General features: G+C 45.5%; 2 protein-coding genes across 3 annotated transcripts; both read right to left on the bottom strand.

Annotated features, from left to right (window-relative positions):
• Positions 1 to 2,319: 2,319 nt before the first annotated feature.
• Positions 2,320 to 31,778, bottom strand: LOC125427125 (cholesterol 24-hydroxylase). Of its 2 annotated transcripts, none has more exons than XM_048486200.1 (15): positions 31,581 to 31,778; positions 28,825 to 28,902; positions 27,117 to 27,198; positions 26,091 to 26,164; positions 21,868 to 21,954; positions 20,254 to 20,392; positions 17,747 to 17,857; positions 16,251 to 16,407; positions 14,356 to 14,418; positions 12,470 to 12,542; positions 10,072 to 10,156; positions 7,992 to 8,102; positions 7,232 to 7,320; positions 6,544 to 6,610; positions 2,320 to 4,789 (listed from the first exon to the last, which is right to left on the bottom strand). In XM_048486200.1, exons 1-15 carry the CDS (start codon positions 31,715 to 31,717, stop codon positions 4,628 to 4,630), a joined length of 1,515 nt encoding a protein of 504 aa, XP_048342157.1. In that variant the 5' UTR covers positions 31,718 to 31,778; the 3' UTR covers positions 2,320 to 4,627. The 2 variants fall into 2 exon arrangements, with proteins under 2 accessions (XP_048342157.1, XP_048342158.1); XM_048486201.1 differs by lacking the exon at positions 31,581 to 31,778 and adding an exon at positions 31,358 to 31,466.
• A 6,116-nt stretch (positions 31,779 to 37,894) lies between these two features.
• On the bottom strand, positions 37,895 to 78,249 carry HHIPL1 (HHIP like 1). The gene is made up of 9 exons (XM_048486927.1): positions 77,616 to 78,249; positions 64,894 to 65,540; positions 55,546 to 55,689; positions 50,885 to 51,213; positions 45,983 to 46,109; positions 44,515 to 44,660; positions 41,550 to 41,631; positions 41,308 to 41,390; positions 37,895 to 39,207 (listed from the first exon to the last, which is right to left on the bottom strand). Exons 1-9 carry the CDS (start codon positions 77,898 to 77,900, stop codon positions 38,585 to 38,587), a joined length of 2,466 nt encoding a protein of 821 aa, XP_048342884.1. The 5' UTR covers positions 77,901 to 78,249; the 3' UTR covers positions 37,895 to 38,584.
• Positions 78,250 to 119,701: the final 41,452 nt, after the last annotated feature.

Raw genomic sequence — 119,701 nt, 5'->3', positions numbered from 1 at the left:
GCGATAGTCCCTCTGACTGCGGTAGGAAACTGCGCAGAAGTACCCTGCCATTGAGCAGAACTGAGCAGTCGCCCAATCTGCTCCGCACCAACGTGGTGTCTGCGTAGCCGTGCAGCTTACAGGGAACATTGGTTGTGTGTCAAAATTGGGGGCGGGGGGGGGTGTCACAGTCAACTCCCCAGTGAAATTATCTTCACTTGCCCAAATCCTTGAGTACATTTTACATATTTTGATTCAGAAATGTGGGTGCCCGAAACAAACATGCTGAGAAACACTCTAGACCCACTGTCCCTCTCTTAAGAGGAGGTTTTAATAGTCGGATGCCATCTATTTTAAAACTTAAATAAGGTTTAATATTGAATGCTGCATTTTAAGTCTTAATTATTTTTATCTTGTTTTACTGTTTGTTGTTAATGTTGGACACCGCCCTGAGCCCTTCCGGGGGAGGGCGGTATAAAAATGCAATAATAAATAAATAAAATAAAATAAAGAAATCACACAAAACTGTGATTGCCCAAATGCAAGCAATTCTAACAATGGTAAATGCTTCAAGCCAGTTCTGAAAGCATATGTTGAATCCAGCAATCCATATCAACCTTTATAAACATATCAACCTTTCCTGCATTTTCCTGTCCTCAGTAGCTATTCTGAGCACAGGAAAGTGCCTCGGAGAAGTAGTTTCTTTCATCTGCTGCCCATCAATGACATTGGGATCCCAGATATTTTTTTTAGGAGAAAAATCTCTATCTGGTTTCTCCACACTATGTATAACTCTATAAACCCATCAGGGCTTCTCTTACACAACTTGTTTATACATAAAAAGCCCAAAGCTTTAGCCTTTCTTTATAGCAAAGTTCCCATTCCTTGATCATTTTGGTTTCCCTTTTATGCATTTTTCTCCAGCTACAGGTATGGTATCCATTTTTAGAAGGGCTGACCATACTGAGACCACCAGAGATCTTTAAAGGCTGTTATGAGACTGACTCTTTTATTTTTAGTCACTTTCTTTACCATCTTGAGCATATCTGTTGCATTTCTCCACTGGCAGACAATGAAGCAACATTTTCACTGAGATATCCAAAGGACCCCAAGAACACGTTACTTGAACTCCAGCATATACCTAAAGTTAGTATTTTCATCCTAGCATGTGCTCCACTTCACAGTTGTTTGTTTGCACTGCATCTTATTCTTCACATTGGTTCTATCACCCAAGTTTGGAGATCCTCCAAGAACTCTCCATCATCTGCTGCTTGACTGGTCAGCCCAATCTAACAACACATAATTGGCTAAGGGTTCAAACGAACCGACAATGAACCCTTAGCCAATTATTGTGCAGGATGCACAGGGACCAAAGTCCTGTGCATCCTGCACCCCCATTGGCTATTACTGGGCCCGTGGAGCATGGCAAAGCTTTTCCTCTGCCTCCCCCTCCCCTCAAAGGCCAGCCCAAGTGCCCCGGGCCCCAACCCCTAAAAAGCCAGCCCTCCCGCTGGCTCCTTGCCACTCTGCCCCACCAGAACCCTTTCCACTCTCCCCTACCTGAAGCCTCTCTGTTCCACCCTCTCCCAATCTGCCATCCAAGCCTCCCCTTTCAACTCTCTTGCCACCCCAAGCCATTCTGTTCAATCTTCCTCCACCCCAACCCTCATATTGCCACCCTCCCCCCATCCCAAGCCACTCCTTTCCACCCTCCCCCTATCCTCACCTTACTACCTACCCCAAGTCACACCTCTCCCACCTTCCAGCCACAGACCTGGACCCAGTGTTGCGCCGTGAGCACAGTAAGGTGGGGACTGCTACAGCCACTGCGGGGGGAGATACTTCCTCTTCGACACTTTGCTAGGCCTCTTTTATCTCCTCTGCAATGGGGTTTGCTGCTAGTTCCAGATAATTTAGGAAGAAATTATCATTGGACCTGACACATATCACAGAGAACTCCACATCTAGTCTCTCTTTGGAAGAGTGGAAGATCAGTTTGAATGTTTTGCCCCTGGAAGGTAAAGGTCCCAGATGGCTTCCTGGTCGCTTTTGGTGAATATCCTGTTGGCATTGCTGTTAATCCTTGCAAAGCCTGGGTCGTTTTTCGAAGAAGGGCAATCTCGGTGGATGCCCTCTGCTGACTGAAACCTTGACTACCAAGTACTCTGGGGACAATGAAGAGGATTTGTGTGGGCCAGAACTCAGAAGAAAGCCAAGCTGTGTGTGATTGAACCACAGGCTAGAGCTCAATGCACAATTTATTCTATGTTTACTTACTCTAATGATCCTGCTCATAGACACTGTTCAGTGTCACACTAAGACTAAAAGAAAAAAAAGATGTACATGTGTGTATAAATTTATTATATTAAATTTCTAAACTTGGTTTATTTCTCTTGTGGCCCAAGAAAGCTTATAATTCCAATATTAAAAACATACAAAATACAATAAAAACCCATTAACTCTCTTCCTCGGAGAGCTACATTTTTTAACAAGCTGTGGTTAGTTCATTATCCTCCAACCTAATGGGGAGAAGGGCTTTCAGACTTCACACGTGAAGCTATCGTAGACTGACTCCATACTATCAGTCCATCAAGGCTGGTATTGCCTTCTCAGACCACAAGTGACACTCCAGGGCCTCTGGCAGAGTTCTTTCACATCACCAGTAGGGGTGGGGATTTGGTAAATTCGAATCACCCCAAAACTGCGAAAACCCCCGAAATAGCCTCAGTGCCGATAAAGCCGAACATGATTTGGCTTTATCGGCTTTTGGAGTGGGATGGGGGGAGGGGACGGGAAAAGAACCGAATGCTGTGCTTCGCGCAGTTCTCCCCACTTCTGCCGCTTCCCAAATCCACCAGGGCTTGAGAAACGGGGATAGGGGGGGGGGGGGAACTGAATGCTGAGCTCAGCATTCAGTTGCAGTTTGCTCCGCTGCAACTTCTCAAATCCATGTGAACTTGAGAAACTGCAGAAGCAAGAACTGAAATTTTTCAGGTTTGAGTTTTTAAAACCTGAAAAAAAAATCAGTAAAAATCTAAATGAAGTCAGTGGGAAATGGCTTTAGTTGGCTTTTCTGAAAATTTCCAGGCTTTTAAAACTAGAATTCGAAATTAACCCATTGCTCACCCTAATGACCAAATGTCTGATTCCAGGAATTAAATCTGGGAGCTTCTGAATGCAAATCTGAGCCTTTCATACTGAATCACAGTCCTTCTCCCTTTACTCAACCCCAAATGGCCCACAGGAAGTGTTAATTTGCTTTGCTGTGGGGGGGGGGGGCCTGCACATGAACTTTACACGTGGAGTCCCCAGCAAGGCACCTAAAACTCCCAGATGTTTTCATTTAGGAAAACGATGGGGGGGGGGAGCTAAGCTATTTCTCCTCCTGCGCCATGGTCCCAATCTGAATTGGGCACCTGCGGAGCTTGTGAAGTTAGTTCCCTGCCATTGCCACGTGTTTTAGAATAGCTCTAACATAATATCCACCTGAAAGGCCTTGTGCATAAAACAGTTTTATACTGCCAACAAAACAGCCTGTTCCACAAGGTGGGAGCTACTATCAAGAGAAAGATGGCTCTAGTACAAGCCACATATGTCACAATTCACAGGTGGCAGTCTGAAGAGTGAATAGTTAGTGTACTCAGGCAAGTGGTCCTTCAAAAATGTGGGTCCTAACCTATGAAGGGCTTCGAGGGTTCGAACTTGTGTCTCAATTTCAAGCTGGACACAAACGGGCAGCCAATGTGTCCCGAAGGCTGTCTTCTGACAATAGCTGGTCCTGCTGCTGTTGGAACCAGTTGTAGTTTCCAAGCTGTTTTCAAAGACAGTCCAATGTAAAGCACATTACAGTGGCCCAAATGGCGAAGTTATGGATGAGCTTGGTCAGGTCAGCTGAGTCGAAGAGAGGAGAAAATTGGCAAACTAAAAAATGGCAGATAGAAGAGATGGTTTTTAAAAAACCCTTTTCATTACCATAAGGAATCTCAAAGTTGCTTATAATTGCCTTCCCTCCCCAACCCCAAACAAGCACTTTGTAAGGTAGGTGGGACGGGTATCGAGAGCTGTGACTGGCCCAAGGTCACCCAGCAGACTTCATGTGGAGGAGTGGGGAATCAAACCCGGTTCTCCAGATTAGAGCCTGCCATTCTTAACCACTACACCACAGTGGCTTAGAAGATAGAAAGAAGTCATCCATGGGAATGAACCTGCCTTTCGAACAGTAGAACTAAGCCAAAGATGGCGACAGAGAAGGATTATGGGGCTGGTAAAACAGGCTTCAGAGAAATCTTAGAAAAGTGTGTACAACTCCTGTTGAACTCAAGCGGAGGGATGATCATCCTCACAGTGTACTAAATGGAATCAGAGTTGCACCACTGAACAAGAACTCAGAGCAGTTTTTCAACAACACTCAGCTTTGCAGAGTCACTGAGGGCTTTTGCTGAACCATTCCAATGATGTCAACCCTTTCCAGTTTGCAGGACAATCCTTGTAAGGTTTACATCCTTCTAAGCCTAATTAAACACTGCTGGACATCTTAAAATCCTAGCTGAACTCCACAATGAGACATTTCAGTCCTGATCGGTCTATGAAATGCATTTCGGCATGATCCAGTTGCAATTCCAAAATGCAATGGAGATCACCGTTCCGCTTAGTCTTCTTTAAAGGTCAGAGAGTTGCGTCGCGTCAGCCTGCAGACTAGGCCGTCCAACGGCCTGAAGGTTCCGGTGTCCAAAATTTTAAAGCTCTGCGGTGGAACCAGCTGGAATTCAAACCTCTGAAGAAATTTGGTCATCACCACTTTAGCCTCCATCTGTAACAAACAAACACAAAATTAGCGTAACGAGCAGACCAAAGCAGTTTTGATACCTGAGTGCCCAGAAGAAAACCCTATATGCCTACTCATGCATTGCATTGCACTGAACAAAATTACATTCATTTGTTTAACTGTTTTTAGAAGCTGGACATGTACAGATGGGACATTATAACAAGATTTCCATTTGAAAAGGCATCCTGCTTTAACAGATTCTACCTGCATTGTTGAACATGTCTTATGAGAATTATGAATATCCTCACTTTCTGCTACCCTGTTTCCCCAAATATAAGACACCCCCTGAAAATAAGACGTAGTAGAGGTTTTGCTGAAGTGCGAAATATAAGGCATCCCCCGAAAGTAAGACGTAGCAAAGTTTTTGTTTGGAAGCATGCCCGACGAACAGAACACAGAAAAAATAAGACATCCCCTGAAAATAAGACATAGCACATCTTTGGGAGCAAAAATTAATATAAGACACTGTCTTATTTTCGGGGAAACACGGTAGTTTATGGTGGACTCAATTTCCTGCCGCACCCACTGCACTTTGCGCTCACCACCCTGGGTCAGAAAGGTGTCTGCAGGCTCCAAAAAATGGTAAGCGCTTAAAATTCATGAACACTGAAAAAATGAATTCAAATTTGTTCTTTACTTGGAAAAAATTAAAAACTGAAAAGTACCTTGTTCCTATCAGATAAGGAAGATGTGGCAGCAGTGTGAGGGAGTGGGAAGGATGGAGCTAGGTAGGGTGGCTGTAGGCACAGGGAACATGTCTGGGGCAAAGCTGTGCTAACTGGCAAATCTGCACGCTCTGGCAGCGAAGGTAATCAAAAGTTGTTCTAGAAGTGGTGTTGCTTGCAGCGGAGAGAATGGAAAGTGAAAGTGGAGCTCCAGGAAATATGTCCACACAAGAAATCTTGCCGCGATGGACATTTCGCCCTCATCATGCACAAGACACCTTGTGCATAATCAGTCAATATAAACAATAGAGAAGAAGGCTAATCCTTTCTGAAATACAATTCCAGGCACTAAAAGCACGGTTTTAAATGTGTAGCATGGTTTTAAATGTGTAGCATTCTGTAGCATGGTTATACAAAAAATATTCTGTAAAATCATAAGCTACGTAATCAACATATTTTCCAATTTAAAAAATAAGTAAATTCTAATGAACAAAAAGCGTCATTGAAAAAGAAACACTGATATCTGATTACTATCATTAGTTTCTAAAAATATGTCTTATAAAATAGGTATCCTACTATCAAATTGTCTTCTTACTTATAATTACTCATTCAATTTTTCTCCTCCTAAGTCTTTTTCAAAGCAGTTTCCAATATACTAAAACCTACGCAATCATTAATAGTTTATATACATCACTTCAACTATATTCTAATTTTTCATCATTAATCTTATTTTTGAGAATAATCTGTGAAACTTTGCCATTGTTCTGCATTTTCATGTTTATTTTCCCAGTTCTTTAGGTTGAGGCAGTCTTCTCTTTTGTTGCAACACATAGAGTATGTCTAAGCAGGCTCTGGACGAATCAGTTTAAAGTTAATTGAAGTCTCTGAGCAACAACTGTTCCGTTCCTGCCTCCCTCCCCACTGTGGAGGTGAAAATGACCATTGTACTTTTTGTTCTTAACCACTACTCCACACAGGCCTTTCCAGTTCTACTGCCCCCTCTGAAGCATGGGCATGCTCCCTACCAATGAATGTTGAACTGTCCTCCACTTTCAGCAACAGTGACCATCTTACCTGTGCAAATATCTGCCCAATGCAGGAACGAGGCCCCAAGGAAAATGGGAAATAGGAATAGTAGGGCCTGAAAACAAATTCAAGAGAATCAATCGTTTATATGGATTTGGCCAAATAGGATAAAGTTACTCTCCTAAATCAAACAGGAGCCCAGTGGCACTAATGTTTTATCAGATGCACGAAAGAGAGCTCTGACACACCAAAGCTAGCTATTCATTCATTCATTCATTCATTCATTCATTCATTCATTCATTCATTCATTCATTCATTCATTCATTCATTCATTGCATTTAATATACCGTCCACCCCCAAAGGGCTCTGGGAGGTACACAAAGATAAAAACCATTAAAACATTATTACAGTATTTAAAACCAGAATAATTAGCATAATTCAGCCGGTTTGCACCGGTTTGGTGAACCAGTACCTAATTTTTTGTTGAGTTCAGCGACCCGGTTGTTAAAAGCAGCTTTCGGAGCCCCGAGGCACTAAAAGCCCCTGTACACTCCAACACACACCAGCTGAGTGACCGTGGGCTAGTCACAGTTCTTCTGAGCTCTCTCAGCCCCACCTACCTCACAGGGTGTTTGTTGTGAGGGGGGAAGGGTAAGGCGTTTGTAAGCCCCTTTGAGTCTCCTATAGGAGAGAAAGGGGGGATATAAATCCAACTCTTCTTCTACCACAGACTCACTTGGATTGATCTTTGCCAAATCGATCAGGATTGAAAATCAGGGGGTCCTTGAAAAACTTTTCCAAGCGCCCCATGATGAATGTGCTGAACTGTCAAGAGAAGACAAACATTTCAATGTGTAGGTGTGAAGCAAAATACAAATACAGTAGTCATCTTCAGGAACAGGCAAATACGTAGCCAACCGTGTTGACCTAATGTAAAGGTGAAAATTCTGCAGTGAGGTAATTCTGCAACTTGGATTCTGTATGTTTATTTATTCACTCTGGTCCACCTGTGTGAATCTCTTACATTGAAAACCCTACAGGATTACCATAATTCATCTGAGACTTGATGGCACTCTCCACCACATACCCCACTGAATCTGTAAAATACTGCACATTTTCTTTGGGAACTTTTTAAAAAATGACGGCTGTGGACTCCACCTAAACATCAGGAAAAACTTCATGACAGTAGGGGCTGTGGGATGCACTACCTCAGAATGTGGTAGAGTTTCCTTCTTTGGAGGATTTTAAAGAGAGGCTGGATGGCCATCTGTCAGGAGTGCTTTGATTGGGTCCTCTGCATTGCAGGGGGTTGGACTTGATGGCCCTTGGGGTCTCTTCCAACTCTATGATTCTATGACTCAAGAGGTGGTTTGGGGAATCCCTAAATGCGCTTGCCTCCTCTACACTTTCTGCTTTGGGCCCGCAGTCCCACAGCGGTATCACGACTCAAACTTTGCGAGAGATTCATGGGATAACAGTCAATTCAATAGACTCACAACCAAACTGGTTTTTGCTGGAATTTTGACCCCCTCTATCACGGCTTCCTTTCCCGTCCAGCGTACAGTGCCTGGAACTGGTGGGTACAATCGCAAGACTTCTTTCAGCACCTGAGAGAGAAACATGACAAGAATATCAGAGGAATGGACCTGGACTTCGAACGGCCTGCTCAAAACTCTAGGTTGATTTACTGGGGATTTTCAGCAAACATTTCACTTTCGCCTTAGTATTGTTCTTGTGCCCTATTTCATGGCCTCACTGCAACACAGACATGCAGCTGTCCACAAGAAGCTACAGACCTTTTTTACTTCACCAGATGAAAGTCTGCATTCAGATGTCACTTCTAACCAATATTAAACTGAGCCTGATTTGATACAGGGCTTCTGCACAAACTTTACTCCTTCTCTCTCTGTGATACACCTCTGAAGATGCCAGCCACAGATGGAGGCGAAACGTTAGGAACAAGATCAACCAGACCACGGCCACACAGCCCGGAAAACCCACCAGAACCAGTTTACTCCTTCCCTTCTCAAATGGAGAATCCTGGTTGGAAATGAATATATAAGAACAAAAAGAGAGTCTTGCTGGATCAGTATCTAGTCCTGCACACAAAGCAGCCAAAATAGTAGCTCTGGAGGCCAACAAACAGAGGACAGAGAGGCCAAGGGCCTCCCCTGATGCAGCCTCCTAGTACTGGTCTTCAGAGGCTGATTGCCTCTGAATATGGAGGTTCTTTCTCCTCCCCAAAGCTAGTAGCCATCCCCCTCTGATCCTCTGAAGATGCCAGCCACAGATGCAGGCAAAACATCAGGAGAAAATGCTACTGGAACACAGCCATACAACTTGGAAAACCCACAACACCCTAATAGCCATTGATGGACTTTACCTTATGAATCTGTCCACCATGCAGTTAATGCAGATTCCTGAGCTACCTGGAGTTAGTTTCCCTCCCACAAACTGAGGCTCATTCCACACATGCAGAATAATGCACTTTCAAACTGCTTTCAGTGCTCTTTGAAGCTGTGCGGAATAGCAAAATCTGCTTGCAAACAGTTGTGAAAGTGGTTTGAAAACGCATTATTTTGCGTGTGCGGAAGGGGCCTGAGATTTGAATTGTGGATCCAAGTCTGATTTAGAATCCTGGTTTGCGCAGCAAAAATTTAATTCCACTTAATCTACACACCTGCATTTATTTGTTACAGGCAACCAGAGTTGGTATCTCACCAGGACTCTCTGCATAAGAAGTGAGAGGAGAAGGAAGGACAAGCAAGGCACATTTGTGAGCTCAGTGGTCAGCCAGGTTCATGTATATTCTGGCTCAATGCTAATTAAAGTCAAATCTGCACACAGGCAAAATGTGTCTTATCTGCTGCACTGTCCAAAAGCTCTGGGTTAGTCCAACAGTCCTTCATACCTATTGGAGGAGGAAGAGATAACAAATCCCACTGGTTCTATCAAAATAAAAAATTAAAAGGTTCACAAAATTTTGCAGGCCTGGGGAGGAAAGTGAAAATATCGAATAGAAATGGACAATGCACAACCACAGAACAGGAGAAAGAAACAAAACGGTGCTATTTTAAAGGAAGTATTTCATGTCTCTTCATTTAAATACTGCTGTTTGAAAACAAGATTTCAACAGAGGATGCATGAACTGTACATAACAAATCACTAACAAGGTTCAAATTATGTACAGTATGTAGAGACAACATGTGTGTGCGCAGTGCAGGTGTAGCGATCCTTGTGAGATGGTGGGAGAAAAATCTAGCAGTGGTTGGATGATGTGCTCTACTGCCACAGAGTGGTAGAATTAGAGAACTACAGAAATCAAAATTGTATGACAGCATTTGAATAACAAAAATCAGTACTGCATGTGTTCTAACGAGATCTTTTTAGTATTAAAGATAACAAGCTTTGAGCTACCCTTTACTTAAAATTCAGACAAGCATCATGCTTGAAGTCCCATTTCAGGGGCTAATTTTGTTACTCATACCTGTGGTGTAAACAGCACAGTAATGGATCCAGAACAGCTTTGAATTGCCTGGTGTCACCGTTTTCAGCTTTACTCGTGCTAATTAGTACCTGTGATAAATACTGGAGGTTCCCCAAAGCTTCATAGCTAACATCTCTCTTTACACCAACAACTTCATCCACTTCGGCCTGAAGTCTAACAAGCACAGACAGGAGAATGTCAGTAAATTGCCTTGTGATTTTAAAATAAAATATATACTTCCTTATTTGAAAAGATAAGGGATGAACCTGCGAGGGGCATAATTTATCACTGTAATTTCTTTATTTAGTTCCTCTACACAGCAGTCACAACGCAATACTATGGCCATATACGCACTTGTGATCTCCTTTGCTTTGGGAATACATTCCCTTTGGGTTTGATTCTCGGTTACAGATACGTTTCCCCCTCTTCGACAGTCACCCCCGCTTTCAGATCAGAGAATCAAAGGATGTGAAAGTGTGACTTTTCATCTCCCTGGTCAGGGAAAGTGAAGGAGATCAGCATGCGTTTGGCTTTCTTTTGGTTTTCTTCTTCTGCCCTGCCTTCCCTCACTCACACCACAGAAGTTTCTCATTCTCTTCAGGTCACCATTTCAGAAGGAACAGAAGAGCTTGTTAAACATTTCCATGCTGAAGGTCTATCACGAGTGAAACTGATACGGTCTAGCAAACTAATACTAGACCAAAGATGGCAGAACAAAACGGTGGCAGGGAGGCTGCACAGAAACAAAATGGCAGCTCAGCTCAGCTAGGGACACTTCGCAGGGGAAGAATCCTTGTGTAGACAAAACCCGGGGGGGGGGGGGGGGAAGCTCACTGTGAAATAGACAGCCACCGGGTAAGTAGTGCGCACATACACTGTCTATGCGTCCTGTGTAATTATTTAATTTTGTTTAATACAATGATGAATGCCTTGACTTCATAACAAGATATGAACATACCTCCAGGAAAATAAAACTGATACTGCTAAATTAATTGTCATGCAAACGCCATAAAGATCCAATTATGCTGAGTTTCAAGAGATTACACAAAAGCTATCTATAAAAGCCGTTCATTTCATAAAGCATACCTTCATTATATTACTCTTTCAATAAATTAGCTACTCATGGTGATATTCTAAGCAAAACGTACCCCCTTCTAATCTCGCACACTTCAGTGGACTAAGGAGGATTTCTGCTTAGGATGGCACTGTGAACTATTGCCAGTGGGTGCTGTGATAGGCACAAACATATATGGGTGTGATGGGGGAGGGGGGGTTAGACAGTTTCATGGAGAAAAAGTCCACCAATGGATGCTGGCCATCAAGACTAAAAGGAACCTTCACATACACAGGCATGGAACAGGTTTATCTAGCAGGCAAGGTAAAGATCAGCCTTAGCCCCTATTCCTACTGTTGGCCATTAGTTGACTATTGTGGAATCAAGTGAACTAGATCAGGGGTCTCCAATATGGTGACAGTGAAGAAGAAGTGTTGGATTTATATCCCCCCTTTCTCTCCTATAGGAGACTCAAAGGGGCTTACAAACTCCTTACCCTTCCCTCCTCACAACAAATACCCTGTGAGGTAGGTGGGGCTGAGAGAGCTCAGAAGAACTGTGACTAGCCCAAGGTCACCCAGCTGGTGTGTGTTGGAATGTACAGGCTAATCTGAATTCCCCAGATAAGCCTCCACAGATCAGGCGGCAGAGCGGGGAATCAAACCCGGTTCCTCCAGATTAGAGTACACCTGCTCTTAACCACTATGCCATGGTGCTTGCAAATACCTCTTCTGGTGCCTTCCAAGTGTTTTTAGGCATTAAGTGCGGCCAGGTAATGCTTCTGCCCAGGAGGTTTCTCATTAATTATTGGAGATTTGATTGGTCTGTGCAGATTTAAAAAAATGTTTTTGGCAGCAGCTGCCACCATAACACAAGGACCTACGGTGTTACAGAAATTAAGTTGTGGTAGTCGTTTGTTGGCTGGCTCTGCCTCCTGCAGCAGCCATTTTGTGGCAGCCATTTTGTTACTGCATCCACTATGGCATGTCAGCTTTCCAGATGTGCCCACAGACTCAAAAAGGCTGGGGATCCTTGAACTAAATGGACCACTAGTTGGATTCAGCAGAACAATTCTCTTGTCTTTACAGAATATTTAAAGGTCTTTCATCCACAGTATAATCCTTCTTTTTAAATACATAATGCAATTTTCAAGATAAATATACATTCTATTAGATTAATTATTGAATTAGCTATCAGATACATGGTCAATACCAGCCCCTATGCCTGAAAAGGCTACGGAAAACCATAATTTGTTTAATGACTGTTCATTATTGCCAGATTCAAACATCACATTTGTCAATAGGAACAAGTGCCCCCAAATGTTCAGGACTGCTTGCATGTACTCTGATTCCCTGAATCACAGAGTCTGCAACAATTCCCTGAATCCTAGACCTTAACAAGAAGGGTGAATGTGAATGGCCCAATTTACCTACTTTGTCAGTATTTCTGGTTGCCGTCCCAGTTCCATGATTGAGAAGGACAACAGACTTGCAGTGGTATCATGACCTGGATGACAGAAAACCGACTGAGGTGAGGAACGTGGATGGGAACAAAACAAGAAACCGGATCTACCCATTTCCTCAAGGCGAGAAGTTAAGTTTAAAATAGTTCCAATGTAATGACAAAAATCTAAACTTGGATAGATTAGAGAGACGAGAGAAAGAAGGGTGGAGGGTCTACAGACAGTTAGGTTAAACTTCTGATGTGTGAGAAATTCCTTTATCTGATCCCACCATCTAAAACTCTTGTCTTCTTATCAGTAAGCGGCTAAGTCAGAGTGGGAGGGGTGTCATGATTGGTCTTAGGAATTCTGGGACCCTAGGATGAGCCCTAAGAATAACTGCTACCCCTGTCATCCCCCCCACATTGTGGCCAACAAAGGGGCAGCCCTTCCCAGTGAAGCAGGTGGAAGCTGCTGCTAGAAGCTGGTTTCCCAAGCCCTATATGAAGTACAAGTGGGTGGCAGCTGGACAGGGTGGGCACAAGTAGCCACTTGAGAGCCTGCTGCCTGGGCCCTGGATAAGGCAGGTATGAGTGGCCATGAGTGACAGCAGGAGTCTGCTCCTTTCCTCTTTGTCAGGGGAATGGGTTTATGGATAGTTGATAGCCCCTCCCTAGCCGACAACAGTTGCCCTTGTTATCCATTGGTCTAAATCAGGGATCTTCAAACTATGGCCCTCCAGATGTTCTTGGACTACAATTCCCATCAGCCCCTGCCAGCATGGCCAAGTGGCAGGGCTGATGGGAATTGTAGTTCATGAACATCTGGGAGACCACAGTTTGAAGACCCCTGGTCTAAATAGAACATTATTTATAACATTTGTACCTCATCTCATACTAGCATCTCAAGGCAGCTTACAAAGATTAAAAAACACAATTAAAAACACCATGAAGAAAATATTAAAACTAAAACAACCATAAAAATCAAATTAAAATAACTTGTACTCCCTTCCCAAGACCAGAAGCTGTACAGGGAATTTCCAGGGAGGTTAACCAAAAGGGTAGGCTGGCGCATAGCGAATCTTCAAGGGGAGAAAATATCAGAGCCATTGTAAGGTCTGGCCCAACCTTATAGGCAAACTAGGCAGTTGGCCAGGGCACCAGGTTTTAAGGAGTGCCAAGTTATAAGAGAATGTCTCTTTTGTATTTTTAAGTTAATAATTCTCTCTTATAAATAAAAGTGTCAAATACCGTATGCATTTTTATCTATGAGTGGAAGGCGCTAGAGCAGGGGTAGGGAACCTGCGGCTCTCCAGATGTTCAGGAACTACAATTCCCATCAGCCCCTACCAGCATGGCCAATTGGCCATGCTGACCGAGGCTGATGGGAATTGTAGTTCCTGAACATCTGGAGAGCCGCAGGTTCCCTACCCCTGCGCTAGAGTCATTGTTTACCCTTCTGCTGGCCCCGGTCATTGTCACACTGTCTCAACCTGGTGCATTAGAGGGAAAGGGAAAATTTCTAGAATCACACAGTGGCAGATGTATGCCATCTAGTACATGTAGTGAACCACGGCCAATGTCAGCACTCTGTCACACATACCTGCATGATTCATTAAGTGGTGAATGCATGTGTTTTGCACTTGCGCACTACATTTTTACACTGACACACACAATGGTGTTTTGCACACACAGTGATAACAAGAGTAGCCTCTTGCACACACCACCAAGACTGGCTGGAATATGGGGATGCATGCTGATCAGACTACCCATTTGCATCCCCGTTGGCTGGACTCTCAGAAGCCTGATTCTATTATACACAGATCTATTTTGGCAGACGAGCACGTTTGTGTGTCAAAAGGGCAACAGATCCACAAACCTGCAAAGAAGAAGGAGACGAAGTTGTCCAGCATGCTTTCTTCATCGCAGTCCTCCTCCTGCGCTGTTGAGACAGGAAGCAAAAGTTGACATTCTGCTCTGAAGGTACGAGATGGCAAAAATACAAGACAGTTCTGAAGATAAGACACCATTAGCCAAGTAAATGCCAAGAGAACAGAAGCGGCAACAAAAAATCTAAAAAGCAGAGGTGGAAAATACCCACTCTCATTTATTAAGGCTCCAACCAAGACATTATAAACGCAAGAGTCTCCCTCAGGAACAACACAGAAATAAAATATTTGATGAAAGAAACTGCTTGAGGATCTTAATAAGTTAGCTAGAATGTTTCTTGTGTGTTTTCCAGTTTTCTTTGGCTGTTTGTTTTCAAACCTGCTTTTCTGCCTTGTCAAGAAAATTTCTGTTCTGATGCCTCATGATCCAAACTAAATACTGCATATCTGGCACTGGCTCCCACCATGCACTTCAGCTTCTGATACGGCAGCTTTAAAATGACACATTCTGCTGGGTGGTTGCGGAAAAGCGAGTTGGGTCAGAAAACCCAGACCCAACTTGCCCAAAAGGTAACAACTAGACCAGGGATCTGCAACCTGCGGCTCTTCAGATGTTCATGGACTACAGTTCCCATTAGCCCCTGCCAGCATGGCCAATTGAAAGCATGCTGGACAACATGCTGGCAGGGGCTGATGGGAATTGTAGTCCCATGAACATCTGGAGAGCTGCAGGTTGCAGACCCCTGAACTAGACTGACCCTCTTTCATGCACTCAAATGGATGCTTTTATATCCCCCTCGGAACGTTGGAAGGGGCCTCCATCCATGAGGCTGACAGCTATTTTAGAGTAGTGCCCGTGCAGGAAAGTATCATAAGCATAGGCGACAGAGTCACTGACTTTTCTGGGCTGAGCTTCAAATAAATCTGAGCAGAGAAATGTTTGTGCTGGTACTCTCTGGTACAGTGAACCTTTTTGGTCAGCAGAGGCCAGCAACAGAGAAAGCAGCAGATGGCCACAGACCTACGCCTGCCTGCAACAGCCAATGTAATATCTCCGTCACACCGAGTGACATCATTAGTGGGTGGGATGGAGGGATCCAGATATACTACTGGTGGCAAACCATAGACTGAGCCAAGGTCCAAGAGTCCATGGTCACACCCTGGCTGAAATACCTGCCACCAGAAGGAAAACAAGAGCCTATATCATATCCAGCTGGCTGAGATGTTCTCCTCCCCTGCTGTAAGAGCTTGTAATGATGCACAAACTGAAAACAAAATGAATGCTGGAAACTGGTAGAAACACTAGAAGCCTGAACAGGTCGCATACACAAGACTCATGGTGGCAGCTCTGCTGGGTCAGACTAGGGGTCTATCTAGTTCCGCATCCTGTCTCACACAGCACCCAACCAGCTACCCAGGAGGGCCGACAAACAGGACATAGATGCCAAACGCTTCCTTTGATGCTGCCTACTAGCACTGTATTCAGATGGTAGAGATTGTTCAACTTTTATAATTTGTTTCCATCTACTTCTACTGCACACACAAAAATCCTTCACCCAGAGAGAAAAGAAATCTCCAGTCGAAAATGGCTCAGCAAATTTGATTATTTTGCTTAATACATTATCCTTAGGGTTACACAGAGGAGAAGCTAAGGTTGCTGACCAGCTAGAAACCCACTGGTCCAAATGAGTTTCTTCTGTTCTTCCTAGGCCTTTTTCATATGCCTAACCACAGATTTTCCCAGGGGTCAAACCAGGTGTCGTAGAAATGTTTTCTGTGAAATCATTCTGCATGCCTCTATTCCCCCTGTCATGCTACCCCTTCTCTCCTCAGTTAGATTTATTAGATTTATTCCACACGCTGCTGCTGAAAACGTATTTCCTACCTGCGCTCTTCAATATCTGAGTGAGAATATCCACGGGGGTTTCCTCTCCATTCTGGATGGCCTTGCGCCTCTGCTCGATACTCTCCTTCCCAACACGACGCAACAGCCTCAAATGATCTTGAATCTCTTTCACCACTTTCCGGTTCCCTGGCATGTACTAAATAGATAACAGGTGTTATCATGACCACAACAGCACGCAGTGCTCCAAACAACATTGCGAAGATGGACATGAACTATAAAAGGAAATGTAGAAGAAGAAGAAGAAGAAGAAGGAGGAGGAGGAGGAGGAGGAGGAGGAGGAGGAGGAGGAGAAGGAGGAGTAGGAGGAGTTTGGATTTATATCCCCCCTTTCTCTCCTGCAGGAGACTCAAAGGGGCTTACAATCTCCTTTCCCTTCCCCCCTCACAACAAACACCCTGTGAGGTAGGTGGGGCTGAGAGAGCTCCTAAGAACTGTGACTAGCCCAAGGTCACCCAGCTGGCATGTGTGGGAGTGTACAGGCTAATCTGAATTCCCCAGATAAGCCTCCACAGCTCAGGCAGCAGAGACGTCTTCTGCTTGTTGCTTTTACTGCTGACTTACTCAGTCAGATTTCTCTGGACTACAACAGTGATAACACTGGAATTTTTGCTGTCCTGACTTCTTCCCCTCTGCCGATTGTTTTGTCAAGCCTACGTTAGCAGTGGCGTAGGAGGAGCAGCAGTGGCGTATGAGGTTAAGAGCTCGTGTATCTAATCTGGAGGAACCGGGTTTGATTCCCAGCTCTGCCGCCTGAGCTGTGGAGGCTTATCTGGGGAATTCAGATTAGCCTGTGAACTCCTACGCACGCCAGCTGGGTGACCTTGGGCTAGTCACAGCTTCTTGGAGCTCTCTCAGCCCCACCTACCTCACAGGGTGTTTGTTGTGAGGGGGGAAGGGCAAGGAGATTGTAAGCCCCTTTGAGTCTCCTGCAGGAGAGAAAGGGGGGGATATAAATCCAAACTCTTCTTCTTCTATTTGGTGAAATCCGGTGATTCAGGCTTAAGTTCCATCAAGTCTAATTCTCTCTATCTGTTCAGTTCTAAAGCGACAAGCTGCGGTATGTCCCCCAAGGGAAGAGATTGAGGGAAAGGGTGGAATTATCTCCCTCACCAGTCAGTAAGCCATCAAAAACTGACTTCTTTAACACTAAGAACTATAATGGGAGTTGGCAAGAAATTTCATTACCTACCTCTTGGACCCTGAGCTGCAGGTGGGGCAGTTCCCTTTACCCATTATCACTATGCCACTGATGCTCCAAATTACAAATTTCTCAGTTTGCCCTGTGTTGGGAATTGGTCAGCCTGAACCTGAAAGCAGCATCTCTCTGTTCTTGCGTTTCCCTCTTTCTAATTCCTCCATCTTATTTCCTGATACAGAAAGGGGGTTTCACCCTGCCATGGACTAAAACATACCCTCTTCGGGAGGGGGGATTCGTAAGGGAAGGGGGGTGGGGTGGGGGGAAAGACTTCACTTGCCTTGAATAAAGGTTTGCGACCCGCAGCCATTCCTACCCCGATCAGAGACATAGCATGTGCGAAAGGTACCTGGTCATTGTTCAGAGAGTTCAGTTCTAAGCCAAAAGCCACCTGATTATACGGAGAAAAATGAGAAGGTTAATAAAAGCTGAATACCTGGTGGGCAGGGGGAGAGCGGGTATAGCGGTGTGTGCGTGGTGCGCGCGTGAAAGAGAGACTACTGAGATTGTTCTATTTCATCATCTTTGCAAATTTTGAATCTTGTAGAAAGGTAAAGCAACCGGTTTCCTGCAACTCTAAAATGGACCGACAGAAGTTACTCCTCATTATTATGCAAGAAAGCACACAAACACCATTTTCTGGAAGGGGGCCTTCCAATGGCTTCCACTTAGGGTTTGCATTTTTTCAAGCACAGTTCCTCAGTCTTTCCAAGCTGTCCTCCTATCAACCAACATGTCCTCACTTTTTTGTAAGCCTGCAGGTACCTTTGGAAAGGTAATGGGTGCAACCTCAAAATGGCTGCCTCAAGAGGTGGAGTCAACCACAGAATGTGAGGGAGTGAGTTTGTGCATAATTCTAATAGTAACCTTCAACATTTCAGATAGAGGCTTTGCTTAATGGGATGCCTTTTAAAATGAACACACTGTTAAAAATATTATCTTGTATACCACAAACAGTAATGTGGTGAAGCTCTCTGTACTATGGTGGCAACTTTGAAAAAATCTGTACAAACAGTTTATTTTATTTATTGCATTTTATTATTTATTTGTTTGTTTGTTTGTTTCACTTTTATACCGCCCTCCCCCAAAGGGCTCATTTATACCCTGCCCTCTCCCAGCCAAGGCCATACTCAGGGTGGCTTACAATAGGGTTAAAATTATATTAGTTCTACAAGACATAAAAATGTATTTAAACCTTTAAAATCAAACATACATGATCAGGGGTCAGCAACCTTTTCCACCCAAAGAGCCATTTGGACCCGTTTTCCACGGCCCCGAAGATCTACCGAGCCAGCCCTCCAATCACCTTTCCTTCCAGTGCTGGGAGGTGGAGGTGCCAGGCAGGGAAACCCGCTCTGTCTGACGGAGCAGGCATTGGGGCAGAGGGGGGATGGCATCTGTGGCCTGCCCAGTGCCACTGCCTCTCACACTGCGGGAGGCAGCGACACTGGGCAGGGAAACCCCCTCTGCCCGCCTACTCCATGGGGCAGAGGGGGAATGGCGGCTGCAGGGATGGCAGGGGGTGGTGGTAGCTGCTCTGAAGGGACATGTCCATGCTACTCTCCAACCTCCAGGGGTCGGAGGGCAGCGTGGGCGTATCCCTCCAGCCCTCCAGAGCAGAGCTGGAAGGAGAGGTGAGTGGAGGGGACGCGAAAAGCGCAGAGCCACCTCCAGTTTGGCCCCTCCACTCACCTTTCCTTCCAGCACTGCTCTGGAGAGCTGGAGGGACATGCCCACACTACCCTCTGACCTCCAGGCCATGTGGAGGCACAGTATAAGAAGGCTGAAAGAGCCGCATGCGGCTCCGGAGCTGTGGGTTGCAAACCCCTGTATGGTGCATTATACAATAAATCACAGCCTAAAAATCATCCCTCCCCTCAGTTCTGATATAAATCAACTACCTATTTGTCAGTTGGCAGGCGGGAGGGGAGGGGCAGCCTGCTTGTAATGTGCCAGGTAAGGGATGCTGTCTTATAGATGGACCAATGGACTCCTGGGAGGCCTCAACCAAAGTCCTGGTGAAACATCTTGCAGGCCTTGCAGAACTGGGTAAGTTCCCAGAGAGCCCTTTGTGTTTGCTGACAGAGAGTTCCACCAGCCTGGAGCCAGGGCTGAAAAGGCCCTGGCTCCGGCTGAGGCCAACCGAATGTCCTTGTGGCTAGAGACCACCAGGAGATTACTACTGGAGGATCACAGTGTCCTCAAAGGGCAATATGGGGAGATGTGCTTTAGAAGATATCAGGGTCCCAGACTGCTCAAGGCCTTATAAGTTAGAACCAGAACCTTGAACGTTATTCAGAATTCTATTGGCAACCGATACAGCTGGTGCAGTATCAGTGTAATATGGTTCCTTACCGATGCAATAGGATTACCAGTGGCCAATCAGAAGCCCGGCAGGGGAAATGCCAGGCACTTTTTAAAAACACCTGGTGGGCACCAGGAAACATGTCAGCGGGTGCCATGGCACTCATGGGCACCCTATTTAGGGGTTCTGATTGACCGGGTTAAGGTAATAGACCAAGGCACTAGTTCTTGGACCAGTGGCCCTGACTACCCTACCTAATACACTATCACACAGCAGTTGCTCCAGCATTTTGCCAAAAGGGCCAACAAGTTCCAAACCGGTCTCTCTTTTCCCCTTTCCACAACATTCCTCTTAGGTATATGGCCACAGCAATTTCCAGCCAGCCAGTCGGGAGGCGCTCTCTCTTAACCCTTTGTGGGTCTGAAGTTTCTAAAGCTTTCTGGAGTCTTGTTATGAGCAAAAAAATCTGATCCACTTAGTACCTTTGCAATGATGTCCAAAGTCAACTGCCTCAGCAGGTTCATCATATCAACTTCTGTCTCTCCATCAGCTTTCTCCTCCAACACCTGCATGAGCTCTTCCGCTTTGTCATTGAAGATTCCCATCAAGTCAATCAGGTAACTGGGTAGTTTAAAAACATCAACGAGTAAGAGCTTTGTGATGAGACAAGATTGTCTTATGTGAAAAAACAGGGTGCATCCAGAAGTTCATCATGTAAACAGACACAATCACTTCAGTGCAGAGAGATGCCCCACAAGTCTCTATACCTCCCAGCTGGATTCCAGCTGACACTCTGGGACATCCAGTACATCCATATAGAAGAAGCTCATTTGTCTGGGGTTGTCTCAGTCGCAGTAGCCGCCCCTTGTGTGTGGCTGGCCCTAGGTCACACAGCAAGCTTCCATGATGCAAGCAAAGACTTGAACCTGGATTCCCAGGCCCTAGTCCACCACCTTAACTACTACTCTACACTGGCTCTCTTATGCATATTAAATCTCTGTTAAAGGCAGTTGCGTAGCGCCAAGGGGGAAGGGGGGGTGAATGATGCACCAGGTATGCGCCGGTGTGGGAACATGGCAGGGGCATGGCTGGGGTGTTCCGGGGCACGGCGGGGGTGGGTGGGGGTATGGCAGGGGTGCAGGGCAAATGCATACCCTGGCCGCAGTTCCCCCCTGCTCTGGTCCTGGTTAAAGGGACAAGGCCTTTATTCCTGGCCATCTGGCAATCTTATGTATCATTCAAATCCTGTGACAAGGGGCAGTTACAGCACAGATGTAACCTAAAAGACAGCTGCTGGCAGTCCCAGTCTTCAATAGCCTGGAGATGGACAATATATATGAATATAACAGAATGATTTATAGTTGGTCCATCCACTGTTTGATCTCACTCAGCCTTGTCAGCTCTGGGAAAGAAAGTTCTTTCTTAACACTTGCTGCTTTGAGGCCTTGGGCTTTTGACTAAAATCTAGCCCACCACATCTGAGTCCTCACTCTGCCATGAAAGCTTACTTGGTGATTTTAGGCCATTCACAGACTCTCCTCCTAACCTAACTCACAAGGTTGATATGAAGATAAACTGGAGCTGACGAGAAGTACATCGGAAAGCAACTTTGGGTTTCCACAAGGGAAAAGGGCTGGGTTTAAATAATTTCCTTCTGCCACTTCGCATGAGACATCTGGGGTCCACCCAGGGCCGGAGCAAGGGGGAATGGCGCCCGGGGCACACGTGCACCCTGCCCCCCCCCCCCCCCCCCGCCCCATTGGCACTATGCCACTGGGTCCATCATCCTGAGACCTATCCCCTCAGCTATCATGGCAATGCAGCCTTATAGTCCTATTCCTGGATCCCTTTGGATGCCTATTTATTCAGGGTACTGGACCAAGAGAGAGTCTCTCTGCTGATTTTCCTATCTGTGATCTCTGCTGGCACAATTCAGGATCAGACCCTGGAGAATATAATTTCCAGGAAATCACAGACAACTGAATAGAATCTGCTTCAAAGAAACTATATTCAAAAAATGAATGTAAATTTACTAATTCAAATTGAAATTGAGGGAAAAGAAGGAAAAGGTTTCAAGCAAGTTTTTTTTATCTCACCTTCGGGTGAAGGCTGGATCCATAATTTTCCTTTGCTTGTGCCAGTGGTTATAGTCACGATCTGTTATCAAGCCATTCCCTAAAAATCTGAAAAAGTACAGAAAATGAGTATCAGTAAAGACATCATCTTTGCGTCCTCTGAACTATGGGGTGGATGATTATGAACATTTTTTTAAAAAAATTAATTTTAATCCATATAAAGACACATACAACAGTAAGAAATTGTAGGAAAAAACAAGGAAACAAATTGCAGAAAAAAACATCAAACCATTTAACATACATTAACAAATATTCAAGAATGTAAGAACAGAAAAATAGAATGGATCTTATGTTCAATAAAATAGAAACATGATACAAATTTAAGAAAGAACCTTCCATCTTACTTCTTTACCTGATATTCTAATATTCAAATAATGTCCACATACATAATGGTATATATCAGATTAACAATGACTTATAGTATTAACATATATATTTAATTCCTCTAATTCTAATTTTAATCCCCATTAATATTCTTGTTTAAGGAATTTAAGGAATACAATTTTTTAAGGAATTTGTTTACGGAATTTAAGGAATACAATTCCCACTTCTCATCAAACTTCTTTTTTTACTATCTATTTATAAAATTCATTAGTGTAGCCATTGTAGCATCTCTTCTTTTTTCCTCCCAAATTTCTGTGTTAGGACATCTTTTGCCTCTGCCATGCTTACTCTGACTGCTGTTAACATAGTTCTTAAGTTTCCTTGGAAAATGTTCAGGAACGGTACTTAATTACATTGTCTTTGCAGCAAATGGAAAATTGATCTTCAATATTTTGTTTGCATTTTCATGTATGTCTAACCAGTACTTTCTGACTTTCTTAGAAGTCCACCATGTATGAAAAAATAATCCACCTTCTTCTTGACATTTCCAACAGAGTCCAATGAAGTTTTTACTAATCTTCATAATATTCTTAGGAGTCACATACAATCTATAAAACATTTTGTACCAAGAACAAGCCACATGAACAAAGATAAAGAGACATCAAGAGGGAAAGTGTTCTTACCATACATCAAGGGAACCACTGACCACATAGGAAAACTGGTGAAGAAGCATAACCTGCAAACTACAGAGCCACTAAGAAAATTCAACAAATGCTACGTTCAGCAAAGGACAAGAGGGATCCTCTAGCTACTGCAGGAGTCTACCGCATACCACGTAGCTGTGGACAAGTCTACATAGGAACCACCAAACTCAGTGCTCAGACACGAATCAAAGATCACGAAAGGCACTGCAGACTATTTCAGTCAAAAAAAATCAGAAATAGCAGAACACATGACAAACCAACCTGGACACAGAATATTATTTGAAAACACAGAAATTCTGGACCACTCTGACAACCACTACGTCAGACTGCACAGAGAAGCCACTGAAATCCACAAGCACATGGACAATTTCAACAGAAAGGAAGAAACCATGAAAATGAACAGAACTTGGCTGCCAGTGTTGAAAAACACTAGAGTCAAGACAGTGAATAATCAGCTCCACACAAATACAGGATGACTATAGACAGTAAACAATCAAAGGGAACAAAGGCCAGGCTACTTCTATTCAGATGCCCTCACCTATTGTCCTTGCTATTTTCATTGTTATTCACAGGTATATATACTCCACTTGCTTTCCTACTATCAGATCCTCTGAAGATGCCAGCCACAGATGCAGGCAAAACATCAGGAGAGAATGTTGCTAGAACACGGCCATACAGCCTGGAAACCACACAGCACCCCAGTGATTCTGGCTGTGAAAGACTTCGACAATACAATATCAACAATAACTTTAAAAGTGCAAAAACCTTAGCTCAATCAGCAACCAAGCTAAAACACCAGTTAAAATCCTTCAAAACTGGATTCCTCATCATCATCTGTCTGTCCAAACAGAGCTTCAGCTGTAGCTGGTATAAGGTTATCAGCATAGACATTGTCATCATCACTGAAAGCTTCTCTGATTCCCATGAATGTTGTGGTCATAGGAAAAGTAGTAAATGAATGGGGGAGGTTGTTTGGGGGGGAGGGGTTGCTGTTAGTATTCTCTGGGAAGAAGCCTCTGCCATTTCTGTCCACCAAAACCTTTATTGCATGGTGGATTTTCTTTATATCATGGGATTACTTCAAAGTAAGAACTTGTCGGATTTTACCATAGTGAGATGAGGCATTTTTCTCTATATGGATCCTTTTGGAGATTTTTAATTTTAGCTCTCCTTTCCATAAGCTTTTGCAAATATACTGCTGTGAGGTGCAAGAGTATTATGTTTTGCAGTTGTCCTTGATGGTGACTTGCCAGAGACCTGATGTTCTCTGAGACAGGGCAAAGGGCTTAGACCAGATTTCATGTGGTGTATATTCTCCCCCAGCCACAACCTCTTGGAATGCCTGGAGACTAGGTATTTTGGACTCAAAAAGGTATATAAAACATGTGACCTCCTACCAGCTTTTCAATGGTCTGCTTCTGTTTTACAAATCCCATAGTTTTCAAGCTGTTATACCCAATGGCTTTTTTACAGTTTCACTTTTATACTGTGATGTTTTCACTGTAAACCACCTCAAGACGGACTCTGAAGGGGCAGCACAATATCCAGCACAATATCCTCCGCCCCGCCGGGTTTCTCCTGACGTCTGAGCCACGTGTGGGAGGAGAATCCCTTCCGCGCATGGCTCAGACATGAGGAGGAGTCCGATGGGGCGAAGGAGGCAGTGGACCCGGCTGGGCGAAGCGGGAGGAAGTCCAGGTGGGCAGCCAGGGCGGAGGAGGCAGCACGCCTGGCTAGGCTGGGCGAAGCGCGAGAAAGTCCAGGTGGGCAGCCAGGAAGGGCGCATGCAACATGGTCGACGTCTTCCCTTCTCCCGAGCTCGGCTCGAGTCCCGACGTGGCGCGGAGGTTCACCCACAAAGGCGCCCTTCCCCGCCTTCCCTCCAGCTCCAGGTTCCCTCCCCAAGTAGCAACCGGCAGCAGGGAATTGCCAGTAAGTTGGGACCCTCACTCACATATAAGTCAAGGGGGCATTTTTCAGCCTAAAAAAAGGCTGAAAAACTCGACATACGCGAGTATATACGGTATGCTCTTTTTCAAACTCTGTCACGTCTCTTAATATTCTTCCCTCTGAGTAAGTCCATTCAGCCCCATGGAGGGCTTTCAGCTGGCTGGGAAAGTTTGTTGTTCTTTTGCCTCTCCGTGCCACCTGAAATCCCTCTGGAGGTGGTGGGGTAATGCTGTAGTGGCACCCCGTCCCAGCACCTCGGGCTATGGATGGGACTTTCCATCTTGCACATGTTTTAGTACAAATTCCTAAATGTTCTCTCCTTATTACATGAGAATCTTTTCCAGACAGATCTTTCACTGACTCCTGCTCAGCTTCAGAGCGTGAACATTTTGCCCACCCTCTTATATACTGTATGTTAGAGCTCTGCTTCTTTGACAGTGAGTGGTGCCATATAGACCTACTGCAAGATTTACACAGTACTTCAGGTCTTTGTGAAAGAGAGGCTTCCTTGAGGCGTGGTCTGGTAGATCTTGTTCCTAACATTTCGCCTGCATCTGTGGCTGGCATCTTCAGAGGTGTATTGCAGAGGGAAGTCTGTTACACACTGTCTCATTGCTTTTTCAGTGACTATTCGAATGTTTTTGCTGATGCCAATGGTTTCCACGGATTTCATGATCCAACTATGGGGCAGTGAGTCAAATGCCTTCTTGTAATCGATCCAGACCATATGCAAATTTGTTCTTCAATTCTTGCAGTTCTCCATCATCGTTTGGTCTATCAGGAGTTGATCTTTTGTACCCCTGCTCCTTCTTTTGTTCCCTTTTTGATCCACTGGCAGGAGGTTATTTTCTTCCAAGTAGTCCATGATGTTATCTGCTATTTTTGCCGGTGAGCAGTCGTCGTCGTCTTCATCATCATCGTCTTCATCATCATCATCATCATCATCATCATCTATTTTGGTATACTGCTCTACCCGCAAACAGCTTATTAAGCTCATATGATCAATGGTCTTGAGAAAACCCAATGGGCATGTCTTTTTCTCTGCACCAAATTTTTACTTTCATCATGAAGCAGTACAATGACAAATATCTGCTGAACAGCACCTACAAATAAAAATCTTTCCTGAAAATTGACAACTTTAGTCAATTGTTAATACTTTTTAAAAATCTCACATATCCAATATACCTTAACTTTAAATTAACATACCTTACACCAAACATATTATAAAGACGACTGTACACAAGTCGGTCCTTTGGGTATTGTGGTAACATCAGAAACTCCTAAAAATAAATCACAGGTCAATTCACTTTCACATAAAAAAGAAATAAATCAGGTATTACCTGGATGAAAACAAACAATTGGAGATGGGGTGTCAGTCTGGTGTCAGAGTCACCAGTTGGGATGACAGATTCCATCATTTTTCTTTGGCTATACTCTTTTCACAAAAAGATGACAGTAAATTTGCATATTAAATCAGCCATTTCCTGGACCTTCTTTGTAACAGAATGTTCCACAGGGGTCCTAGGAAATGGCGGATTAATATATAAATTTACTGTCATCTTTTTGTGGAAAAGAGTATTGTGCTTGGAAAGATCAAGCTGAGCACATTTTTCTACTTAAACTTTAAATACCTTTGTTTTGCAAACTGAAGGGGGTGAAAAGTCCATATGCAAGGAGGGGTGAGAGAAAACCACCATACCCTATTTGTATTTGTGTGTCTGTGTAAAGGAATGTCATGTTGCAGCTAATTTATAAAAATCCCATAAGGTCTTCCTTTCCACGCACACAGAATAATGCACTTTCAATTCACTTTCATAATTGTTTAAAAATGGATTTTGCTATTCTGCACAGTAAAATCCAGCTGCAAAGTGGATTGAAAGTGCATTGAAAGTGCATTGTTCTGCATGTGTGGAAGGGGCCAGAGGTAGTTTGCCATTGCCTTTCTTCACAGTGACCCTGGTATTCCCTTGAGGTTTCCCGTCCAAATACAAACCAGGGCCAGCCCCACTTAGCTTTTGAAATCTGATGAGATCAGGCTTAGCCTGGGCCAGCCAGATCAGGGAAGCCGAAGTATAAAGGAAAACCAAACGAAATTAAACATGCAATTTGCTGGTATGCACTTCTGTGGTTTCCACTGCAAAGAAGAGCATATGTTCAGAATAAGGACTACACTATGAGCATTCTTCACATACGTACACATGCACAAATAGAGATACATATTTTATAAGATACCTTTACTCCTTCAGGACTTAATACCAGCAGCGTGATCCTGTGGAAGACATTTAAACGCACAATTGGTCCATATTCTTCAGCCCTACAAAGAGAAAAAAAGACCAAAAGATTGTTTTAAAAGACTAAGAAAACCAATCCCACAACTCAGACTGCAGGCTAACGAAACATTCTCATGATTGTGGAAAGACTAGCAAATGTTCAAAATCCATCAAAAAAATAATCTCCTGCAAGAAGAGGCGTAGCGCCAAGGGGACAGGAGGGTGCGCGACGCACCGGGCAGGTGCCCCTGTGGAGGCATTCCAGGGGCGGGGCATTCCGGGGGAAGGGTGTTCCAGGGGCTTTGAGGGGTGCAGGGCGCGCACGTGCCCCAGGCGCACTTCCCCCTCGCTCCGTCCCTGCCTGCAAGGAAAATCTGAGGCATGAGATATAGCTGCCCTGAAGAGCAGATTTTGACAAGCGACAGGATTACCCGTTGATCGGTTAGCTTAAAACTTACATCCACAACCCTATTCAAACATCTGCCACGTTCCATATAGATTCAGTTTAAAGCAGCTAGTCATATCAGTCTACTATAGCAGAACAACGTTCCAGCCAACTGGCACCTTAGCAACCAACACATTTTTTTTCAGATTATAAGTTTTTTGTGAGTCAAAGCTCTCTTTATCAGACACAGATAAGAATGAAAATCCATCAGCTCTCATATCCAGATAAGAAGGTGGAAGAGGTGTCACCAAGACTGAATGCAGAGGTACAATGCAAAAACATACTCAGTTTGATTAAGGAAGAGACCACAAGGGCCATCAAGTCCAACCCCCTGCCATGCAGGAACACACAATCAGAGCACTCCCAACATATGTTCATCCAGCCTCTGTTTAGAGTGAGAAGAGATGCACAGAAGTGGGAATTGCAGAAAACTAACACTAAAATTAAGGTAAAGCCCTAACCTGGATGGCCTAGGTTAGCCTGAGCTTGTCAGATTTCAGAAGCTAAGCAGGGTCAGCCCTGGTCGGTAATCAGATGAGAGTCCATCAAGAAATACCACGAGTAGCAGCACGGGGTCAAGCAATGGCAAGCCACTCCTGAACCGCTTTTTGTCTTGCAAACCCTACAACACTGCCATAAGTTGGCTGCAGCTTGACGACACTTTCCGCCACCAAGAAGCTAAAATGACTAAACTGAGAAAATAAGACTCACTGGAAAAGACAATAATGCTAGGAAAACTTGAAGGAAAGGTGAAGTCCCAGTCTGAGACAGACTGACTTAATAGCCATGGCCTTCAGTTTGAAAGAGATTAGGAAAGCGTGGTTATAGTAATATTTTTGGAGGTCCGCTGTAAGACAGAAGCAACTTCACAGCACATAATACACACAAAGAAATAATAATCCTGTGTCCCTATCAGCCCAAGGAAAAGGTTATGCAGTTCTGAATTTGTCAATGAATTCTAGTTCTGCAATCGAATATTGTAATCTGTCACTGAAGTTTCCCTGTAGGACAGCAGCAATCCTAGGCAAAATAATGCAAGTCAACATGATAAGAAAACTCCATACATATTACTTCCATCTGCCAATCAATTCCTGTATTGCTAGAAATTTAATCGTTGAAATTCCTTGTATATTTCTTATGAAAAATTATTGGCTACAATAGATCATTGATCTTAACGGGCAACTACGTCGCTGCTACCTTTAATGTCAGGATGTTAGAAACTTACCAGCGTAGAAAGACATCATGAATGAATTCTTTTTGTTTAAACATTCTCCAAATAATAGGCAGATGTCCATAGAAAAAGCTATGAATAAAAACCAAAAAAACAGACTTTATGAAACCCTGCGTATTAGGTTGCATAGTGTGTCTTTAATGGAGTTCCAACATTTCCAGATATTTTGAAGGTGTAAGGTAAAAGAGTTTTTTTAAGTGAGAAAGTGAAATATATATTTACAGACATACATATCCACACACACCTTCTTAACAAGTACAAACTTATTTGACAGTTGTAACAATATAAACACATCATTCAAAACTCAGTTACACTTTAAAATTGTGACTACTAATTATTTGCTCCAACGCTAATGATGGATTTAGGCAAGCCAAAATAACTGGGAGGAATTTGGCTCTAGGTTCCTGATAAAGGGGTCAGTGTCAGACGTAATGGGGGAGGTCTTCCAATTCTGGAACCCCACAGACACAGAGGTTCTGGACCACAGGTATTTGTGTGTATCCAGCTGATTAAGGGCCCATAGTCACTGACTGAAAATAGATGGACGTAAAAACAATTCTGAGTTTGCAACAGGTGACACCAGACAGACAGGAATCTCTGACGAGATCTCTCTTGATAGATTTAATGGGAAAATAAGGAACTGGATATGGAATGCCTGAATTTATGATAGAATAAATTATATGTATTTTATTATTAAACTTATATCCTGCCCTCCCTGATCACAGCTGGGCTGGGCTCAGGGCGGCATACAACCATATTTAAAAATAGTTTAACTAGTATACAAAATCCCAAGCATACATCATTTAATCACCCCAAGATGGCAAGTACAATTTAAGCATATGAAGAATCACTCAAGCCCAGCTCGATCATAAACCCTCATCAAAGTACTGTCTAAACATGGGCAGAGTTAACGGAGCAGCAATGCAAAGTGACTATGCATTAGCAGTTCGTTTTTATGATAGAAGAAGAAAAAGAGTTTGGATTTATATCCCACCTTTCTCTCCTGTAAGGAGACTCATGGTGGTGTACAAGTTCCTTTCCCTTCCTCTCCCCGCAAAAGACACCTGGTGAGGTAGGTAGGGCTGAGAGAGTTCCGAAGAACTGTGACTAGCCCAAGGTCACCTAGCAGGAATACAGGAGTGCGGAAACATATCTGGTTCACCAGATAAGCCTCTGCCACTCAGGTGGAGGAGTGGGGAGTCAAACCCAGTTCTGGCTCTGCAGATAGAAGATGGGGGGGGGGGGGGCAGTAGCAGATACCATTGGGATGTACAGCAGCCTCAACCAAAGCCCCAGTGGAACATCTCTGTCTTACAGACGCTGCGGAATTGTTTAAGATCCTGCAGGGCCCTGGTGTTTTGCCAGTCTTCAAGGTGCTACCAGCTTCCCGCTTGATTCTGCTACAACGAAGGAACACAGCTACTGCTCCGGAACTAGCCCAGAATTCTCAGCAAGAATCATACCAGCCAACAAGTAGTAATGGCCCACTAGATACTGGCTTGGAGGTTCGCTGCATATCAGAGCTTGGTGTTCTCATGTACACACAAACCCAACCAGTTTTGCTGGTCTACCCAAGAATTCAATTCATGTATAGGCAGTGGAGTTCACTTCCAAAAAAGTGTTCTCAGGATTGCACAATGTAGAAGACAGTGTGACCACTGCTAAACGACCTGTGTGTCAATAAATAAGCAATTGCCTGGGCAGTTGGCATGCAAAATCCAGCACATATTGTTTCCCACATAATTCCATATGCATTGCCATGTTTAGAAGAAGAGGAGGTGTTTGGTTTTCTACCCCCCTTTTCTAAACCATAAGGATTCCCAAAGCAGCTTACAATTGCCTTGCCTTCCTCTCCCCGCAATAGGCAGCTTGTAAGAGTAGGTGGGACTGAAAGAGTTCTGAGAGAACTGGGACTAGCCCAAGGTCACCCAGCAGCCTCCATATGGAGGAGTGGGGAAACAAATCCAACAAAGATAAATGTTAGCTGCTCTTAATTACTATATTGGGTATTAATCTGCAGCACCAAAATAAATCAGGAATGATTAACTCAGCTTAAAGATGAGCTCACCTTATTTAGTCCAGTTTATGCTTTATCAGGGTGTTGTGGGGTTTCCGGGCTGTGTGGCCGTATTCCAGTAGCATTTTCTCCTGACGTTTCTCCTGCATCTGTGGCTGGCATCTTCAGAGGATCCTCTGAAGATGCCAGGCACAGATGCAGGCGAAACATCAGGAGAAAATGCTACTGGAACACACCTGCCATACAACCCAGAAACCCCACAACACCCCAGTGATTCCGGCGGTGAAAGCCATTGACAATACCATTTCTTTATCCTTAACATGTCGCTGCACTGACCAAGATAGTCCAGGCTAGCCTGGTGTCCACAGATCTCAGAAGGGCCAGCTCTGGCAAGTATTTGGCTAGTACGCCACCAGGGAATACCAGAGTCGAACTCATCACACAGGGGCAGGCAACACCACCTCTGAACATCACTTGCAGTGAACCCCCCCGCCCCCGCCCCAGACTTACAAAATGCACATGAAGACAGTCGTTGTCCCAAGGCCAAAGATTGTCACTAACTTGTCACTGACTTGTGACAATCTGCAACCAAGGGACGGATTCTGTGCTGCCGCTGTTTGCAGCACCACTGCAATTCCGAGGTCGCCAGATCTGCACAGGGGCTTTCCCAAAGCAACATCCCTGTTGCGAGCGGCAAGTCCCCCGTTGCTCTGCAGCCCTGCCGGCTTCTTACCTGGCCCTCGGGGCGCCGGGGATATAATCGTATTTCACGTGGATGTATTGGATGTAGCAGCAGTAGAGGCCGAAAGCCAGGAGGGCCAGGGCGAGCAGGAGGCGCAGGAAAGCCCAGGTCGCCTCCAGCGCTTCCATGTCGCGCAAGGCCCCGCAGGCTCCCTCACCGCCCCTGCCCTTTCTCCCGTGCAAGACCGCACAATTTGAGTGTTTGGGTCGGGGCGGAGCCAAGCCGGGGCCAGAAGCGCTGCTTAAAGGGGCAGAGCGCGGAAGAGCGACAGTTTGCAGAAACCCCGGGCGAGGAAGGCTAGCTGGCTGCCCGCCCCTCTGCGAGGAGGGCGCATTTGCACCGCCCGTTTGTTTGCTCTTGCATAACTTTGTGGCGCAGTGAATGGCCGACGCTGCCCCTGTTCCCCCGCGGCTGCCTTCGGCGCTCCATTTCGTCGGCCGTGGAGGCTCAGATGCCACGGCAGGGCAGCCCCCCAGCTGGCAAGTGGCGAGGCCAGCTGGAAAAGGAGGGTGTTCCCGAGCCCCCCCCCTTCCCACCTGACGCCACAGCCGCGCCAGCCAAGGGACGGGGGCTCGGGGGGGGGGGGGCGCCCGCACCCAGCGCACGGTTTTCCCCGGGGTAGCTTTTGAACTTACCCTCCTGGCCTTATAGGGGGGACAAACAAAGGCCCTTTCCGCAGATGCAGAGTAATGCACTTTCAATCCACTTTCGCAATGTTTTGAAAGTGGATTTTGCCCACGCAGCTGCAAAGCGCATTGAAAGTGGATTGAAAGTGCATTATTATTCTGCATGTGCGGAAGGGGCCCTAGAGAGGCCAATGTTCTGATTCAAAATAAGCTTCAAAAGAAAATAACCTGTTTCTAGGATCCATTGCAAGGGGGACACTTAAAACTCATCCTGGAGTTTCATGAAACAAAGCAGTTATTTCCCAGTTAGTGGTTGCTGACTAATGTCGTAGTTGGCAGGGTCAGCAGAGTTTGGTCACTCTTGTTCCAAAAGTGTTGAAAGATGGCTTGTAACTAAACATTAGGATGACGGCAGAGAACTTTGATCCCACATACCTTGGGATGCAACAGAAATTGGACCAATGTTGAACACCCATATCTTTCCACATGAATCATTTACCCACTCCGTGGTTTTATAATCTAATAATCTGTCTAATAATGCCTGTAATTCCTCAGAAATAGGTGACTAATACATAGATGACTCTAGACCAAAACTAGCTTTATTATCTTCTCTGCTTCATTGGATAATGCACTATCAGTGCACTATAGCAATCACTTGCAACTGGATTTTCCTCCATGAAATTTTTGTAGAGCGTTGTGCAGTAATGTGTGGAAGCAGCCTTGCTTGGCCACCAGCTAACACCTTAATGCCACCTGTAAATGGGGCAAACTGTCTCCACAGCAGACAACCTGACTGAGAATGGAGCAGCTTCCAGTAAGGGCCAATGGGAGTAGTAGTCAAGCCACAAAAAACCAGAATCCCCTTGACAATCAGCAGTACCAGTCAGCAGCTGTTAAAAGTTATAGATTTTTTTCTTCCTTTTGTGAAAAGATTATGCCTCTCCCCTCCCCACAAAAAAACCCCAAGACAAAGCACCAGCTAACACCAAGAATTCAGCACAATATTAACAGTAGAAGACTCTTGTGGCAGAATAGCAGGTTTATTGTGCCTCAGTAAATCTGTTAGCCTTATAAATGCTTCAAAACTGTTGTGAGATGAAAAGGCAAAGTACAAGGCCCTCTCTGGAAAGAAGCACAGCAGGATTCAGTCGCCATCTAGTGGCAATAGAAGAAGAAGAAGAAGAGTTTGGATTTATATCCCCGCTTTCTCTCCTGTAGGAGACTCAAAGGGGCTGACAATCTCCTTGCCCTTCCCCCCTCACAACAAACACCCTGTGAGGCAGGTGGGGCTGAGAGAGCTCCGAGAAGCTGTGACTAGCCCAAGGTCACCCAGCTGGCGTGTGTGGGAGTGTACAGGCTAATTTGAATTCCCCAGATAAGCCTCCGCAACTCAGGCGGCAGAGCTGGGAATCAAACCCGGTTCCTCCAGATTAGATACACGAGCTCTTAACCTCCTACGCCACTGCTGCTCCTCTTAGGACATACATTTTAAAAGGGTGAAATGATCTCCCAAAGTACAGACTGTATAGAGCAGGAGTGGGGAACCCTTTTTCTGCCAAGGGCCATTTGGATATTTATAACATCATTCGCAGGCCGTACAAAATTATCAGCTTAAAACTTAGCCTGTTGTATTTGGTCAAACAATTAACTCACTCCTAATCTGGTGGCTGGAACTGCTTCTTTTGGGCAAGGCAAGTGATGTCAGCAGTTGCTGATGATGTCGCTACTCGCAACTGCTTTTCCAGGTTTGAATTTCGAGTCCTGTGTGCAGTCAGGACCAGACAAAATGATTTTGCAGGCCTTATACAGCCCCTGGGCTGGACATCCCCTGCCCCTGGTATAGAGGAAGAATGATGAAAAAGAGCAGGGGCTGATGGGAATTGTAGTCCATGAACATCTGGAGAGCCGCAGGTTGCAGACCCCTGGATTAGATAAATTTGTGGAGGATCAGCAGCTATTTGCCAAGGTGACTAAAGGGTGCGGCTACATTCAAAGGCAGTAAATCCTCTTGAGTACCGCTGCTAGGAAGTAATCTTGGGGAAGGTCTTGGCCTCTAAACCCTGTTGTTGGCCCTTCAGAATAACTGGCTGGCCACTAGGTTAGGATACTTGACTAGCCGCTGGGTTAATCCACAAAGGCTTTTATGTTGTTATCGTTTTCATTTTTGGTGAATATTAATCTCCTGTTCACTCTCTTATCTGCAGCTGCCTTCTGTTCCCATTCTCCTTCCAAATCAGGTCCATCCCTATTGTCCCAAAGCATCCATGGCTACCAGGTTCCGAGGTAACAGTAAGGAACTGTTGTGTTTTTCATAGGTCGGTTTGTTGACTTTCAAATTGTTTTCATGCAGTTTTTATATTCTGTCAGCTACTTTGAACGGGTGTCTGGAGAGCTGCCATGTACATCCCCTAAGTATATAGCAAATAGGGATTGCTCTGCCAAATTCATAAGATGATCCTGCCCCTCTCCCAAATCTGGACACTGAGTGGAGGACATCTAGCATATATTCTTCCCTTTCTCCTCATCTTGGAGGTGCTCTCAAAGGGTCAATGATTCTTCTATGGCGTTGGTGGCAGCAGCTGGTGGCCCAACACTCATTCAGCGGACACTGAACCTTTGCCACCTGGGGAGAGTCTGTGGCTTATTTGACATACAGAAGGTCCCAGATTCAGTCCCCAAAATCTCCAGTTTAAAAGTTCAGGTAGCAGGTGATGTGAAGGCCTCTGCCTCAGAACTTGGAGAACCACTGCCAGTCTGAGTAGATAATAATGTATTCTGTATAAGGTACCAGAATACCTTATACTTGATTCTGTATAAGGTACCATCCACACACATACAGCCACCGTGGTATAGTAGTTAAGAGCAGGCGGATTCTAATATGGAAAACTGGATTTGACTCCCCACTCCTCCACCTGAGCTTATCTGGTGAACCAGATGTGTTTCTGCACTCCTACATTCCTGCTGGGTGACCTTGGGTTAGTCACAGTTCTTTAGAACTCTCTCAGCCACACCTGCCTCATTAGGTTTCATTCGTGGGGAGGAAGGGAAAGGATCTTGTAAGCCACCTTGAGTCTCCTTACAGGAGAGAAAGATGGGGTATAAATCCAAAATCTTTCTTCTCCTTCCCCCCCCCCCCCCCCCAGGAATTGCTAACAGCTTCCCACTTACAGGAAACTGAACAGCTGTATTCATGGATGTTCTTGAACTAACTTTTCAAGGCTGCTTCTATCTACATAGTTTGGAAGGCGCTGAGACACAGAGGAGATATGTGTTCCCTGGAGTTTAAAACCTTTGAAGAAACATCGACATTTTCATCCTTGCATAACCTGCTTCTGCTTCACCAAGCAGAAAACACCACAATCATCATTAACTGAGATCATGTTCCTTGACAATACAGGAAGCACGAAGCTCTAAGCCCACACAGCCTTGACACGTTTCAATGTCCTCACTTCCTTCCTCTGCTTGATGTATCACAACCATATTGTCCTGACAGCCCTCATTTTGGATTTCCTGTTTTCCCCCCTCCCCATCACACCTTCAAGCCTTTCAGGTTCTTTACATACTTGCGCTACAAGAGTTTAAAATTACAGCCCTAGCAAATAGATACATTGAAAATATGTATAGGACCGTTCTTCACAGAACAGGACTGTGATGGGTCTACTCTTGGACAGGAAGGCAGCGTCCCCAACGTTTAGTCATAGCCTGCTGAACATCTAAAAGCCCATCTACACTAGATGCAATTTGTCCCATCTTTTGCTGCTTGCCTTCAAGCTGCAGACTTTGTTCACCTGAGACGGCCTTCAAGGATAGGTCTGCTGCTTCCTCCAGGGTTCCACAATGTGCCATCCCGGCCAGTTTTCTGTTATCTCCCCCTTCCCCACCTGACACTCTGGAGCTACTGGGTCCTTCGTGTCCATTTCTCACACAGAGTGCAGCTCTATTGTCAATCCCTGCCCCCCACTTCATAGCAGCTTCTGACCCAACTATCCATGTATCCAACTGTGCTGGTAAAGCTGATGTATTATTGGGGGGGGGGGGGGATGCTGTGAACTTGACAACTCATGACAAGGATATAGAAGAGTAGTGATGCTCAGAGATTGCTTGTTGTAATTCCTATCCTAATCCTAAATCTGTTGTAGACCAACATGACTGCACTCTGAAACTATCCAACCCCATTTCTTATACTGACCATTTATGGAAGTCATTGAATCTTACTCCGGCCCTTTAAGCACGCAGTGCTCAGATTCACAGGTTTTTTCCCAGTGGTGGGATTCAAATAATTTAACAACCGGTTGGTTGTTGTGGGTTTTCCAGGCTGTGTGACCATTGTCTGGTAGATCTCGTTCCTAACGTTTCACCTGCATCTGTGGCTGGCATCTTCAGAGGTGTATCACAGAGGAAGTCTGTTACACAATGTGTCTAGTGAGAAGGGAATGTTTTAGTGGGGTATATATTGTCCATGTTAGGAACAAGAATCTACCATTAGGAACAAGATCTACCAGACCATGGCCACACAGCCCGGAAAACCCACAACCACCAGTTGAAGGCTGTGAAAGCCTTCGACAAAACATTAACAACTGGTTGTTTACAAGCACCATTTTAACAACTGGTTCTGCCAAAGTGGTGTGAACCTGCTGAATCCCATCACTGGGGTTTTCTCACTTTAAAAAACCCACAGGATTCTCCTGCTGCAAAGTGCCCCCAATTGAATCGATCTGGCATTTCACCCACCTGTTCTCTCCATGCAACCTCCAGCTGTGGAGGTTGCTCTGTGCTGCCTTTTTTTTTCTTTTTGGTGTGTGTGCTGTCTTGGGTCTAATGTCATTTTGTTAGACCATGTACATTTCATGTACATTTCTCCTGTCTATTGCTCCAGCGATAGACAGGCAGTGTTAAAGAAAAAAATTGCTGAGTCATAGAGCGGAAGGAACTGGTGTTGCATGGGTGAGAAAACCTAATGCAATCCCATGCTGTCTCTGCTTTCCCTGCAAAGTGGGAGGAAAAGTCATGTTTTCAGAGATCTGGAAACCAGAGTGATTCTCTGATCTGAGACGTGGTTAGTTTGGGAGAGGGAAAAGCATGTGTGCTACAGAGAATCCAACCTGAAGGGAACATACACTCAATGCAAAGTAGACCACAAGTGCATAAATAGCCTTAGTGTGTCACACTAGGGAGGGAATTGTGAAATCTAAGACAGCTGACTAAGACTTTGGCTGAGGATCTGTCTCTCTCCCTTTCAAATGTAGTCTTGGTCTGAAGTGCCAGTTTTTTGAATGAGAAAAAAGGCTCTTAGCCTGTGGCTTGTAGCCTGTGCCTTGTATCATGCTGACAGAAAAAGATCCAGCCCTTGTGGCTCATCACCTGCTTTACTGTTGTATTGGGGGGGAGGGGGGGAAGGGGGGCGCTGAATTGTATTTTTCAATTTAAATCATAAGGTGTGTATTGTGTCAAAGGCCCACTCAAGTGCAGAATAAAAGCAAGGTAAAATATTTAAATAAATAAATATAACCATATCTTCACTCAAGAGTTTTTAAAAGTACCATTTAGATCCAGCCAGAATTGTATGTAGTTATGGTGGTTTCCCTGCTTTGGAACACTCTCCTCATGAAGTCCATCCGCCACACCTTAACTTTTAATAGCAATTAATGTCGATAATGAATTTATCAGCGGGGAGTTCAATGTTGTGATTTTTAATTAATGCTTGTAAGATGGCTTGAAGGCTGGTTTGGAGTAAAAATTATCCAAAATGCAGCAAGAGGAGAAGGAGGAAGAGGAGGAGGAGGAAAAAGAAGAATTTGGACTTATACCCTCCTGTAGGAGACTCAAAGAGGCTTACAATCTCCTTGCCCTTCCCCCCTCACAACAAACACAACAAGCAAAGTTTGGGAAACCAGTGGACCTGGAGAGTCTGCAGAATCAGACCACTTCAGGTGTCACGTTCCAGATATTATGGGTTATCCTTATTCCTCTGCTTTACAGAGGTTTAAATTATTTTTGCAACACAGAAGGGAACATTTGAGAAGCCCAGTTACAAATAATGAGAAATACAACACTTGTATTTTGTGGCCAAGAATTATGCTAGGGTTAAACCAAGAAGAGTGACATGACCAGTATTTACTCTTCTTCTTTATCCAATGTGATCATTCAGTTATTTACAACAGTTCCTATTATATTTTCTTCCATTTGCAAAACTGCAAACAACCACTGACCAAGACGCTGCTGTTTTATACACAGCATTATCTCTTCTGCTTATCCAATAGACACAGCTCTTAAATCAAGATGCAGTCATTTGATAAACACCATCCACATCAGACAATGGCGTTAAACAAACAATAAAACTAAGCAGCCACCCAGCATTCGTATCCCAAACTACTGTTCAGTCTCAGTAACATCTTCATGACTGCATATCACCCCTGCATCCTCCTTGTGGGAACAATTGTGCTTTCCAATGTCTGCATGTAAGCATTCCAGTAGGGTTTTCTCCCGGCCTGAGCACTGAACGTCATCAAGAAGAATGGGAAGCGAACGTCCCTCCCCAAACTCTGCTTTCTTGGTTGCCCGGATCACAAAAGCATAGCCCAACTGGCGGCAAACTACCGCCGCTGCTTTGGAAGTCCACAAGTCATCGCACACGGTGCCCCACTTTCCGTTGATGAAGATTTCTACCCTTCCTCGGTCCTTCCCTGCCACACTGCCGTTCATTATTCGAACCACACCGTTCCGTGGCTGTGTGGGAGCACTGGTTGGCTTAGTCCTCCTCCTCTGCCCTCTCCTTCCCCCGGCCCTCCCACTTTTCCTGGGCTTCGGGGCTTTGGTTTTTGGTGGGGCGGTGGTCATCAGCACTCTGTTTTGACTTCTTAGAAGAGTCATGATTTGCTCCACCCAGTCTGGAGTCGTGACCCGAGGTGGTTCTGCCGTCACTTTGCTCTTCGTTGGCGCTCGAGCTGTGGCCCTTTGTTTAGGACGCTGTGTTGGTGCTTTTATTATGAGCTCTGAATTGGAAAAACAGAGAGAGAGAGAACATCAGAACCTAGAAATGCAAACGTGTTGCTTCGTGAGTGGGATACTGAACTTTCAAAGAGAAAGCAGTAGCCAACTTCTTACACTACCAGCAATTTCGTTTTCTGCTGTGCTCTTCATTACTACTACAGATTGGCTGTTAGCAGCTGGTGAGAACCGCGGCTCTCTATTGTACCAGAGGCTGTTTCATTCAGTGGTGGGCAGGATTGTGAGCATTCAGAGCTTTATTCTTTCTGGTAATTGGAATGAGCATAAAGAAAGCAGAGTTGCCAAGGTAACACACAAAATATTCTGTGCAATGGTAGTGGGGAAAGATAACTTTTCCTTTTTGGTTTTTAATGAGAGCACTGATAGAAAGGGCTATTACAGACATTACCTCTGCACCACAGATAACAGAAACTTTCAGGGTTTCTTTTTCTTTGCTATTTTTTTTAATCATTGTCATCCAACTTTTTTTTTAATCCCCCAAATTGGACATTGTTCAGTCTTTATGGCATAATATTAATGGACATTGTGTGATTCATTTTAAATTTCTTTTTTGAACAACAGATGGCAGATGTTCACTGAAAGTCACTTCTTGCTTTTAATTTTTAACGACAAATACATTAACAGAGTAATTCCATTTCACACCACAGGTACACAGTATTTTAGTAATCTTCACAAGGATGAGTGCTCAGCTACACTGCATAAAATGACACCACCTGAACAATTAATTCTCTGGAGTCCTGTCTCTGAATAGCCCACCTCAAAGGATTGTTGTGCACAAAAAGTTAGAGAGGGAAACAGAGAAAATAATGAAAGTCCTCAAGAGTTCCTTAAAGCCAAGGCAGAATAAAAATGAAATCTAATTATTCACTACCCTATGTCAGATTAACAATTTAACTCAATGAGAGCCAGCATGGTGTAGTGGTTAAGAGAAGGTAGATTTAATCTGGACAACCGGGTTTGATTCCCCACTCCTCCACCTAAGTAGCAGAGGCTTTTTTGGTGAACCAGATGTGTTTCCGCATTCCTACATTCCTGCTGGGTGACCTTGGGCTAGTCACAGTTTTTCAGAACTGCCTCAGCCCCACCTACCTCACAAGATGTCTGTGAAAGGAAGGGAAAGGAGCGTTTAAGCCACCTTGAGTTTTCTTACAGGAGAGAAAGGTGGGGCGTAGATCCAAACTCTTTTTCTTCTTCAATGCTGATATTCACGCAATGTTTCAGTTGAGAAACATCACTGTAATTGTTAGATTCAAGTCCAGTGGTAGCTTAAAAACCAGCAAGATGGTATCTGACAAAAGGATATTTGACTCTTGAAAGTTTATTCCTTCCCCCTCACCCAACTGCCCAAAATCTTGTTGGTCTGTAGGGGGTTACTGAACTTGAATTTAGCTGTTCTACTGCAGATCAACAAGGCTACCATCTGATAACTGCAACTGCCATCACATACAAGTGTGCTTATGACTCCGAAAACCTTACAGGAACTAGAGCTGTGGTGGCGAACCTTTGGCACTCCAGATGTTATGGACTACAATTCCCATCAGCCCCTGCCAGCATGGCCAGCCCCTGCCAATTGGCCATGCTGGCAGGGGCTGATGTGAATTGTAGTCCATAACATCTGGAGTGCCAAAGGTTCACCACCACTGAACTAGAGTCTTTTGCCTTCCTTGGCTTTTTATTATCTATGCCCTCTTTCTCCTAACAACTAGATGCCCAGGTTGCTTGAACTATGTCTAGTTTTCCAGAAAGTTGTAAAGAGTGCTCATGCTTTTGCTGGTTTTTTTTTCCCCCCTCACCCTGGATTTGCAAAACAGATGCCAAGGATAAAATAAAACAGATTACTTGCCAAGAAGAGTGATCCTGCTTGCCATTAACGAGTACATTGTCTAGTCAGCGGGCACGCCATCACAACCCATGAAACCGCAAGCTGGACATGAATGAAAGACCATGCAAGGTCTTACCTTCCCAATCAATCTCCTTGGCTTGCAGCCCCAACAGCCCACTCTCTTGAAATGAACCACAATTTTAGCCCCTTCCTCAAACCTACAGAATGAAGCGTTATTTAACATGACTCATTTAATACTTACTTTCTTTTGCTACAAACTTGATGAGTTTGCTTTTTGTTTTGACTGGCAGAGGCTCAATATGACATTTGCCGGGTGGCGCTCTCCTGATATCACCAGGAACGTATAAAGAGAGTAGAATGAGGAACAAATGGTGAGAAGGAACATGATAGCCTGCTGAATCACAGAAGCCAAAACACTTAACTTCCTCCCATACATTAGAGGTTCCAAATGTTTTCCAGAAAAAAAAGAACCCCACATCTTACCGGGAGGTGTCCACTATTTTGTAAACGACTCCATTAGGGGCGGTAGCACTTGGCATCCCGGTTGACATGAAATAGACCTCTCCTTCAGGGGGAAAAAAGCAGGCATGAATAATCTGTGTGCATTTTTAAGTGCTCCACTAAGCAAGCCAACTAACCTGGCATGACAGGGCAGCACATTATCAGTGCCAACCTAGACAGAGTTACCATCTTCTAAACACATTGACTTAAATATACTTAGAAGGGTGTAGCTCTTGCTTAGGATTACACCAAATATCTCCCAAAAGCAAACCTTAAAACAAATCTTAAAATGATTTTCAATAGATAAGACTTAGAAAGGTGTAGCTCTTGCTTAGGATTATGCCAAATATCTCCCATAAGCAAACCTTACAACAAACAAATCTTAAAGTGATTTTCAATAAACCAACCAGTTCATTAAATTAAGTTAATAATATGCAGATTTCGGCCATGACTATAAAAATGGCCTATTGGAAGCAGGTTCTTACAGCCCAATCCTGGGGGTGGGGGTCAATGTTGGGTAGCTGGGCAGGTGCCGTCTCACCATCTCCACAGAGGTTGGCAGTGCTGCCTCAGCAAGAACAGATGTAACCTCCCCTGATAGCCGTGAGAAATCCCTATGTGGTACAATGGGTTGTGCCACCCTAAGTGCATCCCAGCAAATGAGGCATCCCCAGGCTGAAATGGCTCAGGAAGCTGACTAAAGTTGGATCCGCCCTACAGGAACACCCCCATCGGCACCAGTGCCAGTTCCTACACTGGAGTTCTGCCACTGCCACTGCCTCAGTGCCTGGGCTTCACGCAGTTGCGTGGCTCCCCAGAACTGACATCACTGCACTAATGTAGATTCCACTCACACAGGCATGAGGTAGCCAGCAGAGGGGACATGCTGCTTCCGGAGTCCTTTGCCCCCTGCTTATTCTGAATGGCATTGTAAGTGACTTAACATCTTAATTAAATCTCCTTTAGATGGAAAAAAGGTTTTTACATATGGCAGACATTTCTACTTTTATTTATTTGTTTGTTTGTTTGTTTATTTTATTACATTAATATCCCGCCCTCCCCAACCAAAGTCGGGCTCAGGACAGTGTACAAGCATATTTAAAAAACAGTTTAACTAATACATTAAAATACCACCAAACACACATCTCATTAGAGCACAAGATGGCCAGCACAGTTGAAGCCTATGAGGACTACTCAAGTCCAGCTCAAACGAAAACCTCATTAAGAACAGTCCAAGCATGGGCAGAGTTGAGAAAGGGCAACACAGAGAGACAATGCATTGGTGGTTTATTGTTGTTGTAAGGAGTCTTGCAGATGACACTGGGACATATGGGTGGCCTCAATGAAAGGCCCAGTGGAACATCTCTGTCTTACAGGCCTTGCGGAACAGAGAGTTCCACCAGGCTGGAGACAGGGCAAAGAAAGACCTTGCTTTAATTGAGGCCAATTGCATGACCCTGGGGCCAGGGACGACCAGAAGGTTTTTATCGGAGGCAGTGGCATATCTGCCAGAGGGACATGGATGGTCACATGTCCCTGGGCGCCACGGGGGGGGGGGGGACCACCCCCAACACACACACACACACACACTCTTTTTCTCTCTCTCTCTCATTGGTTCATCAAGATCACAGTCTCTGTTCTATTTTGGTGGATAACTGAATGAAAATGTCAGCTGAGTGTGCAGGCTTGGTGGAAAAGGTCAATTCCATGTTATGGGTAACTAAAAACAGTTATTCACCAATATCACAAGATCTCTTTCCTGTAGAATATCCACTCATTAGGAACCCATTTAATATACAGAGCTAGGACCCGTCTGTCAATGGAGAATTCACCATGAGCCAAATGGAATGTTCCTTATATAGGCACAATAGCAAAACTGAATTATTCAGGAGGGAATTTTTATACAGGAAATAGAGCTACAGTATAATTGAATAGTAAAGAAAGATGCTTTAATAAAGGGACAGGGACTGTGGACCATTGTGGAGTATGCTACTATACTATCGTGTGTAGTATGAACTATTAAAGCCATACGTGGCCTAGGACCAGGGTATTTGAAGGACCATCTTCTCCCAAATCTTCAAACCTAGGAATTAAGATCATAGGGAGAGGCTGTCCTGACTGTTCCATCAATCAAAGAAGTTCATCCAGTGAGTATATAAGATAGGGACTTTCTGGTGTCAGCCCCACAGTTATGCAACATCCTCCCCAGGGATGAGTCTTTAGGAGATAGTTCAAATCAAAGCTGTGATTTTAAATTTTGGGTTTTACATTTTCAAGTATTTTATTTTATGTGTTTTATCTATGTTGTAAGACACCTTGTGATCTGTAAGAAATAAAGGAAGCTAGTAAGTATTGTACATAAATAAAATATCTGTTGAATCCTACTATGTAATTTCTACAATGTCTGACATGTCATATTAATACACATTCTTTGTTTCAGCTCTGTTTCTGATTTCTGCAATCCTAATCCTATTGTAGTACTTGCTGGATGTCCTATCCTGCTCATAGTATTGTTTTACACTGTGCAATCCACCTTCTTTCTCAGTGAGAAAGGTGGACTATAAATAACAAATAATAAACTCCTTGACCTTAGGAAATGGCTGTTACCTTCTTGTGACTGCCCAGAGGCATTTGGTTGGTTGCTGCTTGAAATAATGCTAGACTACAGAGACCTTGTTCTGACCCAGACAGCAAGACCATTCTTATATTTGTGTGTGTGTGTGTGCGTGTGTGAGTGAGTGAGTGAGTGAGAGAGAGAGAGAGAGAGAGAGAATAATCCAGTCATGTGACCTGGATATATTGGGTCATATGACTAGCCCAAGGCCCAATATATCCTGAAGAACAGGGGACCATAGAGCAAGATATATGAACTCTGAGACAGATGCTATTCTGCTAGTTCAAAAACTTCATCCATACATTCATCTGACTAGGCACCTGAAATGATTACCTGCCTCGTCTTCTGCAAACGAGATGACATACTGATAATAGTTATTGATAAATCCAGGAAACATGCAAGTTTGTCCTGTTCCCATGCATATTTCATTGTACTGCCATTCACCAGTGACATGGTTCTCCTTCAAGGACATTAGGCGCCTACAAGGCAAAATTAAAACAAACAGAAAACAATTAACTTCCAACAAGCAAATAGAACAATAATTTTGAGCGCTTATTTCTCTAATTACGATTATTAAATATGCGCTGCATCCTTCTTCCAAGATTTATTTATTTATTTTGTTGGATTTATATCCCACCCATGATACTACATGCCACCACAAAGTATTACATATCATACACAGAGTTGCATTTAAGAGCCATATTAATTTGCACCTCTGTGAGTCTCATCATTTGCAACTGAACAAAATAAATGGCAAAATTACAGTTACCGGTAGCTATTTTACAATTCACATTCTACAAAGATTAAAAACAGAATGCATTCCTACTTTTTAAAAATTTCATTCTGATTTCCAATCCTATGGTGCTATTGCCACCTTAACCATGTGGACAAGAAACTTAATTTAATTTTTTTAAACAGAGCTGGAATTCCTAGCATTTTGCATGATGCCTTAGGAAACCTGCAAAAACCCTATGGATTAGACATTGTTAAGTCCTTCTGTGTAATAGGCACTTTAAAATTAAGACATATAGAAGTTACAGACTGCAAAGAAAGGTTATTAATGAGAAGTTCATCTGCTCTTGGCAAAAATGTGTCCATTAAAATGTACTTCATCTTATCAAGGCAATGAACCACCAAATATTTAAAAAGTAACAGAAATGCACCAAAGCAATGTTCTACCTTCCGAAGCCATATACATTTGTCCCTTTCACATCGCTGGGGTTAGGGGCGCAGTTTCCCCCTGTGATCTTGAAAACGGGGTAAAACTCGAGAATGCAAAGATCACTGCGAAATCACCTCACAATGTTACGTGAGAGATCACTGTAAACCTGAACCGCAGTTCTTTTACTGCAAATGTAATTTTAAGGGAAAAAATTGTGTAGCTGTTCATTTATTTTATTAAACAGTTGTGTCATAAAAATTCCCATTTATACTACTTTCTCATGTCGACCCGCGATATATCGAAACCGTGATCGGGAAAGTTGCGTTGTGGAAGGGACTAACATGCAGCATCAAACCCTTACTAAGCTATCCAATTAGCTTTGAGGCGCAGTCAGGTTATTTGCATATCCTACTGCTCTATTTACATACCTGTATGAAATTCATATACCCAGCATGTTATGTCCTTGCTTCACAGGAGTCAGCTGGGATAAATAATCTGGCACTGAGTGTAACGCCAGCAAGCGGCAATGGAAGATCAGCAGTGGTTAGACTGCATAAGCGTTTGCATCCACACTGAGAACCCACTATTTCAGCTGGAGTTATTTATTGCTCACCTAACAGCCAGTCTGCAGTCACTTACCCACTCATAAAATCACCAAATATGTACAGCCCATTCAAGTTTGGAGACTCACAACCCCGATAGACATAGCCTCCTGTTACTGATTTCCCCATTTTGTGTGGGTAAGCATATATAGGCAGCACATCATCTGCAAAGGGGAAAAGATAACATCATCCCTGCAGGATGCAAAGTCATGGTTTTAGGTCATGTACTATCATTTTAGGTCATATAGTGTGGCAGATGGACAGGTGTACCATGGAATTCAGCTTTTCTTGTTTTGGCTAGATCTCTAGGAAGCACAAGCAAAAAGCCAGTTTGGATTATATGTTGGACCTGTATATTGCAAGGAATAAAACAGAGGGAGGGTTAGCCTTCTCCTCTTGCCCACCTCAGATACCAGTGGATGTCCAAATACTGCTGCATTGTCAAATTTGATGCAAGCAGGCTCTGTACATGCAAATGTAACCCAATGTTAAATCCAAGGATTTAAGGTTTTAAAAGATTCAGGGCGGGCAGAAGAAGAAGGAGGAGGAGGAGGAGTTTGGATCTATATCCCCCCTTTCTCTCCTGCAGGAGACTCAAAGGGGCTTACAATCTCCTTGCCCTTCCCCCCTTACAACAAACACCCTGTGAGGTACCTGGGACTGAGAGAGCTCCGAGAAGCTGTGACTAGCCCAAGTTCACCCAGCTGGCGCGTGTGGCAGTGTACAGGCTAATCTGAATTCCCCAGATAAGCCTCCACAGCTCAGGCAGCAGAGCGGAGAATCAAACCCGGGTCCTCCAGATTAGATACACGAGCTCTTAACCTCCTACGCCACTGTTTTTTTTCCTCACTGTAGAGCTACTGATTGGTATAATATCTAGAGCTGGGGCCTCTAACCATTCCGATCCTGTGGCAATACTGGAAGTTTGAGAAGAGGTAGTGGGCATCACCACAAAATGGCTGCCACAGAGAAGGGAAGTGCTAAGCACTTCATATGTCTTCCTAAGCCCTCCTATTTCCTAGGGGGTGCTCCCTGCAGGCTCAAACCTGAAGCCTGGTCTGTTCTGAATCTTCTCCCACTACAGTGAAGTAAAGAAAAGCCAGGACTGTCTCTTTGCTCTGGGGAGGAGATACTTTGAGTAAGAATGAAATGGGCACCAGGATACACATCCAGGGACACCACAGTATTCACGAGCATCACATTGGAAACCACTAAGCTAGAGAATTGGACTAGGGCTGGGGAAACCTATGTTTAGTCCCCACTCACTGGGTGACCTTGGGTGAATCTCCCGCTCTCTTTTTCTCAGCATAGCTTCCTATACAGGATTGCTGTGAGGACAAAACGGAAGGAGGAAGAATCAAATGTGCTATTCAGAGCTGGCTTGGAGTAAAAATATGGAGAACATACTTTTCAGGACAGACCTATATCTTGATCACTGTTCCATGATTCTTTCTCCTGAGGATTCTGTTTTATCATGTAAAGTGACTGCCGTTGGCTTCAGAGTGACTAGAGGCCAGAGAGGACAGGCGGAGGGGTTCTTTGAAATCTTTCTCCCCCCATTAATTTGCTCCCTCGGAATATTAAGTACCTACCACTTCCTTTTCTTCACAAATGATAAGGGACTCTCCTTTCCTGCATCTTTCATCTCTTTAGACAGAAAAGCCACTGGGAAGTGGAAGGTGATTTTCAGAGACTAAAAGCATGGAGGGGGAGGGGGTTAAAGTACCCCCTTTTCCTCACTAGACTGCTATGCTTTGGAACCATCTGTTGTGGCTTTATTTGATAACAGACAGCCTTCAGGGAAAGAATCCCAGAACATCATGTGTAGTTCCACTTTTGGAACCTCATGAATCATTTGAAGTACTTAAATGCCTCAGGCTGAGAGAAAGACACCATCCTGCAAAATGACTCACATTGGTCTTTGAGGTGATGAGGAAGAAAGGTTATATGGGGTTCTCCTGAGATGGTACTAAATAGAGATCTGACACTACTGAATAGAGAGTTGGCCATAGATACCATTTTTCCACTATCCTTCCTGAATTAACAGTGCCTTCTTAAGAACACTTTCTTGGGAGTAAGTCCCATTGAGCATAGTTGAGTAGGATTCTGAGTAGACTTGCTCAGGATAACGCTACCAGATAGTAGGGTGGCAGCAGAGAGGCTGTTGTTAATATGCTGTGTTTGAAAGACAGCTTATGCACATAAAGTCAAAATTTGTCTCAGCCCTGTGGGTTTCTACAAATCAGGTGAACCAGTTCCTACAGCCTCAGCCATGCAGGGAAAAATACCGCCACGCAAGATGCTTATTCTGTGGTCAACCAAGATGATGCTAGATGACCTTTCCTATAAGGGAAGTCTAAAGACTCTGTGGCTTTTCATTTTAAAGAAGAGAGGACTTAGAGAAACAATGACAAAAGTTTAGAAAATTATCCTTGGAGGAGAGAAAATAACATTAGAAGTAACATTATCCTCCATTTTCCATAATATTAGACCTTGGGGCACCCAATGAAGCTAATAAGGCAATACATTCAGGATGGACAAAAGGGAGTACTTCTCTCAATGAGTAATTGTGGAATTCACAGTCAGTGGACATAGTGATAGTCTCTAGCACAGATGGCTTCAAAAGGCAATGAAACAGATTCATGGTGGATAGGTCCATTAATGGCTAGAGGCCATGCCGACTAAAGGAAACCTCTACAGGTAGAGGAAGTAATCCTCTGATAATCAGTACTGAGAGGCAACATCAGGTGAAGATGTATTGTTGAAGGCTTTCACGGCCGGATTCAACTGGTTCTGGTGGGTTTACTGGGCTGTGTGGCTATGGTCTGGTGGATTTTGTTCCTAACGTTTCGCCTGCATCTGTGGCTGGCATCTTCAGAGGTGTATCACAGAGAAAAGTCTGTTTCACACTGTGTCTAAGTGAGAAGGGAAAGTATGGACAATATACCCCACTAAACTTTCCCTTCTCACTTAGACACGGTGTGAAACAGACTTTTCTCTGTGATACACCTCTGAAGATGCCAGATGCAAGCGAAACGTTAGGAACAAAATCCACCAGACCACGGCCACACAGCCCGGAAAACCCACCAGAATCAGGTGAAGACCTTGGCCTCTATGTACCATTTTTCTGACCTTCAGGTCAGCTGGTGCACCACTGTATGAAAGAGGATGCTAGACTAGATGGGCTACTAGTCTGATTCAGTGGGGCTCCTCTTCAGTTCAGGTCCTTTTACCATTGGGGAATTTCTGGTTCCTCTGGGAATTAGTGGGGTAGCATGATAGAAAATCTGGACCTATTATACACAGTGTTCTACCTCACAATAGATCATTTGTTCTTCTGCCTAAAACTCCTGCCACAGAGTGGCCCTCCATTTACCAATGCCTGTTGAAAAGAAGATCTCTGGAAAGGGGGCATGTAAAATTTCTATGTAAATAAATCTGACAGAAAACAGCAGGCTTTGGGCTCATTACAAACAAATCACATGTTCCAAATTCTCCATGAACTACAGGCAGAGATGAAGAAAAGCTGTCAGAAACAGGAAAAAGTATGCACTGATCCTTAGCAAGATACGACCTTCCAAGAATCAAGTCACAAAAACACCTCTAACATTTTTCTCTATGCTTTAGCTTTTAAATTGGTTTTCTGTAATTGAGGGGTTTAAATTAAATACTTTTTGATTTGGTTATTAGGGCAGAAGCAAATGTGCCGGTTTTACGAACTTCAGAAGATAGACGTTGATCCTCTTCCAATAAGGCTGTGCCAACCCAAGGCAGATGGATGCCAGTCCAACATGAAGTCTAGACTGATGACCTCACCTTAAGTCTAGACCTATTCTGGCTGCAGATATTCTAGAGCACACCATTACAGAGGTGTGGCTATGGTGCCTGGTTAAAAATTTAACTAACCTAGTTTTGGTACTGAGGACAGGTGAGGACAATCTTTATTTTTAAAGCATGATAAAAAATGCACTCCATGTTTGAGAACTAAAGAAAAAATGGAAACACATCACGCTATGACATTCCTCTGAAGATGCCAGCCATAGAAGTGGCAAAATGTTAGGAGCAAAAACTACAAGACCATGGTCACACAACCAGGAAAACCCACAACAGCCAAAAATAGCCAAGCAAGCAATGGTGCTCTAAACAAGCAAATAATAGCATGATGAATCTATGTATAGGTTTAACAGCTCAGAGAAACCTATGTTTCATGGCCCAAAAGCTATGAGCACAAGAACTCTCGGGAACAAGTTCCAGGAAAATCAACAAGGCTTCCAAGCGGACTGGGCATTGGTACCTTCCTTTTTTGCTTTGTGATACAAACTCATACACCAAACCATCAATTAAAAAAAACCTGAAAATGTGAAAGCCCGTAATCTTTGTGCTTCTGCTTTTGCATTAAATAGTTTGTATGGCAGAGTTGACATTATGCCATCAGAGTGTCCGTCCAACCCATAAAGCAACTGCTGCGAAAAGCTGGCACCCTGACCCTTCATTAGAAGCACATTTGGCTAAGAACAGCAGTGCAAGAGCTGGGCTTCGTTTTCCGCTTCTTCCTCTTCACATAATACAGAAAACAGACATCATCATTCAGCGCCTGTTGCAACTTGGTTTCCTTCCTGGCTGAAAACTTCAAGTGAAAAGCTGAAGCTAAGTTTGTAACTTCTGATCTGCCACCAGTGGTGCTTGAAGGCCACCTGTTTTTGCAGGCTCACACAAAAAGCAGAAACAGGGGGCTTACTGTGTCCCTCGTAAGCCCCCCAAATGTGGCTGGTGGCCTGCGCCCAGCTTGGAAGAAATAATTTGTTCAGAGCTTGTTCTAAGCCCAAAATAGATGTTTACAAATAAGCACTCACAGCGCCAAGCACACAAGCTAATAATGGCAGCGCAGGCATCAAAAACAATTCATTGTGAAGTCCATTTATTCAGAATAAATAATTACCTAGTGAGGAATTGGTGCAGAGCTTTTTGTCGTAACAACTGAATCCTTCTCTTGCTCTCCAGCCATAATTTTTCCCTTTCTCCACAAGGTCAATTTCCTCGAATTTGTTCTGCCCTACATCGCCGCAGAAAAGCCGGCCTTTCCCTTCCTTTGTGTAGGGGTCACCCCTATCAAAAGAGCAGCGCCACATATTCCTTGCACCGTAAGCGTAGACTTCGGGCCGAGCTTCCGTCTCATCTACAAAAGGGTTGTCAGGAGGAATCCGGTAAAGAGGGCCACGGTCATTATTGTCAACGTTGATCCGGAGCACTTTGCCGAGAAGCGTTGACCTGAAGGGCATACAAAGCAGAGAAAATGCATTGCTAATCTATTGATTTATATTCAGTACATTTTTATCTCTTCTCTCCTCCAGAGAGCTCAGGGTGCCCTATGTGAGTTTCTCTTCCAACTAACGCTCATGACAACTTCTTGTAAGAGAAGTTTGTTTGACAGGGAGCTATTGGCCCACAGTCACTCAGTCAGCTTCAAGGCAGAACTGGGATATGAACATAGGTCTCTCCAGTCCTAGTCCTAGTCTGACACGCTAACTACTATACCACACTGGCTCCCCAAACAGAATAAAGAAGACAACAAAGCAGAGATGTTTCTTAAGACTTCTTTGTTACCAGACCGAACCATGGGGAGTGGGAGGACCTGTTTTAAGAACATAAAAACATAAGAACAAGCCAGCTGGATCAGACCAGAGTCCATCTAGTCCAGCACTCTGCTACTCGCAGTGGCCCACCAGGTGCCTTTGGGAGCTCACCTGCAGGATGTGAAAGCAATGGCCTTCTGCGGCTGTTGCTCCCGATCACCTGGTCTGTTAAGGCATTTGCAATCTCAGATCAAGGAGGATCAAGATTGGTAGCCATAAATCGACTTCTCCTCCATAAATCTGTCCAAGCCCCTTTTAAAGCTATCCAGGTTAGTGGCCATCCCCAGCTCCTGTGGCAGCATATTCCAAACACCAATCACACGTTGCGTGAAGAAGTGTTTCCTTTTATTAGTCCTAATTCTTCCCCCCAGCATTTTCAATGAATGCCCCCTGGTTCTAGTATTGTGCCTTGCCAATTTTTGGGGAGCCTGGCATGCAGTGCCAAGATTGGAAGTCCATTCCTACATGGCCTGAGTTACTCACAAGGACAAAGTATCTTGCCTGATCTTCCCTTCCCCAACACCTGTCATGCAGTTGGCCTGCCTCTCCCTCCATAAGGGATTAACAGGTAAAAAATGCTTGAAGCTGGGAAAGAATTGTCCCCATTCTCATCCCTGGATAGGGTGCGCCAGAGAACCACGGCCACTCTACGGAGAGTGCTTCAAGGTGTCCCTCACAGCACAAAAAAAGTAACCTGATTCCTTCCTATGAGTTTGGCTGTCTCACAAGTGTCACGTAAAAAAAAAGATGTAGGGCAAACACGTCCATTTATTCTAAGAACAGGTAGCATGAAATGCACACTTCCTCACAGACACACATGAGTGGAAGCCAATGAATGGGATCACACCTGGGGGAAAAAAGGCTCATTCATTTTGCTCAGTCTGCTGGCGCAACTCATCACTAAACTTTCTAGTGAAAACTACCAAGCTGCGATCTGTTTACTCTGGACATTCATACTCTAGAACTTGGAACAAGACCATCTTCCTTCAAAGGCGCTATTGAGCAGCTTTCCCCATGATATGCCTTTCCACGGTCAGCCCTCTGACAGACTGAAACTAGCGGTTTAGAGTTAAAAAGAATCCCGAGCGAAGAAGGAACGAGTGGGTGTCGAGCTACCACCAAAGCAAACTCCATTCAGAGCACCACGAAGCTCAACAACTGCACGTGAATGTCAAAAAATTCCAGGCACTGTCCTTAAGGAATGTCTCCTGTGCACTGCAGTGAACAAGAACTGTGCACGAGTTTGACAGGGATCCTGGAACCATTTCAGGGAAGGTTAGACAGAAGCAACATCTTCAGGGACAAATTTGACATTTGTTTGTGGCCTCACATTTGTCACATTCTAGTTTCATGGTGGGCAGTGATTAAATTTACAGAAAGAGGTTGGGGTGACCAGTGGCTTGGGGGGGAAATGGCACATGGGATAAAATGGCATCCCCTGTGGGGCCCCCCGGCGCTTCCCCATTTACCTGGGAACTACACTTCCCAGGAGACCTTGTGAGCCCCAACTCCTGCAGAGGACTCGGGGGGGGGGGGGGGGCCCACAAGGTCTCCTGAGAAGTGTAGTTCCCACCAGGCTACTTTTTTCAGCTGGCTGAACTCAGGTAAGTGGGGAGGGGAACTACACTTTCCTGGAGGCCGGCTGACACCCCTCCCCCTTGCCAGAAGTGTGGGGGCGATTTTTCCACACACACCCCACATGACTCCCACGGGGGCGCCTGGGGCATTTGTCTGGGGCATTCTGCCACATGGAGAAAAGAAAGGGACGCTTTTGAGAACAACATGCCTGGCGCGCGGGGGGGGGGGGGGGGGGTAGTCTAGTAAATCTGAAAGCTCACCAATGTGGGTATGGAACTGCATGCATACACAGAAAGGCCCCAACAACATACAGCCCTTCACATGTCACCCTATATGTCATGGTGACAAGTATGCTGCTAATATGTGACATAATCCTTTTTTTAGCGCACACACAAAATAAAAACTCATCAGGAAGCTCAGAAAGCAAACCTTTTAGCCTTAACAAACAGAACAACAACGCAGGCCCAATTAGAACTGTTATGACTGTACAGATTGTCGGCTAAGTGTGAAATTTGGGAAAGGACACTGGATTGGATCCAGAGTAAATTTTCCACTAACTTAAAAGGGATGTATAATTTCTGCCAATTCCCCCGTCTTGCAGTAGACCCCCAATTTGCTTCTCATATCCTTCCTGCCTGCTGTCCCCTCCTCAGGCAGCTTGTGGGGACCAGCTGACGAAAAGTTACTGGCTCAATGTAACTATGAAAGTCATGGCAGGGTGAGGAACCTGACGCTATGTCTCAGACTCCACGTTTCTCGCACAACCCCCTCAGCACTGTAGAACACTTGGTCAGTTACGCCCCACATACTACTCGGCAACAGCCCCTGGACATCCTGAAACCCTCAAGGATACAACAGGTGCGCTAAGGCAGGTCACTTCCCACCAGCTGCATCTGTCCTCTCCTACTGCTCCCTAGGGAGGAAATGAAATGGTCTCCAGCCATATAACAATGTCACTTCCTGTTGTATAACTAGACCCAGTTGAAGAAGAAAAAGAAGAAGAGGAGGAGTTTGGATTTATATCCCCCCTTTCTCTCCTGCAGGAGACTCAAAGGGGCTTACAATCCCCTTGCCCTTCCCCCCTCACAACAAACACCCTGTGAGGTGGGTGGGGCTGAGAGAGCTCCAAAAAGCTATGACTAGCCCAAGGTCACCCAGCTGGCATGTGTGGGAGTGTATAGGCTAATCTGAAGGCAGTACATAATCATTTGGGCAAAAGGACAGCAATTTATTCCCTACTCCTCTATGTAAACATTTGTGGTGTGGCTTATCAAAACTAAAAATGTTACATAAATTTTTGTGATGTGGTTTATAACAAGTAAACTCTAAGAAAACCATAACACAAAAGCAGCAGGAACAAAACAGAAAAAATACAGTGACAATTCAAAAGAGTATCAGCGATAAACTCAGGATGCTTTCAATGACCTTGACACAGTCAACATAAAATTAAGAAAAACATAACCCCAGGATAAAAGCAGAAAGCTTATAAAACACTAATAAAAACTGATCTAAATGGCCTGAGAGTACAACAACATTTCTTGGCACCCAGCCTGGGAACCACTTCTGAGAAGGCCCCATGCAGGATACTCACATACCTAGCCTGCAAAAGTCATATTAAAGAGACAGCTGAAATATCCCAGTTAGTGAGCAAACTCATTAGGGATGAAATACTTCTTTGGGTCTCTTTGTCCTTGACTGTTAGCATCTACAGCTTCAGGATTCTGAACAAAAGGGACTAATTAAATGACTCATTCAGCAATAGCCTAATTTTGTGGACAATACACAAATCCCAACAATATAAGAGTGCAGTATCTGCCTGATCTCCAGGCAACAGAGATCAGTTCACCTGGAGAAAATGACTGCTTTAGAGGGTGGAGCCTATGGCATAGTACCTACTGAAGCTCCTCCCTCTCCAAACCCCGCCCTCTTCAGGCTCCACTTCCAAATCTCCAGAGCTGGCAACAGCCCTCTGTTGCAGGAAGCAAGAGTTAGGGAAGGAGTGGCCAGAGACAGAAGAGCAATAATCCAGGCCTTTGGGACCAGGATAGCATCTTTGGAAATGAGGAAGAAGCTTCGACTGTTGAAAGTTTATACCCTGAGAATCTTGTGGGTCTCTAAGGTGCTACTGGACTTGAACCTTGCTATTATACTGCAGACTGACACAGCTACCCACCCTAAACAGTGGTGTAGGATGTTAAGGGGGAATATAAATCCAAACTCTTCTTCTTCTAAACTGCTTTATCCTTGTACTGCATAGTCCATGGAATAGCTGGACTACAGTAAAGGAAAAACAATGATGCTACTGAGCCTGGTCTACCTTTTCTAGGTATCGGCAATGCAGCTCACCTGACAAACAAACAAACCAAAAAAAGAACATTAAGACTCCTACTTGTTTTGAGCATTTCCAAACGTCCCAAAAGGATCACCAGCCATCCCTCCATCTCCAGTGAAGATATAAAGGTAGCCATCATCTCCAAACAGCAGTTCTCCTCCATTGTGATTGGAAGCTGGTTCGTCTATCTCCAGAATTATTCTGGGTGGGGGGAAAGAGATGAAAAAGAACCCTGGTACCAAAATATTAGCAACTGTAACACATAAAAGGTTAAAGGACAAATCTGCATTAAACATAGAACAATTAATATACACCTATATTATACAAGTCAGTGTTTAGGCTCTCTGCAGTAAAGAAAGCCATATTTTCCTTCATTGTGATAAAAGAGAATAAAGCCGTCATTCCTTTCCTATCTTTCAAAAAAGAATGTTTAACGGGCCTCTTTAAAAGCTGCTGAATAATCTTCCTGTTGTCTGTAGCTTTGAGCATGAATACTTCTGCTCAAGTGTGGATGAACACTTCTTCAACCTGAAAAGAGCTTTGGCTCACAAAAGTGTAACCTTCCGCACACGCAAAACAATGCACTTTCAATCCACCTTCACAACTGTTTGTAAGTGAATCTTGCTATTCTGCACAGTAAAGTTCAGCTTCAAAGTGCATTGAAAGTGGATTGAAAGTGCATTATTCTGCCTGTGCGGAAGGGGCCTGAGTCTTGTGGGTGCAACTGGACTCCTGTTTTAGAAGTATAATAAAGAATTGGACAGGCAGATACTTCTGTATGTATGCAAGAACATATCCATCCAATACACAATGAAATGATAACAGCTGCTGTATTTATGGTACATCTCAAGGAGCAGTCCATCCCCCCCAGCACTGTGCCATAGAGCACAACCAGCAGCACAAGAAATGTCCTGCAAAAAGTATGCATCCATTTATTAAGGGTACTCCTGCGCTCAGGGTTAGGAACAAGCTGTGCAGACAACAAAGCCATGTGGACAGGCCTAGAGGGGACCACATTGGCTAGTGCTGCTTCACTCTAGTAATCTGCCAAAGCACAGGGCAGATTGAGATGGAGAGACCCAACACGCTGGTACACAGGTTGCTCAGCTGGCACGTTGGAAATCTGCCTTGCATTGCCATTGCCTTGAAAATGAGGCAGTCAGGGCAACAGCTGTTGCATGCACGCCAAGGGACATCTTGGCAAGAAAAGCAAGAGCGAACAAGTTGATAGAGCTTCCTTCCTTTTCTCACCAGCTGGGATCCAAAGCAGCTGCATATCATTCTCCTCTCCCCTACTTTATCCTCACAACCACCACCCTGTGAGATGGGTTAGTCTACAAGAGAATGATTGGTCCAAGGTCACCCAACAAGCTTCCACGGCAGAGCAGGGATTTGAATCTGGATCTCCCAGATCTAGTCTAATGCTCTAACCTTTTCGAGACCGAGTGCCCAAATTGCAACCCAAAACCCACTTATTTATAGCGAAGTGCCAACACGGCAATTTAACCCAAATACTGAGGTTTTAGTTTAGAAAAACTGGTTGGCTCCGAGGCGTGCGTTACTCAGGAGTAAGCTTGGTGGTAGTCAGTGGCTTTGTTTTGAAGCAACCGTGCAACTCTTCCAACGGGTGAATCACAACCCTAGGAGGGTTTACTCAGAAGGAAGCCCCATTGCCAGCAATCGAGCTTACTCCCAGGTAAAGGATCACGCTTTAGTTCTTTGCATAAAAATCAGTGGGTTTAACAGCGCTTAACAGGGTTATCTAAACTGTTTCCCCAAAACTAGGTCTTAGGTTAAATGCTAATAATCGGGCCCAGTGGCTCAGGCCAGCCTAGATGGGGGGGGGGGGGGTCAACTCTATTTGCGCGTGCCCACAGAGAGGGCTTTGAGTGCCACCTCTGGCACCCGTGCCATAGGTTCGCCACCACTGCTCTAACCACTACCACCAAATTCCTTATTTTGCTTAAGAAAACCATGTAATTTTCAAGGAGAAGTGGCCTTTGAGGATTTGATCTGTATCAATACAACAACCATTTGCTGAAATAAACCATTTGACACCCCCTTCCCCAACTAGACCTGCTTGGAGGTACTCTAAAAAACAAGTCACCCGTCTCTGATTACAGTTTGCCTAAAACTCAGATTTTCTGCCATAAAAGAATCTTGCCTTTTAGAAGATTTTGAAACACTCGAGTCTAGACCACTGCTATTATGTGCTATTCCAGGGACCTTCCAATAATCAATATCCAGGGCACTTATCAAGTTGCACCAGCTTAAGAGTTACACTATCAGGTACTCCAAAATCAGTCCCAAAAATCTGCTGAATAATTTTCCTGTTGTCTGTAGCTTTGAGCATGAATACTTCTGCTTAAGTGTGGATGAACACTTCTTCAATCTGAAAATGTTTTTCACTACAAGAAGAAGAGGAGCTGGTTTTTACCCCACTTTTCTCAGTCATAAGGAGTCTCAAAACAGCTTACACACACCTTCCCTTCCTCTCCCCACAACAGACACCTTATGAGGAAGGTGAGGTTGAGAGAGTTCTGAGAGAACTGTGACTGGCCCAAGGTCACCCTGCAAACTTCATGTGGAGGAGCGGGGAACAAATCCAGTTCACCAGATTAGAGTCCACCATTCACGTGGAGGAGTGGGAACCAAACCTGGTCCTCCAGATTAGAATCCGTCACTCTTAACCACTACATGGCAAAAGCAGAAATAAACAATGATCGCTTGAACTCAATAAGAAATCCCATCCATTCCAATTCTATCCCAAAGTTTTGCCCATTTCCTGTGCATTTGAGTTCATCAGCTGCACCATTACAGGCTAAACAGTTGTCTAAGCAGGAAGTGAACAAGACACCGGATGCAATATTCATCATTGAATCTCCAACGGAGTTTACAAGGGAGAGAGACAAATAAAAGCTCTGTAGAGAATCTGTAGAAAGCAACATCTGAAGTTTTCAGACAAACCTCCCCTTTCTTAATAACCATGCAAAACTCACGGTGAGCTATATGGAAACATCCCTGATGTTTCTGTTTGGAGAAAAATCACAACACTCAATTGGTTTCTTCTTCCATTGCTAAAACTGCAAAACCAGATGTTACTCTTCCATGACGATGGAAGGATTTTATTTTGCAACAGACATTTTTACAAGTCTGACAAACGCCGAGTGTGTTAAGGAGATGCTCATGAACTCATTCCCCCCAACCGCTCTGCATTACATACGATTTTCCAAATTATTTGCTAGTGGCAGGTTCTTAAAGACTGATTGCTACCATGTTTCCCCGAAAATAAGACAGTGTCTTATATTAATTTTTGCTCCCAAAGATGTGCTATGTCTTATTTTCAGGGGATGTCTTATTTTTCCACTCCACAGCTACATGCACTGGTGTTCTGTTCAACGGGCATTCTTCCAAACAAAAACTTTGCTATGTCTTACATTCGGGGAATGCTTTATATTTAGCACTTCAGCAAAACCTCTACTACGTCTTATTTTCAGGGGGAAACAGGGTACTTGCTTTGACTGAAGTTGAGGTAAGTCACTGCTCACTCTTCCCAAATGCTACAATTCTGTTCCTAACGAAGAGCCAAATATCTGGGCCCTTCCAAAGTACAACTAATAACGACGACCCCCGGCTGGCCTGAATTCCCGCACACCCTAGACCAGGGGTAGGGAACCTTTAACACTCAAAGAGCCATTTGGACCCGTTTTCCACGGGAAAAGAAAACACTTGGAGCCGCAAATAATTTTTGACATTTAAAATAAAGATAACACTATATATAGGGGTTTTTTTACCTTTTACTCCGCTCATTCTGAGAAGTGCATGGTTGCGCCCGCCCTGCTGCCTGCAGGGCGGGCAAGGATGGGGCCGGCAGCTCGGCTCGTGGAGCCACAGTGCAAGGGCAGAAGAGCCACATGCGGCTCTCGAGCCGCAGGTTCCCTACCCCTGCCCTAGACTGGAGGACAGGCAGTTCAGTGAAAAGGAATGTGAAGGTCGCTCATGACATTATTTTTTCCTGCTTGTATTCTGGAAACATGCACGGTATGTCCTCCTTTACATCCACCACTTCTCTGCACAGCTACTTTCTGACCCAGGGAAACCTATTTCTATCTTGACTGGGGTCATGGCTCAGTAGTAGAGCATTGGCTGGCCTGCAGAACGTTTCAGGTTCAGTCCTGGGTGTTTCCAATTAAAAGGGTCAAGTAGTAGGTAAGAGAAAAGACTTTGACTATAAACCCTGGAGAGCCACTGCCAGTCAGAGAGGACAATAGTGAGCTAAACACAGCAGGGTCTGACTCAGTATATGACGAATTCACTTGTTCACATTAACCTGCTGCTATTTACCTAATTATACCCAGATACGTAGCAAGGGGGGGGGAAGCACCTGGTGCACCGGTGCGTCCGCCTTCCCATCCCGCCCTGGAACGCCCTCGCCACACCCCCACAGGAGTGCACGCCTGGTGCATCACGCACCACCACCCCCAGAGCTACACCTCTGCTTATATCACATTCCAGATGCTCTCCTCTCCTGTTTCTTAGTGCCTGCTCCTTTCTTGCTTCTTAAGTATTTGTGCCTCACTGTACAAGCCAATGGAAAGGAAATCGTTCTTTCTGCTACTATAGCAAAAGAGCCAATCTCTCTTCCAAAGCACCCCGGTATTTAGCTACCCTTGACTGCTGGGCTTTGAGGCGAGTTCTTTCCTTGTTCTGTATTATTATGCCTGTTTATATTCCACGTTTGGAATATAGTGTTCCACGTTTGGAATAGTGAGTAACTAAAAGCAATACATAAAGACCATATCTGCCACCGAGAAAAGAAGGGTGTGGGAAAAAACCTTGAATTTTCCAACTGCATATGTCAGACTCGGCTCCTGAGTCAGCAGAAACAGACTGTAGCAAAACCAGAGTTTTTAAGCTGCTTCCATGTGGAGATTTTTCTCCACTTTGGCTGAAGAATTTGTTTTAGAGCTTCCACACGATATTGTGCTGTATCTGCCTTTCAACACTTTCAACACTTTCCTCAAACTCAACTCTTTTCAAAGCTGTTTACTGTGGTTTCATGTCATTCAAGCATATTATCATGCTGTCTGGAAGAAATGGGTCACATTTTCCCAGCCTGCAAAAACCTTCCCCCATGCTGTACATATTTTCTCATCATCCTCTCAAGAATATCCTTTCTCCACAATTCAATTTTCCCTACTGAACCACTACAGGACTTTTTATGGGCTTTTAAAAAAAATCTGTAACTGCTATAATGATCTACTGTCCCGTATCTATTTCCATGTCAGATTTTAGTTCTCTGGAAATCCCAATTTTCATTTTTTAAAATGTCTTTATCCCTTTTCATTGCAGATATATAAGAGGAAAAGTGCCGGCAGCTTTTGTCCAGATTGTCTGGAAAGGAATGGAGAGGGGAACGCTGTGAGACAGGTGAAAATTCACTGATCAACCAATCATTTCCAAGTTCATGGTGAAGGGATTTCTCCATATACCAGGTAAAGGAAACAAAAGGTGCAGAGTAGCACTTCATGCTGAAGGATACTATATTCATATTTTGCTACAGTAAATTTATGAAGAAAAAAACCCAAAATATGGTTGGGAAGTTACCATAGCGGCTGTGATGGTCATACTTATGAGAGCTGCCACGGAGTCTCTGCAGAGTATATGTGGAAAGGAAACGTTGTGGGGAGGGGAAGCTGGAAGAAAGTGCATCAAAACATGCCTCTAAAGTCACCAGCCACAGATGTAGGAGAAATGTTAGAAACTAAAACTACCAGGTCGCATAGCCTGGAAAACCCACAACAACTATGAAAGCCTTCGACAAAACATAAAACAGCGAATCCTTACCATGTGGAAGCAGCATTACAGAGCAGACCTAAGCAGACTACACCTTTCTAAGTCCATTAAAGTCAATGGACTCCGAAGGGTGCAACTGTCCTTAGGATCACAATGTCGGTTGTTCAAAGCAGTCATCAAGCCCAGAGCTTCACAGAGGTCTGAGAATATCAATCAACCCCTGTCTGGTCAATGAATCATAGAATCAAGGAGTTGGAAGAGACCACAAGGGCCATCAAGTCCAACCGCAAGAGCTATCAAGTCCAATGAAGGAACATAGAAAGCACTCCTGACATGTTCATCCAGCCTCTGTTTAAAAACCTCCAAAGAAGCAGACTCCACCACGCTCTGAGGCAGTGAATTCCAAATTAGGAGGGGTAGCTAATACCATGGAGGACATGACTATAAAGAGGATCCTTTAGGTCATAGGTGTCAAACTCACGGCCCTCCAGATGTTATGGACTACAGTTATGGACTACAGTTCCCAGAATCATGCTGGCAGGGGATGATGGGAACTATAGTTCCATAACATCTGGAGGGCGGCGAGTTTGACACCTGTGCTTTAGGTGATGTAGCTGTCCCCTATCACCACTAGTACTACACATATTTCTTCCCTTAGTCAGGTCTTAAAGGCTATGCATGACCTCATACCTGCTTGAATCCTGACCACAAGGACATAGGTCCAGGCTCATTTGTGGAGAGTTTTAATGCACCACATTATCCCAGCTTCTTGAATGACAACAAGGTCACTCTGGACCAGCCCAAGGAGAAACTCAGTAAACTCCGAGAGAGATGCACAGCGAGAAGATCAACCAAAACGCACAAGGGTAAGCTAAGCAGATAGCCAAACAACAAGGCACTGATGGACGAAATCTGAAGATTCCCTTACATAAGCACACACAAAACTTTTCTGGAGTATCTGGAGAATATTTGCAGCAATTATGACCTATGTGATCTCCATCAATTTGTACCGTCCTAGGACTTAAGGGAAAATGGGATACATCTAGACAAGAGTCTCCTTAGCATGAACTCTATTGTAGATCAGCTCATATTATCCAGATTATAATGTGTCAAAAGCAGAGAGAGCTTTGGAGTAAGCAAAAGGCACGATGCCAAAGGTGTCTGTACAGAACAGTTCAGTAAACACACCCAGATGTTTGAAACCAAACAAGCCAAGCCATATGTTGCAGAAAACAGGAAGAAAAAAAAACCTTGGGATCACTAACAGATGGAATCCAGCAAAGAAAACCCTTTGGAAAATCTAAAATGGACCTCAATTAGTAGAATTCCACTTATTGAGCAATTCGTTCGCCTCTATTTCTGTCTCATCCTAATTTCCCATCACTCAACATGGTAATTTCCATTCTAAGGATCTTCACCGCACTTTTCAGTAGACCACCTTCTTTCCCCAGAAAGGGATGCATTTGTTTTGAAACTTTTACAGTACAGTTCTCTGTGACTATTTTATTAAAATAGCCATCCTTATCCTGCATCTTGAAAAGTGCATTCACATTAGTGCGACCAGCTTCTAGACAGGATCAGGACTGAGCCAGCGTATAAAAAATGCTACATTCTGAAAAGTTAGAAATGGGTTTTCATGAACTATAACCTACATTTTTAAGCCCACTGACTTCAAAACAGGTAGAAGAGAATAACTCTGTTTAGGACTGCATTGTAACTTTGCTAACTCCAGATTAGACTATTGCAACTCACTCTATGCTGGGCTGCCCTTGAGACTGACCTGGAAACTCCAACTGGTGCAAAAAGCAGCAGCACGGCTCCTCACGAAACCCCATGGCATGAGGGCATGCATCCAGTGCTCCACCAGCTGCATTGGCTGCAGGTGGAGGACCAAGTCAGGTTCAAGGTCATGGTTTTAAGAAGAGAAGAGTTTGGATTTACATCCCCCCTTTCTCTCCTGTAGGAGACTCAAAGGAGCTTATAATCTCCTTGCCCTTCCCCCCTCACATCAAACACCCTGTGAGGTGGGTGGGGCTGAGAGAGCTCCAGGGAACTGTGACTAGCCCAAGGTCACTCAGCTGGCGTGTGTGGGAGTGCACAGGCTAATCTGAATTCCCCAGATAAGCCTCTACAACTCAAGCGGGGAATCAAACCCGGTTCCTCCAGATCAGAGTGCACCTGCTCTTAGCCACTGCTCTTAGCCACTATGCCACTGCTGCTTTAACCTTTAAAGTCCTAAGTGGTCATTGTACCTGCGGGGCCGCCTCTCCCAATACACCCCGAAAAGTGTGTTACACTCTATGAATAACAACTTATTGGTGGTCCCTGGCCTGAAAAGTGTCTGGTTGTCCTCAACCAGGGCCAGAGTGGTCTCAGCTCCAGCCTCCGCCTAGTGGAACGTTCTGTCAAATGAGACCAGGGCCCTAGAGGATTTGCTGCAGTTCCACAGGGCCTGTAAGACAGAGCTGTTCCACCAGGCAATGGCAATTTCAAACAGTGCTGGCCTCCTTTTACCTCCTTTTACCTCGCAGGAGCAGCAGTGACGTAGGAGGTTAAGAGCTCGTGTATCTAATCTGGAGGAACCGGGTTGGATTCCCCGCTCTGCCCCCTGAGCTGTGGAGGCTTATCTGGGGAATTCAGATTAGCCTGTGCACTCCCACACACGCCAGCTGGGTGACCTTGGGCTAGTCACACACGGCAAGGAGATTGTAAGCCCCTTTGAGTCACCTGCAGGAGAGAAAGGGGGGATAAAAATCCAAACTCTTCTTCTTCACGTTCCCTTGTTCCTTCCCTTACTCTCCCTCAGTTTTATGCCACAAAGGAAAGCATGACCGAAAACTTAAATCAATCAATCAATCAATCAATCAATCAATCAATCAATCAATCTTTAATAAATACTTGACTAAGGGTTCGGACGTCTGTAGCTAATTCTTTTTTTGCCTAAAATCTAGACTATGGTTAGGATCCAGAGAGGTCTGTCCATATTTGCGTAATGCCTGCATGGGTGGAGACTGCTGTTTTATTCCAGAGCATCCCACTGCAAGTGGGAGGGGGGCATTTTTCTGGGCATGGTGAAGGGGCTGCTAATAGAAGATGGGAACTGGAAACACCCCTGTTCATGAACAGATCAGGAGAAGCCTTGTTCATGAACAGATCAGGAGAAACAGTCACTCATTAAGCAAACATAAGAACTAGCCTGCTGGTTCAGACCGGAGTCCATCTAGTTCAGCACTCTGCTACTCGCAGTGGCTCACCAGGTGCCTTTGGGAGCTCACATGCAGGATGTGAAAGCAATGGCCTGCTGCTGCTGCTGCTCCTGAGCACCTGGTCTGCTAAGGTATTTGCAATCTGAGATCAAGGAGGATCAAGATTGGTAGCCATAGATCGACTTCTCCTCCATAAATCTGTCCAAGCCCTTTTCAAAGCTATGCAGGTTAGTGGCCATCACCACCTCCTGTGGCAGCACCACACCAAACGTTTTCAGACGTGTGTCCAAATTTATATGCAAAGGTCTAACAAAACACATTTGTTGCTATTAGTGATTCTTAAGGTGACTCTTTGCCCTCCAATATCTTAAAGAAATTTGACAGATAAATGTGCATACAATACCTTTCAGAACCATGGTCCACAGAATTCATGTCATCGGGAGAAATTCTGAACTCACTGATTCGGATTCTCTCTTCATAATCAACTTCAACTGAATAGTAGACAAACACTTTACCATTAAATTTGAATTTAGGATGGAAGACAATACCTAGAAAACCTCTCTCATCGCCTTCCCAAGGTGAGGTTAGTACAGCTTCACTGATGTTCAGAAATGGTTTTTCGAGCCGTGAACGATCTGGCAGGTAGGCCCAAACTAAGCCAACTTGTTCGGCAATGAAGAACCTGTGAGTTCCGTCATTTGCGTGCACCATGGCTACCGGGTTCATAAGCCCATTAGCTACCTCTACTAAGCAGAGCTGTAGGCATCCTTCGGTGTCAGCCGTCACCAGCCCAAGGTTTTGACTAAGACGTCTATTGGACAGGAGGTGAGGGAAGCAGTAGTCAACATCCTCCAAGGAAAGATAACGACAGAACTTCGCCATGTTGTTTTCCAGGGCCAGTAACTCTTTGTCGTGAGTGAGGAACTGGAACATGGACCTGCAGTTTTGCCACACTTGTACACAGTAGTCAGGACAAAGACCTGGCACTGTTTTCACAGGTGTAGAAGGGTCTTCAGCATCATACAGGTGAGCAGCATAAGGGGAGCATTCCTATAGGAAAAGAGGAAGGCTGCATCAACTGTTTCACATCACTGTGTCATTAAGTTTAACAGGAAGATTTGCCTTGGCCAATCCACTGTGTACATTAAAGCATCAGAGATACCTGTGTTTTCCCGAAAATAAGACAGGGTCTTATATTAATTTTTGCTCCAAAAGATGCATTAGGGCTTATTTTCAGGGGATGTCTTATTTTTTCCCCATGATTTTGTGCCCCGCCCCCCCGCGTGACCAGATCAGCTGCGCCAGGGAATCTATAACTAGGGCTTATTTTTGGAGTAGGGCTTATATTTCAAGCATCCTCCAAAAATCTCAAAAAATCATGCTAGGGCTTATTTTCAGGGTATGTCTTATTTTCGAGGAAACAGGGTAATAGAAGTTAACCATTGCTAGCCTGAGCCATGCTGGTGGAAAGAGAAGGATATTAAATCAATCAATCAGAACACTCAAAGGGGAGACTACTACAACTTCCTGGCAAGAATTCCTGTATGATACATGGCATTTCCAATTGTGTGATTTGTCATCTTCATGTTTTAAGATTTTAAAGTTTAAATCTAAGAAACTTAGGCCCCTTCTGCACATGCAGAATAGTGCTCTTTCAATCCGCTTTCAATGCTCTTTGTAGCAGTGTGGAATAGCAAAATCCACCTGCAAACTGTTGTGAAACTAGACTGAAAACGCATTATTCTGCATGTGCGGAAGGGGCCTTAGAATCAGAAGCAGCCCAGGATGAGCATTTAACAGGATTTTTTAAAAGCAGAATTAGTAAAGGGAGGGACTGTCCCAATTTAGATAGCCCAGCCTAGTCCAATCTTGTCAAATTTCAGAAGCAAAGTAGGGTTGGCCCTGGTTTATACTTGAATGGGAGACCACAAAAGAAGACTGGGGTCGCTATGCAGAGGCAGACAATGGCAAACCACCCCTGTTCATCTTTTGTCTTGAAATCCCTAGAGCGTCACAGTAGGTTGACGATGTGATGACACTTTCCAGCATCAAAGGAGGAATGCCGTGGAGGGAAAGATTCAACCTTTGAGATCATAATGCTTTCCCTAACTCCCCTGGGGCGTAGGTGGTGAACTTTAGGAAGCAAAGCAGAAATGCCATTTCCATTTATTTTCCTTATAGCAGAAGACTGGGGGAGAAGGCATCTGCCATACAAAGTAAGTATTAGGGGCTGGATCCTGCAGTGCTATTCCACTGCTTTCACTTGCAAGGGGGGGGGGGGATGCATTGTCTGGTTGTAAATTCAGGTTCCAACAACGGGATGAAAGAAAAGCAAATGAAGATTCTGCTGCACAGAGAGTTGACAATAAGAATATAGCTTTTTGCAGAGAAGATTATTTTAAAAACAAGGTTACTATTTAAAGAGAGTAAGATTAAAATGTCCAAGATTTTGCAACATTTGAATTTGCTGTTCTGTACAGCTGGTACTTGATTTTGTAATGTTTCCTCCTCATCATAATATTCCCACTGACTAGAGTGGTCTGCAATAAATCAGTGCTGAGCAAAATTTCAAGGAGTTCATGCTCAGCAATGGGCGTTGCAAAAGTTAACATTAACCGCAAAGTTTTCTCTGAATAGTGCTGCTTCAGAAAATAAAATATCCTTAACTGCAAAAATGAGACCCCTTTGTGGCATTTTGCTATATATATACATACATACGTACGTACGTACGTACATACATACATACATACATACATGTGTATATGTGTATATATATGTGTGTGTATATGTGTGTGTGTATGTGTATATATGTATGTATCTGTATATGTATGTATGTATATATGTATGCATATGTATATATGTATGTATATGTATGTATGTATGTGTGTATATATACATATGTATATATGTGTGTATATGTATATGTGTATATGTGTATATATATATATATATATATAAGAGGGTCTGGCTGGGTGATTGAAGTGTTATATATATATATATATATATATATATATATATATATATATATATTATATATATATATAAGAGGGTCTGGCTGGGTGATTGAAGTGTGTTATGAGCAGGTGGTAGTTGTACCCCATGGGGTACAGTTGACTGGGTTTGAAGGAGAGTTCACTGTGTGAGACAGGAAACAAGAAAGTTGAGTGGGGAATTGAGTGAGGTGCTGTGGAGTCTGAAAGACATCTGTGTTCTTTGTGGAAGTTATTAGTCTATGAGGAAACTGAGCTTTTGTGGCTAGCTACAGTTAAGGAACTTTAGAGAAAAGAGAAAAACAGTACCTCTTAGAAACCATTACACTTATATGCCTATCTGAAACCATTAACTCATGAACTATTTAAATTCAAATGAACAGATGTTTTATTTAGAGCAAAGGATCCCTTTTTATCTCAGAGCCACCCTTTCATGCTGACCATTCCATCATTTTACCAAATGTAAATAAACCATCCTGGTCTTTGCATTCAACCAGGTGGCAGTGAAAATAAGTAGGAAATGCTAGAGAAGGCCAGTAGGTGACCTAACTCACATAAACTCAGAACACTATAGAGAGGTGCCTTTACAGGTGTTACATATAGGAGGTCTCAGAAAGAAGTAAAGCATTACAAAACGCTTGCCAAAAGTAGGAAAGTACTCTTGCTAGGCATCACTAGTTGCTGTGAATAATCTCTCAACGTGATGCTTAAAGCCATTTTTAAAAATTCCTAGCATGAATCTCTTGCCATATGAACAGAAAGTATCAGACTCTCCACAGCACAGAATGTTAGGTAACAGTTTTATTCAACTAACAGCTAAAATTGGAGTGTAGAGAGAACTGTTCTGTAAAAAAAGGTGAAGTGTGTTGAAAATAAATGTCCTTTTATGTTCCATAATGGATAGAAAAGAAGACAAGTACACAGATCCCTCTGAAACATTAAGAGATCCCCATGATAGACAAAACCCAAGTAGTGATTCAAACTAGTACGCCCCAGGACAGGAGAAGTGGCGTACGTTTTCTGACAGCTTGCCTATCTACTGTTTTTGAAGGCTACCAGGGGACATGATTTGGCCTTGATGCATTTAGGGCTTCCCCTACAATTTTCCTTTATAATTCACACATGGAACCAAAGTAGGCTGCCCCACAGTTGTCTCACAAGTCTCATAACTAACAACAGCCAAGGTAGTGAATATTCTAAAACCAGCACACACAAACTGTGCACTAAGTAAAGCTTATTTTGATGACCTATATTAAGAGCGTTGAAGCAACTTGAATGCTACGGTAGTGTGTGGCATGAATTTTAGTGAGGCAGATCTCATAAACCCATAAGAACATAAGAACATAAGAACAAGCCAGCTGGATCAGACCAGAGTCCATCTAGTCCAGCTCTCTGCTACTCGCAGTGGCCCACCAGGTGCCTTTGGGAGTTCACATGTAGGATGTGAAAGCAATGGCCTTCTGTGGCTGTTGCTCCCGAGCACCTGGACTGTTAAGGCATTTGCAATCTCAGATCAAAAGAAGGGATCAAGATTGAAGTAGCCATAAAATCGACTTCTCCTCCATAAATCTGTCCAAGCCCCTTTTAAAGCTATCCAGGTTAGTGGCCATCACCACCTCCTGTGGCAGCATATTCCAAACACCAATCACACGTTGCGTGAAGAAGTGTTTCCTTTTATTAGTTCTAATTCTTCCCCCCAGCATTTTCAATGAATGCCCCCTGGTTCTAGTATTGTGAGAAAGAGAGAAAAATTTCTCTCTGTCAACATTTTCTACCCCATGCATAATTTTTTATAGACTTCAATCATATCCCCCCCTCCAGGCGCCTTCCTCCTCTCCAAACTAAAGAGTCTCCAAACGCTGCAGCCTTTTCCTCATAAGGGAAGGTGCTGCAGTCCCTCAATCATCCTCGTTAAGCCCTTCTCTGCACTTTTTTCTATCTCTTCAATATCCTTTTGAGATGTGGCTGTATCTTCAGGAGACTGAGACACTGAGTTACTCCAAGTCGCTTGGTCGCTGACCACAGCTTTATATAAAGGGCATGACAATCTTTGCAGTTTTATTCTCAATTCCTTTCCTAATTATCCCCAGCACAGAGTTTGCCTTTTTCACAGCTGCCATACATTGAGTTGACATTCCCATGGAACTATCAACTAAGACGCCCAAATCCCTTTCCTGGTCTGTGACTGATAGCACTGACCCCTGTAGCATGTATGTGAAGTTTGGATTTTTTGCCCCTATGTGCATCACTTTGCATTTTGCTACATTGAACTGCATTTGCCATTTCTTAGCCCACTCACCTAATTTATCAAGGTCCGCTTGGAGCTCCTCGCAATCCTTTGTGGTTCTCACCACCCTACATAATTTGGTATCATCTGCAAACTTGGCCACCACGCTACCCACCCCTACTTCCAGGTCATTTATGAATAGGTTAAAGAGCACTGGTCCCAATACGGATCCTTGGGGGACCAGTGCTCAACCCCACAAAGAAAGAATGACCAACCCAAGACTACTCAGAAATCTTGATGGCAGAGTGGTGTTTGAGGCTTGTGCGCTAACCATTACACCACACTGTTGGTTTTTTCCAGGGCAAAAATCTATTCTTCTTATGGTATACCAGTGCATCCCCATCCTACAAAGTTAAGAACAGCAAGATCATTTAACAAAGCACAAACTGTGTACGCTGCTTCCTTTGGAACCTCTTTGCTTGCAACTCAACAGATGATGAACCACAGCTGTTCTGCTGACTGTAATTTAATGCATTTACTCATATTGTTGGATGAATTTAACCACAGCTGGGCCAGCTGAGGACAAGAAGATATAAAACTCCCCCCCTCCAGAACACTTAACAGGATTTGGTTCACTTAAGTCAGTGGAAACCATCCCACCGCTTGGTTGGGCACCGTGTCAAGGCCACACTGTGATGAGGATTGGAGAAACATGCTTCCAAGTATGTTTGATTGACAAATATGCTCCAGATATTTAAGCAGCTGTGATTTTTGTTCCAGAAATACTTTTTTTCCCTAGGAAACAAGCAGCTGGAACCAAGATGGATTTGCTCTTGTTGAATAACAACTCGATGTTGTTTAAAAATGTATGATAACAGTTTGGCAGCTCTGCTAAACTTCCACAGAAAACTGCTGCAACTTCCCCTTATCGTTATTGTTATTATTAATTATATTTTTATTATCCCACCTTTTCCTGACTACAGTCAGGCTCTGCGGGGCTAACATCAAATTTATAGAATTGATTTAAAATATAGGGTCTAACTAAAACCTTATTCACTCTAAAATAACAGTTTTTAAATCCCCTTAAGTACAATTTAATACAGGAACAGGAATACCAGTCAGGGAGGGGAAGGAGGAAAAAAGAAAGGGAAGGAAAAACTTAAAAATAGCAAGAGAACTACGAAAGAAGACCAGGGCAGGGATATGGAGGCCAGGCATGACGTAACTGTCAATGCCTCAACCGTACGCCTGGCGGAACATCTCAGTCTTAAAGGCCTTGTGGAACGCAGCCAGGTCCTGCCGGGTTCCCCCAAGCCAAGGCCAGAACTGAGAAAGTTTTGGCTCTGACTAAGGACAGCCAGATGCTTCTTGCGCCAGGGACCTCCAGTAAGTTATTACTATCTGTTCTCATCTAGACAACATAGCATCAACACCAAACCAGTAATGTACACTGTCCTTGCTAGTATTTTAATCTTATCCTGCTGAATGTGTGCCCAAGTTATCTTGCCAGACCAGGGATTGGTTCTAGTGATCAGCAAAGAAATCTATTGGGCATAGTTCTATTTGCAGGAGGGATTAACAAGATTTTTGTGTCACATCTGCTCCTGCCCTAGTTTACTCATATGCACGACATATTCATGTAAAATCTGTGCAACAAACTCTTCTGTTTTTCATACTGTACCTTGAGGAGCCATTTCGAGAATGGAATGCTAGATTCACTCTGGGATTAGCAGCCCTACACCTTGCGCAAGTGGAAATACAAGTAGGGATACAATAAGTTTGATTTAGAACAAGTGATTTCGTTCTTACATTTCTGCACTTGCAAATGTTGTGTTGGTTCTAACCCCCGAAAGTCCATTTACCACAGCATTCAGTTTTCAACCATACAGATTCCATATGACGTCCAAACATGCTATTGTTTGTCTCCGCATCTGCCATTTAGAACTGTATCTATTTGATTTTTATCCCTTCAGCCAGCCCAGGGCAGCCTATGTGGTGGGACATTTTCTTGAGGCAAGTCCTTTTAAAAACATCACCTCATCAGATTTCTCACTTTTTTTGTACTCCCCACTGCACCAGGGATCCCAACAGGAAATGAATTCTAGAATTCAATTTAGTTTGATTCTGATGTCCACTCAAACCTATAGCTGATAGGCATAGCATGAGGTAAACCTGATATACAAACAAAAGATTTTAAAGTAAGATTTATTTGGTACAAATGTAAGAACTGAAGTAAATATAACACTTAATGTGGAGATGTGAGATTAAGGTTTATAAACTGTAAATGCTGGGAACAAAAAACTATTCTGGACAGTCTTAAACATTAAACTTAGGCTCATTCCGCACATGCAGAATAATGCACTTTCAAACTGCTTTCAGTGCTCTTTGAAGCTGTGCGGAATGGCAAAATCCACTCGCAAACAGATGTGAAAGTGGTTTGAAAACGCATTATTTTGCATGTGCGGAAGGGGCCTCGGACTAAATAAATAATCTGATCCCTATGCTGTCTGCAACCCACTCCTATTAGATATACCCTTCAGCTAACAACTCTAATATCTAACCCCCGATTTCCAACTGAAAAAACAACCACCGAACTGCCAAGCCTTAACTTGTTTTCTGCTTCCCAGACCACAACGGCTCTTCTCAGATGGCTGGCCTAGCTTTGATTTTGACTCTTGTGTTGCTGTGTGGATTTTTCCCCTCTTCCTTCTGTCACATAAAGTTCTTTCGAAAAGTGACCTAAGCTAGAGGTCATCTCTACGACCATTTATGCATGGACTACTTACTCTGTGGCTGTTTGCTTCACATTGGGTTTTTCCCACAGTTTTTTGTTTACCCAGGGATTCTCCTCCTGTGAAGTGTTCCGAACTAAGCTGCCATTCTGGCCACCCACAGCTCCCTTGTTCTTTCTGTACAACCTCCGTTCAGGGAGATTGCCGTGTGTGTGTGTGCACGCGAGAGAGAGAAAACCCGAAGAAAACCTAACATCTATGGAGCTCTTTTGCTTTACCTGTAAAGGGAGAGAAAAAGTCGTATTTTGAGAGCATTTGGAAACTGTGGGGATTCTCTGATCTGAGACTGTGGTGAGTTCCAAAGAGGGGGAAATGTGTGTAACCAAGAATCAAACCTGAAAGGCATGTAGACTCAATGTGAAACAGACCACCAGCACATAAATGGCCTGTGGTCTTGTGTCAGTGAAATCTGTAAGTTAATTTCATTAAGCACCATTGCATGAAGAATATGTACTTTCATTTGTCCTTACCTGAATCTACTACCAATCCTGAGTTGGCAGAATGACTCTGAGTTGAAGTGCCATGGGAGAGGGAGAAAATGTTCTTTTTATGTACCTCCTCTACATTTATTTATTTAGAAAATGTTTATATTGCCTCTCCAGGAACCTGCCTGAAGAAGCAAAATAAAACCAAAATATTGAAAGATGCTAATTAAAATTGAGCATTAGAAACCCAGCCTAGCTGAAATAAGTTTCAAAGTGAAATAATGCTTTCGAAAAATCAACCCTTTAATTAAAAGTCTGGATGAACAGAAACATTTTGGCTTGGTGAAATTTCAAGGCTAAATAATTTCAGGACAGTACAACCCACGTAGATTCTAGCTCAGTAGTACCTTAGACCAACAAGATTTCCAAGATATAAGCCTTTGAAAGACAAAATTCCCTTGAGGAGATTTGATTCTTGAAAGTTTATACCCCAAAAGTCTTGTTGGTCTAAGCCAGCCCAATCCAGAGGCCCCAATGACGCAACCCCCCCCCCCCACCTCCAAGAGGGCCTCTCAGCAGCACAGGAAGGCTAAAAACAAAAAAGTCTCCATTGGGCTCTATAGGCCTACGGGTGGCATAAGCCCAAGCCTCTGGGACTGGCATTCCAGCAGCCAAAGGTAAAATGGAAGCCAACTGATAGCTCCACCCCCAGCTACCCTTCTAGAGCTCCCAAAGGCACCTGGTGGGCCACTGGTGAGCTCCCAAAGGCACCTGGTGGGCCACTGCGAGTAGCAGAGAGCTGGACTAGATGGACTTTGGTCTGATCCAGCTGGCTTGTTCTTATGTTCTTATGTTCTTAGAATGGCCCCACTACGCAAGCAAAGGCTGCCCAGTGGTGGATTTGCCCCTCTGCTGGAGTAAGTGCCCCAGGGAGGGCAAAGCTCCCAAAGGCACCTGGTGGGCCACCTGGTGAGCTCCCAAAGGCACCTGGTGGGCCACTGCGAGTAGCAGAGAGCTGGACTAGATGGACTTTGGTCTGATCCAGCTGGCTTGTTCTTATGTTCTTATGTTCTTAGAATGGCCCCGCTACGCAAGCAAAGGCTGCCCAGTGGTGGATTTGCCCCTCTGCTGGAGTAAGTGCCCCAGGGAGGGCAAATCCACTGGTGTAGATCCCCACCGCCTGCATAGATGGATTCCCCCCCGCCCACCCATCAATGTCCTCATGCAATCTCGGTAAAAAGTATCTTCTACAACCAGCTGTTTCATTCACACCAATCACACTCCTAGGAACATGCATTAAAAACGAAGTCATTGATGCATCATATTGCCATCTGTAAAGGAACGTTCTTTCAGGTCCTCACTCCCATTAAAGAAGTCTGTATAATGTTGCAACATATGCAGTAAGTCTAGCCAAATTCTAGCCTCACATCTCCCCTTCCCCTCCTATTTGTGTGTACACCACTTCACAGGTAGATGCTGCATTTTTCCAGCACACAGGTCTGCTTTATAATTTCCCCCTTTGGTCGTCTAATCTAAAAAACAACTAAAAGCCTTTCCTTGAGGGGAAGGTGATCTCCAGCGCTAAATTATTTGAACTGCCCTTTTCTGCACCTTTCCCGACTCACATAATGCAATCCTATACACCTTTCTACACCCACTGACTTCAAGGAACTTCGAAGGGTAGGAATTCAGTGAAACGTAGCCTTTTTAAAAATAGGCATGATCAAAAGTACAGTCCTTGAAGAGCTTTATGCTCAGCTAACAATAAGTTACTGGTGGTCCCTCGCCTGAAAGACATCTGACTGGCATCAATCAGGGCCAGGGCGTTTTCAGCCCTGGCTCCAGTCTGGGGGGGATGTTCTGCCAGACCTTGCGGGATGAAATGTAATTCCACAAGGCCTACAAGACAGAGAGGTTCTACCGGGCCTATGGTTGAGACAGCACGGGTTTACTGCCTCTTCCCCTCCTTAAAAGTTTTCTTGTTTTTACATAAGGGCAAGGAATGTATTAGTTTTGGCACCATCTGGATGACTACATATTTTAACTTTATTGTATTCTTTTTATTATTGGATTACCTATTGGTGAATTATCTCTGTGTTGGAAGCAACCCTGAACCTGCAAGGGGTAGGGCAGACTATAAACAGACGGAATGAATGAATGAATGAATGAATGAATGAATGAATGAATGAATAGAAGAAGAGTTTGGATTTATATCCCCCCTTTCTCTCTTGCAGGAGACTCAAAGGGGCTTACAATCTCCTTTCCCTTCCCCCCTCACAACAAACACCCTGTGAGGTAGGTGGGGCTGAGAGAGCTCTGAGAAGCTGTGACTAGCCCAAGGTCATTCAGCTGGCATGTGTGGGAGTGCACAGGCTAATCTGAATTCCCCAAATAAGCCTCCACAGCTCAGGCGACAGAGCTGGGAATCAAACCCGGTTCCTCCAGATTAGATACACGAACTCTTAACCTCCTACGCCACTGCTGCTCCTAATAATTAATTAATTGATTGATTGATTGATTAATAGCTAGCGCAGTGTTATAAATAAGGATGCACCACAGATTTATACAGGGCCTTTACAACATTCACAATTTCATGTTGAATACTTTTTGTAATAATCCCTACCACAAATTGTGTTTTTTTCACTTCTGCTGTACAGTAAATCAACATGGAGCTATCCACAAGTACTACAAATCTTTTCAGTTTGGAAAAGAGCGAAGAAGGCTCGCAGCAATTTCTGTCTACTTTCAGATGAAGTCTTTGTTATAATACTTGTCTACAGCCACAAACAACCCAACAGTACCACAAGGTATCTGAAATAGAGACCATAATAACACTGATAAAAACCCGTGTAATGAGAAGCAAAGATCCTGTGTACTACGATGACAGTTCACTAAGCTACCCAGAACTTGAATGTGTACCAGTCCCATACGAGCTTCAAGGCTAGTGGAACATAAATTCCATATGTCCATGCTTCCAAAATATACAATAGTTTGTATAAATGGCAATGCAGGATTGCAGTCTGCTCTGAAAACCATTTAGGACTGCAGTCTGCTCTGAAAACTCTGGCTGCTGCGAAATGTACGATAGGATCTTTGCTGTTTATTACACCAAATTTTTATCAGTGTTATTAGGGTCTGCATTTCAGATATCTTGTGGTACTGTTGTACTGTTTATGGTTTATGGTCCGAGTACTGCGCGCAGAGATAGGGACTTAGGAATTTGTCACCGTTATCATGCTGACTCTATCCCTTTGATGTAGACTGATACTCTTGGAGACTTCCTCCCTTGCTTCCGCCTTCTTCTCAGAACTTCTCCATCTTACTTTCACCATGCCTAGGGAGAGGATGCATGCCTCTAGCATCCGCCTCCATCCAGATAGAATAGATTAGTTAATGAACCTATCTCTCCATCTTTCTATCCAGAATGGAATTCACTAATAAATACTCTTTTTATTAGATTAGAAACTACAAACGACTCTGACTTTCTTTTGTATCTGAAGTTCTCTCTAGCAAGCTCAGCCACGCGTGTGTGCCCAGGTAAGCTTTCCTGTGTTCAGCCTCTGTGCCGCTCTGCTACTTTTGCAAGGGAAACACACGCACCAGATGTGGTTCTCCCAACAATGGTCACCTGCGCAAAACAGGAAACCAAGAACGTCTGTAGCATTATTTTAACACCAGAAGAAACATTTTGCCCTAACAGAGGGTTAACTGGGCTACATATGCAGCTCAGAACCATCTTGTCATCCTAACATGGTGGTGGAAAGTGCTGTCAAGTCACAGGTGACATACGTGACCCCAGAGGGTTTCAAGGTAAGAGATGTTCAGAGGTGGTTCGCCATTGCCATCCTCTGAATGGGCTGAGAAAGGTCCAAGAGAATCACAGCTGGCCCAAAGTCAACTAACAAACTTCATGGGGAGGAGTGAGGAAATTAAATATGGTTCGGCAGATTAGAGCCTACCGCTCCAAACCCCTACACCAGTGGTGGCGAACCTTTAGCACTCCAGATGTTATGGACTACAATTCCCATCAGCCCCTGCCAGCATGGCCAATTGGCCATGCTGGCAGGGGCTGATGGGAATTGTAGTCCATAACATCTGGAGTGCCAAAGGTTTGCCACCGCGGCCCTACACCATGCTGGCCCCTCCCCTAACCTGGACGTGCCCTGAATGACAAGCTACAAGGTAAGGGAAGAAGGAAAATTACTGGTGTATGGGAAGAGCATGGTACAGGGTCTTCTACCCAATACAACTTCTACCCAACACAGGGCAGCATTCCCTCAATGACAGGAAAACTGGGCAGGATGGTAAACCCAAGACAATCACATGTTCCAGCATGGCTGAATACAGCTGTGCCAGCTGCCTCGAGTCCCCTTGGGAGATTGGTAGGGTAGAAATGTAATAAGCAAACAAATCAACAAACAAACAAACAAACAAATCAAAAGCTTACTAGCTGAGCGGTCACTTTCTCTCCGCCTAACCTACCTCACAAGATTGGGATGCTAAGTTGGAAGAGGGAAAAACCATGCTGTCAGCCCATTTCTGACAGCCACGTGGAGGTATCCCTATAAAAATGAATGATTTATGTGCGCCTTATGTGCGCATGTATTTTCATAGGGGTACCTCCACGTGGCTCTCCAAATTGGCTGACATCCTCCGTGGGATTGGAAGGTCCTGGGCTGGCCCCGGCTCACCTGGCACAAGAGGTCCTGCAGGTAACTGGCGCAGGCGGCGTAGGCAGCCTGGTCCAGGTGCTCGGTGACTCCGTAGAAGCGCTGCAGAAGGGCGGAGTCGCGCTGCGCGTCGCAGCAGCCCAGGTCCGAGTACTGCACGCAGAAGGCCAGCGGCCGCGGAGGCTTGAAGGGCGGCTTGAAGTCCAGGCACTGCGGGTGGCCCCACGCCGCCCTACCCAGCAGCGCGGCCAGGGCGACGAAGAAGGGCCAGGCCCAGCGGACCGGGACCCGCGTGGAGCTGCCCATCTTCAGGGGAAGCGCGGCACGGCGGGGCGGCTGCCGGGCGCGGGGCGCTGGCGACGCCCGGCCGCCTGCTCGGGCATGACTCCTCCTCTTGGCCACTGCCTGCCTGCCTCCTGCGGGCGGCCCGCAGGAGTCCCCGCGCTCTCCGCAGACGCCCCTTCTGCTCCCCGGGCGAGGGGCGCGAATTGCAGCTCCCAGTCAGGCCCGCCCGCCGCCTCTCCTCGTCTTCCTCACAACCGGGGCAGCCTCTGAGCAGGGCTGGCTCCCGCGGGGGTCTGCTTCTTCGCCATGCCGCCTCCTCTCCGGACCCTCCGCTTCCCCAAGCGCCTCCAAGACGCCCAAAAAGCAGCGAGGGGAGGCGAGCCCAGCGGCACCGCCCTCAGCGCTGGGCGGGGAAATAGTGCCTGAAGCCGCGCCAGGGAACGACGGGGCACGTGCTGGGGTCTCCGGCTGTTCGGCGGGGCCGGGCGCTGGGACAGCGGGCTGGCCGGGGGAGGACCCGGACTTCGCGGTGGAGATGAGCCCGGGGCCACTTTGACGCACAGCGACCGTTTGCAACTCCCTGTTGCAGTCAGTAAAATCCAGTTGCAAAAGTGCATTGGAAGTTTGTGTGATGATGATGTCTTGCCTGAAACGGCAAGGAAGGCGAGCAAGTCCAGACTGCTTCTGAATTCGGGCTGGCTGCAATCACACAGCACAGTCGTAGAGAAAGAAACACCGGGCAGGATTTCAGAATTAAGTTGTGCAGCTGCAGCCATGCTTGTGTAACCCTTAGATAGGGATGGAATTGAGCCAGGAAGGAGCGGAGCCTCTAGAGAAGAAGAAGAGTTTGGATTTTATGTCCCCCCTTTATCTTCTGTAAGGAGACTCAAAGGGGGCTTACAAACAGATGCAGGCGAAACGTTAGGAACAAAATCCACCAGACCAAGGCCACACAGCCTGGAAAACCCACCAGAACCAATCTCCTTTCCCTTCCCCCCATAACAAACACCCTGTGAGGTGGGTGGGCCTGAGAGAGCTCCGAAGAACTGTGACTAGCCCAAGGTCACCCAGCTGGCATGTATTGGAGTGCACAAGCTAATCTGGTTCACCAGATAAGCCTCCACAGCTCAACTGGCAGAGCAGGGAATCAAACCCGGTTCTCCAGATTAGAGTCCACCTGCTCTTAACCGCTACACCACGCTGGCTCTAAAAGGGTGCCAAATGTATGGGAAGCAGAAGAAGGAAACCAGGCTGCCTCCCTGGCTTAAAGCTTGGAGTTTAATTATAGACTCTTTAACACCTTGCTTCAGGCTGTGCTTATTTCGTCTGCGTCCTTTTGGGACCGTCATCATTTGAAGCCAAAGCACCAAGAGTTTAACCAGAGACTTCCTGTTCCTGGGCCACCTAGAAGAAGAAAGAAATGGATGTGCAGGGTGGATTGGGGGGGCATGAGGAGTTGGGGCACCAGGCACCGACTCAGTGGGTCACATGGGGAGTGCATTTCCTGCCTCCCTCCTCCCCCCCCAGCAGTGAGGCCACCGAGTTAAGGTGCATGCTCAGTTTCTTCAGCCCATCTGGGAAAGAAGGGGCAATCTTCTTGTTTTCAGTCCAACCCACCCTGACCATCTTGGTGCTGCCGCCTTGTGGCTGGCTCTCAGAGAGAGAGGGGTGCTCCAGCCTCCTCCTTGGTGCTTTTTTTTTTAAGCTGAGAGATGATCCCTCTCTTGGCTAAAAAAAAAAGCTCTGAGGCTGGAGCATCCCTCTGCCAGCTTCCCCTTATCCCCAGTATGGCTCCCTGCCCATGGATCACAGGGTTAGGGTTAGTGTCATACGGGAAAACAAATGAAAACCATTCGGAAATTCCTTTTGGGGTCCTTTTATTTAATTTTAATATTTTTTTTCTCAGCAGTAATAAAACATTTTGAAAATGTCAAAAGAATTATTTCCACTGTGTGGCATGAACCATCCCCGTGTTCAGATTTGTGAGTTGGGGCATATTCTATGATGTGATGGTGACTTTGAAATGACCTGGTGGAAAAAAATCATTGTTTGGTCATTGGGGAGGAGGGTGGCCGCCCATAGGGGGAGCATCAAATTCAGGTTTTGCCAAGGGCTCCAGTTTGCCTAGGTACGCCACTGCCCGCCTCCCTCCTGGGGTGGCTGGAGAGAGCCTTTGCGGGCTCTCCTCCCCAACACAGAAAAACACTGTCGGGCTGCAAACAGAAGTGATGGTGACTGCTGTTGCCACTCTGAGCTCAGGTGTTTCCTCATCCTTTTCTCTCAGCCGCTCTCTGTTCTACTCGATTTTCCACCTGCCTTTTGCTTCCCAGACTCACATGGCAAGCACAGTCCTCCCTGCTCTCCTGCCCACCCGCCTGCCCCTTTCTCCACCCCTCTGCCGGCTCACCTTTGCAAAAGGTGCTGCAACCTGTGCAGGATGCCAAAGCACACAGTGCCAGGCCAGACCAGAGCAAAGCCACAAAGCTTGGAGCAACCTGCTTGGCTGTGCTACCACGTTGTCCTGTGCGCTCTCTCTCTTTTTCTGTTTCTCTCCCTCTTTTTCTCTTCCTCTTTTTCTATTTCTTTTTGCTCACCGTTCCTTTTCTCTCTCTTTTACTGTCTCTCTCTCTCCCTCTTTCTCACTCGCTCTCTTCTCTCCCGCTTTTTCTAGGGGGAGAAGAAGAAGAGTCTGGATTTATACCCCACCTTTCTCTCCTGTAAGCTCCTGTCCCTTCCTCTCCCCACAACAGTGAAGATTGTAGATTGGATTTCTGGAGATTGAGGTGAACGTTTTGCCCTTTCAAGAAAACTCTGCACCAGATTAATCAGGCTCTGCTATCATTTCTTATCACTTCACATGATAATAACAGATCTAATTGCCACCTAAACTCTGAAATACATTTGAGGCTATGCAGCTAGCAGATTGTCCCTGGTGCAACATAAGGTCTAGTCAGAAATCTGATATTTAAGAATGAACATCTAGATAGGGAGATAAAGCAAAATACAGGCATATCTAGATTCCTTCTTCAAAATTCAATTAAAGTTCTTTACAACAGGATGCATGAACGCCAGTGCATAAGTGTGCATATGATAAAGCTCAAGAAAGGCAAAATTAAATGGTGGTGGAAAGGGCTGTCAAGTCAGAGCTGAATTATGGTGACCACATAGGGTTTTCAAGGCAAGAGACATATGGAGGTGGTTTGCCATGACCTGCCTCCTGTCAGGCCCGGCTCCTGCCCTGCCTGGCATCAAATTGATCAAGGCCCAAGGCCACACCTGGGTGGGGAGTGTAAGGGTCTGGTACTCGAGTCACCAACAAGATTCAGGAAAGGTTCAAGAGCTGTAGTAGAACTGTGTCATCCCCAGGTTCAGATAGCCAAAACTGGGGTTTGGCTCTCAGACCCCTGGTATACACCTGCAAGTTACAGATTGGTTCAACCCATAATTCCCCCCACCCTCGCATTCCCATATCATAAGGTGACCAGATTGTCATCTTTTTAAACCGGGACCGGGGGGCGCGCACGCGGCCAAAGGAGCGCACTGCCTTTTGGGGCTCTCCCCGGTTTCCCGCTGAAAAGGGGAGCGCCCCAGAAGGCAAAATTGGGACAGTTAAAAAACCCTGCGGGACGCGGGACAGATTGGTTTAAGGCGGGACTGTCCCGCCAAAAGCGGGACGTCTGGTCACCTTACCATATCAGCATGTGAAAGGACAGTGGGAACAGCAGCATTGTTTGGGACAGACGGTTCACTCCTTCAGGAAGGCAGATAAGGATGAACGGCTAAACTCTATTGAACTAGTTACATGCAAGCGGAGGCGGAGGCCTCCGTAGCCTTGAGCAATGATAATGGCTGGGCCATCTGCAGCTGGGGTGTGGATGTGCGAACTGCCAGGCCCAGAATGGCACAGGCCTGACCGGGTGAAGCATCCTTTCATATACCTATCTGCCATATGTTAATGGACCTTTTGTTCTTAATCACTGTGCTTGGGATATAGTCAAGTAGGCAACCTTGTCAAGGGCCTCCGGAAGGTGGGAGGAAGGAGGCTCTGGGCAGAAGACTGTCGCTTGGCCTTGAGATACTCAGAACTCCATAACAAAGGTTGCTCTACTAATCTGTGGGAAGATGGGAGGGGGCGTTCAAGTGGGAAAAGAGGGGAATAAATGTGTTTGCAGGAGCCAGGAGCCCCAGATCTGCCTTCCTGCCCTTTTGAGTCTCTGCTGTCAACCCAATAAAGGCTTCTGATTTTATATCCAGATCCAATCTTATTGATCATTGTACCAGGACCTTACACCTCCCTGTGGTCTGAGAACTATGACTGGCCCAAGATCACCCAATATGTCTTTCTTTCACTTTATCTCCTTATCTGGATGTTCATTCTTAATATCAGATTTCTGACTAGATCTTATGTTGCACCAGGGACAATCTGCTAGCTGTGTAGGGTCAAATGTATTTCAGAGTTTAGGTGGCAATTAAATCTGTTATCATGTGAAGTGATAAGAAATGATAGCAGAGCCTAATTAATCTAGTGCAGAGCTTTCTTGAAAGGGCAAAACATTGACCTCAATCTCCAGAAGCCCAGTCTAAAATCTTCACTTTCCTTTCCTGAAATATTAACCTCTGAATGGAGCTGAAGTCCCTTGTATTCATAGAATCATAGAGTTGTAAGAGACCCCAAGGGCCATCAAGTCCAACCCCCTGCAATGCAGGTACACATAATCAAATTCCCAACTCTGCAGTCTGCACAACCGTGGAAGCTTTCAAAGTCTTCAAGAAGAGTTTAGTTTCATTTTAAGAGATATGCCAAGGTAATCACTTTGTGTCAGTGAAACATAAGGATCTAATTTGAGATTGAGGAAGTTTTTGCAGCCAGTCTTGGGGGGGAATGAAGCATGTTGCAACAAGTGGTTTTGTTGCTGCCTTGTTGTTGAAGAACAAAATGCCTTGCATGGAATGCATGCTTCTCAAATAACTGGAAAATGGGGGGATGCGGTTAAAGACAAGCTGAAACCTGATTTTGTACAGCATGTAATGACAGATGGAAAATCTTAACTTCAAATTGCAGTTATGGGCAAATTAAAACAACGGGCCTGTGGGAAAGCTTGGATTCCCCATGCACTTTTTATAGTAGCATATGCAGCAGTCCTCTTCCGGGTAGCCCTGGACAGCCCAATCGCATCAGGTTTCAGCAGCTAAGTCAGGCCAGCCCTGGTTTGCCTTTAGATGGGAGACCACCAAAGAAGTCCAGGGTCACTGTGCAGAGGCAGGCAGTGGCAAACCATCTCCATTCACCTCTTGCCTTGAAAACCTACAGGGTCGCCCAGAGGCATTCCTCCCATTGGGCAAAGTGGGCAGTTGCCCGGGGCGCCCCCTTGTGGGGGACGCAAAAGCTGCAGGTTCGTTTGTGGGATTTTTTGTATTTTCAGTGTTTTTCTGTTTTTGGCCTGTAGAGGGTGCAGTTTTTAGGCTAGCAGCATCAAACTCTCAGAGATTTTTCGGGAGACTCTCCTGATGATATCACCCAGGTTTGGTGAAGTTTGGTTTAGGGAGTCCAAAGTTATGGACTCCCAAAGGGAGTGCCCCCATCCCCCATTGTTTCCAATGGGAGCTAATAGGAGATGGGGGCTACACCTTTGAGGGTCCATAACTTTGGACCCCCTGAATCAAACTTCACCACACCTGGGTGGTATCATCAGTAGGGTCTCATGAAGATACTCTGAAATTTTGGTGCTGCTATCTTAATAACAGGCACCCCAAAAACAGGCACTGACAGTAAGCACCCCCTAAATTTCCCCAGATTTTCCTTTTAAATCCACCCCCTTCCTGCCAATGTTTGTTTTCTTTCTTTCTTTTATTCTCTCAATGCCTAATAAAGATTATTATTATTATTATTATTATTATTATTATTATTATTATTATTATTATTATTATTATTATTATTATTATTATTATTATTATTATTATTATTAAATCCACCCCCTTCGGCATGGATTTAAAGGAAGAATCTGAGGTCCTCGGTTTAAGCATTGAAAGTGCTGCTGTTTCAGGGTGGGGGATAATCCACCCCAAAACAGCATCACTTTCAATGTTGTTTAAACTGGGGACCCCAGATTCTCCCTTTAGGGTGGATTTCCACTACCACCAAGCCTCAGCAATTAAGAAAAGGAACAACAGTGTCCTAGGAAACAAACACTCCAGTCTACAAATCATTTAATCACTATTTCTTGGAGTGAAATTTCTTTAATCCTGTTGGAGAGAAGTGAGACTAACAGTGCTGACATAAGCACAGTTAGACACTTCTAAGTCCTTTGAAGTCAGTGACCTTAGTTGTAACCATGTTTTGGACTGAACTGCAGAGGTGGAGCTACCAGGGGCCTGGGGGGGTGCACGTTGCACCGAGCGTGCGCCTGGGGGCGCAAAAGATTAAGCCATGCAGGCCCCCTCACATTAGTGCCTCTCCTCCTCACGTTGGTGCCCCCCCACACACCCTTACCTTTGTGTGAAACAGTTGCAGGCTGGAGAAGCTTGGCCTGTCTCCCTTCAAGGCTGAAAATGGCCTGAGCTCAGGGAGACCAGCTACTTACTTCCCAGGAGACCTTGCGAGCCCCAGGGTCTCCTGGGAAGTGTAGTTCCCACCAGGCTGTTTTCAACCTGAAGGGAACAGACTGCTTCTCCAGCCTGCACTAAGGTAAGGGGGGTGGGGGCAGGGCGCCAAGGAGGGGAGGGGCAAGGAAAACACAGAGTGCGTACCAGGCGCATTCTGGCCCAGCTACGCCTCAGCTGAACTGTAAATTGCTTTAAACCATGGTTGGTCATTTTAATTCATGTTGGGATTTTGTAAAGTCGTTTATTACATGGGAAAGAAACAGGGAACACTGTATGTTGTGTAGAAATGGGGAAAACCCAACCATGTGGTGGTTGCTGTCCTCTTTTCCCCATTTCTGGTATAACATGAAAGCCAGTATTGTGTAGTGGTTAGAGTCTTGGACTAGGATCTGGAGGACCCAGATTCAAATCCTCATTCTGCCATGAAACTGTTATGGTGAGATAAAGATGCATAATTCATATTCAGCAGACTGAAGACTGCACAGTAGACAGAGCAGACACACTGAAAATGAGATTATGTAAAAATGCTTGACTAAATAAGACAAGATAGAAAGGGCATGGATGAGAAACAAGAAAACAACTTTCTGAATAATTAACACCCCCATCCAAATGGCTGGAGGCCCATGCACGGTGAAGCAGCCACGCCACCTTGCTGTTCTCAGGAGGGCTTCCCGGTGGCCCAGGGAGCCAAAAAGGCAAAAACAAAAAATCCACCACCATAAAGCCTTCCACGGGACTCCCATGGACTTAGCACCACCTAAAAGGTGGCATTAATCCAGGGGCTGAGTGCCAGCATTTCTGGCGGTGCAGCAGGGTTGGAAGCTGACTAATGATTCCGGTGGAGGCAGCGGGGTGCCGAAGCACTGATGTGGCACATGCCGCTGCATCTGGCCATTTTGGCAGGCCACAGTGGCTGCCCACTAGTAGATTCACTAGTCTGCCAGAGCTACTGCCCAGGGGAGGGCAAGTGTGCCAGCATAGTCATGGCCACCTCCAGCAACGGATTACCCGAAGGAGGAGGAGGAGGAGGCAGGTGGGAAAGTTCCGAAGAACTGTGACTAGTCCAAGGTCACCCTGCAGAAATGTAGGAGTGCGGAAACACATCTGGTTCACCAGATAAGCCTCTGCCACTCAGGTGGAGGAGTGGGGAATCAAACCTGGTTCTCCAGATTAGAATCCACCTGCTCTTAACCCCTACACCACGCTGGCTCTCAGATAGGACCGTAAGCTGCATTTTAGTTACATTATGACTAGACAGTAAGAAGGTAAAAGAGAAAATGTGTGGTGGAACAAAGAACAATAAACATTTACTCAAAACTCCCCCTTTTGCCTGTGTGACTCAAGGCCCATCTTCATTGATGTCTAATGGTGAAAGAAGCATTTTACTAATCATGCAAGAGACACCTACATTACAGAAGGGACCCTAAACTCAAAGCCTTATTTGTCACATGGTAATCTAATTGATCTGGTTACAGCAATCAAACCAACAGCAAATGAGGGGGCTGGCACTCACAAAAACTCACTGAAATCTTATTGGGCGACCTTGGACCAGATAAACTTTTCTCAGCCTAATTTACCTTGCAGAGCTTTTGTAAGGATGAAATGGAAGACAGGGTTTCCACTGGGGAGAAAGTCAAATAAAGTCAAATATAAATATAAATATATAAATAAAGTCAAATAAAATAACCTGAATGATAAGGGCCTAAGCTTTTTGGGGTCCCCCACTGTGAACCTTACGCGGCCCTCTTTCTAGAGGCAGGACAACACCTCTTGGAAACAAGGGCATGGTGGATCACCCTTAAATTCTGGATCCGGCTTTGTTTTTTCAGTGACCCTAACAGCCTCATTCACTGCTCCCTCCCCGAACTTCAGTCATCTGCCTGGTGGGCCCACATCAAGCTTAAGATCTCCTCCCTGGGTTTCTCTTGGGACCAGCTCCTTATGCTTTCCCCCAGTGATCTGCACCACTGTATTAAGGAACGGCTATTTGACCAGGAACATCAACTCCTAGTTAGCAAAGCAAGGAGCCTGTTTTTCCCCCTTCACTTTGAAATCATGCCTGGGAACTGCAGGACAGCTGCTTACCTAAATATCTTGCTCCACCCTAAGTCTAGGTGGTTATTCACCAGAGCAATTCACCAGAGCAAGTCTAGATGGTTATTCACCAGAGCACATTCCCTCTCACCTTCTCCCCGGAGAGATTCATGGCACACTCACAGAAAAAGCGTGCATGTCCATATTGCTCAACCTCTGAGGAATCTTTGGAGCATGTTCTATTAGTCTGCCCGAAATTCATAGATCTCAGACCTAGCTTGTTCTTTTCAACACCGACTTACTTGTGCCCTCCATATTCCAAATTGAACCACCTCTTGAACAATGAGGATCCCAGGCAGTTGAAAATGGTGGCCAAGTTTCTGCTCGATATTGTAAAATAAGTTTCTGACTCTCTTTTTATTTACTTATTTTCCTGAAGTTTGTACTGTATGAACTATGAGCAGCTGTTTTACCCTGTCAAACTCAGGATCATATTACTGCACAGTTTTATCTGTATTTTCTCTTGATGCCTAATAAAGGTCTTTGAATTTGAATTTGATAAGGGCCAATTGTGATCCCATATCACTGGAAGAAAAGAAGAGCAAGAGTTTGGCACTTTGTAAGGAAGGTGGGTCTGGGAGAGTTCTCAAGGTCACCCAGCAGTCTTCATGTGGAAGAGCGAAGAAACAAATCCAGTTCACCAGATAAGAGTCTGCCGCTCATGTGGACGAACAGGGAATCAACCCTGGTTCTCCAGACTAGAGCCCACCCCTCTTAACCACCATTCCATGCTGGATCATGAAGGTCTGTGCAGTTGAGTCAAGTTGCACCAGTGTCACAGCCAAAAAGAACTGCAACAAAACTGATTGTCTGCAGTAAATGCGCATCAGGTGTGATCCCTCAGTAGTAATGCATCAGTCTGAAAACCAGCGTCGCAGGAGAAACACACACAAAATGCTCCAGTTCATTAGACAACCGATCTAGTGAAAAATTCCTCCCTGGTGTCAGTTTATACCAATCTCTCAGACCCCAAGGATGAGCAAAATGCATTCACGAAGGCTTCTTCAAAGATTCTGAATGTTAATAACAAGTACTTTTTACCCCATCTGCGCACACATACACGGGAAGAAGGCCAAAATCTGCAAAGAGAGTGCCATTTGGATCAGCCTCGACATTAAGCAGATTGTATCTTTGTCACAACATCTGCGAGCGCAGTGAACCAACGCCAAAAAGAGTCCTTTGCAGTTTTTTTGGAATGCTTTCTTGTAGCTTAGCTGTTCTGAGCAGCTACAAAGAACCCTTCTATGAATAATTCATCAAAGTAGTCTAGGACTCCCCGCCCCCATCCCAAGATGTCTTTATTGGACATTCAGAACTGTTTGCAAAGCAGTATGTATGCACACAGGCAGCCAAGAACCTTTCCTTCCTGGAGGTTCTTGGATCCAGTTTAAACCTTCAGATCCGCTGTCAGCTAAAATAAGCTGCTGACATAGGTTTATCCATAACTCTATGTCATCGCGAAACTACATGAAATGTCTCGGGTGTTGGAAAATGTTCAAGAAGACGTTGGCTAAGAATCCTAAGGCTGCACTTTCATTCATCTCCTGGTGGTTAATAAAGCACACGACTGTCTTTGAGACTCTACTGCTGGCTTTGGATCCCTTTTGAAACCTTTATTCAGTGATGCGTGTGGGGTTTGGTTGTTTTTTAGCAAGATCCCAGAACAGTGGTTCAGTGACAATTGTATGACCAGGAGAATATGGGGATTTTAGAAGAAGAAGAGGAGTTTGGATTTATATCCCCCCTTTCTCTCCTGTAAGGAGACTCAAAGGGGCTTCCAATCTCCTTTACCTCCCACCTCCCCCTCCCAACAAACACCCTGTGAAGTAGGTGGGGCTGAGAGAGCTCCGAAGAACTGTGACTAGCCCAAGGTCACCCAGCTGGCATGTGTTGAGGTGCATAAGCTAATCTGCTTTCCCAGATAAGCCTCCACAGCTCAAGCGGCAGAGTGGGGAATGTAGCCCAGTCCTCCAGATTGGAGTGCACCTGCTCTTTAATACTACACCATGCTGGCTCTCGTGTACACTTCCTTTCTTTTCAGATTTATTAAATGAGCTGTTAACTCTGTGTCAGCCCAATCCAGAGTGGAGTGCCAGATCCATCTCGAGCCAGCACAGCCCTGCACCAGAGTGGGTACCCACCCCACCAGCCCTAGCAGCAAATGCACTGGCAGGGGGAGGGGGTGTTACTTAACCTGGCTGGCAGGCACTGTGCAGTTCCATGACGCCCAACCTGGAAGCCATTGTTCTTACCTAGAACCACTGGTATGGCCAGGGTCTGCTTCCACTGCCCCTCAGCCGTTGTGCGCTGGCGGGGCTGGCTTGGAGATATGCCATGTTTTTCATGGTGTGCCTCCATTATCCCCTATGAGGGATTCTTGGCCACAGGTTTTTTGCGGGGAGGCTTCCCTCACTTTGGGGAAGGACGGGGTGGTCCAAGAGGGGCACAGTCCCCACCTGGCAGCCTGATCTGGATTGGGCTGTATGCTTTCACATCCTGCACGTGAGCTCCCAAAGGTGGGCCACTGCGAGTAGCAGAGTGCTGGACTAGATGGACTCTGGTCTGATCCAGCAGGCTAGTTCTTATGTTCTTATGTTAAGTGCCATCGATTCACTTCCAATTTTTGGTGACCCTATGAATCAATGACATCCCAGACATCTTATTGTTAACAGCTTTGCTCAGGTCTTGCAAACTAAGGGCCGTGGCTTTCTTGATTGGGTCAGTATGTCTCATGTTGGGTCTGACTTATCAAGAAGAATTTCAGCCTGCAGAAAGTGTATTTTGGAATTTTGGAAGGTGTATTTTGCTTATGTATTTTAATTGAGTTATATATTTTAATTATTTATTACTTATTAGAATTTTAATTTTATTACTAACTTTAATTATTTATGAATTGTAATTATATTATGCCAAATAAAGGCTTATCAATCAATCGAACTGTAATTATTTATTACTTTTTAATTTTATGAATTTTAATTATTTATTACTTATTTATTGTGCACATTGTTTTTAGTTGTGGTTTGGTTGTATACCGCCCAGAGCCCTTCGAGGGTGGCCAGGTTATCAAATTTAAATATCAACAACAACAACAACAACAACAACAACAACAACAACAACAACAACAGTGCTGAATATTCGGACTGTGTTTACTACTGACTGGATTTCTGTGTCTGATTTCCCATACAGCTTCAAATCATCCATGTACAGCAAATGTGAGATTTTTTTCTGAGTCTTTGGCCATTTGATAGCCCAACTTTGTTTTCTTTAAAATTACTGTTAGTGGGATCATGGCAATGATAAACAGTAAGGGTGATAGTGAATCACCTTGGAAAATTCCTCGCTTAATGTTGACTGTACCAAAGTTTTCATTTCCGACTGTCAGTTCAGTTTTCCACTGTCTCATCGCTTTTTCAGTGAATACTTGAATGTTTTTGCTGATGCCAATTGTTTCGAAGCATTTCATGATCCAGCTATGGGGCAGTGAGTCAAATGCCTTCTTGTAATTGATCCAGACCATATGCAAATTTGTTCTTCGATTCTTGCAGTTCTCCATTATCATTTTATCTATCCGGAGTTGATCTTTTGTACCCCTGCTCCTTCTTTTGTTCCCTTTTTGCTCCACTGGCAGGATGCTATTTGCTTCCAAGTAGTCCATGATGTTATCTGCTATTATGCCAGTGAGCAGAACATTGTCCAGAGAAAGTAATGGAAAATGAGAAGGTCAAGATCCTGTGGGACTTTCGAATCCAAACTGACAAAGTGTTGAAACACAATACACCAGACATCACTGTGATTGAGGACAAGAAAGAGACCATCATCGACATAGCAGGGTCATTGAAAAAGAACACGAGAAGGTCACTAGATACCGCAATTTGAAAATCGAGCTTCAGCGTCTATGGCACAAACCAGCTGAGGTCATCCCAGTGGTAATCGGCACGCTGGGCACCATCCCCAAAACACTAGGGCAGCACTTGAAACATCTTCGCCTGCTGGGATCCGCACGAATACTACGCCGATACATTACAACTTCCTAGGCCTCTGGGTGAGGCTCGAATTGTAATGAAGGCCAACGACCACCTAAAGATCTGGCAGCTGTGAAATTTACAATCATCATCATCATCATCATCATCATCATCATCATCATCATCATCATCCGTTATTTCCTTCCAAATAACTAAGAATTTGTGTTTTCACATGGCTGTTAGAAGCATGAAAGGTTGCTTATAAACCATCTCCAAATGGCACATCAGGTACCTCAGCAGATCATAATGCTTTTTCCCCTCACCGTTAGAATAAATTCCAAAAGGATTTCATACACATACAGTGTCCTTCACTTTCACATTACAATAAGTAAATAATGTCAACATTTTATCATGCAGTTCATATTCTTTTATTTATTAGTCTCCAAACAAGATTTACATTTTATGTATGGTGTAGTGGTTGTACTGGGGAGACCTAGGTTTAAATCCCCACTGTGACTTGAAAACTTGCGGTACAACTTTGGTCCAGTCATCTCAACCTACCTCACAAAGTTGTCCCTGCGGGAGAGTATGGTGGAGTATAAGCAAAGTAAATAAAGAAACAGTATTTTCGAAGGAAATTAACTTTTATTTTTCCCTAAATTATTTTTTTTAAAAAAGAAGGTTCTGAATTAAATTGCAATGATTAAGATAAGACCATTGTAAAAATGCAGCATCCAGTTCATATTCCGTTAGTGCAACATTATCAAGAATTGCCTTTGCCTTAATGCTTCCCAGTGGCCTTTCAGAAACTCAGTAAATTTGGATAGTCATTCAGAAGAAACCAATGGAGTCTAATCAGAGGTGGGATCCAGCAGGTTCTCACAGGCTCCCGAGAGTAGGTTACTAATTATTTGTGTGTGCCGAGAAGGGGTTACTAATGGGTGATTTTGCCACGTGATTTTTGCCTTAGTTACGCCCCTCCTCTCAGCAGTAGTGCGCAGAACGTGAAGCAGTCTAGTAGGAGGTGCACCGGCGTGCGTGGCAGCCTGCGCCTGCGTGCATTTGTTTCCCACCCAAGGACCGGCGCAGCGGCTGCATCCTTGCCACAGCCCCGCCCAGGAATGCCCCACACCTGGAATGCCCGCCCCCGCCCCCGTCGTGCCCCGCCCAGCCCCATTGGCGCTATGCCACACTTTGAATCCCACCACCATGGGAACCTGTTACTAAAATTTTTGGATCCCACCACTGAGTCTAATAAGTGTTCTCGGTCAAGATTCTGAATCAAATGAGTCAAATATCACACAGCTTAGCCCCTGTAATTCTGACTCCTTGGAACTTAAGTCATATTCTATGCCCTTCCTTCCTTCCTTCCTTCCTTCCTTCCTTCCTTCCTTCCTTCCTTCCTTCCTTCCTTCCTTCCTTCCTTCCTTCCTTCCTTCCTTCCTTCCTTCCTTCCTTCCTTCCTTCCTTCCTTCCCACTCTCTCTTCCATATATTATATGTTCTCTGTCCTACATGTCCATTATCTTGCTCCATTGTTCTTTCCTCACACAACCTCCCAAACTCTCTTGCCAAGTCGTGTTCTGCATGGCACTGTCTAGGGCCCTTCCAGCTCCTCTCGGCACTCATAGCTTTTCCACTCATATCATATGTGGCTGTTGTTGCTCTAGCACATGGCTGGGGGATTCCAAGTCAAAAGGGAGCTGAAGAAGCAAGGGTAACATCCAGTGACATCCTTTTTCCAGCTGCTAAGTAGTGGTACAGAAGCAGTGGGAGGAACAAAAGGAGGTGTCTGTTGACATGGGGCATTTTCGCACATGCAGAACAATGCACTTTCAATGTACTTTCACAATTAGTGGATTTTGCTATTTTGCACAGTAAAATCCAGCTGCAAAGTGGATTGAAAGTGGATTGAAAGTGCATTAAAAGTGCCCTTAGTCCTTCTCCCGCATAACTTTGCATTTACTTTCTATCAATATATACACTATAACTCATCATTATGTGTCAGTTTTTTATTTATAGGTTCATCATTTAGCTGATATTAGCTCATACTTCATGTTAAGCGAATACTGCCAGCTGTTGTTTTATTATTAATTATGTATCATTCATAGGTTTTCATTCATTTTATGCTGTTATTGTTAGTCATCATTATCCATATGAGATCATGTATGAACTAATCTCGTACATTAACATTTTGCATTTTTAGAATTTTGTTCACGTTAACAGTGTAATCATAAGCAGAATAAAATCTTTCTAAGCTCATTGATTTCAGCAGATTTAGGAGATACGGTAACTGCTTCTGTGAATTAGTTTTTATGAATATTAAATGTATGTGATATTAATGTATCATATAAAATTTAGATTGTCAGTCTTTAATACAGAAGTTTTAGTTCACCATGTTTCATGTTTGTTTGATATATCTATTTTGACTGGATTCTTTATAGACATAACTCATAGAAAATAGATAACATTTGAACAGCTTTCGCTGAGTTAAATCTTCTACAGGTCTCCTGTTTGAATTTCATGGTTCACTGATGTGAGAACATACGGAGAAATTCAGAAGTGAAAAAAAAATAAATCTTTGTAGAAAGAACAGAGTAAAATGTTAAAGCCATTCCTTAAATAAACAAAATCAAGTATACCAGTGCACCATTTTGAGGGATAATCCCAAACAATAAAACGCTAGGAAATCGAATGTCCCGACGACGAATCCTCCACTAATGAGAGATCAGGACTCAACCACTGGTGCAGGAATTGCTGTCAGGACATTTGAGCTCTGCCTTGGCACAGCTACTCCAAGGGTCTTCAGAAGCCCTTCCCCCACCCCCCAAAGCCAGCCTGATCCGCTGTCCACCAGGCCCCCTGCCTTCCCCTCCCCTAAAGCAGCACTGGGCCACAGATGGCCCAGTAGACCCCCCCGCCTTCCCTTCGCACCCCCCTAGGTCGCCCTGTTGTTACACCCTGTTGTGTTGCACAACACACTTGTATTCTCAGTCTTGGTCTTGGTGCGGCATTGGACAGCAGTCCTGCTGCAAAGTCAACTCCTCATCTCCACAACCACCTTCTCTAAAACATCCATGCTTCTATGGCTCTTGGTAAGGGCCACTGGACTGCCCGCTTGCCCCAGATCCTGAGCAGCTCCCTGGTTTCCACCTCCCTCCAGGCGACACCTCTCCTTGGTCCCTTGGCAGAGCTCCCGCCGTAGACCCCAACAACAGCATCACCACTTGTGCCAGCCATCATCGTCCATACACGCCAAGCGCTCAAAACCACACCAGCAGTTGCTGCCGACCCCTCTCTAACACTGAACTCAAACTGGCCGTTTCCTGCCCAAGGCCCATTCCGGGCCATTGTCACCCCCACAAAAAGCCTGTGCTTCTGATTGGTTGACCCACAGCAAGCGGTGGGAAATGAAGACCCCCCTTTTCCCAGTTCTGGATAGGGCTCGGCGCAGACCTCAACATGGCAAGCAGCAGCAGCAAAAAAAACAATGGGGCCCAGGATCACATTCCCATTCACATTATCATATTTTTGTGGGAAAACGAGATACTCCCCCCCAACCCATAATATGCCCACTAACATTCGACCCAAAGTGCACATTTTCCTAGCTATGCGCTCCAAGCAACCAGTACATGTACAGAAAAGAAAATGGACATTTTGGGACTCCTGATTAACCCAGGCGAAATGGCACCCTGAGCGCTTGGGGGAATGTTTTGAGAAGAGTGGACTGCAACGGCCGGCGGCTCAGTAGAGTTGAAAACTGAAATGACATCATGTGCAGAGATCAGGAGATCGGGGGGGGGGGGGGCAGGGATATCAGGCGATGAGGCAGGAAAAATATACTGTTTTGGCTCCCGTGGTGTTTGCACAGTAGCGGGTTCAACTTGGGATTTTTGAAAACAATTGCCAAATTGGTGATTTTTTAAAATCCCGGGATGAGGGAAATATCACGTGGCAAACCCGTTTTAGGACCAGGAACCGTGCAAACTTCTTGACCAAACCGTGATATTTCCCTTGCTCAACCTGGGATATTTGGACCGTGCAAAAATGACCCATGTTTTTCCTCAATCTCTTCTTTTCCAGACTAAACATTCCCAAGTCCCTTAGCCTCCCTTGTAGGGCTTGGTCTCCAGGCTCTGATCATCCTTGTCCCTCTCCTCTGCACCTGCTCCATTCTGGCCACATCCATTTTGAAATGAGGTCTCCAGAACTGTACTCCAGGTGTGGTCTGACCAACACAGTTTACAGCGAGACTATGGGGCTTTCCCCACTACAGAAGGGAGCTAAGGTCGACTCGGTTCCCTTCAGTGGAGGGCGATTCCAGGCTGTCCCCACAGCAACTGAGTTGGCCCCCTGGAACTGAGCTAAGTGGACGGGATCATCTTGGTGCCTGTTTCACTCCTCAGTCGTGATTGGCACTTGTGTTACGGCGGGAAACGGGAGTGTTCTTTTTTTTTACAGTTTACAGTTACATACACTTTCTGCCTGCCACAACTCTCCCGTTCTGCACATGCCACAAAAGCGGCTCGTGATTGGCTGAACGGATGAGGTGTCGTTTTGATGCTTCCCCACTTCGAAGCTTCGAAGCGGTATCGACCTTGTTCCGGCAGAAAAGTGTAGTTCATAACTGCGACAAGGATGTCGCAGTTCTGAGGGGGGGGGACTGAGACAAAACAATGTTGAGCTCGGGGGCAGTGGGGATTCACTGAGGCGAACCTAAGTAAAAACCAGTTCAACTCTGTCAGTGGGGAAAGCCCCTATAACATCTTATGATCTGGGTATTATGCCTTCTTCCATTGTCCTTCTATCCCAATGGATTGTTCTCAGCTCAACACCTTTAATCAGCATACCATTTTTAAAAATCCATTTGTTCATGATGATGGAACAGGAGAACATCATGGTGGGTAATTCTCATGGCCTTTAACCAGCATCCTGTGAAACAGAATATCTCCATGTGTTCCTGTCTATTATACAATTTAACCTGGTCCATCTTCTCCTTTTATGTGCTGATTGATGCTATTTGCTCCATATTTCACCTGCCCTGTTTTCTTTTGTCTAATCTGTTGACTTGAACTGTTCACCCTGGTTTATGGTGCTTCACATTTCAAATCTTCCTCATGGACAAAGATTATAATGTTAGTCACACTTTCCCCCCATGAAAGCGAGGCTCTCTATTAATGGGCGCTGGTGTCTCCCTGTTGCTCTTTGATCTTTCTGTGGAAAGGCCTAGCTGTCTCCCCTTATTTTCTAGTGCCTGGTGATTTAAGGGTTGCCTTTGAGTGCTTTGACATTATTCTTATGACGAACAGGAGATGCCCCTTCCACGGCTGCCTGTGTGAGAGATCTGATGTCAGCTCTTATATCTTGAATTGCTTTCATCAAGCTCAAGGCAGCTGACTCTTAAATATCATCCATCAAACTCTGTATGCTCCCTCAGAGACATTGTTTCCAGCAATTATTTAGAAGTGTGTGTGTGGGTAGATGCTGAAACCACTGTTATCCGCTGGTGAGAAAACAAACTAGCTGTGCCAAAAGATTAAGAAACGGAGAGATTCATTTAGGTGGCAAACCACAGAAAATTATTAGCTCTCTAAACAGTATTAATTACCTATGGCATACCATACCCTAACAACAATATTCCTGAACTACATTTCAGCATAACAAATGTTGTTGTTGTTGTTTATGTGATACCACTTACTTGGCTGCAGATGGTGACTTTTTCTTTCAGCAGTGGTAGTGTCTGTCTCAGTTTACACCAGAATAAGAATTGGAGAAACTACTGTCTTTTAAGCTGTCATCTTGTCAGGGTTTCCAGGATCAGAACCAAGAACCTCAATGTTTGAGCTTGTGACTAGCCCACTAAGCTACTATGACTGTGTATGCTCTCAAGCCTGATTTAAACATGACACAGAATTTACAAACTAGAGACATTTCCTTATATGTTAAGAGCATTAAGGAATATTACAGCTCCCCCCGGCAACTTTGCTTGGGTTCAGTGTGTCATTTTAAACTGTGTGTTGCAACCTGTTGACATATCCTTCATCTGGTCAACAGAGCAATTGTGTGAGTTTTGACTTTGAGGCATTTTCTTTAGGAACCCTGAGCTGGGAAACACATTATCAACATTCAGGGGTGGTCAACACTGCCTCCGCCTTGGGAGGGCTTTTTTGTGGTTTTATTCCTTGACCTGTTCTGTTGTTGTCAGCAAAGCAGCAAAGGCAGAGGTGGGATCCAGCAGGTTCTCACAGGTTCCTGAGAGTAGGTTACTCATTATTTGTGTGTGCCGAGAGGGGGTTACTAATTGGTGATTTTGCCACGTGATTTTTGCCTTAGTTACGCCCCTCCTCTCAGCAGTAGTGCGCAGAACGTGAAGCAGTCTAGCAGGAGGTGCACCGGCGTGCATGGCAGCCTGCGCCTGCGTGCATTCGTTTCCCACCCAAGGACCGGTGCAGCGGCTACGTCCTTGCCACAGCCCTGCCCAGGAATGCCCCGCCCCCAGAATGTCCAGCCACGCCCCCATCATGCCCCGCCCAGCCCCATTGGCACTACGCCACAGTTTGAAACCCACCACCATGGGAACCTGTTACTAACATTTTTGGATCTCACCACTGAGCAAATGGCCATGTTTTCAAGTCCAACAGCACAGGTTGTTTGCCTGAATCAGAGTACTATGAACACATTTGGAATTCTGATAAAGTGTGGTGGGTGCTGCCACAAAATGGCTGCTGCAAGAGGTGGAGTCAGCCACAAAATGGTGGCTGCAGCCTACCTTCAGTCACACAGTGATCTTTGGGCTGTGGTGGCAGCTGCTGCCAAGGCAATGTTTTTCTTAAATCTGCACGCCCAACCAAATCTCCAATGTCTAATCAGAAGCCATGTTGAGCAAAAGCCTAACCTGTCCCCACTTGCTTTCTAAAAACACTTGGCAGGCTGCACAAAAAAGTGTAAGCGAGTGTTATGGCACCAATGGGTACCATGTTAGGAACAACTCGTCTGTATGGGAGGACATGTGCTGTGACTCCATAGATATTGGCAACTTTGGTATCTAGGTAGCATGAACAGGATCTGGGAACCTTTTGTGAGGGACTCAAGTTGCTTCAGCAGCTATAGTTTGAGTTCTTAATTAAGAAGAAGAGTTTTTGGATCTATACCCCACTTTTCTCAACCATAAAGGGTCTCAAAGCAGCTTACAAACTCCTTCCCTTCCACTCCTTACAACAGACACCTTGTGGCTGAGAGAATTCTGAGAGAACTGTGACTAGCTCAAGGTCACCGACCAGGCTTCATGTGTAGGAGGAGTAGGGAAACAAATTCACCAGGTAAGAGTCTGCCACTCATGTGGAGGAGTGTGGAATCGAACCCGGCTCTCCAGATTAGAGTCCACTGCTCTTAACCACTGCGCCATGCTAGCAGACCTACAGAATGTTCAAGCCCTTCTCCTTTTCTGGGTACAGAACATGGCTCCCAGGAGTCACTGGCTGGTTTTCACTTACGCCCTCTCTGTTTTTCCCTTCTGGAGTTGATTGGGGAATGGATGGTTGTAGATGACCTTTGAATTGATGGAGCTCTGGCTGCCTTTCTGAGTCTTGTTTTATGCAGTCTGACCCTTCTGCCTCTGGAACAGAGCTGGACATTAAATCTTCTTCATCGTAGTTGTCTGATAAATGTGGTGTCTCAGCTGAAACCTGAACAGGCTTGGAGGTTTCTTTGTTTAAAACATTTCTATGCTGCCATTCCCCCAACTAAGGATACCTAAGGCCATGAACAACTAAACGTTAAAACGTTTCAATATTAAAACTGTATTTTAAAATAACCGGAAAGCATCTTCAACCGGAGCATCTTCAATTGGGCCCGGAAGCAAACTGGAAGCCAGATGGAACAAGACTGAAGTGATAGTGTCAGGCTGCAGCTTGATGCTGGGCCTTTTCCTATTCCCCTGAAGCCCCAGAAGCTCTCCTCTCTCCCTCTCGCCGTAACCCTGGCCAAGCCTTATTGACCCCAAATTTACCAGAAGCAGGAGTGTTGTGCCAGCAAAACATTTCCACACCACTCCTGGGTACATCAGGAGTATTGGGCACAGCTGAGACTCCAGCCCCAATGGCTTGGGTGGAACATAGCACAGTGGCAGAGGACACAAGATCGTACCTCAGCAGGAGCCAGAGAAGGTAGGGACAAGGCAGGAGATGCTGAAAGTGACCTATGTCTCCGGAGAGGCTCGAGATGTTGCGACAGCTATCTCCATTGTCCAGGCCTCAAAACATGCAGCTGAAGATGTGATTTAGGCCCCATGTTTCTAGATATTGGTCCTCGGTTTAAATGGTAAAGTAAACATTCATTGGGTGTTTCTTATAAACAGATGTACATGTATATATGTAAGATGTATATGTGTTAGCTATTGTAACCTCAGCTTGTGGGTTCTGTGGGGCAGAACTTGGAAGGAGTTTGCAACAACTAAATTTTAAACAAAATGGTTTACTTTCTTTAACATATGACAAGTATCAAACACTAACATTTAACTTAACACTCCAAGGTCCTGTTCAAGTTTCATTCCAAGTCCTTCTAATTATAGTCTGGTAATGCCAAGTCCATTCTTCCTGCTGGTGGTTGGCTCCAGAGGCTTGCTGAACTGGATTCAAGATGTTGAAGGTTCCCAAAAAACTCTCACCATTTACATACACAAAAACCCTTGAACAAGGTGTTAAGGGCTTATAAAAATCAATCAAGGTCCCAGCCTGGTAGCCTTGCTTCCTCCAACCTCATGAGTTCTGCAGCCTTCTGCTTCTTTTCAGACTCCACCCCTTTCTGGGTCATCCCATTCTTAGCATAGGGGTTACACTATAATTTATGAATAAAGATAGAATCAGTGGGAAACAGTTTGTAACAGACTTTCCTCTGTGATACACCTCTGAAGATGCCAGCCACAGGTGCAGGCAAAACATTAGGAACAAGATCCACCAGACCACGGCCACACAGCCCGGAAAACCCACCAGAACCAAAGGATAGAATCAAATGATATTTCCAAGTTCAGGACTCTGGACAGTTTTGCCCATTGTAGGGGCCAGGCTGCTGAGAGACTGGAATCTTTCTTTTGGCAATGCAAATATCCCTCTTATTTCAGTGGAAGCATTTGAACGACTGTGTCTTTCAGCAGACTTTTTTAAAAAAGAAATCTTTTCATTTTCTGCACGTCTATTCTAAATTTTGTGCATGTCTATTCTAAATCCACACGGCAGATTTGTAAATAGATAAATGTGATTTATTTGTTTGTAAATAAATTTGTGATTTGCAAATAGACAAATGTGAAAATCGGAAGGATTAGAGGAGGAGGCGGCATACACAATTTAATTGCAAGCACGTCTGCTCCCTCGTTGCTAACCCATAGCAATTCTGATCTCATTACCACCCTTTATCCCAGCAAATGATGGACTTAACAGCCTTCTTACAGTAGGGCAAAATGAGTAGGTTACCAAGGGGCTTAATCACGTTGTTTTCCTTATTCAGTTCCGGGATGCAAACACGACGCTAATGCCTTAATTTTCAGTGTGGCTCTGAGCAGGTGTGTTTCGACAAAATAACCGATCCTTGTTATTTACACTCACCATCATCCAATAAATCCAGAAACCCCCTTTTCTCAAACATTTAATTACCAAACAAAAAAGCATGATTTATTGAATTTTTATCACTCTTCCCTCACAAAGCAACAGACAAATCCGCCCATTACACTGCACACAAATATCAGACAGGTTTCCTGCAATATGAACAGTTAATAAAATTTGGTGCAACTGCTGTTCAGCAACCCCCCAGTATGGAGGTCAGGAGGAAGTATGCTCCCCTTGCCAGGTCTGTGTACTTTTGGGATGAACTTGATTATTTAATTTTCCATGATGCTGGAAGGTAATTCTGGGCTAGCATCTGTCCCTCCTGACAACTGAAAACACAAACTTCTTTCGTATTGTCTAGTTATTGGCCGTCAGATGGTAAGAGTATTCAATCACTGCCAGGTTTGTCTGGATTTGAACCAGCAGCTTCAGAATGAAAGATTCATGTATCATCATTACTCTAATCCCTTGACATAACACAATTCTCCCTGGCAGCAGATGTCTGCTGCATTTGTATCAAAGGGATCTGAGGCGCATGTTCTAAAAATACATCACTATATGGTGGTTTAAGCAATTCACATCAAGTATGTGGCATAGATTGTTTCCAGCACGGTGTTAAGGAGGGATTCTTTTAAATCTGCAAGAGGTGTCTGTTAGGATTTTCACTCAATTTAAAAATCTACTAGGATTTTAACTCAGTGTTTTCATCTTTTGAGTTGTCTTATGGTTTGCTGTTGGAAGTAACAATGTCTAGCGCGCAAAGGAACTGAGAAGACCCAGCAAAGGACAGGCAAGTGGTCTCTCAGATGGGGCTGTAAGGTTAGAGACCCTTTTGTGTCGACTCTTGTCTGTCCTTGGACTCATAATTTCAGGTCTAATTTCCTCCTTCTTGGATGCTGCAATGAGGACAGAAATTCTCACGCCTTAGGCAGAAAATGTTGCATCCGCAGTAATGCTGGTCTAGATACATTTCTGTACTTATTTAAACAGGAACGGAGGGCCTTAGCGGGGCAGTACGGGGAGATGCGGTACCTCAGATATGTAGGCCCAGTGCCACTAATGGCCTTAAAGGTCAACACTCATAGGCCCTTTTAAGAAGACCAGAGCAGTTGGGTAGATTCCTACGGGAGTCCTTAAAGTATGCATGCCCCAAGCCATATTAGTACTTTAAAGTTCAATAGCAGCACTTTACACTGAACTTAGGGCCTTTCCCCACTTACCTTAAGCCCCGCGCTACTCTCCTCAAGTAGCGTGGGGTCCCCCTGCACTCCCCATGACAGGGGCGGCAACAGCGCAGCCGCCCTGACGCTGCTGTTGTCGCGCCCCCTCAGCGCGCGGCATCCCTGGCGCTGGAGAAAACTGCGCCTTTTGATGACCCTGTGCAGAGCGCGGGGGCCGTGGGAACGCCCAGGCGCGCGGCATAGGGGGGATCCTTGTGAGTGGGGAAACGCCCTTAGATAAGTAAGGATGCCAGCTCTGGGGTGGAAAATACCTGGGGATTTGGGGGTGGGGCCTTAGAAGGGCAGGGGAGGGACTTAACTGAGGTAGAATTCTACACTGTGCACCTTCCCATTTGCTCCAAGTGAACTGATCTCTGCCACCTGGAGATCAGTTGCAATCCCAGGAGATCTCCAGCCTCCACCTGAAGGTTGGCAACATTGTAAAAGCCATATATTCTGTATATATTCTGGGAGAGGCTCTTCTGGCCAGTGTTGGCTGACAAACTCCCTTGTGGCTTAGGTCGGCAAACGAACTACCATCCACTCTAATCAAAAACGCACCCAGTGATGGGATTCAAACAATTTAACAACCTGGGTGCTGTGTGGTTTCCGGGCTGTATGGCCGTGTTCTAGCAGCATTCTCTCCTGACGTTTCGCCTGCATCTGTGGCTGGCATCTTCAGAGGATTTAACAACCAGTTCCGGTGGTGGGACTCAAATAATTTAACAACTGGTTGCATACAAGCACCATGTTAACAACCAGTTCTGTCGAAGTGGTGCAAACCTGCTGAATCCCACCACTGAACGCACCTAATCAAAAAGCTGCAGGTGACCTCCCTCTGCTGGAATTTTCCTTGTTACTGCTGCCTAGGCTGACATCAGGAAAAGTCTTATGCAATGCACACGCTCCACAAGAAGAGTCTTCTTGCTCTACCTTTTTCTCTTTCCCCTTCTTTTCACCTCTCGTTGACAGTGTCAGCTTGAGATACCTCTGGGGATTGAACCTGAGGACTTCTGTGTACAAACCAGGTGCTAAGTACTAACCAGGGCCAGCCCTGCTTCACTTCCCAGTTTTGATGAGATCCAGCTAGCCAGGCCAGGGCACAATCACTTTTGAGTTTGCAAAAAGAACTGTATTATTCTAATTCCACCTGGGCCTTCTCTTTGCTGAAGGTTTTTTTTTTAACAAAAGAGGTACCTTTCTTGCTGCGGTATTCAACAGACATCACTGTCTGAAACAATATCCAAGCCTTAGTGCGCGCTCCTTGCCTGTAGGCATTTCCCCAATTTAGCATTGTTCAATGGAAACAGAAATTGATTGCTATGGCTACGAGTCGTATATCATTCTGTGTACGTTCATGCAGAGCAGCGCTGGATAAAAGGCACGAAAAGTAGACTCGCTGGCTCTGTTCTAGTCTGAACGAATGCCTGTCACACTGCATCTGTCTGGCATTCTTGTGAGACAATATGTTGACATTCACCAAACCTCTGCTCCTTGGATAGGTCTCAAATTAGATATTCGAATGTCAGATATAACACAGGGCAAAAGTTTAACGGTTTCCAAGGACTAAGGATAAGGAGTATTGCTTCAGAGTTTGGACCACTATAACACTCTGACGGTTGTTTGGCTATGCCGATGGTTATCTGTGTTTTGACCATGTGCATGCACAAGTTTGACCATATTGCTCACCTGCAGAATCTGCATAAACAGGGTCACAGTGGATGGTCCGTGGCTCAGTTCTGGAATCATTGTCTCCATCTGTACTATCAAATTATATATACAAGCTAGTACAGAGAGAGGCTACCAAGACTGGTACATCTAAGTTTAGAAACAAAGACGATGGAGACAGAATAGAGATGAATAACATTATGTGCAGGGTAGAGAAAGTAGATAGAGAAAACTTTTTTCTCTCTCCAAAACTAGCAGAACTCCAGGGCATCCTCTGAAGTTGGAGAGCAGGGGATTCAGGACAGACCAATGGAAGAGATAAAACCAGAGGTGGGATCCAGCAGGTTCTCACAGGTTCCTGAGAGTAGGTTACTAATTATTTGTGTGTGCTGAGAGGGGGTTATTAATTGGTGATTTTGCCACGTGATTTTTGCCTTAGTTACACCCCTCCTCTCAGCAGTAGCGCGCAGAACTTGAAGCAGTCTAGCAGGAGGCGCACTGGCGTGCGTGGCAGCCTGCGCCTGTGTGCATTCGTTTGCCACCCAAGGACCGGCGCAGTGGCTGCGTCCTTGCCACAGCCCCACCCAGGAATGCCCCAGCCCCGGAATGCCCAGCCACGCCCCCATTGTGCCCCGCCCAGCCCCATTGGTGCTACGCCACAGTTTGAATCCCACCACCATGGGAACCTGTTACTAAATTTTTTGGATCCCACCACTGGATTAAACTGTAGAATTTGCTGCCAAAGGATGCGGTAATGCTCATAAAAATGGATGGCTTTTAAAAAAGGGTTACACAGATTCATGGAGGATATCTATCAATGGTTACTAGCCATGGGGATTAAAGAGAACCTCCCCATTCAGAAGCAGTGAACTGCTGAATACCAGTATCTGGAGGCAAGCAACATCAGGGGAAGGCTATAGCTTCTAAACCGTCGTTCGCCCCCTAGAGCAGGGGACCCCAACGTGATGCCAGAGGGAGCCAACCATGGCTCTTGCTAACACCTTTTCTGGTGCCCGCCTGATGTTTTTTAGGAATTGGGTGAGGGCAGGTAGGACTTTTGCCCTGCAAGGCTTCTGATTGACTAATGAAGATTTGATTGACCATGCAGATTTTTTAAAACGTTGCTTCGGCAGCAGCTGCTACCACAGCACAAGGATCTATACTGTGTTACTGAAGGTAAGTGGAGGCAAACATTTTGTGACTGGCTCCACCACCTGCGGCAGCCATTTTGTGCCAGTCATTTTGTTCCTTACCCAATAGGCCACGTCAGAATTCCAAACGTGCCTGCAGGCTCAGTAAGGTAGGGTAACTTGGTTTTTTTTTAAAGATTGTATTAATTAGCAAGTACATATCATTAAAATACACAAATGATTATTCATTTTGTATTTAGTCATTACAATAAATTTTCTTGGGTTTAGATACATATTTAAAAAAAACTTTAAGAGTAACTGGTTGGCTGCTGTGTGAGACAAGATGCTGGACCAGTTGATCCAATGAAGCTCTCCTTATGGCTGGATATGTACAGATAGTACATCTGAACCATGAATAATCCTCCCTATAACATTCACTTAGATTTTTATTTCTGTTTATTTTTTAAAAAAAACATTATAGCCTGCGTAGTGGTTAAGAGCAGGTGCATTCTAATCTGGAGGAACTGGGTTTGATTCCTCGCTCTGCCACTTGAGCTGTGGAGGCTTACCTGGGGAATTCAGATTAGCCTGTGCACTCTCACACACGACAACTGGGTGACCTTGGGCTAGTCACAGCTTCTCAGAGCTCTCTCAGCCCCACTCACCTCACAGGGTGTTTGTTGTGAGGGGGGAAGGGCAAGGAGATTGTAAGCCCCTTTGAGTCTCCTACAGGAGAGAAAGGGGGGATATAAATCCAAACTCCTCCTCCTCCTCCTCCTCCTCCTCTTCTTCTTCTTCTTCTTCTTCCTCTTCCTCTTCCTCTTCCTCCTCCTCCTCCTCTTGTGACTAGGGCTCCTTGTCACCTCAGTCATGGTGCTCCCGTCACCTCAGGGACCTTCCTCAGGTCTCAGATATCATCAACCTGAGCAGTGCCCTGTAGTCGACCCACGCGGTCAGCGTAAGAACGAGACGAGACGCGGAGATAACATCTGGTGGAGATCGCCAGCAGCGGGAGACCGGGGGTCCGTGCTCCTAGCGAGTCTCCCGTCTGCCGGTTCCTGGCACCTTTTATTGTTACTCTATTGGGGGCGTGTAGGAGGGAGGACTGGGGGGAGTTCCGGGAGAGCGGGAGGTCGGGAGACCATCATGTGATGCATGATCTCATCTGGCTACGTGCGGAGAAGAGCCGCACGCTGCCTCCGAGCCTAATCCTCACCTGGGGCAAGACCATTGTCCCCTGGGCGCCCGGTGATTGAGCCAGACAGTTCACGCACCCTCAAGTGACTCATGGGGATGCCGAGGAGTGGAAGGGTGCTGGCGCGACCGCAAGGGGTCCGCAGGTCCTGCTGGCGCCCCAACGCTCTCTATTCACGGCACTGCTGGGTCGGCAGTGCACTACTACATCTCCTCCTTTTTTACATTTTAGAAAACGGGGTGTAAACGCTTAAGGGGCTTATTTAAAGGGACGCTTTGTCTCCTCCGCCGCTATTCAAGTTGACTGAAGCTGCTTGTGCAACATTAGAACTTGGTTGCAGGGTAAGGGGAAATGCTAGTGGGTTTCTTACACACGCTACAGGCACATATTAGGACACGATTGAACTTAAAACAAGATCCGATAACAAGGCAATAACAATTAAAACCAATGCAGAGCTGTACAATAGCACTCAACCATCCTCCCCGGCAGCCAGCTCCAGAGGGCTGACCACCAATGGGGCAAAACATCATAATTCTCAGATTAGATACAACTTTGCAGCTCACGACTTTCATGTGGATCAACTGGGAATTATCAGAAAGATTAAAACAAATAACATATTATGTACATTCTCACAACCTTGGTGATGTAACAACAACAAATAATCCACATGCACGATTGTCTAGGGTCGCTGGATCGAAAGTTCCCGCTGCCTCGGAGGCCAGGCATCCAGAGCGGTGGAGGTAGAGCTGATGGATCTCGCATGGGCAACAGGCCAGCCGGCCAATAGTCTTAGCATTGTAGGGAAGCTTAGTCCGGGACTCCCACCAGGAAGCTATGGCAGGGAGACCTAATTCCGCTTCGGAGAGGGCTGCACCGTCAAGCTCCGACAGGTGGAGGGGCTCGAAAGGCAGGGCGGAGCTGGGCGGGCGGCGGGCGTCCGGCTCCCGGGTGGAGCCTGGGGTAGGACAAATGGTGAGGCTTAACTGAGGCAGCAAAGAGTTCCTGCAGGAGTTCAGGCGGGGATGTAGTTGAACGCCCCTCTCCCCCGCAGGGTCCAGTGAACCAGCCTCTGGGGAGCAGGATGGGCTTCTCAACACGGCTGGGGAATGTCCTCCATGTGTGTGTGCAGTTCCAACTGGCCGAGCCGCATTTAATGGGCCCGGGTCGGTTCCTCAAGCTCGGCTGCGCCGGGTGATGCGGGCGCAGGTGTTAGACTCGTGGTTAGGGCCACAGTCTTGGTGGACAAGGGAGAGGGCGCCAGCCGGGAGGGTTTGGACGACGGGTCCCCAGTCGGCGCTCATAGAGTATCTGATGGATGGGAGGTATCTGGGTGAAGGGGCTCTAGCCCAGACTCCGCTAGGAAGCTCCTCCGGGTGCTTTTGCAGGACGGGAGCAGGCAGGAGGCTCAGCAGGCTCCCTCGACTCCTGTGGGTACTGGCCCAGGCAGAAAAAGATGAGACGTTGGCAGCGGCAGCAAACTGCTCCCAGATGTTGGTCTGGTGAAAGCTGTTGCCAGGGGGTAGGCCGACGCCATCGGCAGGAGTGCAGCAGAGCAGGCAAAGGATGGTGGCTTCGCTGAGTTGGTGGTGATGATCGCAGCAGCAGAGCGGCACAGAGGTTCTCGGGTGTCTCGGTGGTCTTGCTGCAGCAGCGCTAGGGCCTTCGGGCTGGTGGTCACGCCTGGACGCCTCCCCAGGCCATCATTCGGCTCCTTGGGCCTGCTGGCGACGGCTTATCATGCCTCTGCTGGGATCGCCGGGCGGGATCCTTCTAGAGACATGCTCCATCTCCGGGATGGGGTTGGTTTTCTCCTGGCGCCATTCCATGGGTTGGCCTGCTCATGGCTAATCGGAGTCCACGGGAACCTGTAGGGAAGAGGGACTGGAAACACACACCCCTTTCCCAGGTTACGGGCCGGGTCCCCGGCCCAGGCTCAGGGGTTCTAGAGCCGGGATGGCGGAGATGTTTCTTTTTGAATTCTAATATAAGAAGGAAGAAGGCTTGTTTTGCAGCCTGTGAAGGTTGCTTTAATGCATCCCTCCTGGGGGCCGCCTACCTCTCTTTCTTTAGTTGTTTGGACAGGGAGGGCAGGAGGTAGGCGCACCCTGGTGGGAATTGGGCTTCAGAGCCAGCCATCAGGGCAAGCGCCAAGGCCAGGGTCCCGAGCCTCGAGGGGAGGGAGCAGGGCGAGTCCTGGGGATTGTGGGTATGCATGCTTAATCAGTAACACAAAGGGGCTTTGGGAAGCACCTTTTGGGGATGGGTGCATCCGGGGAATGAAGCAATCAGGCGATTAGAGCAGCAAATTCCTCGCACAATAACAAAGGAGAAAGGAAGGGGTTTCTTTGCAAGGGAGTTGCACTTACCGTGACCTTGGTGGCTAATGCAGGAAGCTGGATGGTGCTAAAATTTTGTGATCAATTATCTTTAGAGCACCACGTAAAACCACTTCCTATATAGGGCCGCTGTTTCGGCTAAGCGCCTGGCCTTTAACATGATATTGATAGAGTTGCCAGGCGCTGGGCAGCCATAACCCAAACGGGTTTGGGTATTAGCGGCATAATGGCGTAGCCTTTTTTTAAACTGGGGCCTGTCCTGACAGTTCTACGGTATCACGACGGGCTCCAGATTTTAACACCCAGGGAGGGCCAGTCAGCCAATTGGCCCTCCCGCCTTTACTGGTCGAAAAAACAGAAGGAAAAGAGGGAGGGGAGAGGGAAACAGTTTTTCTCTGCGGAAATCAGAAAATAATTTCGAGGGCAAGATTGGGATCAACGACCGGTGACGGCTTTACCCGGTCCCAGTGACCAGAGCTCGCTTTGACCTGACTCATGCGAGGTCCCTTTCCCCAGAGATTGACATGGATGTCCAAAATGATGGGGCGGACTCGTGAGCTGCCGCCGAAGTCCTGGGCTGTTGACCGTGAGCCGGGCGGATGCCCGCTCTCGCTGTGCTCTGTCTCCCCCACCCCCAGATGTGCGGGCAAGCCTCGGTCGGCCACTGGTCGGGCCACTCGCTGCTCTGATGACGGTAACATTCAGTGCCGGTGTCCACCAGGCCCTTGAACTTACATTCTCCTTCTATGCGGCATGAAGCTCCAGATATGGACGGAGCTCCCGATAGGTGTCTCCACCGCTGCGACGGGTGGTGTAGGCTGGGCGCCCATGCTTGGCTGCTGGGGCTCGTAGCCTTTATTGGGTCGGGCAGCCGGCAGCGACATGGGGGGGCAAGAGAATCAGCTGAGCCGCCAGCTGGCTCCCGGGCGGCAGCTCCTGTGGGATGTTTGTCCAGACCTGGAGGTGGATGGGTCCTTGGTGCGTGCGTGGAGTCGACCACTCCGGGGACGATGAACAGTCCCTGTTCAGCGGCAGAGGCTTTTGGCAGCACTCCAGCTCGCCAATTGTCCCGGGTAGGGATGGGCTCGCCATACTGGGGTTGGGGCGAGCAAGAACCTCGTGGGGGGAACTTAAAGGAGATGGGCTGGGTGGCATGCGAAGCCAGATGCCACTTCTAGAAGGGGGGTGGTTTTGGCAGGGGCCTTGGCGCTTGGGTTTGCTCTCTAGTACTTCTCCTCCTTGGTCCTGGGTTGGGAGACGCCCGGGCGGGAGTTCTCGGGACGGGCAGTCAGCTTTCTCCAATGGGAAGCCCCCCTTCTGGCAACGTGGGCACCGGGTTTTAGGGGTGGCCTTCTCCTCCTGGGGGAGGACCCTCCTCCATCGGGGTTGTAGGCCCCCCCACCGGGCTGCCTACACTCCCTTCGAAGTGTCCGGTTCTGCCGCAGTTAAAGCAGCTCATCCTGGAGACTGTCTCCCCGCCGGTGGGAGAGTGCTGGCGGGCGCAGGAGGCTAGCTTGGTGGGCGGAGGACCCAATGTCCTGGCAAGCCTTTAAGCATGTCTGCCAGTTCAGGATTTTTTTGCCTAGGCCCGTGATTGCCCCGGGCGGCACTCCATGGAAGCTGCCAGCCTTTGCGGTGGCGCATGAGGAGCCTCGCTTTGGGCCTCCTCGCCATCTACCTGCCTCTTGAGCTTCCTGGAAGCCTGTCTGGCCACAAATTCAGCATAGGGCTCTTGGGGTTTTTGGCCGGATGGAGGAGAAATCCTGGGTTGGCTGGCCTGCATTGGGGACTTTGATAAATGCCTTATAGGCGCAATTCAGAGGCGACCGCGTAAGGGTGGCCTCAGGCAGGACAATCTGATCGCTGGGATTGGCAAAAGCATCGAAGCCGTAAAGCTGAGCTGGGCGGTATAGGCGCCGCCGCAGGAGGTGGCTGCTCTGTTGAAGCACTGCTGGCGGAACTCACTTTCCCAGACCACAAATTGTGCAGGGCTCAGGAGCATGCGAAAGGTGGTTTTCTTCAGTGCATCTGGAACCATTATTAGGGTGGGTTCCTTGCGATGGCTTCCAGCATGCCTCTCTCACGTAGGGGCTATAGTGACTCCTACCGTCCTTCCGCATTGCTTCGCGGAGCTCGGTAAGGATATTATAGCTCAGGGCGGTACTCGACAACCTCGGCCGAATCTATGCCATCCTCCTCAGTATCTGTGAAGTGGATGGGGCACAATGCAAGAATATCGGCATCGCTCTCTCCCGCTCAGGGTTTCTTTCTTCTGCAGATCAGCCGGCTAATACTGCTCTGGCGTAAGCTTGAAAACCCGCCGCCTATTACGCATGGCGCTGACGGAGGTGCTAAGTGGCTTCGAAAAAAGGAAGGCGGAGCAGTGGGGAGGGGGCCGCTGGAGCCGCTGGAGAGTTTGAAATGGGTGAAGGAGCCGAGGGGGGGCAGAAGGAGGACAGCGGCTATCCAATTTAGAAGTGGATAGAGAAAATCTCCGGGGTTGAAACTGAAGGTGAAAGATCGAAAGTGAGGGCTGGCCTACAGCAAGGGAGCCGTAGGTCTTGCAGGCTGATGGCGACAAAACATTGTCTCCATCGCCCAGTAGGGCAGCGACATCGGCGCTACGAGGCTCTGTGCGAAGAGTGCGCCCGATGTTTTCCTCCCCAGTCCTTAAGATTCACCGTCCCCCCCTCTGGGCGTACTCATGGACACTGAGCTTCAATCTCCTCAACCAATTTTGCGCAGCTCCCTTCTCTTTACGGGGACTCCTGCCGCATTTCGTTAACGCACCAGTTCGGCCAACGGCAGCTTTGTCATAAGCCCTGCTTTTGCAAGCTCCCCATACTCACCGGGTGTTCCGCCGGATGGTGAGAGTGTCACTAGGGACGCTAGTGTCTCATGGATGCGTACGATCCAGGAGGACAGGGCGATACCGAAACGGTGGTCCCTGCGGATGCTGCCGATCCAAAGCCGGACTTATAGGGTTATACAGCTGACCCCTTCCCCAGGCGACCGGTGAAGCAGGGGTGGAGGTTCGAGATTCCCGTGGTTTCGGCACCGAAACGCTTGTAGTCGCACTCCACGCGGTCAGCTGTGAAGCAACGAAGACGCAGACGCGGAGATAACATCTGGTGGAGGATACGCCAGCAGCGGGAGACCGGGGGTCCGGTGCTCTAGCTTGAGTCTCCCGCCCTGCCGGTTCCTGGCACCTTTTATTGTTACTCTATTGGGGGCGTGTAGGGAGGGAGGACTGGGGGGGAGTTCCGGGAGAGCGGGAGGTCGGGAGACCATCATGTGATGCATGATCTCATCTGGCTAATGCAGCGGAGAAGAGCGTGACTGGCTGCCTGGGCAGCCTGAAATCTCTCTCACCTAGAGGGCAAGACCATTGTCCCTGCGCCCGGTGATTGAGCCAGACAGTTCACGACCCGTGACTCATGGGGGGATGAGGAGTGGGGGTGCGATGCGACCGGCAAGGCCGCAGGTCCGTTGGCGTCCCAACGTTCTACTACGGCACTGCTGGGTCGGCAGTGCACTACTACAGTGCCCCAGCGAGCCACTGCTAGTGGTTGACTGGCCTTACAGCAGGCAGCCACCAACTAGCCTTCTCCTCTTTGACCTGCCAGCTCCCTGAGGCCTTTATCGTTTCTTCCACCTGTGAGCCGCCTCTTGCTGGGCTGGCTGGACGCTTCCTGCTGCTGACTCGGATTCCTGCTGGGGGAGGCTCTGAGACAAGGAGTACGTTTGCTGGCCCAGGCCTGGGATAGCTGCTGCCTGACTCTCCCACCTCCTTGGGCAGCCCCAGCTCTCAAAGTCCTGCAAGTAAGTGGCTTGGGGTGGGGATGTTGGGGGGAGTTGGGGAAATCCAGAGGCCTGGGTCCCAGACAATCTCCTCAAACAATGCAACACCAATTAGCAAGATTTTTTTTCAATTAGCCAGATTTTTTTTTTTAAATCACAGGTTAAACACACACGTTTTATCAAAATGTACAATTACAGTTTTAAAAGTGCACAATTTTTTTAAAAATGCAAGTCAAGTCAAAGGAACTTTAAAAAAAACACCAGAATTAAAAACACAAGAAATATTTATATACTTCCCCATTAACAGTGCAATCCCAAGCAGGCCAACTCAGGTCTATCCAATGAGGCTTACTCCCAGAAAAGTATTCTTAGGGTGGCACGCCATCAGATCTGTGAAGGTAGCAAACTATGGGTTGGATCTCTGCACCATTTATGCTGGAGAAAGACTGAGGATGGGGCAACTTTGCCCAATTTCTATCTCCACAGTAGCCAGAGGTAAATTGGGGGCGGGGGGGGGGAAGGGGCCCTCTCCCCAGGCAACACTCACCTGGGTCACAAGGGGGGTACATTTAGCCACCTGCCCCCTTCCCATCTCACAGGTCAGGAAGGCTCCATGCAGGACTCCAGCTGACTGTCTTGCCACCTGTCAGCCCAGTAGTGGGGAGAGGAAAGAAGGCCCTGCGTCTCAGCCTGGCTCCTTGGCATTTGGGCCCATCTTCAGGACTTCATGAGAAGACCAAGATCTCTCTCGGACAGCCTGGGAGGGTAGATTTCTTTGGAGGCTTCCTCTTCTTTCCAAACCTCCAAGAACTTCCAGTTGGCACCTATCGTCTGGAGGGCCCTTCTTCAGAGAAGGCTGGGCCTACCAGGAGGGGAGGGAGCCCGGGGGCCGTGCCAAACGCCTCCCTCCCACCTAGCCCAGGGATGGGCAGGTGGGAAGCAGGAGCATCTCAACCTCCCCAGCCACATGAGTTGGTTGAAGAAGGGGGGGTCACCTGGCTTGTGCAAAGGCTGGGGGGCTCCCAGGGGCCTGACTCGCTGAGGTTTGAGTGAGTTGGCTCTGCTGCAAAGATCAGGGACCTGGTGCTTTGGGGAGAGCGTGCAATGGGCTTCTGGCATGTGAGGACAAGATGTGCTGCCTCTGTGCATGAGATGATCCAGTTGTTGGCTGCATGGGTGCCGGGAATGAAGCCAAGGGGTTGGCTTACATGGTGGGGATTGCAAGAGGTTTTGCGGGGTGGAATTTGGAGTAGCTTCTGTCCCTGGAGACACTGCCATTTTCTTGGCTCGATCTACCCCTCTTGACTCGTTTACCCGGCTTTCGACATACTTAAGGCTTCCTCCCAACAAAGGCTTTCTGGAGAGAAAGAAGTCAGGACTGTTCTCTTCGTACCAGCAGAGAAGCTAATAAGATCTAGATCATTATATCCATTGTTATTTCCTCCTTCCCAATGTTTGTTTAGCTGCTTCTAATAAGGACCTAATATGTTTGGTTTTCCCGCACATAATGGAGTCAGTAATGAGAATTTAGCTGTGGTAGTGCTATCTTTTTATATTTGGTAAGATTTAAAATGTTAACCTATGTATTTATCTAGACTATTTATTTTAAGTTGCACATTTCAACTGTTGTTAACTGCCATGGTGGATTCTGGTCAGAAAAAGGCGGGATAAAAGTCAAACAAAAAAGTAAACAGGAAAGAGTCAACTGTGACACTGTTTTCATAATACTATCAGTGACTTCTCTATTGATTACAAACACGGTGTGGCAGAGGATGCATTTGGGTACAGCTTATTTTGTGCATAGCAGGATTTCAGACCACAAACTAGAGATAGGTCTTTTATGCTTCCATGGGGAAAGAGGTTTGTGTAGCAAACCTGGACATCCTTGGTGGTCTACTATCCAAGTACTGACCAAGGGCTAAGCCTGCTTATCTTTTGAAATCAGGCTAGCCTAGGCCATGAAATCAGGCTAGCCTAGGCCATGACACTGGGTGTTTAAGGGCATGCCTTGGTTGAATTCTTCACCTTGTCATGTGACTTATTCCTATACGTAGCTGCTTCTTTCTCTAAGCACACAAGGTCTCATTTCAAATACCAATAAAACAATAAAATAAACTAAAGAACAAAACAACACAAGGTTAAAGAACGTTGAAGAAAACAGAAAGCACAAAGGGGAGCTGATTGCTGCAGCTGAAGAAAACATAATACAAAGCTGAGTTGTGGAGTGTGTGTTGTGTTTGAGTTGTGGCAGTGGTTGTTGGTCCTTTCCACACATGCAGAATAATGCACTTTCAATCCACTTTCAGTGCACTTTGAAGCTGGATTTTACTGTGCAGAACAGCAAAATCCACTTTCAAACAATTGTGAAAGTGGATTTAAAGTGCATTTTTCTGCATGTGTGGAAGGGGCCGTTGTGGAGTTTGGAAATGGGTATGATTCTCTTGTGAGCATTAAACACGGATTGGAGATCAGCCTGCTGGTTGCCCAAATCTAGCTCTGCCGGCAAAGGATAAAAAGAAAATTGACTAAGCGAGATGGATAAATATATCAACCAAGGTTTTGGGAGAGTGTTTGCAATACCGATTTTGTCCTCCAGAGGGAATGTGATGGTCAGAATTCCGCAGTATTATGCGATGGATTGGGATTTTAGTTTTCAACTGATGTGCAGAAAAATCAACTTTTATCTCAAGACCTGTCAACAGCGTCTACTCAGCCGACAATAGCTAACATATTTATTTGGACAAGTCTCACTGATTCCAAAGAGATTTACTCAAAAGCTTAAAGGCTTCCCAAACAAGTTTAAAATCGGGCTATACTCAAAGTCCTGCAGCAAGGATTCTAAATGTAAACCGACTTCTTTATCCTATAATGACAATTAAAGCAAATCTTATTTTGTAGTCTGCTGATTTAAAAAGCCATGTTGAACCTTGAGAAAAGGTAGGATATAAATGCTCTAAGAACTGTTAATCATTTAGCTAATAAATCGCTGACTGAAGTAACTTCAGTTCCACCACAGTCTGAATTATGGTGTCGCATGGCCATCTGGGAGCTCCCAGGTTCGCAGTTCCACTCTTTCTTGGGCGTTACCATGTGCTTGTCATGTACTCTCAGCCTAGCCTACCTCACAGGGTTGGGAGAATAAAATGGAGAAGAATGTCAGCTGCTTTCGGACCCCTAATTGGAGAGAGAGGCAATTAAGTCAATAAATAAATACAGGGTTGATAGTACTGAGATTATTCACTGAGCTATTTATTCTTTGAAAGCACCCCCAATGTCTGTGCAAGAGTTTAAGAAAGTACCATCAGTACTGAGTGCCTAACACAAAATGCAGGGTTGGTTTTTTTTTTAAATGCAGGTTTTACTCCTGTTTCATTGCTCCAGTTAATAATGTTTTGAGTGCTACTGAAGAGGAATGATATAGCATATTTCATAAATGTTGGTTATGTTCAAGATTTATTCTCTTTGCCACAACAACCCTGCAAAGTAGGTCACCACTATTCTTTTTGTCTGATAGAACACCGAAAGAGAGAGAGCAACTTGTCCAAGCCTGTAGATTGTAACTTGACTTTAATTCAGCTCCATACTGCTTGGATCATACTTTTTTCTTCAAAAAATTAGCTAGCATTTGTGATGAAACTGATGCCTGCTAGGCAACTTGCATAGGAGAGCAGCATTGTGCTCAAATCTGTAAGCGCCAGTGTGGTGGGATTTCTGTTCTTCTTGCTTGCACGAAAGCAATAGCCATTTGGATTCCCCACGGGACCATTATTGTACATTTTATTGTGCAGAAACAAAAGCAATCCTGTCCGTTCCCATTATTTGGAGACCTTCTAAGTGAAAATGCCCAGGCCTTGATATTAATGTTATTTGTTCCATTTTTTAAAAATCCAAGAAGGGACCATTACAATCAAATACGAACATCATCCACTGCAATTATTATTCTAGATATCAACTTGCTTTTACTGCGTGCTGTTCTGTCTGCCTTGGCAATTCCACTATACCTTGTCTAGTTTGCACCATCTACTATTTCAGTAATGCTAGTTCCACTGTATTCTTCATTGGGTATCATATGCTGCATGACTGCATTTTTTAAAATTCTGTAATCTCCCCTGAGCCTCACTACCCCAAGAAGCTCAGTAGTATAAATCTCTCCCCTCTTCAATTTTACCTGTGTTGGCCTGAAAGAAATGACTGTCTTAAATCAAATCAATGAGATTTACACCAAAGTGTGCATTTGAACCTGCGCTTCTTTCTCCCAACATTCTAACCATTGCGACCCACACCAATTTTTGCAATATTTGTGTAAATGGTGCAAAATGAGTTGGATAGCAAGTCAAGGAGCAGTGGCTTGTGAGGGCCCCTCATGTTGTTGAATTCATTACCTTTGATTCAAAATAACCGCATTACACTTCATGGACTTTGCAAAATTATTGGCATGTTCATGGTTGCTCAATAACTTGGCCCTGATTAATGGCAGTAGGGGGTTGTCCTCTTAAATTCAGTGGAGGTGATACCTTTGATGCTACATTACACGGCCATAAAAAGTTAGTGTGGCTGGCCCCTTAAAACGCCTTCTGTTCACAGCTTGATAAAGGCTTCTCTGGACAAATGTCACTGTCATTTGTTATTGATTGTTAACAGTTCTTATTTTGCTGTCACAAATTCGACCCCCCAAGAAATTCCCTCTAAGACAAGGCTTCGTTTTGTTAGTTTGTTGGTCAGTTGTTACACCCAAGATCTGGAAAGGTAGAAACAGGATGTGGGTATATATTATAAGCACACTTCATTCTCATTATAATTCCTTTGGTTTCCATGATATGACTCCTCTTAAGGAATGAGCCCCAAACATACTTAGAATAACCACATTAACAAGGGAGGCATACCATAAATTTCTCGGATTGTATCTATTCTCTTCATTTAATGTATATGCCACCTTTCCTCCCAATGGGGACCCAACGTGGCTCACACTGACCTCTGTTTTATCCTCAAAACATCTCCTGTGGAGTTGGTTAGATTGAAAGTGTGTGCCCGGCTCAAAGTCCCCCACCAAGTTTCCCTGGCAGTGTGGGAATTTGAACAAGGGTCTCCCAGGTCATAGGCCAGCTCTTCGACCACTATACCACACAGGCTTCAACATTTTGGAGTTGACGGTCAGTGGGCATGAGTTAATCCTTCTGTCTGCAGGATCTCCAGCTTTGTGTGTGGAAACCGACAAGATGTGTTTAGAGAAAACAGTTGGACAAAAGGAACACTTGTGCGCCAGATGGAAACAGATGCCTCCACCATTCCATCTCCAAATCCTTAAAATTATCTTCCCTCTGTTCTGTCTAAGAGAGGTATCTGTATGCTAGAGGGCAGCATAACTGACTGTTGGTTTTCTAGTCTATAGCCGTGGTCTAGTAGTTTTTGCCTGTTTAGGAGCAAAATCTACCAGACCGCAGCCTGGAAAACCCACAACAGCTGGTTGATTTTGGCCGTGAAAGCATTTGGCAACACAGTTCACTCTTAACCTGACTGTGAAGACAGAGTGGTGAAAGACACAATATTTGAAGAACCAGGACTTCTGCCGGGTTCTCAAGGATAAGTAGTCTCTGTTTGCAGGCCAAGGAGGATATTCCTTTATTGTTTGTACGAGAACTGCCAAGATTTGTTCCACTCCCTGATTTGAAAGTTCCTAAACTGTGAGAACCAGCCTCCGTGTCAAATTTGGGTCCCATCCAGGCTCATCTACAGCCTGCAAGAAGGAGCTGCCAGGGCAGAGCTTCAGCTCTTTATACCTGAGAAAACAAGCTTGATTGGTTGATAGGCAGACTAAAATCAGCAGGTGTTCCCTTGTGTTTCTTAATCCTTGGTGGCGGAAAGTGATATTGAGTCAGTTGACGTAGGGAGACCCCATGGGGTTTTCAAGGCAAGAGATGAACAGGGGTGGTTTTCCATTGTGTAATAACTCTAGGCCCCTTCCACACATGCAGAATAATGCACTTTGAATCCACTTTCAGTGCACTTCTTAGTTGTGCGGAACAGCAAAATCCACTTGCAAACAATTGTGGAAGTGGGTTGAAAGTGCATTGTTCTGCATGTGCAGAAAGGGCCCTAGTCTTCCTTAGTGATCTCCCATCCACATATTAACCAGAACTGACTGGTCAGGGCCCCTTGATCTTTTTGGCCATCTTCAGTGATAGTGCTGTAGTTTTCCAGTTCTCTTTCCAAGCTGCTCTGGTAGTGCAGAATTTGAAGTGCCTGGCCTGGACCCTATTGCTGGATCCCTTGATTTGCGACCTCTGATCCTGGATAGTGCAGTGGGGTGCGGGAATCTCTCTTTTCCAGCCTGAATCGCAACTTTGGTGGAGAGGTTGTTTAGAATCTCTCCAAGTCCCTCCTTTGGAGAAGAAATACAAACTGAATCTGGCCTGATATCCCTAAGTTCAGGCCTCACCTTGAGACAAGAATCTTGACAAAGCTATTCAATACTTGAGGTGGATATCAGATATCATCAATACTAGAAGATCTTAGGGATTCTATCAAACCTGACTGATTTCTTGAGGACCTGGGAACAGCCACCGTCAGCGACAGAGTAGTGGGAAGCCTTGTTTTCTTAATTTATAACCCACCTTTCTCACTGGGACTGAAGATATAGACCATAACGTTTTATAACAGTAACATTTTTCTTTGTCTAGTGCTCTCACTCAAGGTCCATAATGTGTTACTAGGAAAGAACTTTCTCCTCACATGGTTGCATAAACATGGAAGTGCTTCCTTCAAGGGGTCACTTCAGCTAGAGTAGGATTCCTTGGAAAACCCATGGCGAAAGTTCTACAAGGCGCATTCCGACATCTGCACTCAGTGCAAGGGTTCTGTGACCTTGATCCACCTACGATGGGGCAGCTGTTTCTCAATGGAGCACCTCCTGAGTTCTTCTGAAGCACCTCCTACTCAAATGAGGACGCTAAGCCTGTCACTTTGCTTTTGGGAAACAGCTGTTCTGTGGAAGAAGCTAATCAGCACCAGGAAACCTATTGGCAGACATCATGGCACCCATGAGCATCACATTGGAGATCATTAGCATATGAAACGAGGACTGATAAAAACACAGAGCGAAACTTGTGCTTGGAAGGTGCAGCCTGATTCTGATTATGGTTTCCTACTTAAGCAGATTGCCAATCCTGTCAGAGTTGTGTATAGAAAGGAATGATATCTGCTCAGAGGCATGGGTGCAGCCCAGGGATGAAGATTTCCAGGTAAAGGCCCTTAGTTTGCCCTGGGCCACCTGGGGAGTGCAGGATACAGCCTTCAATACCGTAAGTGAAAACATACATATTCTCAGACGTTAGATCAGGGGTCCCCAAACTACGGCCCGGGGGCCAAATGTGGCCCCCTGAAGGCATTTATCTGGCCCGCCAGGCATGGCGGCGATGGCTCCATTCATGTGCAGTGGGGGCTCGAAGGAGAGGAGGAACCGGCCCCAACGGCTGTTGATTGCAGTTACATGATGGCACCCCCAAATCTCCATGAATTTTCTGGCCCAGAGGTTGGAAAATTGCTTACATGTGGCAACGCCTTGCTCCGCCCTTCCCTCTACCGGGCTACTCCCCATGTGTTGCTCTCAGAGAAACTTTCTGTTCCGCCTCCCACTCCCACATTTGGCATCCAGCCAGGCTGGCCGAATCGCCTTCGGCTTCGCTGCTTCAGGGAGGGGAAAAAGAACCCCAGGGAAGATACCTGATCCTGGGTTAGATGGAATGCTTCATTGGGAAAGTTCTGCTTTTTTTTTTTTTTACAGGGGAAGGTATTCCACAGCCTCCCCAACAATATTTGGAACCCACTCTGTACTTGACATACTTTGGTCACTGTTCTAAAAATAGACCATGACAGAAAGGCTGAAAGGTGAAATCAAACATTTTACAATCATTTGTGCATAGGAATTTGTTCATAGTTTTTTTTAGTCCAGCCCTCCAACAGTCTGAGGGACAGTGAACTGGCCCCCTGTTTAAAAAGTTTGGGGACTTCTGCGTTAGATAATGGTGGTAGAAAGCTCCATCAAGTCACAGCCAACTGTTGGGAGACCCCATAGGTTTCTCAAGGGAAGAGATTAACAGAGGTGGTTTTCCATTGCCTGCCTATGTGTAACACCCATGGTCTTCCTTGGTGGTCTCCCATCCTTGGTGGTCTCCCATCCAAATACTAACCAGGGTCTACACAGCTCAGTTTCTGAGAT

This window comes from Sphaerodactylus townsendi, linkage group LG02, assembly GCF_021028975.2.
Source record: "Sphaerodactylus townsendi isolate TG3544 linkage group LG02, MPM_Stown_v2.3, whole genome shotgun sequence".
In the NCBI taxonomy this organism is placed as follows: Eukaryota; Metazoa; Chordata; class Lepidosauria; order Squamata; family Sphaerodactylidae; genus Sphaerodactylus; species Sphaerodactylus townsendi.
This window is presented reverse-complemented; position numbering and strand designations above follow the sequence as displayed.

Bases quoted from the DNA above. Each gene is read 5' to 3' on its own strand.
- LOC125427125 (XM_048486200.1), bottom strand. From the start codon at position 31,717: ATGGAAGCGCTGGAGGCGACCTGGGCTTTCCTGCGCCTCCTGCTCGCC. The intron at 26,165-27,116 runs GTATCTTATAAA...ATTTATTTTTAG, and splicing joins TAAGTCCTGAAGGAGTAAAG to GAGTTTCTGATGTTACCACA. The intron at 7,321-7,991 runs GTGAGTCTATTG...TTCTCTTGACAG, and splicing joins CAGCAAAAACCAGTTTGGTT to TTCAGCACATTCATCATGGG.
- HHIPL1 (XM_048486927.1), bottom strand. From the start codon at position 77,900: ATGGGCAGCTCCACGCGGGTCCCGGTCCGCTGGGCCTGGCCCTTCTTC. The intron at 44,661-45,982 runs GTAAGTGACTGC...TTTGCCTTGTAG, and splicing joins TTTGGTGATTTTATGAGTGG to GCGCCTAATGTCCTTGAAGG. The intron at 41,391-41,549 runs GTAAGATGTGGG...TGGTGATATCAG, and splicing joins AAAATAGTGGACACCTCCCG to GAGAGCGCCACCCGGCAAAT.